Raw genomic sequence first — 122783 nt, forward strand, 5'->3', positions numbered from 1 at the left:
CAGAGTTTTGCTCTTGTTTCCCAGGCTGGAGTGCAGTGGTGCAATCTCGGCTCACCGCAACCTCCGCCTCCTGGGTTCAAGCAATTCTCCTGCCTCAGCCTCCTGAGTAGCTGGGATTACAGGCATGCACCACTACGCCTGGCTAGTTTTGTATTTTTTAGTAGAGACAGGATTTCTCCACATTGGTGAGGCTGGTCTCAAACTCCCGACCTCAGGTGATCAGCCCACCTCGGCCTCCCACAGTGCTAGGATTACAGCCATGAGCCACCGCACCTAGCCCTATTCCTTTTGTTGTTGTTGTTGAAACAGAGTTTCGCTCTTGTTGCCCAGGCTGGAGTGCAATGGTGCAATCTTGCCTCACTACAACTTCTGCCTTCCAGGTTCAAGAAATTCTCCTGCCTCAGCCTCCTGAGTAGCTGGGAATACAGACACAGGCGCACCCCACCACTCCCGGCTAATTTTTGTATTTTTAGTAGAGACAGCATTTCACTATGTTGCCAAGGCTGGTCTCAAACTCCTGGCCGCAGATGATCCACCCACCTTGGCCTCCCAAAGTGCTGGGATTACAGGCGTCAGCCACTGCACCCAGCCTGCCCAGGCTTTATTCTAAAGGTGATGGATCATGAAATTTGTTTGGATAAACTCTATTAAAATGCTAGAAGAGGCCGGGCACGGTGGTTTGTGCCTGTAATCCCAACACTGGGAGGCCGAGGTGGGTGGATCATTTGAGGTCAGAAGTTCGAGACCAGCTTGGCCAACATAGTGAAATCCCACCTCTACTAAAAGGAGTAGTACTCCTTTACTAAGTGGAGTGCACTGGCACAAAAATTAGCCGGGCTTGGTGGCACATACGTGTAGTCCCAGCTACTCAGGAGACTGAGGCAGGAGAATCACTTGAACCCAGGAGATGGAGGTTGCAGTGAGCCAAGATCGAACCACTGCACTCCAGCCTGGGTGACAGAGTGAGACTCTGTCTCATAAATAAATAAATAAATAAATAAATAAATAAAACACTAGAAGAAAATATGGTCAAAATCTTTTATAACTTTTGGAGTGAGGAAGGCCCAACTCCAACTCAGAATTCAGAAACTGGAGAAGAAAAGATTAATACCTTTGTCTACATACAACAATTCTGCATGGCAAAAAACATTGTAAGTAAAATCAAAAGACAAATAACTGTTCAGGTGCAGTGGCTCATGCCTATAGTCCCAGCACTATGAGAGGTCGAGGTAGGAAGATCACTTGAGGCCAGGAGTTGGAGACCAGCCTAGGCAACATGTTGAAACCCCATCTGTACTAAAAATACAAAAAATAGCTGGATATGGTAGTGAACACCTGTAACCCCAGCTACTCGGGAGGCTGAGGCACAAGAATCGCTTGAACTGTGGAGGCAGAGGCTGTAGGGAGCTGAGATCATGCCACTGCACTCCTGCCTGGGCGACAGAGCAAGACCCACTGTCTTGGGGGGAAAAAAAAGCCAAAAAACTGGGGAAAATAGTTGCAGTTCTTATCACATACAAAGGTCTAATCTCCCTACTATTTAAGGAGCTCTCATATATTGATAAGAAAGACCGGTAGTTCAACAAAAAATGGGCGAAGAACATGACAGTTCACAAGAACAATAAGGCCTTAGACACATACACAGATGTAAGTCTGGCAAAACACTTTTGGCAAGATTGTGGGGAGATGGGTCCTTTCATCCATTCTTGGTGGGAATGGAAAATGATACAAGCCTGAAAGTGTTTATCAAAATTACAAATGCATTTACATTTTGTTTTGTTCTTGTTGTTTTGAGCAGAGGCTCACTCTTTAACCCAGGTGGGAGTACGGTGGTGCAATCACAGCTCACTACAACCTTGATCTCCTGGGCCTACGTGACCTTCTTGCCTCAGCCTCCTGAGTAGCTGGGACCACAAGCACACACCACCACACCGAGCTAATTTTAAAAATTATTTGCGGTGGCTCAAGCCTGTAATCCCAGCACTTTGGGAGGCCGAGACGGGTGGATCACAAGGTCAGGAGATCGAGACCATCCTGGCTAACACGGTGAAACCCCATCTCTACTAAAAAATACAAAAAACTAGCCGGGCGAGGTGGCGGGCGCCTGTAGTCCCAGCTACTCGGGAGGCTGAGGAAGGAGAATGACGTGAACCAGGGAGGCGGAGCTTGCAGTGAGCTGAGATCTGGCCACTGCACTCCAGCCTGGGCGACAGAGCGAGACTCCGTCTCAAAAAAAAAAAAAAAAATTGTAGAGACAGGGTCTCACTATGTTGTCCAGGCTGGTCTCAAACTCAAGCGATCCCCTTGCCTCAGCCTCCTAAAGTGCTGGGATGACAGGCATGGGCCACTTCGCCCGACTGTGTTTACACTTTGTTTTTCATTTTTGTTTTTTTTGTTTTTGTTTTTGTTTTGAGACAGAATTTCACTCTTGTTGCCCAGGCTGGAGTGCAATGGTGCAGTCTCGGCTCACTGCAACCTCTGCCTCAGCCTCCTGAGTAGCTGGGATTACAGCCATGAGCCACCATGCCTGGCTAATTTTGGATTTTTAGTAGAGACAGGGTTTCTCCATGTTGGTCAGACTGGTCTCAAACTCCCAATATCAGGTGATCTGCCCCCCTTGGCCTCCCAAAGTGCTGGGACTACAGGCGTGAGCCACTGCACCCGGCAAGCATTTACACTTTGAACCAGTCATCTTTTGAAAATCTATCTGAAAGAGATTTCCTTTTGTCAGTTAGCTACTCTTGCATAAAAAACCACTCCCAAACCTTGAGTTTTCTTACTGAGATAAACAACGATGTATTGTTTCTCCACATTCTGAGAGGGGCTGGGTGGCTTGTATTATGTAAGTGGCTGCAGTCAGCTGGCACCGCGGCTGGGGCTAGATGGCCCAAGATGGCCTCACTCACCTGTTGTCTGCTATTTTAGCTCTGAGACTAGGTTGGCGGGAACAGTTGAGCCACTCCCAGCATGTTACATTCCATCCTGGGTTTCTTCTTAGCATAGTGGCCTCAGGGTTCCAGGAAAGTGAAAGTGGAAGCAGTAACGAAATCTTGAGTCCTTGCTCAGAATTTGGACATGACTTCTACCACATTCTGTTACCCAAACCAAGTTGCAAGTCCACACCAACTTCAAAGATTGGGGAAATAGAATTTTAATTCAACACGTCTGTGCATGTATGAAATGACCCATCCATCCAATGTAATTCACCCAGTATTGTTTGCAGTAATCATAACTTGCCCATCAGCAGGTACACAGCTGTCAAAAAGAATTAGAAACTTCATTTTGCATAAATATGAAATATTTGTTTGTTGAATATCAAAGTGTAGAATAAGTGTATCACGCTTACTGTTATGTAAGAAAAAAATGTGTGTGTGTGTGTGTATATTTACTTGTATCTGTGTCAGAGGCGTTTGAACCAGAGCGACTCCATCTTGAATAGGAACTGGGTAAAATGAGGCTGAGACCTACTGGGCTGCATCCCAGACAATTAAGGTGTTCTAAGTCACAGGATGAGATAGGTGATCAGCACAAGATATAGGTCATAAAGACCTTGTTGATAAAGCAGGTTGCGGTAAAGAAGCCAGCTAAAATCCACCAAAACCGAGATGGCAATGAGAGTGACCTCTGGGCGTCCTCACTGCTGCACTCCCACCAGCACCATGACAGTTTACAAATGCCATGGCAATGTCAGGAAGTTACTCTATATGGTCTAAAAAGGGGAATCATGAATAATCCACCCCTTGTTTAGCATATAATAAAAAAATAACTGGCCCAGCGCAGTGGCTCACGCCTGTAATCCCAGCACTTTGGTAAGCCAAGGCGGGTGGATCACCTGAGGTCAGAGGTTCAAGACCAGCCTGGCCAACATGGTAAAACCCTGTCTCTACGTAAAATACAAAAATTAACTGGGCATGGTGGCAGGCGTCTCAGGAAGCTACTCAGGAAGCTGAGGCAGGAGAATCGTGTGAACCCGGAGGCGGAGGTTGCAGTGAGCCGAGATTGCACCACTGCACTCCAACCTGGGCAACAAGAGTGAAACTCCATCTCAAAAAATTAAAAAATAATATTAATAACCATAAAAATGGGCAACCAGCAGCCCTTGGGGCTGCTGTCTATGGAGTAGCCATTCTTTAATCCTTTACTTTTCTAATAAACTTGCTTTCACTTTACTCTGTGGACTCACCCTGAATTCTTTCTTGAGCAAGATCCAAGAACCCTCTCTTGAGGTCTGAATCCAGACCCCTTTCTGGTAACATCTGCATAAAGAAATTCTGGAAGGTTTATAAGAAACTAGTAAAAGTGGTTCCGTAGGTGGGGTTCATGGGAACAAAGTGGCTAGTACAGCTGTTAGAGTAAGAATTTCACTGCACCCTTTTGGTATTATTTAGATTTTTGTACTATGTGAAAGTACTACCTATTTGAAAAAATATATCAAATAAATAATGGTAAAGAAAGAATGTTGGTCGGGCGCGGTGGCTCACGCCTGTAATTCCAGCACTTTGGGAGGCCAAGGTGGGTGGATCATGAGGTCAGGAGTTCGAGACCAGCCTAACCAACATAGTGAAACCCCATCTCTACTAAAAAAAATAGAAAAATTAGCTGGGCATGGTGGCAGGCGCCTGTAATCCCAGCTACTTGGGAGGCTGAGGCAGCAGAATTGCTTAAACCCAGGAGGCGGAGGTTGTAGTGAGCTGAGATCGCACCACTGCACTCTAGCCTAGGCAACAGAGCGAGACTCCTTCTATAAAAAATAAAAAAAGAAAAGAAAAAAGAATGTTAAAAGGTAATATATCAAAGAATGGTACCTTTGAGTAATTTTAAACCAATTTTAACTATGTCTTAGTTAGCTCGGGCTAACTAAGTTAGTTAACTTACTATGTCTTAGTTAGCTCGGGCTAACTAACTTAGTTAGCTCGGGCTACCATAGGTAGGGTGGCTTAACCAACTGACATTTATTTCTCACAGTTCCAAAGGCTGGAAAGTCCAAGATCAGGGTGCCAGCAGATTCCGTTCACAGTGAGGGCTCACTTCCTAGTTTGCAGACAGCCACCTTCTTGTATTATTACATGGCAGGGAGAGAAAGCTCTGGTGTCTGGTGTCTGGTGTCTGTTCCTTCTTTTTTTTTTTTTTTTTTTTAGATGGGGTCTCAAAAAAAGCCCAGGCTGGAGTGCAACGGCACAATCTCGGCTCACTGCAACCTCCACCTCCCAGGTTCAAGCAATCCTCCCACCTCAGCCTCCTGAGTAGCTGGTACTACAGGTACATGCACCATGCCCAGCTAGTTTTTTCGTATTTTTGGTAGAGAAGGGTTTTGTCATGTTGCCCAGCCTGTTCTTGAACTTCTGAGCTCCAGTGATCCACCTGCCTTGGCCTCCCAATTTCCTGTGATTACAGACATGAGCCACCACGTCTGGCCTTCTTCCTTTTTTCATAATGACACGAATCCCATCATCCTCATGATCCTCCACCCTCGGGATCTCATCTAAACCTAGTTACCTTTCAAAGGCCTCACCTCCTACTCCCATCACATTGGAGGTTAGAGATTCAACATATGAGGCTGGGCACAGTGGCTCATGCCTGTAATTCCAGCACTTTGGAAGGCTGAGGTGGGTGGATCACTTGAGGTCAGGAGTTCAAGACCAGCCTGGCCAACATGATGAAACCCCATCTCTACTAAAAATACACGAAATTAGCTGGGCATGGTAGTGTGTGCCTGCAATCCTAGCCACTTGGGAGGCACCTCAGGTGATCTGCCCGCCTCAGCCTCCCAAAGTGCTGGGATTATAGGTGTGAGCCACCGCACCTGGCCCCCATTTGACTAATCTCTGCCTCCCCATGCCACCTGGCACAGGACCTATTACACCTATTGTGCTCAGGAGCAAAAGAATGAATACACATTTTACCTGTCCATCCATTAACCAGTAAATCTTTATTCAGGCCCCATTCTTTGTACCAGGACTGTGTTCTGATGCTAGAGACACAGTGGTGAGCAAAACAAACGTTCATCTGGGCAGGGCACAGTGGCTCACATCTGTAATTCTAGTGGCTTTGGAGGCCAAGGCAGGAGAATTGCTTGAGGCCAGGAGTTTGAGACCAGCTTGAATGACATAATGTCTCTACAAAAAATTTTAAAATTATCCGGCACAGTGGCATGTTCCTGTAGTCTCAACTACTCAGGGGGCTGAAGTGGGAGGACTGCTTGAGCCCGTGAGCTCAAGGCTGCAGAGCAGAGAGTCCTGATCATGCCACTGCACTCCAGCCTAGGTGACAAAGTGAGATCCTGTCTCAAAAGAAGACTTCTCTAAAGTCTTTCAATAAAATGTAATTCTTTTCTCTCATAAAGGACATTAGCATATGCATGTGTTTTAAAGATTTATTCTTAAACACTATAGATTTTTTTTTTTTTATTTTTGAGATGGAGTCTTGCTCTCTTGCTCAGGCTGGAGTGCAGTGTTGTGATCTTGGCTCACTGCAACCTCCGACTCCTGGGTTCAAGCAATTCTCCTGCTTCAGCCTCCCGAGTAGCTGGGACTACAGGCACGTGTCACCACACCCGGATAATTTTTTGTATTTTTAGTAAAAACAGAGTTTCACAGTGTTAGCCAGGATGGTCTTGATCTCCTGACCTTGTGATCCACCCGCCTTGGCCTCCCAAAGTCCTGGGATTATAGGCATGAGCCACCATACCCAGCGATTTTTTAAAATTAATTAAGTTTTTCCTTAGAGACAGGGTCTTGCTATGTTGCCCAGGCTTGTCTTGAAATCCTGGCCTCAAGTGATCCTCCTAGCTCAGCCTCCCAAAGTTCTGAGATTACAGGTGTGAGCCACTGCACCCTGCCAGGTACTATACATTTCTATAAATGGCATTTTTACATTTCCTGGTAGTTTGCTGGTATGATTTATAAGGCAGTGTATTTCAAGATCTTTCACTTTTTTTTTTTGAGATGGAGTCTCGCTCTGTTGCCCAGGCTGGAATGCAGTGGCACAATCTCAGCTCACCGAAACCTCTGCCTCTGGGTTCAAGCGATTCTCCTGCCTTAGCCTCATGAGGAGCTAAGATTACAGGTGCGCACCATCACACCTGGCTAATTTTTGTATTTTTTAGTAGAGGCGGGGTTTCACCACGTTGGTCAGGCTGGTCTCAAACTCCTGACCTCGTGATCTGCCCGCCTCGGCCTCCCAAAGTGCTGGGATTACAGGCATGAGCCACTACGCCCAGCCAAGATCTTTCTCTTATTGAATCAAACTTACTCCACATACAGTAACAGCGAGAGACCCAGGAGTGATCTAGGACCCTCCTCCCTCCTTCATCACCTGTTCCAATCTGCAATCGCGTCTGACAGATTTCCCCCCATGACACACCTCTGTAATGGAGGTTCCATCCCCACCTCCAGACCTCGGTCCCGGCCTCATTATTTTTGACCTGGGTGATTCCTAACTGATCTCCCCATCAACCTTCACAGAACCAGAACTACTGCCAACTTGACTGCACCTTGGTGGAAATTAGAAAAAGACATTCTTTCCTCATGACACTGTACCTCCACCTGTCAGATAATTGTTATAATAAATATTCAAATACATGATGTCTGGGATGTGAGCAGTCCCCCTGTGGCGTGCTGCTTCATGTAGTGTACTCTGGCACAGCCATCTGTGGTGGTCCCACACACAGCCACCAGCAGGATTTTGTAAAATGAAAGTTTGATCATGGTATTCTGTCGGGTTGAATGTTTGTGCTCCACCCCAGCCACATTTATATATTTTTTTGTGTGTGTTTTCTTGAGATAGAGTCTTGCTCTGTCACCCAGGCTGGAGTGTAGTGATGTGATCTCAGCTCACTGCAACCTCCGCCTCCCAGACTCAAGTGATCCTCCCACCTCAGCCTCCTGGAGTTCGAGATCAGCCTGGCCAACACGGTAAAACCCTGTCTGTACTAAAAATACAAAAATTGGCAGAGCGCAGTGGCTTACACCTGCAATTCCAACAATTTGGGAGGCTGAGGTGAGCAGATCACTAAGGTCGGGAGTTGGAGACCAGCCTGACCAACATAGAGAAACCCCGTCTCTACTAAAAATACAAAATTAGCCGGGCGTGTTGGCGCATGCCTGTAGTCCCAACTACTCAGGAGGCTGAGGCAGGAGAATCGCTTGAACCCGGGAGGCGGAGGTTGCCGTGAGCCGAGATCACACCATTGCACTCCAGCCTGGGCAACAAGAGCGAAACTCCATCTCAAAAAATAAAATAAAATAAAAATAAAATAAAATAAATAATAAAAATTAGCCAGGCATGGTGGTGCGTGCCTGTAATCCCAGCTACTCCGGAGGCTGGGGCAGGAGAATCGCTTGAACCTGGGAGCCAGAGGTTGCAGTGAGCCAAGATCACGCCACTGCCCTCCAGCCTGGGTGACAGAGCCAGACTCCATTTCAAAAAAAAAAAAAAAAAAGAAAAAGAAAAGAAAAAATAATTAGCCAGGCATGGTGGTGCATGCCGATAATCCCAGCTACTGGGGAGGCTGAGGCAAGAGAATCACCTGAACCCAGGAGGCAGAGGTTGCAGTGAGCCGAGATAGCGACACTGTACTCCACCCTGGGCAACAAGAGCGAAACTCCGTCTCAAAAATAAATAAATAAAATAAAATAAATAATAAAATTAGCCAGGCATGGTAGTGCATGCCTGTAATCCCAGCTACAGGAGTCTGAGTCAGGAGAATCGCTTGAACCTGGGAGGCAGAGGTTGCAGTGAGTCAAGATCGCACCACTACACTCCAGCCTGGGCGACAGAGCCAGACTCCATCTTGAAAAAAAAAAAGAAAAAAAAAATTAGCTAGGCGTGGTGGCACGTGCCTGTAATCCCAGCTATTGGGGAGGCTGAGGCAAGCTAATCACTTGAACCTGGGAGGCAGAGGTTGCAGTGAGCCGAGATGGCGCCACTGTACTCCAGCCTGGGTGATGGAGTGAGATGCTGTCTCAAAAAAAAAAAAAAAAAATAGGCTTTTGAGACAGAAACTACCACCATCTTGAAAATCAATTATTCTTTTTTGCTTTTCTTTCTCCCCCCACCCCCTTTCCTTTTATGCTGGGCTTTTAATAACGCTTAACTCTTGCTTGGCGTAAAGAACTCCAGGAAGTGGCCTTGAAAATCTAAGCAGGGAATCAAGTTTGCAGCATGTCCCGCCCTGGGAAGAATGCTGAGTGCCTCCTGTATTCCTGTTGCACCTGAACCAGTGCCAGCCAGACCACCAGATGGCCCACTGCTCAAGACTGTCATCGAGACCAGACACACTGACCCGCCTTGAGTCAATCTGAGCATAGCTTCCCTATATCTCCCCTCATAACCACCCCCTCTCATAACCAACCCCACACCGGCTGGGCGCGGTGGTTCATGCCTGTAATCTAGCACTTAGCATGGCCGAGGTTGGGGGCTGCTGGTTGTAGCGGCGTCGCTTGAGCTCAGGAGTTTCAGGCCAGCCTAGGGAGCATAGCAAGACCCCATCTCTACAAAATATATATATATCAAAAAGTGAGCCAGGTTGGTGGCGCACGCCTATAGTTCCAGCTATTTCGGAGGCTGACGTGGGAGGATCGCTTGAGTCTGGGAGGTCAAGGCTGCAGTGAACTATAACTGTGCCACTGCACTCCAGCCTGGATAACAGAGTGAGAGCTTGTCTCAAATACTAAACAAATAAATAAATAAAACCCAGCCAGCCTGAAAATTTTGAGATGAGACTTTCAGACATTAGTCTGCCATTTCCTTGGTTTGCTGGCTCTCCAAATAAACCTGCTTTCCTCCTACCAACTCTTTTTTTTTTTTTTTTCCGAGACAGCCTCATTCTATCGTCCAGGCTGGAGTGCAGTGGCATGATCTCGGCTCACTGCAACCTCTGCCTCCCGGATTCAAGCGATTCTCCTGCCTTAGCCCCTGAGTAGCTGGGATTACAGATGTGAGTCACCATGCCCAGCTGATTTTTGTATTTTTAGTAGAGGCAGGGTTTTGCCAGGTTGGCCAGGCTGGTCTTGAACTCCTGACCTCAGGTGATCCGCCCGCCCTGGCCTCCCAAAGTGCTGGGATTATAGGCGTGAGCCACCGCACTCAGCCCCCAACTCTCATCTCGTGTTTGGCATTTGGGCAGTGAGCAGCTGAGCCTGGATTTGGCTATGCTTTCCCTCTAGCATCAGGAAGGCCAAGAAAGACACTGTGGCTGAACTTTGATAGAAGAACAGGAGGTGGGCTTGGGGATGTTAGAGGGAAGGGAGTTCCAGGGGACAAGAAGGACATGACGAAAGGCATGGAGATATGAAAATGCAGGGAATAACGGGATAGGAGTAGAGGGTGCATGAGAATAGGTGGCATGCCCTAAAGCAGAGAGACAGGTTAGGAAATTGAGGCTTTACCCCATAAGCAATGGGAAACCAGGGAAGTTTTCTGATCAGAGGCTGGCCTGGTTATATCGGTGCTTTAGAAAAGTTGGCCAGGCACAATGGCTCACACCTGTAATCCCAGCACTTGTGGGAGGCCAAGGCGAGTGGATTGCTTGAGCTCAGAAGTTCAAGACCAGCCTGAGCAACATGGTGAAACCCTGTCTCCACAAAAAATACAAAAAATTAGATGGGTGAGACGGCACGTGCCTGTGGTCCCAGCTACTCGGGAGGCTGAAGTGGGAGGATCGTTTGAACCTGGGAGGTGGAGGTTGCAGTGAGTGGAGATTGTGCCACTGCACTCCAGCCTGGATGACAGAGCAAGAGGAAGGTGCCATCTCAAAAAAAAAAAAAAAAAAAAAAAAAGCGGGGCAGGGGGCAGGCATTGGGTAGGAGACTGCATAGGAAGTTCCTTCATGATTCAGGGCTACTTTGGGTAGCCCATAAGTGATCATGAATGTAACGAGCTTGAAATCACTGATCAATGAGAGGAATTGCCATATGTGTGAGTCTGTGTCCATCTTTAGAGTTGCAGCCAGATATGAGTGGTGCGCCACTCACTCATTCATTCGTATAACACATAATTACTGAGCGCCTACCATGTGCCAGGTGCCGTGGAGCCACTGGAGAACCAGCAGTGAACACAGCCGACAAAACTCCCTGCCTTCACAGGACACATTTGCTTCATTCTTTATGCCTGAGTAAAACGGCTGAGGGAATATGCCATTGATTCATTCTGATTTTTTAGTTTGTTTGCTTTTGAGACAGAGTCTTGCTCTGTCTCCCAGGCTGGAGTGCAGTGACATGATCTTGGCTCACTCCAACCTCCACCTCCCAGGTTCAAGCATACTGATTGCCTCAGCCCCCAGAGTAGCTGGGATTACAGGCACACGCTGCCACACCCGGCTAATTTTTATATTTTTATTTTTTATTTTTATGTATTTATTTATTTATTTTTGAGACAGTTTCGCTCTTATTGCCCAGGCTGGAGTGTAATGGCGTGATCTCGGCTCACAGCAACCTCCACCTCCCGGGTTCAAGCAATTCTCCGGCCTCAGCCTCCCCAGTGCCTGGGATTACAGGCATGCACCACTATGCCCGGCTAATTTTATATTTTTAGTAGAGACAGGGTTTCTCCACATTGGTCAGGCTGGTCTCCAACTCCCAACTTCAGGTGATCCGCCTGCCTCAGCCTCCCAAAGTGCTGGGATTACAGGCATGAGCCACCGCACCTGGCAGGTCACATTTGTTTTGGGGGCAATCACATTAAGGACTGGAAGGAAGATATATGTTAAGGAAAGGCGCTTCATTCAAGTAGGAAGACCAGAGAGAGAAGGCTGTGCTGACGGCCCAGGTGAAAGACTGAAAATTAGTGAGGGCCTAGACTGAACTGAGGGGGACAGGAGAGGACCTGGAGACAGCTCTGGGTGTCACAATTGAGAGAGGAACTATAAGAGCATGCTTTTACAAGAATGGGCTATGAGCTGGGTGCGGTGGCATGCCCCTGTAGTTCCAGCCACTCAGGAGGGTGAGGTAGGAAGACTAATTGAGCCCAGGAGTTTGAGTCCAGGCTGGGCAACAGAGTAAGACCCCATCTCTTAGAAAAAGAAGACAGAAGAAGAAGAAGAGGAAGAGGAGGAGGAAGAAGAAGGAGAAGGAGAAGGAGAAGGAGGAGGAGAAGGAGGAGAAGAAGGAGGAGAAGAAGGAGGAGAAGAAGAAGAAGGAGGAGAAGGAGGAGGAGGAGGAAGAAGAAGAAGGAGGAGAAGAAGGAGGAGAAGAAAGAGGAGAAGAAGAAGGAGGAGGAGGAGGAAGAAGAAGAAGAAGAAGAAGAAGAGGAGGAGGAGGAGGAGGAGAGGAGGAAAAGAAGAATGGGTTTTGCAATCAAAAGATGCAAACAAGGTCAGACACAGTGGCTTATGCCTATAATACCAGCACTTGGGAAGCCAAGGTGAGAGCCCAGGAGTTTGAGACCAGCCTCGTTTCTGGGGTGGGGAGGGGAAAAAAAGTTAAATAAGGGCCAGGCACAGTGGCTCACACCTGCAATCCCAGCACTTTGGGAAGCCAAGGTGAGTGGATCACCTGAGGTCAAGATTTCCAGACCAGCCTGGCCAACATGGCGAAACCCTGTCTCTATTAAAAATACAAAAATTAGCCAGGCATGGTGGCAGGCACCTGTAATCACAGCTACTTGGGAGGTTGAGGCAGGAGAATCACTTGAACCCGGGAGGTGGAGGTTGCAGTGAGCCAAGATTGTGCGATTGCACTCCAGCCTGGGTGACAGAGCGAGACTCTCTCTCAAAAAACAAAAAAACAAAAAAACAAAAAAAAAAAAAAAGAAAAGAAAATTGGCTGGACACAGTGGTGTACACCTGTAGTCCCAGCTACTCAGGAGGCTGAGATGGGAGGATCGCTTGAGCCCAGGAGGTCGAGGCTGCTGTGAGGTGTGATTGCACCACTGCACTCCAGCCTGGGAAACAGAGTGAGATCCTGCCTCTGGAAAAAAAGAAAAGAAAAAGAAAAAATACAAACAAGACCCCAGTCCTGCCCTTTATTAACCTTGTGAACTTGGATATGTTATGTGACCATTCAAAGCTTCAGTGTCCTGGTCTATACACTTGGGATCTTAGCAGTGGCTACTGTGAGGTTGGGAGGTTTCTGGGAGCCACCAGCATAGTGAATGCAACACGGTGGATGCCCAGAATGTGGTGGCATTATAATGATGGGGAGACAAGGACAGCTTTCTGTGCTTTGAGTGGCTGGGTGGATGGAGATGATGCCATCTCTGAGGGAGAGCACAGGAAGGAGCACTTTGGGGAGGATACAGCCACCTCCTTGAGGTCCCCACGTCAGCGCTAGCCATGCCCACTATAGTCATGGGTCTACTCATGGCTCTGGTGGCATCTTCAGTCTCTGTCTTCTTGGCGCCCGGCTCAGAGCTTAGGCACATAGTAGGGGCTATCTTACAGGGGGAGGATCTGGCTCGCAGGTACAGATGTGGGCACTGCAGACACGGAGGTGCAGAAAGGTGCAGGTAGAGGGAAGAGAATGCTAGGCATGGTGGCCCAGGCCTGTAATCTCAGCACTTTGGGAGGCTGAGGCAGGATGATCACTTGACCCTAGGAGTTCAAGACCAGCCTGGACAACATAGTGAGACCCCGTCTGTACAAAAAATAAAATTAGCCAGGTGTGGTGGCATGTACCTGTAGTCCCAGCTACTCAGGAGGCTGAGGTGGGAGGATCACTTGAGCCTGGGAGGTTGAGGCTGCAGTGAGCCAAGATTGCACCACCGTACTCTAGCCTGGGCAACAGAGTGAGACCCTAACTCAAAAAATAAAAATAAAAAAACAAAAAAAAAGAGAAGAGAATGGACGGAGCCCAGGGAACCCTGAGGTTGAGGGGCTGTGGGAAAAGGGAAGGACCTGGAAGAAGGCTAGAGACAACACTCACAGGTCAGCTTGGGGGAGGGGGGGTGGGCGGGCGGAGCACCACAGAAGGGAGGGTTTCAGGAAGAGGGGCTCATCAGAGTCACATGCTGCTGAGAGGTCAGGGATGGTAAGGCCCGACTGGCAATGTGGGATGAGGGTTTATCAGACACGAATTTGGCACCAAGGAGGTCACTGGGTACTTGGCAAGAGAATGCCGGGTGCGGTAGCCCAGGCCTGTAATCCCAGCACTTTGGGAGGCTGAGGCAGAAGGATCGATTGAGAGTCAAGACCTGTCCCATTGGGGGCCGGCGCCCCATTGCAGGGAGTGGGAGGAGTTGGTGTGGTGTAAGGATGGGGAGAGGAAAGGTGGGCATCAGAAGAGGTCACTCAGACCCTCGGGGGCGCCTGATTTCCCCTCCCACTAAGGACAAATTTCATGTTCCACAGTCAGAGCCATCTGCAGATGGGCCAGGAGGTCCTGGGAGGTAGTGAGCACCCTGTTCCCGGAGGCAGACAAGCAGAGCTCCAAGACTCACTGCAGCGGGAGAGGCCCAGGCTGTGCAACACAAGCCCCGTGTCCTTCTCGGCAAGCACCTGGCTGGTTCCCTGCATTGTAAAAACCACACAGAGGGTCAGTCTTTCTATTTCCAGTGTCTAAAGAGCCTCCTGCAGGAACACACACGGGCTCGCACGCAGAGGTGGTCGCGCGCAGCCTCACGCAGACACCAGATACAAAACACAGCCGCTATCTGTGTCTACTGGAAAGGGATCCACATCCCGGCTCCCAGGTTATTCCCTGAATTCATTCCCTCACCCCCTCTTTCCACCAGGCCACCCCACCCCCCCCCCCCGGGCCACCCTAGCATCTCCTCTTGGCCCTCCGCATCTCTCCCTGCTCCTGGGGCTCTGCCCACCCCCACCCGCCTCCAGGCCTCTCCCGCCCCCTCCTCGGGTGTCCCCCAAGCCCGTGACTACAACCCCCAGGCGCCCCCGGCCCGGGCGCTGCGCATGCCCCCTGCTCCCTGCGCGCTCCCGCTCCCCCCGCCCTCGCTTCCTCCTCACCTCCCTCCGCCCCCCTCCCCCGCGCTCGGCTCCCGCATCCCTCCATCCTACCCTGTGCCGCAGCCGCATCGCCACCGCAGCCCGGCAGAGCCGAGCCCGGCCCAGGCCCCTGCCCCTGCCCCTGCCCGGCCCTCGGCCAGCAGCCCCCGGCCCCGCCCCCGCCCCGGCCCGCAGGCCCCCCGCAGCGGCCGCGGCGCCCCCCGGCGCCCCCAGACCCCGGCCTCCGGCATCGAGGCGGGAGACCGGGAGCAGCAACAGAGGCAGGAGGACGAGGAGGAGGAGGAGGAGCCGTCGCAGGATGAAGGATCGGACTCAGGAGCTGCGGAGTGTGAGCTTGGGGGTGGGGAGAATGGGGGGGCGGGACCCCAGTATTGGGGAGCGCGTGGGGATGGAGTGGGGGAGGTGCTGGAACGTGGGGGCGAAGGATGAGATCGGAGGTTGATGGCCAAGGCACCCCAATATCTTCAGGCGCCTGATGTCTCTCCAGTGAACCTGCATTTTGGGGACAGTAGCTGGAAGGGGTTGGAGGCCATTAAGACACGAGGGGGCAGGAAGGGTCTCAGGGGCCTCGAACACCCCGCATTCCCAGGAGGGCCCCGGGGTCTGGTCTGGAGATGGGAGAGAGTGGATGTCAGGAGAGACCGGAGGGGACTGTCATCCCCTGGGCAGATTTGCCAAAGAGAAGCATGGGGGCGGTGACTGGGCCAGGCTGAGAGTCTAGCAGGACCCAGATTCAGGGGATGCTACAGGGAAGGACACAGGTTGGGACTGAGATGCCAGTACCTGGCAGTGAATGAAGTGTGTGTGTGTGCACACACGCGTGTCACTCCCCATAGGGAGGGGGAATCTCTCTGAGACAGGAAGGGAAGAGGTGGCCTCCGGAGAGAGCCAGAGGGCCAGGGCCTGAGATGGGGTGACCCAGAGGTGGGAGATGGGGATGCGGAGGACAGGGCCATGGAACACAGGCTGCGCTCTGCTGGGGGGAACTGGGGCACCCTAGGCAGTCAAGGGCTGATGCAGGCCCCAGGTCTGCAGGCCCGAAGAGGCCCGGCTCCAGGAGTCTGGCCAGGCAGTCCCTGGTTTTGTGGGGACAGGGTAAGGACTGCAGTGGAGGCTGCTGCCTGGAGGAACTGGGGAGTGAGGCTGGATGAGAATGGTTTCCGGGGCCGGGAGAACGCTGGGGCATTTGGAGAAATGACCTGGGGCCAGAGGAGGCAGCGCTGACAGTCCCCGCTGAGCTGGGCTGCTGGTGTTATGTTAATAAGGGTACCGGCCCGGCTAAGCTGCCCAAGGCACTGAGCCTTTACAGGGAACTGGTGGGTTGTTAACCCAGGGGTTATTACCCCATTTGACAGATGAGGAAACTGAGATTCAGGCATAGGAAGGGACTTGCCCAAGGTCACCAAGCAAGTGGGTGGGGGGCAGACTACAATCTGGGTTTCCCATCTGCCAGGTTGACACAGGTCTCTGCTTTTCTGGCCTTTGAAACAGAAGTTTCAGCACTGGGGGTGAAGAGCTGTCCCTGGATTTCGGGGTGGGGACTCAGGTTACAGACAGAAGAGAAGGTGTTTGGAGGCAAGTGACTGCTGTCTCTGGGGACAGACAGGTTGTCAAGTGGGAAGCAAGGAGGAGCTGGTGGCTGAGGGAGGGAATTTTGAAGGTTTCTTTATAACATTTTTACCGAATATACACTCCGGCATGAGGAAAATGACAGTAATAATAAACATTGTTTGAAGTGTTTTATGCACATTCGCTCATTTTGATCCTCACAGCAATCCTATGAGACTGGTTATCTCATTTCATAGATATATAAATATCTTTTTAGATATATAGATATATGCTATCTCATTTTATAGATAAGGACCCTGAGCTCAGAGAGGTCAAGTAATTAGACCAAAGTCACACAGCTGGTAAAGGCAGAATTCAGATCCAGGCAGGCTGGCTTCAGCATCGGTGCTGTCAGTTCCCCTCCTCTGGTGCAGTTTGCAGAGCAGGCTTTCATCTGTGATCTCATTGGAGCCCCACCGACCTCCTGGCAAGTGGACAGAGAGGCTCTTTCATTTTCGAGTTGGGAAAACTGAGGCCCGGAGTGGTTGAATAACTTGCCAAAGGTCACACAGCTAGCAGGTGAGGGATCCGGACTTGAACCCAGCTCGCCAGCTACCAGGACTATTCCATGACTCCAAAACCCAGGGAAATGGAAGTGGGTTGGGATCAGGTGGTGTGGAATTGGGGTATAATTCAAGAAAGAGGGAGAGAAAAGGCTAAGCGGGGTAAGGGGGAGGCAGGGAAGGGGGAGGCCTCATGAATGAGTCAGGGACCTCTGCTCAGAGGTAAGGAATCCTGCTGGCTGTGGCTGCCAGAGGTGGTGTGGAAGGGTGAAGGGGCTGAGTGGAGGTGGTGGCTTTGGTATTAGTCACAGCTCAGGGAAACTGGAGATTCAAGAGGGGGCGGGCGGGGTGGGAAAAGCTGATAGATTCGGGTAGTGTCAGGGTCTCCCTGCTGCAGTTGACAGTGAGGAGGTTGGGATGCCGGAGACACTGGACAGGGTATGGGAGACCTGGAAATGGGGTCTCTGAGACACTGGGAGGGATGAGGCAGGGGCGGTGGTGGGAGGGGACATTAGCCCAGGGGACTGATTGTCTTTCCAACAGTACCTTGGCATTCCCAAGAGGTTCTCAAGTCCGTTTGTCACACAGTGGTTTCGGGAGCCAGACTGTCTGGGTTCAAATTCTAATTTTGCTACTTCCTGTGTGACCTTGGGCAAGTTGCTTAACCTCTCTGGTCCTCAATTTCTTCACATATGAATTGGGAGAAGTAAGAGTACCTGTTTCACAGGGTTATCCTGAGGATTGAAAGTAGTTAATATGCAAGGCGCCTAGGAGGGGGCCTGGGGCCCAACAGTGCTGTGTGTCTGTTACCCAGCAGATGGTTTATTTCTCTTCAACATCACACTAGCCCCCTGCGATGGGCAGGACATGGCCCCTATTTTATTTTGGAGTACGTTGAGGGCCAGAGGGGGAAAGAAAACCTGACTTGTCCAAGGTCAGATAACTCATAATGGTCGAGGTGGGCTTGAACCAGGGTTTTCTGCGTCCAGTTTACCAGGCAACTTTGGTTGGTGCTAGGCTGGATGTGGAGGCTGCGATGAGGAGTTAATCAGCTAAATAGGTGTCCCAGGGTCCAAGGAGTGAGGGCAGAGTGGGGCTCAAGAGGAAAGAGCGGAGCAAGTGAGGTGGAGAGGAAGGTGGGTTATGGGAGAAGACAGGAGGGGCACAGGGAGGGCTGAGGTCTGAGAGGCAGCTGTGGAGTCGAGCGGGAGAAGTGGGGAGACAACCTGGGAAGAAGGCGGGGCCTGCAGTGCAGGAGCCTGAATCTGAGGCTGGACAGGATGAAGCCTGCTGAGGGACGGTCCCGAGCCCTGAAGGCCCTCCGGTATGAGGCAGGCATAGTAGGTGCTTTAGAAACGCAGCCCTGAAATCACAGGGGGCGGAGACCACGAACCCTGGGTGATGGATCCATATCCTCCAGCTGCTCTGGGCTGCCTTTTTTTATACTTTAAAAAATGTTTTTAGAGGCATGGTCTTCCTCTGTTGCCCAGGCTGGAGTGCAGCGGCACAATCACAGCTCACTGCAGCCTCGACCTCCTGGTCTCCAGGGATCCTCCTGCCTCAGCCTCTCAGGTAGCTGGGATTACAGATGCGCACCACCATGCCTGGCTAATTCTTTTTACTTTTGTAGAGATGGGGTCTATGTTGACCAGACTGGTCTTGAACTCCTGGCCTCAAATGATCCTCCCGCCTCGCCCTCCCAAAGTGCTGGGATTCTAGGCGTGAACCACCACGCTGGGCCGGCACTGGGCTTCTTTCTGACATCCAAACACACAAGTTTACTCCTGTCCGAGGACCTTCGTGCATGCTGTTCCCTCTGCCCTGAATTCTGTTTCCCCATCTTTGTGGCACAGTTGGCTCCTTCAGGGCCCAGCTCAGATGTCACCTCCCCAGAAAAGCCCTGCTGACTGTCCTGTAGAAATCCTTCCACAATCCCCGCCAATCCCCGTGTCTCTCGATCCCATCTTTCTGCTTATCTCCCTTCTGCTATTCAGCACAATCTGAAATGGTCTTGTTCACCTCCCATTGTCTGCCTCCCCCACTGGAATGCCAGCTCCCTGGAGGCAGGCCCTTCTCGCCTGTCTTCTTCACCACCACATCGCCAGCAGCACCCAGATAGAGCACCTGGCACAAATCCAACGCATCTGTTAGATGAATGAATGACTCCATGAGGCAGAGGGAGGATGAGGAAGGGGCAAGGGGTAAGGCAGGAAAGATGGAGGAGAGGTCGGGGTGAGAGGGCCAGGCTGCACGGGGGAGGGAGCAAGGAGAGGCCCCAGCCAGGGAGACAGATGGACTGAGGCAGAGGGTGGGGGAAGGGGCAGGGGGGGAGGCTGCTGCCTCCGATCAAACGATGATGCTTGCACCCCTGAGGAGCACGGGGAGCCCGTGTGTGTCAGTGCTGGGGCACGCATGTGTTTACACACACACACACTCACACGCATGCACACACTCTCCCTCTGACTTTTCTGTCACCCAATTCCAGTCTCTTGCCGCCTCTGTGTTTTTGTCACCATCTCACCATCTGTCTCTCTGGTCACTGACTTGCTGGCTCTCACTGTCACTCTCCTCCTTACGTTTCTGTATCTGTCCTTGCTGTCGCTCCGCATCGACATACACACGAGGCCCATGTCGAGGCCCGTGGTGGCTCCGGCGTGGAAGACCTGGACTTAGGGAGCCCCTGAGGAGGTCAGGCTACAGCTGGAGGCTTGGATCTGATATGCGCAGTCCCCAGGTGCTTCTGGAAGGGGTTCAGGGGCACTGCACTCTCTCCTTCAATCCCCCTCAAGTGCTCAAGGAGCCGTGTGCTATACAGCAGAGTGCCTGGGTTTGAGTCATCCCATCAGCTGTGTGATCTTCGGCAAGTTACCCAATCTCTCTGCACCTCCACCTCCTCATCTGTCCAATGAGAGTAAGAATATGACCTCATGGAGTGGTCGTGAGAATTAAACAAGAAATGCAGGCTGGGTGCGGTGGCTCACACCTGTCGTCCCAGAGCTTTGGGAGGCCAGGGAGGGAGGAACTCTTGAGCCCAGGAGTTTGAGACCAGCCTGGGCAATATAGTGAGACCCCATCTCTCCAAAAAAAAAAAAAAAGGGAAAAAGAAATGCAAAGCACTTGTCATAGCACCCAACTCATGGTAATCAGCATATATGTGTTACATGTGTGTGAACTGTTATCCTCCTCGATTTGCACATGAGGAAACTGAGGCTTGAATTGTTCACCTGTAACCTGAGGCCACCATCAAGTAGACTGGGGCACATTTGATCATCTTTTCCTAGGTAGTCTGGTTTACCCACAGCCTGCTTTCTTTTTGACTGGCCTAAGTTCTTCCAGAAATGGATGCTGTGCTCATTACTAAATATGCATCACTCAGAGCAGGGAGGGCCCCTCAAAGCTGGGTAGGTACTTGCACCAGCCTGCTCATTTCAGCGACGAGGGAACTGGGGCCCAGGGAGGAGTCGAGGTTTGCCTGGGGTCACACAGCAAGACAGACGGAGGCTGGGAGGCCTGGCCTCCTGTCCAAGCTCTTCCTGCAGCCCTGGGCCCCTCCTACTGATTTTCCATCTTGGCCGCAGGAATTCAGCAATCCTGAGGACATGGCAGAGTGGGCTCTTTGTGACCAGGAGGGACTGCCATCTGTCAGCAGGACAGAAGGGAGAGAGCCTGACATTTAGTGCCAGACAGTCCTGGGTTCAGGTCCTACCTCTGGCCTTATTTGCTGTGAAGCCTTAGGCAGGTCAAGCAACCTCTCTGAGCCTGTTTCCTTGTCTGTAACATGGGATCGGCCAGGGGTAGGCGTTGTTACCATTCAGCAAATGCAGAGACTGAGGCTCAGGGGTAGCGCCAAATGGTCTTCTAACAGCTGACCTGGGGCAAGTTCCTTTTTTTTTTTTTTTTAAGAGACGGGGTCTCACTCTGTCACCCAGACTGGAGTGCAGTGGTAGTGGCACAATCACGGCTCACTGCAGTCTCTCAACCTCCTAAGCTCCAGGGATCCTCCTACTTCAGCCTCCCAAGTAGCTGGGACTACAGATGCCCACCACCATGCCCAGCTAATTTTTGTATTTTTTGTGGAGACATGGTCTTGCTATGTTGCCCAGGCTGGTCTTGAACTCCTGGGTTCAAGCGATGCTCCCACCAGAGCCTCCCAAAGTACTAGGATTACAGGCGTGAGCCACTACAACTGGCCTGAGTTATTTAGCTCTATGCCTCAGTTTCCCCATCTATAAACGGGGGCTATTATAATACTTCCTAGGGGCCGGGCACGGTGGCTCACGCCTGTAATCCCAACACTTTGGGAGGCTGAGGCGGGCAGATCACAAGGTCAGGAGATCAAGACCAACCTGGCCAACACGGTGAAACCCCGTCTCTACTAAAAATACAAAAAATTAGCCGGGCATGGTGGCGGGTGCCTGTAATCCCAGCTACTCGGGAGGCTGAGGCAGGAGAATGGCGTGAACCCGGGAGGCGGAGCTTGCAGTGAGCTGAGATTGCGCCACCGCACTCCAGCCTGGGCGACAGAGCGAGACTCTGTCTCAATAATAATAATAATAATAATAATACCTCCGAGGGAGCTGTTGTAAGACTGAAATGGATAAATATATGTGGAGCAAATAGAACAGTGCCCAGCACATTGTAAAACACCATCTAAATATTTGCATAATTTAAATTATGTTGGCCAATGGTCCTTACAGAGTTCTAATGAAGATTAAATGAGATAACAAGAATGTAAGACTTATGCAAAAAATACCATCAAGTGATCATATTTTGCTAGGTTGTCCGGACACAGAGCCTTCCCCAGATCGGGATTTAGCAGGCGCTCACCTGAGAGGGAAAGTAACTGGGAGCGGAAAGTCAGCGGGGGAGGTAGCCCAGTCTGAAGCCTAACAGGGGTCTTTGCGGGCCTGGATGCCCATGGTTTTCCGGCCCTATATGGCCCGGGTGCCCTTGGGCAAGTCACTCTCCTTTTTCCCCTCTGGCTTCCTGTTCCCTCATCTGTGAAATGGGGACGATGATGTTTGCGCAGCTTTTCTCGAAGGGCTGGTAGTGCTGAGGATCAAAATGGATTATGGATGTAAAAGTGTTTGTAAATGGTAGAGGATTATTAGCTCCCAGCTCTCTTTGTATTTATTATACCAAATAAACCACACTGGGGCCTTCTATCTTTCTTCCTCTCTTGAGGACAAATAGGTAGCTCAGGGTGCTCCAGAGATGAACCTAAGGGAGGTGGCTCCAAGAACAACAGGAGAGATTGAAATTAGATTTTAGGAAGGACTTCCTAACGTTAGCAGGGGGAAGGGAGAGAGACAGAGAACGGGAAAGTCCTCAGGCTCCCGGGCCAGGGAGAGGCCGCATGACCTGCGTGAGGCTGGTGGCTGAGTGAGTGGTTGAAGGGAGGGAAAGGGCAGAGGAAGGCTTTTGGCTCTAGGGGAAGAAGGCCCTTGTGGCACAGCTGGGTTTTGAGAACAGAGAAAATGAAGAGCATCAGGGTAGGCCGATGGGTCCCCAGAGGTGAGCCCAGCATCCCAGAGCCTCTCAGGGTCCCCAACTTATGCCACCTGTGCCACCCCACTTTCTGGGGGCAGCTGTGAGCCAAGATGGAGGAAACCCCCTTTCCAGGCAGATGTTTGGGATTGTCTGGAAATTCAACACAAGCGCTGAACGCATTTTCCGACACAGTGTGGGCCCAGCGTCTGTGTGAAGTCTCCCTGGAGCTCCATTTGGGCCGGGCTTAGCAGGAAGGCTGGGGTGGCTTCAGGAGCGTGGAGCTGGAGGCCCCCCGGGCTGTGCAGGCTTTTCCCGGGGCTGTGGGGCGCTGGTGATCCTGAGTTTTGGCTGTGTGGACTGCACCTAGGTCCCATCTGGCCCTGTCTAGGTTCAATCTGAGCTGTCTGGGATCTGTCTGGGATCTGTGTGAGCCTCGGCTAGTTCAGTCCGAGCCTGTCTGGTTTCTGTCAGGCCCTGTCTGCATTCCGCTGGGACCCTGGCGAGCTCTTCTTTTTAGATGCCAACGGACTACACCCCCAGGTGGATGCTGTTTGGATCCTGTCTTGATTTCACCCAGGCTCTGGGGGTTGGATTCTGTCTGAGCTCTGGCTGGGTTCTTTTTGGAAATCAGGATGAACTCTGTATGCATTTCCATTGGGACTGATCAGGGCTACAGATGTCATTAAGCTTGATGGGCTCAGATTTTGCCATCAGACCTCTGTCCCAAGCAGAGAAGGACTCAGGCGTGTGTAGCACGGTGCGCCTCCCCTACAGCCTTTCCTCCTGTCCAGCTCTGAGCGTGTGTGCAGACATGAGGCTCGGAGAAGCTGGAAGAACAAGCCCAGTGAGCCCTCCCAAATGTCCTCGGGGGTGCAGCTGAACGCCAGTGTCCACACACGTCAGTGCGGCTCAGCTGAGTCTGCGTGCGGGTGAACGCCAGCATCAGTGCATCTCCGTGTGGGTGTCGGGGGGCCTATTCCTGTGTGCCTTGGGTGTCAGCTCTTCTGTCTGTGTTGCGAGTCTGTCTGTCGGTGGCAGTGGTGCTGTGGGTGGGTAAATCCTTTTGTGTCTCTGAGCCCTGCGGGTGGAGGGTTGAGCAGCTGCAGGTTGCAACCGGGAAATCCAAGCCAGCAAGAGTAGGTGGGTGTGAAGTTGGAAGGGGCTGGATGAAAGGAAGTGAATCCACTGCGAGGGAGAGCCGGCTGGGAGGGGAGGGAGAGTGGGCGGGAGGAGGGGGGCACAGGGCGCAAGGGAGGTCGGGGTGCTGCCTGTGTCTCCTATCCAGCCCTCACTGCTTGCTCAACTTCGTGCCTGCCGCTGTCAGTGAAGTGACCTTGCATAGGGGACATGTCTGGTCGGGTGGGGCAGGAGAGGAAGAGAAGGAGTAAAGTGAGATCCGGGCAGGAGAGCAGGGACAGTAGGGAGATCCAGGCTCCTGGGACTCCAGTCCAGGACCCTTCACGGAGCCCAGGGTCAGTTACTGCAAGCCTGACATTGAGCCGGTTGTTGAAATATTGAAATTATCCCTATTGGTTGGTCAAGGCTGACTCTGCGCCCCCAAGGCCACATCTGCCCTGAGAGGGGGTCTTTTGCCAATTTCTTCTAAGGAATCCTTTGGGCTGACAGATACTTTTGATGCCTTTGTCATCTCCCCTGCATGGGACCCCTCCCAGGACCCCTTCTCTGAGCCTGGAGCTGGGAGCACCTGTGTGTGCATGGCAGGGAGAGGGCAGGAGAGCCGGGAGCCAGCCTTGGGGACCCAGGTAGGGCCTGCTCATGGACTCAGCCTTCCTTTGCCCCCAGGCGAAAGACAGTGATGATGAAGAGGAGGTGGTCCACGTGGATCGGGACCACTTCATGGATGAGTTCTTTGAACAGGTAATGGGCCTCCAAGGCCCCCAGCCCCAGTGCCCAGCCCCAGCGCCCAGCCCCAGCCCCAGCGCCCAGCCCCAGCCGCAGCCCCAGCACCCAGCCCCTAGCCACCAACAACTTCCTTTTTCCTGTCCCCCACTTCCCTGCTCCTGCGCTCTCCCCGGCCTTTTATCAGCCCTTCTGGGGCTGGTCCTCCCGCTGAACCCTGGCTGGTTCCCCTGGAACCCGTTGTTTGGCCTGACAACTTGGCTGGGTATAGCCGATTTTCTCCTCCAGGTGGAAGAGATCCGGGGCTGCATTGAGAAACTGTCGGAGGATGTGGAGCAGGTGAAAAAACAGCATAGCGCCATCCTGGCTGCCCCCAACCCAGATGAGAGTGAGTGTGGCTGCCAGTGACTGTGGGGTGGGAGGAGAAGGGCTCTGGGGTTCCCACCCAGACATCTCACTTGTCCTCGCTCTCCCCTTAGAGACCAAACAGGAGCTGGAGGACCTCACTGCAGACATCAAGAAGACGGCCAACAAGGTTCGGTCCAAATTGAAAGGTGAGGAGTTCAACCCCTCAACCAGGGAGGAAAAGAACTGTGGGTAGAGCATGGTGGCTCAGGCCTTTGGGAGGTCAAGGCGAGGCCAATTTGCTCAATCCCAGGAGTTCAAGACCAGCCTGGGGAACATGGCAAAACTCTGTCTCTACAAAAAATACACAAATTAGCTGGGCCAGTTTGGGAGGCCGAGGCAGGTGAATCACAAGGTCAGGAGTTCAAGACCAGCCTGGCCAAGATGGTGAAACCCTGTCTCTACTAAAAGTACAAAAATTAGCCTGGTGTGATGGTAGGCGCCTGTAATCCCAGCTACTCAGGAGGCTGAGGCAGAGAATTGCTTGAACCCAGGAGGTGGAGGTTGCAGGGAGCTGAGATCACACCACTGCACTCCGGTCTACGTGACAGAGAGACTCCATTTCAAAAAAAAAAAAAAAAAATTAGCTGGGCATGATAGTGCGTGCCTCTTGTTCCAACTACTCGAGAGGCTGAGGCACAAGAATCGCTTGAGTCCAGGGTGTCAAGGCTGCAGTGAGCCGAGATCATGCTGCTGCACTCCAGCCTGAGTTACAGACAGAGACCCTGTCTCAAAAAAAGGGGGGGGAGGGGCAGGCGTGGTAGCTCACACCTATAATCCCAACACATTGGGAGGCAAAGGTGGGTGAATCACCTGAGGTTAGGAGTTCGAAATCCTAACTAAATCGTGGCCAAAATGGTGAAACCCCACCTCTACTAAAAATACAAAAATTATCCGGGCGTGGTGGCGGGCGCCTGTAATCCCAGCCACTTGCACTTGGGAGGCTGAGGCAGGGGAATCACTTGAACCCAGGAGGCAGAGGTTGCAGTGAGCCGAGATCGCGCCACTGCACTCCAGCCTGGGGGACAGAGCAAGACTCCTCAAAAAAAAAAAAAAAAAAGAACTTTGCCATCCATTGAGAAAAACAGGCCTTTCTCTAAGGAATTTCTACAAAGTTCCAGGAGCCAGATTATTAAACAGTGAGAAAGCACAAAACCCCAGCTTTCCCCCTTGCTCCAATTCTTTGGAGAAAGATGTATGATAGGAAATAAGGGAGAGGAGAGTGTTTGTCTAAATTGCATCTGAGCCCGGCTGGTTCCACCAGCATGAAGGTTCACTAGAAAAAGGTGGTCTTCCAAGTGGTTTCGATTTTCATTAAGTCCTCATTTCTCCTAAGCAGGACTCCGGCATGGCATGGAGCACCCAGTGGGTGGGCCCAGCAAATGCCTCTGAATCGGTATCCTTGGCTCAGGACAGATTGGACTTGTGTGGCTGACATCAGGGGCTGGCGAGCTTTCAAGACGGCCTTGCCAAATGTTCATTTATTCACTCTAATTTAAGGACTAGGGTGCTGGTAATAACCACCTTCCCCCAAAGCACCGTGGGTTGGGAACCTCCTTGTCTGCTCATACCAGGGAAATAGCAGTGTTACCGGCACGATGTTTTGCATGCTCCTGGTAATTCCGTATCAGAAAACATATGCTGAGCACCTCCAATGTCCGAAGCACATTGCTAGGCTTTGGGGAAGAGGAACTGTATCAGCTACCTGGCCCGGAGAGCACTGACCTTGGTCCAGAGAGAGGAGGGTATTAACTCCATGCCCTCTGGACTCAAGGGGAGGCCATAGGTGAGCCTCTGGTGTGGATTTGTAAAAACAAGCCCTTTGTACTCGGGAGAGTCTGCTGGATGGAAACTGTCTGAATCTGGGAGAATGTTAAGTGCAAATCCAGGCAGACAGAGTCCAACCTCCACCATCAGCTCACCGTGGACAAGTCCCCTACTCTCAGCTTCCTTATCAGTATAGTAAGAAAAATGAAAGCAATTTCAAAATTAGCTTGTTTTAGGGATGGGGGGTGGAGGGCATCAAAATCTTTTTTTTTTTTTTTTTTTCCAAAGTCATACAAAGAATCCCAATATATAAAACATAAAAGTCAGGTTGTTCTAGCTGAGCTGGAGCTGGGAGCACCTACCTGCCTGATCTCTCTTCATTCTCTGCAACAGCCCCTGAAATTCCTTCTCAGAAACAAGGTTCCTGCTGGCAGTTTAAAATCCCCTGGGCTCCGGCCGGGCGCGGTAGCTCAAGCCTGTAATCCCAGCACTTTGGGAGGCCGAGACGGACGGATCACGAGGTCAGGAGATCGAGACCATCCTGGCTGACACGGTGAAACCCCATCTCTACTAAAAAATACAAAAACAAAAACTAGCCGGGCTCGGTGGCGGGCGCCTGTAGTCCCAGCTACTCGAGAGGCTGAGGCAGGAGAATGGCGTAAAGCCAGGAGGCGGAGCTTGCAGTGAGCTGAGATCCGGCCACTGTATTCCAGCCTGGGCGACAGAGTGAGACTCCATCTCAAAAAAAAAAAATCCGCTGGGCTCAATGGTTTCCATCAAGCCTTGACCTTGAACACTCTCTGTAAGACCCTGGGGAGGGCTCTGTGGATGAGGGGTTCAGGAATGCCCTGAGAAAGAAGCTGGAAAAGTGACGGTGGTTTAGAGAAGTTGACCTTTCAGACCTCCAGGAAAGAAGACAGGATTCTCTTCGTCCTCTTCCAGCTGGTGGCATGAGTTCATGCTTTGGGTGTGACCTTGAGTGAGTGGTTTCGCCTATTGGAACCTGAGTTTCTAGTCTAAAACATGAACTGGTATCACTGAAATTCCAGGAATGTTGTAAAAAGTCAGTGAGATCCTGCAAGAGACCCCTCTCTCTGGACTTGGCTCCAGCCCCAAGGCTGACAATAGGGCCCCAATCTAGGCCAGCCGATTCCAATATCCCTGGGCCGTGTGTTGCTGGGCCAGAGCTGTCACTCAATCGGGGGAGCCTTGGGGTGCCATCCGCGGGTACCTTCCCCACTGCCAGCAGAATGGAAGAGTGAGGCTCTTAGGAATGGCCTGGAGGCCGGTGAGGTCTGAGAGGGCTGGTGATTCATCCCTGCTGCATTTTCTGATTTCACCGAGGTAGATTTTACCACAATCTTTTTTTTAGAAAATCGGAATGATAGTGTCAGGAGTGCGTGATCCAGAAGCAGGAATCTCAGTTAATCTGTGCACTTTTCCAGAACATCCTTCAGAAGTGGGAATTCCCAGATCGGGGATCACCTTGCAGGGCAGAGAGGGGGCTGCTTTCTCCCTTGGAATATCCGTGTGTTTGCCCTTGAATTCCCCAGGGAAAGAGGGGCCACTAGAACCTGACCCACCTGGAGGTGACTGCCTTCCACCAGAAAAAACGCGGGCTGCGTTCTTGCCCCCTGTTCAGGGGCTGTAGGAAGTAGAGAGCACCCCACCTACAAGGCCCCTTCCCGCGGGGTGGGCCGGCACCCCCTCATGGGGTTGGACAGGAGTTACCACTGATGGGACTTTCCAAGAGCCAGTTCTGCCACTAGAACAAATAGCTCCCTTCTGTCTGGTGACCCTCTGACCCTCAGTATCCCTTCCTGCCGGCCTTCGGAACCCCCTCAAACGTCTGTTCTGTTCATCTGTTTATCTGCTGGCTCCTAATCCTACCCTGGGGCACCGCTGCTCCCACTCGCCCTGGGAATGACCTTTCTCCCCGGGTCTGGCTCTGCCGCGGGGTGTTGACCCTTCGTACTCCCCGGACCCCCGCCCCATGTTCCCCGGGTCTCCCGCCCTTCACTGCGCCCTCTCTCCCGCAGCGATCGAGCAAAGCATTGAACAGGAGGAGGGGCTCAACCGTTCCTCCGCGGACCTGCGCATCCGCAAGACCCAGGTAGGAGGTGGCAGCCCAGCGGGGGCCGGGCGGGGACCCGACTCGGGAGGAGCCCAGGCTGGAGGCGGTGGGCCAGGGCCAAGCACCAGCGGGGGCGTGGTCAGGGAGGGCTGGGGCGGGGCTCTGGGGGCGAGGCTAGAGCGGGCGGGGCCCCGGGGCGGGGCCGAGCCGTATCTCAGCTCCGTAGCAGTGTCTCTAGCTGGTGCTAGCCTGAGATGGGGGTACGGGGCGGGTAGGGAACCATGAACTTGTCAGGGTTTGGGATCGCGGCCCAGGCTGAAGAAAGGACCGTAAACTAATTCAGCGCGTCCTCCTTATTCCGCCCGTGCACTGCCTCCTCACCTGCCTCGGTCTCTGCTCCCTGACTCCCTCCCTGATTCCCTCCCTGATCCGTCTGTCCTCCCACCCCCACCGTAGCACTCCACACTGTCCCGGAAGTTCGTGGAGGTAATGACCGAATATAACGCGACCCAGTCCAAGTACCGGGACCGCTGCAAGGACCGGATCCAGCGGCAACTGGAGATCAGTGCGTGTGCCCCCCACCCCAGGACCCCAAACTCCTCGAGGCTGCCCAAGCCCCGTTCCAGGCATTTCCTCTCTGGAGGGGGCCAGTGGCCTAAGGCAGCTTGGGAGGGTGGGCTCCGGGTCCCCGCCCCATCACCCCAGCTTAGGCCCCCAGGCTGTCACAGCCGCTGAGCAGGGCGTCCTTTCTTCCCGCAGCTGGAAGGACCACCACCAACGAAGAACTGGAAGACATGCTGGAGAGCGGGAAGCTGGCTATCTTCACAGATGACGTGAGCCGCGGGTGGGGCGGGTTCTGTTTTTGGAAAATTTTGCCTCCCCTCCCTAAGTTCAGGTTGAACTAAGGTCCTAAGTTCACCCTGGAAAAATGAGCAGCGGGAAGCCTGAGCCAGGAACTGGGGAATTCCATGGGAGCGGAGCAGGAAGGCACCCCCATCAGATGACGGAGTCGTTCGTGTGCCAGGCACTGTTCTAAGCACTTTCCATCTTCACATTCACCCACCAACTCATTTAATACTCACACATCCCCTTCGAGGAAACCCCATTTCACAGATGAGGAAAACTGGCCCAGAGAGATGAAATCACTTGGCAAGATCTCAGAGCGAAGGGGAGGGCCAGGAGTTGAATCCTGTCTGGTTTCAGAGTCAGAACTCTTGAGCCCTAGGATACACGACATACTTTGCTACTGAAGCAGGTCGTTTCACCAGAGAACTGATTTGCCTACATTAAAAGAAATTTTTTTTTTAATTAAAAAAAAACTTTTTTTTTTTTTTTTTTTGGTTCAAGATGGAGTTTTGCTCTTGTCACCCAGGCTGGAGTGCAATGGCGAGATTTCAGCTCACTGTAACCTCCAACTCCTGGGTTCAAGCGATTCTCCTGCCCCAGCCTCCCGAGTAGCTGGGATTACAGGCACCCACCACTTGGCCTAAAAAACCTTTTTTTGTAGAGATGGGGGTTCTTCTGCTGTTGCCCAGGCTGATCTCAAACTCCTGGGCTCAAACAATCTGCCTGCCTGAGCCTCCCAGAGTGCTGGGATTACAGATGTGAACCACCAAACCCAGCCTAATTTACCTACGTTTTGAAGATTTTTTTTAAAAAAGCAAGTTTTAGTTTTGCTTAGGTTTGCCCCCTGTGCTGTTCTTGACCTTTTACATATGAAAGAATGGGCTGGCTGGGCGTGGTGACTCATGCCTGTAATCTCAGCACTTTGGGACACCGAGGCAGGTAGATCACCTGAGGTCAGGAGTTCGAGACCAGCCTGACCAACATGGCGAAACTCCGTCTCTACTAAAAACACAAAAATTAATCGGCATGGTGGTGCATGCCTGTAATCCCAGCTACTGGGGGCTGAGGCAGGAGGATCACTTGAACCTGGGAGGCGGAGATTGCAGTAAGCCGAGATCTTGCCACTGCACTCCAGCCTGGGCACAGACTCTGTCTCTTAAAAAAAAAAAAAAAAAAAGATGGGCTTTCCCCGAGCCTAGTTCTTGTTTCTCTCAGTGGACTTTTGCCCCGGCCTGCCCACTCCTGTCTCCATTTCTGTTTCTGGTGGCAAAATGACTCTGGTTAAGGCTTCTAGACCAGGTTTAAAGGATGCGCTATGACTGTCTTAAAAGTTTTCAGCTCATTGTTATTTGGAGAACTGATCTTTGTTGAAAATGCATTGAGCAGCCCGGTATGGTGGCTCACACCCGTAATCCCAGCATTTTGGGAGGCCAAGGCAGATGGATGGCTTGAGTCCAGGAGTCCATAGACCAGCCTGGGCAACAAAGTGAGACCCCATCTCTACAAAAAAAAGTTTTTTGATTTAAAAAACAGTTTCTTTTAATGTAGTCAAATCAGTTCTATGGTGAAACGACCTGCTTTAATTAGTCAGGTGTGGTGGCGTGTGCCTGTGGTTGCAGCTACTCGGGAGACTGAGGTGGGAGGATCGCCTGAGTACAGGAGGTCAAGGCTGCAATGAGCTGTTAGCACCACTGCACTCCAGCCTAGGCCACAGAGCGAGAACTTGTCTCAACAAAGAACAAAAACCACACACATACACACACACACACACACACACAAAGACAGGGAGACTGAACACTGTCCAAACAGCCGTTGGATGATTTCGGCTTATAGAATGGTCATAGGATAAGCAGGAGATGAGGGGAGAGGGAGTCTGGGCCTTGACTGCTGAAGGGAAGGTGTGGAGCCTTGGGTGTGGGGAGCGATGGCAGGCTGTAGAGGAGAGGAGTGGCTCAATGTGGTAAGAGCAGTGAGTAATTTGGGAAGTGAGTCACCTGGCTCAGGCTGGGTGTTTGTGGAGAGGAGACATATCTGACTGTGGGTTGGAGTCTCTTCCCCACTGGCAGTTTTTGTTTGTGTGTTTGTTTGTTTGTTTGTTTGTTTTTTGAGGCATGGTCTCACTCTTTGGCCCATGTTGGAGTGCAGTGAAGCAATCAGCTCACTGCAGCCTCGACCTCCTGGGCTCAGGCAATCCTCCTGCCTCAGCCTCCTGAGTAGCTGGGACCACAGGAGCCACCATGTGCAGCTAATTTCCTTTTTTTTTTTTTTTTTTTGTAGAGACAAAGTCTCACTATGTTGCCCAGGCTGGCCTCAAACTCCTGGGCTCGAGTGATCCTCCTGCCTTGGCCTCACAGAGTGCTGAGGTTACAGCCTCTCCCTACTCTTTTTTTATTTGTTTGTTTTTTTTTGAGATGGAGTCTCGCTGTGTCACCCAGGCTGGAGTGCAGTGGCGCGATCTCGGCTCACTGCAAGCTCCGCCTCCCAGGTTCACGCCATTCTCCTGCCTCAGCCTCCCAAGTTGCTGGGACTACAGGTGCCCGCCACCACACCTGGCTAATTTTTTGTATTTTTAGTAGAGACAGGTGTCACCGCATTAGCCAGGATAGTCTTGATCTGCTGACCTCATGATCCACCTGCCTTGGCCTCCCAAAGTGCTGGGATTACAGGCGTAAGCCCCCACGCCCGGCCCTGACTCTTTTTTTTTGAGATGGAATTTCGCTCTTGTTGCCCAGGCTGGAGTGCAGTGGTATGATCTCAGATCACTGCAACCTCTGCCTCCCGGGTTCAAGCAATTCTGCTGCCTCAGCCTCCCGAGTAGCTGTGATTACAGATGCCCACCACCATGCCAGGCTAATTTTTATATTTTTAGTAGACACGAGGTGTCGCCATGTTGGCCAGGCTGGTCTCAAACTGACCTCAGGTGATCTACCCGCCTCCCAAAGTGCTGGGATTACAGGTGTGAGCCCTTGTGCCTGGCCGATGTGCACATTTTAACTCACTCAGTCTTCACAACCACACTGTGAGGTGGGCAGTGTTATGATTCACGTTTTCTAGGTGGGGAAACTGAGACCAAGAGCAGGTAAATAATGTGCCTAAGGTTTCAGCTAGTAAATGACATCGGATTTGGCCCCGGCCACTCCGCTGCGGTGGAGGCGCTCATGGGGGTGAAGGGGAATCGTAGCTCTCTCCCTCGTCGCCCTAGATCAAAATGGACTCACAGATGACGAAGCAGGCGCTGAATGAGATCGAGACAAGGCACAATGAGATCATCAAGCTGGAGACCAGCATCCGTGAGCTGCACGACATGTTTGTGGACATGGCCATGCTTGTAGAGAGCCAGGTACCGGCTCTGCCACCCATGCCACCCTGGGAACCTCCCTGGGCCCGAGGTCCCCTCTTCCAGCCTAGTCCCCATCCCTCCCTATGCACATCTCCTCTGTCTGCAGGGAGAGATGATTGACCGCATCGAGTACAACGTGGAACATTCTGTAGACTACGTGGAGCGAGCTGTGTCTGACACCAAGAAAGCAGTGAAATATCAGAGCAAGGCCCGGAGGGTGAGCGGGGCAGGCGGCTTGGGGGTAGGCGGGGGAGCCCAAGGCTGAGCCCGGGCTGAGGTGAGTGATGGCAGCGGGCGGGAAGCCTTATCTCTGGCTCTGACCTCTTCCTGTTTCTGTTTTCTCTCCCCTCTTCTCCCTGCCACCCTCTGCCCCGTCTGTCCCTGCATCTGTCCATGTGTCGGTCTCTCTCACTGTCTCCCTGTCTCGCTCCTCTTTCTGCTGCAGAAGAAAATCATGATCATCATTTGCTGTGTGGTGCTGGGGGTGGTCTTGGCGTCATCCATTGGGGGGACGCTGGGCTTGTAGGCCCCCCACCCTTCTCTCTCCCAGACCCCTCCCCCACCACATCGGGAGCAATACCCCCACCACCCCTTTCACTCCATCCCCTGCTCCAGGCTCACCCTCAAAACAGACCCAGGCAGCCCCACCCCTCCTCCACTCCCATGGCAGACCCTGGTGTCCCTGGACCTTACCCGGCCATGGAGCCCCCCTGCCCCCGCACGTAGATCGCAGCAGGCGTGATTACACATGCACACCAACATGCATGCCGCCGGCACATGCTCAAGACGTGTGGACACCCCAGCGTGTGTGTGCGTGTGATGTGTGTGATGCACCAGAGCACCCCCCTGCCCCCGCCTCGGGTATGTGTGCGTGGTCTGAGCTTCCCCCTTCACCGGGGCTGTTGTGTAGACTGCAGCCGAGTGTAACACAGCTGCCCACCACGCCCCTCTCTGTCCTCTGTGAACGGTGTGTGTGTGTGAGTGAGACCACAGATCTGTGGACACGCCATTTGTGTACGTGGAATTTTGTGTTTGAGTGTTTGAACCTAATGCAACAGCAACGAAGCCACTGATACCCGAGCCCTTTGTGTCTGCTACAAACCAGGCGGGTGGTGTGTGTGTACTCACACTCACATTCTCAGAGGATCCAGGGAGGCCCAGGTACACGCAGGCCATGGCAGACACCCCATGTCTTCATTACTCCAGGGGCTGCAGTGTGTCCCGGAAGGGTGTGTGTGTGTCTGTGTGTGTGTGTGTGTCCAGGATGTGCCTGAAGTGTTGATAGGTCTTCTCAGATAGAGCCCTCCACACTGTGTACTGGCCACCTGCTTTGGGAGGGCACAGAAATGTATATCCCTTGCTACCTAGAATGCAGCTGTGTGTGTGTGGCATGCATGTGCGTGCATGTGTGTGTGTTAGGGGCTCTCTACATGGTGTGTTTTTTATTTTTGTTTTATTTTTGTTTTTTTTTGAGACGGAGTCTTGCTCTGTCGCCCAGGCTGGAGTGCAGTGGCGCGATCTCAGCTCACTGCAACCTGCGCCTCCCTTACTCAAGCGATTCTCATGCCTCAGCCTCCCAAGTAGCTGGGATTACAGGGACCTGCCATCACGCCCGGTTAATTTTTGCATTTCAGTAGAGATGAGGTTTTGACATGTTGGCCAGGCTGATCTCGAACTCCTGACCTCAGGTGATCCTCCCGCCTTGGCCTCCCTCAGTGCTGGCATTACAGGCCTAAGCCACCACGCCTGGCCTGCATGATGTGTTTCTGCCCTGCGTTAATACACACACGGACATGTATACACATGTGCGTATACACACACTTCTAAGGATGTGGCCCCATCTGGGTTTGTCTCTCCAGTTGTCCTTGCCCCGCCCCTCTCCCCAGAGGCGCTGCCTAGTGCCCGTGTGGCCACACACATGGCTACATCATTGTGCAGCCAGAGCTTCCTGCCTGCCTGGCCTCAGGGCTCTGCACGCTCACACCCAGATCCTCATCTTCCTCCGTGTCTCCGCCCAGCATAGCCCTGAGCCCCTGGAAGCTGGTACCCCTCAGTGTGCTCACACATGGCAAGGCTGAGGTGGCCCCAGGCAGGGGCCACACCAGGCACAAACCATGCATGCTGGCATGGGTGCAGGGACCACACGAATGCCTCCTGGAAGGAAAGGGCTACTTGTAGGAATGTTACTGATGAGGCAAAATGCCAAGGACTTCCCTGCACAGATCGAAGATCAGGACACGACCCCTTCCTCACACAACCGCCTTGGACCTGGGAGAGGACTGTGTGTCCCCCACTGCCCCATCGGATGCTCTGGGCTCTGCCTCAGGGAACTCGGGTTTGGGGAACTGTTTATTTCAGACGTACTGGAGTGGCCAGTGTGGCAGTGGCCACTCAGGGTGGGCTGGGTCCCAAGACCCATCCCTGACACTTCTCCTGCTGAGCCCTCAGGCTGCTCCCCACACCAGGGTGCGACTGAGGGGTACGCAGGCCTGGGTTTCTGGTGCGAGGAAGGGGCTAGCACCTCCCCTGTTGTGTTGCCAGCACAGGCACAGTTTGTGGGTTTGGTGGCAGGTAGGTGGTGCGTGGGAGAAAGGACAGTGTTAGAGGCCCCCGCTCTGTGGCCCAGGAGCATGAAAGGTGAACACACAAGTATACAAATGTGCCGTGCCCTGGCATGGGGCTTATGTGTGCACAGGCGAGGGACTCTGTGTGTGTGTGTGGACCCCGGGGTCCCAGGTCATGTGAAGCGTACTTGTGTGTACATTTGTGTGTGTGTACATTGTGTGTGTGTGTACATTGTGTGTGTGTGTGGCCATATAGATGTGACCTCCCAGAACACAGTACCCCTCCGCCTCTACTCCAGCTCAGACAGCCGAGCTCTCCCCTGTCCTGTGTGCGTGTCAGTATGGCCATGTGCGTAACCCCGGGTGGGCTGTCCTGACCTGGGGGCCTGCCTGTCCCTTCCCAGAACCACCCTCTGCAGGACAGGAAGTCTGCCCCAAGTCTGGCCACAGCCTTCCTGTTCCCATCTCGGGCTGCCTGGGAGATGCCAGAGCAGACCCCAGACCCCAGTCCCCTCTTCTGCCTGGCTGGACAGGACCCCCATTCAGCCCAGGTGTTTCTGGAAGTCCCACGGCCTTGGGGCCACAGGAGAAGGGTTGCAGCATGGCTGGGGCACCGCTTCCACCGCCTGGAGTGGCATCGGGCCCACAGCTGCCCCTCTCTGGGCCTCAGGTGGACCAGGGGATCTCCAAGGGTCTGCTGTGCCCTGACTTTCTACGCGTCCCCCGCATCCTATGATGTGTCTGCTTGTCGGCTGCTGTCTGTGTGCGTCCTGGTGTGTTGTCTGGGGGCTGGTGTCTTTTGCATGTTCTCGGACAAATGTGTGCCGCCTGCCCAGGCGCCTACAACCATCGAGCCCACGTGTGCCCCACGTGTGCCCTGCGGGTGGTCCCGGGCCTGGCCAGGGCTCAGTACTCCTCCTCCCCCTCCTCCCTGTTCCCGTCCCTCATGAAGCACACTGCGTGTCCATCCCATGTGCCCGTGGGTCGCACGCTCTTGCCACGCCCTGAGCGTGTACACATGACGTGTTCTATGCATTCACCCTGCCCCCCAGCCCGCCCCGCAGAGGACAAGATGGGTGGCCCCCGGCTCCCGTTCCCCTAACCGCCCCTGCCCGCTGTGCAGCCGTGTGCGTTGGCGTGTGTTCTGTGTCGCTGGCGTGTCACGTGATGTAGCTGTGTTTGCTGACATGAGCCCCTGCCCCCTTCTCTGTTTCTCCGTTGGTTTCTAGAGCTCTCTCCCTCCCCTCCCCAGAGGGGACAGGACTCCTGGGGCCTGGCTGGGGCCCAGAGCCAGGCCGCCCTCTCCTGTTAGCCCTCAGAGTCCCATTTCTCTCTATTGGTGACCAACTTGCAAATGGATAAAACACAGGAAAATCCTGCCCCCGCCCCCCCTTCCGCCCTGCATGTCCTGTCCCCAGAGCCCCCTACCCCACCCCGGGCCAGGTCGGGCCCTGTGGGACGGGAGAAATAGCAACCAATCCAACAGCGGGCGTGCTGTGTGCTCACTTCCTTCTGTCCCCACGTGGGATGGGCGCCGTGGGGAGGCGGACACGGGGTGCGGGGGGCGGGAGGGAGAGCTGGACAGACAGATGGACACAGTCGTGGATGAGGCTTTTAATCTGGGCGCAGCCAGGTACAGCATCTGGGACATCCCCAGGCCTGGGGCTGGCGATGTGCAGGGAAGGAACTTGGGTAGAGAGGTGGGAAGTGAAAGCGCAGGGAGGCCGCAGCCCTCCAGAGGGGAATTCTAAGACAGACGGTTGAAGGTGAGGCCTTTGAAAAACAATGGGAACATCACCTCCCAAAGAGGGACTGAGGTGGCTGGAGGAACCAGAGCCGCCTCTGCACTCTGCACTGAGACCTGAAGGTCATGCGTGGATGTCAGGAGAGCAGCGTGAGCCTGTGGAGCCTCTGCTCGCTTCCTGCTCAGAAAGCCAGAAGAGAGCCCGGGCAGGTCGCCAGGGCACCGACCCTCACCAAGCGGCCATCAGGACCCGGGTGAGAGGACAGAGGAAGGACACTCTGTCCCCAAACCCTGCCCTTGTATCCTGACAGCCCTAGGACTTCGAGGCATCAGGACAAAACACAGACTCAAGGCTCCTGGATTGATGATGTGGAGGGCTTAGGCCGGGCACGGTGGCTCACACCTGTAGTTCCAGCACTTTGGGAGGCCCAGGTGGAAAGATCACTTGAGCCTAGGAGTTCAAGACCAGCCTGGACAATATAGTGAGACCCTGTCTCTACCAAAAAAAAAAAAAGCCAGGTGTGGTGGTGTGCACCTGTGGTCCCAGCTATTCAGGAGGCTGAGGCAGGAGGATCACTTGAACCCAGGAGGTTGAGGGTGCAGTGAGTTATGATCACGCCACTGCACTCCAGTCTGGGTGGCAGAGCAAGACCCTGTCTAAAAAAAAAAAAAAAAAATGTGGAGGGCCCTAGGACAGCCATTCTGGCCCCAGAGCCCTACCTCCTGCTCTGGAATGCAGCCGTCCCTTCCTGTCCAGGGTGTAAGGGCTCAGGACCTGGGTGGATGTGCCATGATGGGCCTCCAGGCCCCAGCCCCACCGTCACTGGGCTGAACTCCCAGCGGCCTGTACCCAGAGAATGGTGCGGGTCCGGCTATCCTCCCACGAGAACAGGGGCTCATAGCCAAAATGGCGCTGAGCCTTGTCGGTGCTGACAGTGAAGGTGGTGTTGGCCACGGCCAGCGTGTAGGGGTTCAGCAGGGGCGCGTAGAGCACCAGCGGCCGCAGCAGCCACTGCAGCAGGGCATTGAGGGCAGCGAGGAACACCAGCAGCCAGTAGGGCAGCAGTGGGCGGGCACCCACCAGCTGCAGTCCACAGGGGCCCAGGAATTCCATGTTGAAGTCCTCGTAGCTCTTGTAGGGCGATCCGTCGTAGCAGAAGTACACCTGGCCGCCCATCAGGGCTGCCCGCCGCTCCAGCTCCCGGGCTGCCAGCACATGCATCCAGGCCACATTGCCTGCCGGTGGCAGAAGAGAGGCTGACACACCCCTGAGCGCCCTTGTGACACCACATCGAGACTGCTCTCCTGGGCCACCCCCTCTTTGGGTCCAGGTAGTTGCCACCCACATCCCCACAGCAGCCTGGGAAAGGCTGCCGTTTCCCTCGCCCTGGTAGTCACTTGCTCTCCTGGGCCCGCCTGCATCTGCAAAGAACCTGGGGAGAGGATGGAGAAGCCAGGACTTGTGGGGTGGGCCCTGAGGGGCTTGGGGACTGCAGGATGGAGCGGCAGGTGACATTATTCCCTCTGTAGATGCTATTCCCTTTTTAGTTTTAGAGATAGGGTCTTTCTCTGTCGCCCAGGCTGGAGTCCAGTTGGTGTGGTCATAGCTCACTGCAGCCTCCAACTCCTGGGCTCAGGCCGTCCTCCTGCCTCAGCCTCCCAAAGTGCTGGGATTATAGGTGTGAGCCACTGAACCCAGCCCTTTTATTTTTTTTTTTTTTTTTTAAATTTTTTTTTTTTTTTTTTTTTTTTGAGACGGAGTCTCGCTCTGTCACCCAGGCTGGAGTGCAGTGGCCGGATCTCAGCTCACTGCAAGCTCCGCCTCCCGGGTTTACGCCATTCTCCTGCCTCAGCCTCCCGAGTAGCTGGGACTACAGGCGCCCGCCACCTCGCCCGGCTAAGTTTTTGTATTTTTAGTAGAGACGGGGTTTCACCGTGTTAGCCAGGATGGTCTCGATCTCCTGACCTCGTGATCCGCCCGTCTCGGCCTCCCAAAGTGCTGGGATTATAGGTGTGAGCCACTGCGCCCGGCCGAACCCAGCCCTTTTAGTGCTGTGTAGACACTGTCCCTCTCCTCTCCTCTCCTGGGGAATGGCTGCTCCCGCAGCTGCAATCTTTGTAGCCTATGATACACTTTTTAATATCCCAACTTGCATGGATCCTGTATTCTCTGCAGACTGTGTAGACACATAATCACAGGCTTTCCCCACATAATCACAGTCTACCTTGGCCCATGTATAGACCACATTTTTCTAGTCAGAGTCCACACTTCTCTCCCAGGGTCATATGGGTCCCGCCCCCTTCTAGAGCAAGTCCTTCTGTCATATTCTCAGCCTCCCCCTGCCTAGCCCCGTCCTCACCCACATAGACCCGGCCATGCTCCACAGAGGCCGGGATGGCCCGGAAGAGCCAACCTCCCAGGCGCAGGCCCTGGCGGTAGAAGTCCCTCATGATCTGGTGGCCTTCACCGTAGATGCCCGTGGGACGAAGGGCACACGTCACCAGGGGCAGCCCCCCATGGACCTGGTGGCAAAGGCAGGCACTGCTGAGACCTGAGACCTGACAGCTCGCTCTCAGCCCCAGCTTCCTTGGGCTGGCGGGGTAAGGGGGTATACAGGGCAGGAGCCCCATCTCTGTGCCTCCTATTTCTGGGCTCACCTCCCTCCCATTGGCCTCTAGGACCAGCCGCTCAGCCAGGGCCTTGCTGCAAGGATAGGGGTGCCTGTGCACTGCTTCATATAGGGTGTCTTCGTTGCCCCTGGCAGGAGGAGAAGGAAGACTCAATGCTGAGGGAAATGGGCTCTTAGAGGACAGGAGGGCCTGCCACTCACCTGTAGAAGGGGTGACCTTTGGTGTTAGGCCCCACAACTTCCATGCTGCTGGTGTAGACCAGGAACCGTGTTCCAGTCTGCACACAAGCCTCGATCACGTTCCGGGTGCCTGGCAGAGGAGGGGGTGTATCCAGGCTGCAGCTTCCTCCCTCTCTGCATCTTCCTCCTCCCCATCCCAGGTCCAGGAAAAACCACAACAGGTCAGGGGAGGCGGGGGCAGGGCTGTCAATAGGACAGCTTGTCCCAGGGGAGTCACAGGAGGTGAAGGCCAAAGACAGAGTGGGGAACAAACAAGCAAGATGGCCAGGAGTATCCAGGGCTCCTCACCCTGCACGTTGACCTCATGGATGGTCTCAGGACTGGCCCTGCCAAACACGTCTACCAGCCCAGCCGTGTGGATGACCACATGGGCTCCGGCCACAGCTGCTGCCACCTCATGGGCCTCGGTCACGTCCCCCTGGATGGCAGTCACCCTCACAGGCCCTGGCCGGGGTTAGAGGACACAGGCCATGTCACAGCTGGGGCCAGAGGCCAGAAACTGGGTTCATCTTCCACTCTGGAGTCACGTTCCCAATGTGACTCACTCGTCCCATCCATGTGGACAGAAACCAGCATCATCTGTTCCACTGCAGGGGTGGGGATCCCAGCTTTGGAAGGGATGGGGAAGCGTCCACACCCTCTCCGCCACAAGCTCCCCCAACACGAACCTGTCTTCAGCTCCTCCAGCCAGGGACCCAGGTGTCGGTCAAAGACCCGCAGCTCCCCGAGTCGGGGCTCCCGCTGCAGCAGCATTCGCACCACGTGTTCTCCCAGGAAGCCGCAGCCCCCTGTGACCAGGTACACCAGCTTCTGAGCCTGTGCAGAGTCGGCCATGCCCGGCTGGGGAAAAGACCTTGGCTCACCCAGGGACTGGCTGCCACCTGCCGCAACCACCTGTTACTGCTGGAGGTGCCCTGGAGCACTGAAGAGGCTGGCGTTTGGGGGGAGGGCAGAGCTGATCCTGGGAGCTGCAGCAACCAGGCCACCAGCCATCTGCCCCTGCTGATGGCTGAGTTATGGAGAGAGGGACGGGCTTGGGGTACAGGAAGGGGTCAGGGTTTGGGGAGAGAGGTCTGAGGGCAGTAAAAGGGTGGGGAGGCCGGGAGTTGAGGGAGGTGGAGGGAAGGTTATAGGAAGGCGGGAAGGGCCGGATGAAGGGAAAGGCCACCTGGGTGGGCACTGGCAGCGCCTCTGCCTACCTGCAGCCGCTGCCCCAGGGTGCCCAGACTGGCCTGGAGGGGCCCTCTTCTTTCGTCCAGGGCTGGCCAGCCCACACACCGTCCCCTTCCGCTGGCTCCTCCTTCTCCCTCCTGCCCCATTCCAGGAACAGAGACCCGCCCAGCCACAACCCCCACCACTCTTGCCCTAAGGCGCCCCCTGGCGGCCACTCTGTGCTCCACGGGCATCCAGGTCCAGCGGAGAACTTGGGGTGATGAAGCTGGAACTTGCTGAGTGGGCTAAGGGGTCCGGGGCTCTGGGTGGAGCCAGCGGGTGACCTCATCCCACAGTGTGACCTCAGGCCTTCTCTCCCGCTGGGCTTCCCAGGAGGCCAGAGGCCCAGCTGCAGCTGTGGTTCTGGGAAGGGGAGGCCTGACCTTGGCACCGCCCTGGCGGGCACTGGTGGGGGATTCCTGGTGTGGGTGCGGCTGCGGCTGCCACAGCCTGTCTAGGGGTCCAAAGCAGTCTCGGGGCCTCCACAGGTCTGGGTTGTTGCCTGAAGGCCCCTTTACCAGCCCCACACTTCTGGTACTCACTTTTCCCTCTCTTCATCTTGCCCAATCCTCTGTGCCCTCCACCCCCAACCCCTCGCTCCTGCCCAAATACACCAACCAAGCACTTTTGTACAATAAAGTTTAATCACAATTATAAAAATGTGGCGTCAGGTTTGCGCTATTAACATATGTACAGTCCAGCCCAGCAGAAGGGGCCCACCCCGCCATCCTGGCCTGGCTGAGCCGGGGCGTGACACCAGGGTGGGAGGGTGACCCTCAGGGTCTGGCAGGAACAGATGAGGCAGGGTTCCAGGCACGGAGTCCCCAGGACTGGGGGTGCAGAGCCCCCCAAGGGGGAGAACATGGCCACTGCCCCAGAGACCCCTAAACTGGGGAGGGGTACACGCAGGGCATAAGGGGAAGTCCCCATTAACACAAAGCGAGAGGACTGTGCAGCCCCTAGGACAGAATCTGTACAGGCCGGCACCCCAGGTTTCCACAGGAAACAGCTGCTGGCTGCTACAAAACATTTACAGCTTCTTCTCCGCAAAGAAAAACAATCAGGGGGTGGTGGGCAGGGGCGACAGGAGAGGCAGAAGCTGCCTCCAGGGACTGAGGCTCCCTCGCTGGGCTTGGGGCGCCCCAACCCCACGCTTGGAGATGGGGGCATGTGGGCCCTGCTGAGCCCACTAAGGCTGGGGGGTGCTGGGAGCTCAGGGCACCAGGGGGAATAAATAGGGGTGTGGGCACCCGTCCTGCCCCACCTCAGTTTAGGGAGCCCCGGCAGCTCTCCGTGCCGCACAGACACGGGATCTTGTTGTCTTCCAGTGGGAACTTGTAGTCGTAGGTGATCTCCTCGTCCACGCCGATAGGCTGCTTGGAGTAGATCACAATCTTCTTCTGGGACTCGATGGTGATGACCTTGGCGTAGCAGTTGGGCTGCGGAGGGAAGGGCATGTGAGCCGTGGCCACCCCCACCGACCCCCGAACTCCTGCCCCGGCCAGCCCCTGACGCACCGTGCAGCAGTGGTTGATGAACCTGGCCAGGTTGCCACACTTGGTGGCATCGATGATGGTGTCATGGTCCACCCGGAACAGGTAGCTGCTGCCAATGCCCTCCTGCACATAGCGCTTCTCCCGCATGTCGGCCACCATCTGTCAGGGTGAGATGCGATGGTCAGGGAAGAGCCCCCCACTTCCTGCCCCCGAGCACACCTGCCAGCCAGCACCCCAGGTCCATGCCCACCAGGCCTGGAGCTGCAGCTCTGCCTCTGGCTCCCGCTAACGCGGCACTGACTCTCTCGACTCTGCTTCCAGGAGCCCTCCCTCTTTGGGGCAGCATACTAAGCCTCTGGTGGCCATTCTAAGTCACCCGCAGGGGACTCCAGGGAAATCTGCATCGGGAAGGAGACCCACTGGCTCCTTCGAGCATCTGCCTGATCACAGTGGGGTCCCCGGACTGCTGGGGCAAGTCTGGGGCTGGGGCAAGTCTGGGGCTGGGGCAGCTCCTGAAATGACAGTGGCCATGTCACCAATGGCACCCTGCTCATCTCTCCTCCCTGGACCTCTCTCCAAAACAGGCACCTGTTGGCTGCCACCGACCAATGCAAATAGCAGGCCGCCCGCCCCGCACCCCTGTGAGGAGCAACCCTTACTTCCCAGAAGACAGTGAGGAGCCTCTGCGTGCCCTCCTCGGGTGACCTCACTCCCTTCCAGAGCCTCAGCCGCCAGCTGTGTGGTGGGGACTCCTCCCAAACTTCCATTTCCAGCCAAAAGCCACCTCAGTGGAGCTGCTGGGCGTCATCCCCTAGATGTCCCTGGGGCACTGCAACCCCACATGTCCAGACTGGAGCTCATCTTGACCACATATCTGTTCTTCCTCCTCACTCCCAGCTCACTGGCCATCCCACCATACTCCCAGCGGCTAAGAGCAGCACCGAGGGCCTCCTATCCCCCTCACCCTCTCACTGCTGAGCTCAGTCAACCACCTTGCACCTTCTCTGTCACCTCTGCTGCCACTGCTTGGGTCGGGCCACCCTTGCCTTTGCCTGGACACTGGTGTCAGCCTAGACAGGGAGCTCACTAGCCACGGGGCCCTCTCCTGCGGAAGGCTCCGGGACTTTCCTCCTCTCTCGCCACAGGCCTGAGTGGATTCACAGGCTCCCAAGCCCGTGCGGTCTGGGCTCCCTGTCCCCTCCAGCCTCCAGCTGCATGTCGCTGCCACTGGCCCTGGTTTCTTTTTTTTCCTTGAGACAGAGTTTTGCTCTGTCACCCAGGCTGGAGTACAATGGCGCGCTCTTGGCTCACTGCAACCTCTGTCTCCCACGTCCAAGTGATTCTCCTGCCTCAGGCTCCCTAGTAGCTGGGATTACAGGCGCCCACCACCACGCCCGGCTAATTTTTGTATTTTTAGTAGAGATGGGGTTTTAGCATGTTGGCCAGGCTGGTCTCAATCTCCTGACCTCAGGTGATACGCCTCCCTCGGCCTCCCAAAGTGTTGGGATTACAGGCATGAGCCATCGAGCCCGGCCATGGCCCTGGTTTCTAATGAGCCAAGCTGACCTCCATACTCTCACAAGACAATCCTGCCTCCAGGCCCGTGCACGTGGTGTCCCGCAACCAAGCATACACACAATGCCACTCGCCTGGGCCTGCGAGCTCCTTTCGGCTTTGCTCAAGCACCATGGTCTCCAGGAGGTCTTAGGCCCCCCAGGTGTGTGTTCCCATGGCCCAACTCCCCAGATCTTGTGAATACCAAATGCCATCCTTTTGGCTTTTGTTTTTTCTAGAGACACGGCCTCGCCCTGTTGCCCAGGCTGGAGTGCAGTGGTGCAGTCTTGGCTCACGGCAGCCTCCACCTTGTGGTCTCAAGTGATCCTCACACCTCAGCTTCCTGGGTAGCTGGGACCACAAGCATGCACCGCCACGCCCGGCTAGCTTTTGTATTTTTTGCAGAAATGGGGTCTGGCAGTATTGCTCAGGCTGGAACACCATCCTTTTGTGTGGATACTTGTTCAGTGCCTGTCCTCCTGCTTCCCAGGCCCTTTGAAAGGCAGCAGCGCGGGCCGGGCGCGGTGGCTCAAGCCTGTAATCCCAGCACTTTGGGAGGCCGAGACGGGCGGATCACGAGGTCAGGAGATTGAGACCATCCTGGCTAACACGGTGAAACCCCGTCTCTACTAAAAAATACAAAAAACTAGCCGGGTGAGGTGGCGGGCGCCTGTAGTCCCAGCTACTCGGGAGGCTGAGGCAGGAGAATGGCGTAAACCCGGGAGGCGGAGCTTGCAGTGAGCTGAGATCCGGCCACTGCACTCCAACCCGGGCGACAGAGCGAGACTCCGTCTCAAAAAAAAAAAAACAAACAAAAAAAAAGGGAGCAGCGCTTGGACGGACACGATGGCTCACACCTGTAATCCCAGCACTTTGAAAGGCCGAGGCAGGCAGATCACAAGGTCAGGAGATCAAGACCATCCTGGCCAACATGGTGAAACCCCGTTTCTACTAAAAATACAAAAATTAGCTGCACATGGTACACGCCTGTAGTCCCAGCTACTCAGGACGCTGAGGCAGGAGAATTGCTTGAACCCAGGAGGCAGAGGTTGCAATGAGACAAAATTGCGCCCTGGCACGCCAGCCTGGCAACAGAGAAAGACTATGTCTCCAAAAAAAAAAAAAAAAGCAGGGAGCAGTGCCATCAGCTGTGCCTCCTGCTGGACGACTGACACCTGCTGCTGACCACACTGGAGGGAGGCTGGTCTCACTGGCTAGGTACCGGGGCTAGGGGGTGTGCGAGGCTTTAACCAGGACAAATGGCATGTGTGTGAGCCTCCATGCCGTCTTGTTGCATCAGAAGCCGGGGCGGGGCTGGGAGTGCAATCTCACCTGACGGATGTTCTGACCCACGTATTCGATGACCATCTCGTCAGCAGCAATGGGTTCCATGGCAAACAGACCCCACTCGTGGATCCGGCTCCGGCCAAATCGGAGCTTCTTCTTCCGGAACTGGGGGGCAGAAGGGAGACTCAACTGCCAGACGCCTGCCACACCCCAGACCCTCGCTCTTCCCAGACTTCCTGGGCAGAGAGCATTCTGGCCGCTTACCCCCCAACTCCACCTGAGGGAGCCACAGGAGCCTGTTGGGTGGTCCCCTGGCCTCTGTCCCTTCCTGCCCCACTCTACCCCACCCAGGCCCTCCCGCAGCCCGGTCTCACCTTGAGCTGGTTGAGTTTCAGCAGGTCACTGTCCATGATGGCGGAGGTACCAATGGCGCTCAGCAGCCGCCGTTGCTCGGACCGGCGCTCGGATAGCACGCGGTTCGTCCCCTGTGAGATGCAGGGCAGGGAGGAGGTGAGCAGGGCAGAGAGGTGAGTGGTGGGAGGAGCACGCGGCGGCGGGGTCGGGCCCACCTGAGTGTCCACGCCCTCCAGCTGCCGGGCCGAGACTGGGCACACATCCAGGTACTTGTCCTTCTCCTTCTTGCTGATGGGGTAGTAGCCTTCGCTACGGGCCGAGCCTGTCTGGTGCTCCCGGGGCCCATCCTGGGGCCGCCGCTTGCGTTTTGGGGTGGTCAGGTTGGTGAGTGCGGGGTGTTAAGGAAGAGAACGGCTCCTCTCCGGCCACCCGCGTCCCAGCCAAAGGAGAGGGCGGGGCCCACACCGCTGAACATACTCAGGTGAGGGAGAGGGGAGGAAGCCCCAGCCCCATGGTTCCTGCCAGAAATGCTTTGGAAGGCAGAAGAGGCACCAGGCGGAGAGAAAAAGATGGCTTGGAGCCAGAGGGGAGGCAGAGTTGGGGACAGATGCAGGTGCCAGGAGGGGTCGGAGCAGGACCCAAGCCCATGTGTCCCGGGGAAGGCCGCCGGCCCCAGCGCCCACGCTCAGGATATTTGTGTGATGAACCCAGTGGGTGTCGTTGAGCCAGTCGGCCCCGCTCGTCTGCTGCAGCAGCCGCTCATACGTGAGCCGCAGGTAACTCATGTCCTCTGAGTCCAGGCCCGAGTTCCAAATGTCGTACAGGATGGTCATCTGTTCAAACTCACTGCGCGGCTCGTAGGCGCGGGGCGGCCGTGGCGGGGGTGGGGGCGGTGGGCGGCGGCGCCGGGCGTGGGAGCGGAGGCTGCGCCTCCGGAGGGCGCCCTCCCCATCACTGCTGCTGCTGCTGTCAGAGGACTCCTCCTCCTCCTCCTCCCCCTCTTCCTCCTCCTCCTCCTCCTCCTCTTCGCCCTCCTCCCGCTGCTGCTGCAGTTGCTGCGGCTTGGGCTCCTCCGCCTCAGCCACCACCACCTCGGGGGCCTCCAGGACCTCATCCGCTGGGGAACTGAAGAGGGCGGCGGGTGCAGGCACTGGCTCTGGGGGCCGCGGGGCCAGCGTCGGTGCTGTGGGCTTGACGGCCAGGGCGTAGTTGTGCTCCAGGAGAATGTGGCTGAGCAGGGGCCCGGGGCGCTCAGCCTCCTCCGATGTTTCTGTGGCCTCCGAGTCGTCAACAGCAGGCAGGGAAGGCAGCCCCCGCCGGGCAGGGGTCAGGGCCAGGTCAGCCAGGACCGCCAGGTCTACCTCTGTCCCTGGCTCAGCCTCCTCTTCCTCTGTGGCGCGGCCTCGGCCTCCAGCCCGGCTCCGGCTTCCTCGGGACACCTCCTCCGGCCAACTCTTGACCAAAGATGCATGGTCCAGAGGCAGGTTGCGGATGGTCCGCTCCACGCCCCGGGGGGCCTTGCGGGAGGCTGGTCCGGGAGACTTGGCCTGCGGCGGTGTGGCTGTAGGGGGCTCTGGGGCTGGCACCACCTCAATGGCAGAGAAGGAGACAGTTTTCCGGCGTTTCTTGGGTGGGGGCAGGAGGGGGATGGGAGAAGAGGGACGCTCATCGGGGCATGGGGTGGGGGCCGGGGGCCCAGCAGGTGGTTCTGGGGGAGGGGGGGGCACACTGGGGGGCAGCTCCTCCGTGGGGCCTGGGAAGGAAGCACAGAGGAAGGAAAGGAGGTCAGGGCGACCCAGGCTCAGCCGCCCTGGCCGCCCATGACCACAGGCCGTGTGCTCTCCCCCGCTTCCACCCAGGAACCTCGGGGGGACACAGACGCTCTGGCCTCAGCCCCACATCCCAACAAGATGAACTCCCTTGATGAGAGGAGGTTTCCCACCTGTTCGTTCCCACTGTGACACGTGTGGGGTACACACACACCTTCCATGTCCTCCCGGAGCCACAGTCCAACGGGGGACACCACCAAAACATAAGCTGTAGTCACGCTGAGAAAGGCGGCACCACTTGCCCTGGACTCTGCTTTCCTACCCAGACTGGCAGGACAGCCCTGTGCCCAGGCCCCAGCCATGTCCCATGCCAAGGACCCAGTCAGCCACATTTCAGCTAAAACATCCATTACCTCCACCATAAACAATATTCTCAGTTTAGCGAGGTGAACATGATACAACCGAAAAAGCAGCATCTCTGTATTAAAATATTTCATGAAACTTGCCTTCCTCCCCATCCCCTACAGAACTGGAACATGCCCCGGGGGGAGGGGCAGGAGACAGCCCTGCCAGAGAAGTGGGGCTGGAGCGGAGATCCCAGGATGCGGGTGGCTGGGGAGGGAACACATTGGCTCCAAGCTGGGGGTGCTGCCTCCCCAAAGCACCCCCGGGACAGGGAGTGCATCCTCCCTTGGCCACCATCCCTGGGAAAGCCTGCATGAGGCTCTCAGAGCCAGCCCGATGGATTTTGTGCCTAACACCAATCACACCTCTTACGTAGAGTCATTCATGTAATCCTCACAACAGCTCAAAGAGGCTCCTATCTTTTTCTTTTTTCCCGAGATGGAGTCTCGCCCTGTTGCCAGGTGGGAGTGCAGTGGCATGATCTCGGCTCACTGCAACCTCCGCCTCCCAGGTTCAAGCGATCCTCCCGCCTCAGCCTCCCGAGTAGCTGGACTACAGGCATGTGCCACCACACCCAGCTAACTTTTGTATTTTCAGTAGAGTTTTATCATGTTGGCCAGGATGGTCTCGATCTCTTGACCTCCTGCTCTGCCCGCCTTGGCCTCCCAAAGTGCTGGGATTACAGGCGTGAGCCACCGCGCCCAGCAGAGGGTCCTATCTTACAGACAGGGAAACTGAGGCACAGAGATGCGGTCACAGTTACCAGATGACAGAACAAGCTCTGCTCCCAGGCCATGTGGGTTGAGCTCATGCTCTGAACTGCAGCCCAGGGACTCAATGGCTTCACAACTGGCTTCCCCACTCAGCGCCAACAGGGCCCAGTACCAGGCCCAGCCCTAGAAGGCAGCGATTCACCTGAGTCCACCGCACTCCCAACCCTGGCACCCTGAGCCAGGCCCTAGGCTGTACCTTAGGCTCTGGACACCCGCTGGGGTCTCAGCCTGTGGCAGCAACCCACTCCAGGAAGCTAGCAAGGACCCAGATTCGCCCAGGTCTCCTCTCACCTTCCTCCCCACCACGCTGGGGCAGCGCCCCCAACGGACCACCTGCATGTCCTCGGGAAGCCTTGCTTGAAGGAGAACACACTCCTCCACCAGCACAGCTGCTGCACACACACTTCCCTCTGCGACTGTCCCAAAGGAAACCTGCCCATCCCTTTCATTTAGGAGACAACTTTTGGGGGCACCTGCCCAGTCAATATTACTCCCACCACCTTCCTCTGAGAACTGCTCTACTGCCACGCTCAGGTCCATGGGGCGAGTCCCCAGAAGCCAGTTGCTACTGCATAACCTGCCCCTACCCAGGGCCATCACTAAGACGGTGGTGACTGAAACTGGTTCTGGTTATTAGAAACTCAGTGAACTGGCTGGGTGAGGGGGCTCACGTCTGTAATCCCAGCACTTTGGAAGGCCAAGGTGGGTGGATCACGAGGTCAAGAGATCGAGATCATCCTGACCAACATGGTGAAATCCTGTCTCCACTAAAAATACAAAAATTAGCTGGACGTGGTGGCGTGTGCCTTAGTCCCAGCTACTCAGGAGGCTGAGGCAGGAGAATCACTTGAACCTGGGAGGCTGAGAATTCAGTGAGTCGAGATGGCGCCACTGCACTCCAGCCTGGCGACAGAGCAAGACTCTGTCTCCAAAAAAAAAAAAAAAAAAAAAAAAGAAATTCAGTGAGTCTTCACTAAGGACCCCTCGCTCGGAGCCATGGCTCCTCTGTCCTTGGTAACACAGGTGCTCTCTCATTATCCAGACACCAAGGGGCTGCCTGCATCTTCCTCTCCTCTCCCACCTCTGCCACCTCCCCAGGGGACTTCACGATCACGCCTGTTTACCTGGATTCTCGCATCTCCAGTGATCCCCTTCAATCACCCTCAGCTCCCCTCAAGCAGCCACACATCTGGCCTTGTCAACCCCCAGAATGGCTCCCCCTTGAAGATTCCCCATCCTCTCCAACATTCCCCACTGTCCATTCAGTCCGCCCCACTGCACCTTCAACTTCCCATCCCTCAGTTTCCCTCTAGCACATCACCCTCTTCTTAAGTTAACTTCCTCCTCCACCCTGCCCAGACCGCAGGGCCGGTACTTTGCCCTCTCCTGTCCCGGCACAGCCCCAGGTCCTCATCCTTCCACTCCCTCTACCCTGTGAAGCCAGCCAGCAGCCTCCTCTCCCCTCATCCCCAGGCCCCAGCTCTGGCAGGGCCTTCCAGCATGGGGAGGCCCAGGCAAGAGGCTCGCTCTGTCTCCAGGCTACAGTGCCGCCGCACAATCACTGTTTACTGCAGCCTCCTCAACCTCCTAGGCTCAAGCAATCCTCCTGACTCAGCCTTCCCAGGAGCTGGGACCACAGGCTCATGCCACTAGGCCCAGCTTCTTTTTTGTTGTTGTTGTTAGCCAGACTGGTCTCGAACTTCTGGGCTCAAGAGATTCTCCTGCCTCGGTCTCCCAAAGTGCTAGGATTACACGTGTGAGCCACCACGTCCGGACTGGAGCAACTTTCATCCTCATTTCTCCACTTTCCAAGGTTCTTACTCCACCCTTCCGCTCACACTCCTACAGTACAGGGTTAAAAGAGGCCTCAGGCACAACACCCCCATCTTCCTGCCTCCCCACTGAAGGATATACCTGCATCAGATCTGGAGGCTACTCCTCCACCTCCCCAAGAAGGCCATGCCAGCAAGCATTCCTCTCTCCCGGCGCATCTACCTGGCCCTGCTTCCCTTCAGTGGAACACGCCCAAGCCTCACCTACTTGGAAAAGCTAACCCCTCCCTCAACCCTGCCCTCTCTTCTTGCTCTCTCTCCAACTCTGGCTGGGTAACGTTGAGCTTATTCCTGCACCTCACTAAGCCTTGAAGCCCTCATCTATAAAATGGGAATCATAGGGAGGTTGTGGGGCAAGCGCAGTGGCTCACACCTGTAATCCCAGTACTTTGGGAGGCCAAGGTGGGCTGGTAACTTGAGGTCAGGAGTTCGAGACCAGCCTGGGCAACATGGTGAGACCTGTCTCAACTAAAAATACAAAAATTAGCCAGATGTGGCAGCGTGCACCTGTAATCCCGCTGCTTGGGAAGCTGAGGCAGGAGAATTGCATGAAACCGGGAAGCAGAGGTTGCAGTGAGCCGAGGTTGCACCACTGCACTCCTGCCTGGGTAACACAATGAGGCTCCGTCTCAGAAAAAAAAAAAAAAAAAAAAGGGGAGGTTGTGGGGATTCAATGAATTGTCAACATGCTATGCCCAGAGCCTGGCACACATGGGTACTTGACACATGGGAGCTGATGTCACAACCCCCAACTCTTTTTTTTTTTTTTGAGACAAAGTCTTGCTGTCGCCCAGGCTGGAGTGCAGTAGTACAATCTCAGCTCACTGCAGCCTCCACCTCCCAGGTTCAGGTGATTCTCCTGCCTCAGGCTCCTGAGCAGCTGGGATTACAGGTGCCTGCCAACCACGCATGGCTAATTTTTTTTTTTTTTTTTTTGGAGACAGTCTCACTCTGTCACCAGGCTGGAGTACAGTGGCACGATCGCGGCTCACTGCAACCTCCGCTTCCCAGGTTCAAGCGATCTCCTGCCTCAGTCTCCCGAGTAGCTGGGATTACAGGTGTGTGCCACTACGCCCAGCTAGTTTTTGTATTTTTAGTAGAGATGGGGTTTCACCATGTTGGTATTGGCCAGAATGGTCTTGATCTCTTGACCTCGTGATCAGCCTGCCTCAGCCTCCCAAAGTGCTGGGATTACAGGCATGAGCCACCCAATTTTTGTATTTTTAGTTGTGACGAGGTTTCACCATGTTGGCTAGACTAGTCTCGAACTCCTGACCTAAAGTGATCTGCCCACCTCAGCCTCCCAAAGTGCTAGGATTACAGGTGTGAGCCACTGCCCCCGGCCCCAACTCTCCTTTTTATCTCAGCAAGAGTGGTCCACCCTTCCAGAAAACTCCCCTCCCCTCATTCCTTAACACCCTATACCTTGGCTTCAGTCTGAACCACTCAAATGAAACTGATAAGGTCACCAATGACCTCGTAACTGTCAAATCCAACAGATACTGCCTATCTCAGCCTTGCTGGTGGTCTGGTGATACAAGGCCACTCCCTCCTTCGCAGAACCTCTCCACTACCTGCTTCCCTTCTCGCCTCTGGTCACCCCTCTCAGCCTCCTCGGGCCCTGCTTGCCTACTGCTCTCACAGGATGGGAAGGCTCTGCCTTTTATCTCCCTCCACTCGCCTACCTGGGTCTACAAGTGAATTCACTGCTGTACTTCCAAGACCTAAGCACCAATCTCATATCCGACCTACCATTCTTTCCAGACCCCAGAACCATGGATCCAACGGCCACTGTTTCTACCAGGAAGCCCCCAGGGGCATCTCAAACGCTACCCCAACTACACTCATCAGTTTTCTTCCTAATCCTGATTTTCTTCCCGAGTTTCTTTTCTGAGGGAAGTTTAACCAAGTCATCCTACCTCCTAAATTTCCCTCCAATCCTCACCCCCATTTCTACTCCACTCTTCTGCCACATTAGAACCCCTCGGCTTTGGTTCATGTCATTGAAGCTCACTAGAATCCTTTCAAACCTCCTCATGTCACCCACCTCCTTCCTCTCCTCTTCTAAATCTCTCCTCCTCCTGCTAAAACGGGCTTTCTGAAATGCAGATATGGTGAGCCCCTCTCCTTCCTGCTCTGATGAGAATGGAAGAGGATTAAGAGCCATGCCTTCTGACCTGCCGGTGACCCCACAGGCCCTTCTGCTACCCGGTGGGCCCAGGAGAGGTTGGAGAGTCATCTGAGGTGTAATGAGAGCCTCAACTCCCCTCTCACGGAGTCTGGAACTTAGTAGAGTGCATCAGTGTGAGGAGGTCTTCCTGTGGGCGCTGCCTATCTCAGACCATGGATTCTCAACAATGTGCAACTGGGAGTCCCGGGGAGGCCACATACATCTTCACAGCACATCTTGTTTTTGAGATGGGAGTCTCACTCTGTCACTCAGGCTGGAATGCAGTGGCATGATCTCCGTTCACTGCAACCTCCACCTCCCGGGTTCAAGCAATTCTCGTGCCTCCACCTCCCAAGTAGCTGGGACTACAGGCACACACCACCAAACCTGGCTAATTTTTGTATTTTTTGGTAGAGACGTGGTTTCACCACGTTGACCAGGCTGGTCTCGAACTCCTGACCTCAAGTGATGTGCCCGCCTCGGCCTCCTAAAGTTCATAGCACATCTTGAACACGGACTTATTTGATCCATCCTTGTCCAATCTACCTAAGTCCAAGCTACCACCATAATTCGCCTTGCATTCTACAATAGCCACTTAAGAGGCGCCCTACTTCCACTGTGGCCCCTTTCCAAGCTTTCTCTCTGCACTACATTTTTTTGAAACACACATATGACCATGTCATTACTCTGATGGGTTTCTACTTCAAAATAAAGGCCAAATTCCTGACAATGGCTGGCCCATACGTCTGCTGGGCCCAACCCTCACTCACCTCTCCAGTTTCAGCCACCCCACCACCCCCTTGTGCTCAACCCTCTGGAGGATCGGCTTTCTTCCCCAGGTCTTTGAACCCGCTGCTTCCCCTGCCGGAGGGCCTTGGCACATGCTAAGCCAGCTGTTCTGCCTGCTTTGCCCAGACTTCAGCTCAGCAGTACCTCAGCAGGAAGCCCTCCTCCTTCTGCAGGTGTGCTCAGGCTGGCTGCCCTGCGCTTCTTCCTGGTGCTTCTCATGGTTTGTAACCACAGGTTTTCCTAGGTATTCTTTTTCTTTTTTTGAGACAGGGTCTCGCTCTGCCACCCAGGCTGGAGTGCAGTGGTGTGTGATCTTGGCTCACTACAACCTCTGCCTCCTGGGCTCAAGCGATCCTCCCACCTCAGCCTCCCAAGCAGCTGGGATCACAGGCATGTGCCACCATGCCTGGCTAATTTTTGTAGAGACAGGGTTTCACCATGTTGCCCAGGCTGGTCTTTTCTTTCTCTTTTTTGAGACAGAGTCTCGCTCTGCTGCCCAGGCTGGAGTGCAGTGGAGCGATCTCAGCTCACTGCAAGCTCCGCCTCCCAGTTTCACGCCATTCTCCTGCCTCAGCCTCCCAAGTAGCTGGGACTACAGGCGCCCACCATCACACCCGGCTAATTTTTTTGTATTTTTAAATAGAGACAGGGTTTCACCACGTTAGCCAGGATGGTCTCGATCTCCTGACCTCGTGATCCGCCTGTCTCGGCCTCCCAAAGTGCTGAGATTACAGGCGTGAGCCACCATGCCCAGCCTCCTATGTATTTCTTACTCAATGAAGATGTCTTTCCCTATAGACTGTAAGCTTGATGAGTGAGAATGCTGCCTGCAAGGCTCAACATCCCATCCCCTGCACCTACTGTTTGGCTGCAATGAGCACTCAATAAATACCTATTGCTTGAAAGAGTGGTTCCCGCAGCAGGCTAAGCTATGCGAATGTGCTAGAGTATAACAACAAATCCACAAAGGAAAGCAGCTAGAACCAAGTTCTGTGTTAATGTTCATACTTGTTTTCTACCTATTTGCCCATTTAATCACCTGCACTTAATCACTACTCACTGAAGAACAGGCTTAAGAAAAATTAGGAGGAAGAACTTACTCAATTGGGCACTTTCTCCTTAATTTACTTGAGAGGAGACCAACCCATTTTACTTTAGTAGCCAGCTTAGCCTGGGGTTCTGTAAACCACCATGACAGTGCAGTTTGAGTGTGTCAGACAATCAATGTCTCCAAAAGGGAATGACAAGAGATGGTGACATTTTCTTTGTATGTTTTTCTAATAAAGTCACACTATTAGAAGTACACAATAAATGCAGGCACCAGTTTTCTCTCTCTCACACACACACACACACACACACACACACACACACACACAGAGATACAAGCGACACCCCTGTGGCACCTACCTGCAGGCCTTGCTGGAGATGTCTCCTGTTCAGGTACGGGTGTGACTGGGGAGCCTGCAACTCTCTCTGGCGCTGGCACCTCCACAGGTGCTGGTGTGGGCACTGGGACTTCCCTGGGGGGCGGGGAGGCTGAGGAAAGGGCTGCTGGCCGCTCCTCTTCCTCTTCATCTTCAGAGGAGGACTCAGAGGATGAAGAGGACGAGGAGGACGAGGACGATGAGGAGGAGGAGGATGAGGAGCTGGAAGAGCTGCTGCTCTCGGAGTCCGATGTGCTGTCATTTTCGCCATCTGAGTCAGCATACAGAGAACATTTGGAGGACGAATCGCTTTCCTCGTCCTCGCCTGGAAATCCAGAAGGGGCAGTCAGGAGAGGTGGGCAGACCTCACTTGGTCAGCCGTGGGCTCCTCACTCACTCCCTGCTGTGGATGCTGGGCTCTGGGCTAGGGACGGGGAAGTCCAACAGACCAAGGAGCTGCATAAGCAAACCATTTTCACTGTGAGATAAACATCAGCACGCGGGGAGGATGGCAGAGGAAGCCCCAGACTCTGTCTAAAGAGGCCCAACAGGGAAGGTATCCCGGGGGACAAGGTGAACTCAAGGACAAGGAGTCCACCACGCAGACATGGGGACTACACAGGGATGTCCGAGGTAAGAGGAAGTGGAGGCTTGGAGACTGGCAGGCAGGCTGCTCTGGCACTCGAACCTTCCCAAAGTGGGTCTCGGGACTCAGTCTGGACGAAGGACTGGGTGAAAAAGGATTTTGGGCTGAAAAGCTTAAAAAACACAACAGGTTCTATACTCTGAGACTGCTCATGTATGGAAAGGGCTCAAAGAAACTGAAGAATTTCACAGTTTTTGAGGAACAGAATTGGGTAAGTTAGACTAGAAGGTGGTGGTGGCAGCTGGGAAGGGGACTGGAGGAGGGCGAGATGGAGCTGAACACAGCAGGGCCAGGAGATAAAAACGGCCCACAGTGTTGGGCTGGGGGGACACCCTGCGGGGAACAGGTTGTCAGGAAGGACCTTATGGAAGGAAGTCACAGGGTCAGGGGTGCATTTTAGGAAAGAGATTCTATAAGCAGTTTGGAAAATCAACTGGAATAGAGGGAGAAGGACAGAAACAGGGACAGGGAAATCAGTCAAGACTGCTGCAAGAGGCTGGGTGCAGTGGCTCACACCTGAAAGCCCAGCACTTTGGGAGGCTGAAGTGGGTGGATCACTTGAGGTCAGGAGTTCGAGACCAGCCTGGCCAACATGATAAAACCCCATCTCTACTAAAAATACAAAAATCAGCCAGGTGTGGTGGCTCACGCCTGTAATCCCAGCACTTTGGGAGGCTGAGGTGGGTGGATCGCCTGAGGTCAGGAGTTCAAGACCAGCCTGGCCAACATAGTGAAACCCTGTCTCTACTAAAAATACAAAAAACTAGCTGGGTGTGGTGGCAGAGGTGCCTGTAATCCCAGCTACTAGGGGGGCTGAGGCAGGAGAAACACTTGAACTCAGGAGGCGGAGGTTACAGTGAGCCGAGACTGCGCCGTTGCACTCCAGCCTGGGCAACAAGAGTGAGACTCTCATTAAAAAAAAAAAAAAAAAAAAAAATTCTTCCAGGCTGTCCTTTTGGACAGCTATGTCTCAGCAGAAGAGGGAGCAGGAGGGAGCATTTTGAGCATTGAGCTTATTGCTGTCAAGCAGCCAAGGGTTCCTAAGAATGTGGCCCAAACAGATGCCCTCGCAGAGGGCAAAGGTGACCCACAACCCCAAGGAAGGTCATGTGGGCTCAGAAAAGGGCTAGCCAGGCAGCCGAACTCCTCCTCCGAGCCCAAAGTCAATTCCGCTGTCTGTGCTCACCATCCGACACCCCTGTCTCCTTCTTTGTGGTATCCACCGCTTCCTCTCGATCTTCATCTTCCTCATCTTCCTCGTCATCCTCCTCATCCTTAAGAAAAAGGACAAATGGGGACTAACAACAGGAAAGGGACAACTGGTCCTCCACCAGGCACAGCTGCCTGGGCTCCAACCACAGAGATGCTGGCTATGGGGAAGCAGGCTTCAGCTGGGAGCCAGCGCCCAGGCCCTCACCTTCTCCGAGGAGGACTCCTGGGACGCCTCCTCCCCTTCACTATCCAGAGCAAAGGATTTGCGGTGCTTGCCCTGGGTCTTGCCTCGTTCTTCGTCCCGCTTCGGGGGCTTGGTCCCCGGACGTCCGGGCTCTCCAGCCTCCTTCTCTCGCTCAGGGTCTAGGCCAGCAGAGTGGTAATTGGGGAAATTTACCATCAACCACAAGATACTTGCCCTGCGCAACGGCTTTACATACACTATTACCAATCTTCCTGATGGTCTTCATTTTACAGATGAGAATTTGGAAGCTCACCAGAGAAACGCAAACACCTCACAGTTACCTCATGTTTCATAGTTTGGTTTTTGTTTTTGAGCCGGGGTCTTGCTCTGTCACTCAGGCTGGGGTGCAGTGGCGTGATCACAGATCACTGCAGCCTCAACCTGCTGGGCTCAAGCGATCCTCCTGCCTCAGCCTCCTGAGTAACTGGCACTATAAAGGGCCATGCTATCACACCCAGCTAATTTTTAAAACTTTCTGTAGAGACAGGGTCTACCTATGTTGCTCAGGCTGGTATTGGACTCCTGAGTTCAAGCAATCCTGCTGCCTCAGTCTCCTGAAGTGCTGGGATTACAGGCGTGAGCCATCGTGCCTGGCCTTTATATATATACACATACATATATATACACACACACGCATATATACACACACATATGTACACACACACATATATACACACACATATATACACACACACATATACACACACACGGCTGTTGTGTATTTTTAGTAGAGACAGGGTTGTGCCATGTTGGCCAGGCTGGTCTTGAACTCCTGACTTCAGGTATATATACATCTGTGTATATGTATATGTATTTTTCTTTTTCTTGAGATGGAGTCTCACTTTGTCGCCTGGCTGGAGTGCAGTGGTGCAATCTTGGCTCACTGCAACCTCTACCACCCGGGTTCAAGCAATTCTCCTGCCTCAGCCTCCCGAGTAGCTGGGACTATAGGCGCCCACCACCACACCTGGCTAATTTTTGTATTTTTAGTAGAGACGGGGTTTCACCACGTTGGCCAGGATGGTCTTGATCTCTTGACCTCGTGATTCGCCCACCTCAGCCTCCCAAAATGCTGAGATTACAGGTGAGCGCCACCGTGCCTGGCCTTCATATATATACACACAAACATATATGCACATATATACGTATATATACATATCTATATACATCTACACATATATACACATAAATATATAAATACATATATACGTACATATGCATATAAAAATACATATATAATAATACATATATATATATATTTTTTTAAGACACAGTCTCATGCTATCACACAGGCTGAAGTGCCGTGGCACGATCTTGGCTCACTGTAACCTCCTGGGTTCAAGTGATTCTCGTGCCTCAGCCTCCCAAGTAGGTGGGATCACAGGTGAACACCACCATGCCTGGCTGTTTTGTAATTTTAGTAGCAACAGGGTTGTGCCATGTTGGCCAGGCTGGTCTTGAACTCCTGACTTCAGGTGATCCTCCTGCCTCAGCCTCCGAAGTGCTGGGATTATAGGCAAGAGCCACTGTGCCCAGCCCACACAGTTTTAAATATGTCCTGCCCATTTGATCTTGTATCATTTTCTGGTCGGGTGGAAGCGGGAGCTGATTTGTTATGCCTAGCCCAAGAAAAGAGTACGAGGGCCAGTGGGTCTCCAGGGAAGCAGATCTGACTCAGTGGGGAAGTTTCCAGGCCATGGTAGCTATCAAGCAAGGGCTGAAACTTGAGCACACTGGGAGGAAGGTGGTAGGAGGGCATGAGCATCAGGTGGGAAACTTGGGGAGATGCCTCGTTTAACTTGGAATTCCGTGATTCCAGACACTGAATTTCATGGGTGGAAAAACCCAAAATACAGAAAATGTAAATCAGCAGACCAGAGGAAGACCTGCAACTACAATCCAGGAATAACCCTACCTGGTGTATCCCATACCTCTCAGAACTGCTGCATTTCAACCCTGCACCTCCACCTGCTCTGCCCTCAGAACGACCCAACCCCTTCATCCCCGACCCTTGCTCTCCCATCAGAACCCACACAGACCAACCCTTCTCTTTATGCCTGACCCTGCTCACCGTCTTCATCTTCCTCAGCAGGAGTGGAGGGACGAGGCCTCTTTTCCTCACTGGCCTCGGAAATTTCCGATGGCTCTTTCCGCTTTACCTGGGGAACAGGGAGAAGATGCGGCTCGTTTAGAACTCAAATACTCAGGCAGAGCACGCTGGCTCACTCCCGTAATCCCAGCACTTTTGAGAGGCCAAGGCAGGTGGATCACCCGAGGTTAGGAGTTCAAGACCAGCGTGGCCAACATAGTGAAACGTCACCTCTACTAAAAATACAAAAATTAGCCGGGCATGGTGGCGGGCGCCTGTAACCCCAGCTACTCAGGAGGCTGAGGCAGGAGAATCGCTTGAACCCGGGAGGCAGAGGTTGCAGTGAGCTCCACCGCACTCTAGCCTGGGCAACAGAGCAAGACTCTGTCTCAAAAAAAAAAAAAAAAAAAAAAAAAGAGCTCAAACGCTCATAGTTCCTGACCACCCCTATCCCAAGGAAGGGGGCACCCCTCTCCCTTTCCCCACCCTACCCCACAAAACGACAGTTCTGCGTACCTTGAATGAAGGCAGCCGCAGGGCCCCTCGCAGCCCTGACCCAAAGGCGAAGGCCTCGATGCCCGTAGTGCCCCCGCTCTTGGCCCAGTCCACGAGGGACAGCAGGCCAGGCTCCTTCAGCTTTGTCTTCTCTTTATCCTCCTCCTTGGCTTGCTGCTTGGCCGCATTCTGGAATGGCTGCAGGCAGCAGTGGGGCTGAGCCCCAGCGCCCAGAACCCAGGCATTCCCTCCTGCCTGAGACCTACTCCCGGACCCCAGGAATACAGAACGCATCTACTTGCTGCTCCATATCTTGGTCACACCTGTCCCAGCCCCCACATGGCATTTTCTCAAAAGTCTGCTCATTTTGCCCACCAGCCTTAAGAAATAGCCACCATTCCCACTTCACAAATGGCAAAAAGGAAGACCAAAGTTTGAAGAGACCTAAGGGCCTTGTCCACCACAAGCAACCAAGCAATGGAACCAAGACAAAGGTCTGCTGCCTCCCAGGCCCATCTGTGCCTGCTTCTCTGTGCCCCCAACTCCCCTGCCCAGTCAGGGCAGCCCTGAGGGCCTGCGGCCTCTCTCCACTCGCCTCTGTTACCTGTCTCCTCTGAGCTGTGCAGCCTGGAGGAGTCAGAGGCTCACTTCCTCCTGCAGAGCCCAGGGCTCCCTGGTCCCAGGTGCTGGCCTCACCTTGGCCTTCTCCTCCTTGCTCTCCCACCACTGGTCAAAGGCTCCGAAGGCCACGTTCTCCACCATCTTGCGGTTGAGGTCTCGCTGCATGATGCTCTTCATCTCCTGGACCAACATGGCGAGCACACGGCCCACGGTGCCTGCCGTCGGGAGGGTCTTGCCCTCTGCCAGCTCTCCTTCTTCCCTGGGTGGCAGCCGGGCCTCCTCTCCCGAGACTGAGGAGGAGGGCAGGGGCTCGGCTGCCATGGGCATGGGCAGGTGATAGGCCTCCCGCGAGTATGCCCCTCTGCCCTCCTGCCCCTGTGCATATAGAGCATAGGGCAAGCCATAGGCTGCCTCCTGGGGGGGTGGGAATGGGAGGAAGGCCTCCCCAAAGGTCCCACCGGGGGGACCAGCTGAGGCGGCAATCAATCCCTTGCCCTGCCGCAGCTGATGGAGTCGAGTTAACATCTGGGTCTGCATCTGGAAGGACATAGGCATCCCTCCCCACTGAGCCCCAAGTCGGTCCATGAGCTCCAGGGAGTTCACAAAGTCATAGATGTGCGGGGGTGGTGGAGGAGGTGGGGGGTACTCAGGGGGCGGCGGCCCATCAGGTCTGGGTGGGAGGAGGTAGGCAGGCTGGTGGGGAGGATAACCAAGGGGAAGGGACGCCAGGTAGGGAGGAGGAGGAGGCGGGGGAGGGGGAGGCGGCGGAGGCTGCTGAGGGGGCGTCGGGGCCGGAGGGGGTGAGCCACCCCGGTCGTCATCGGAGATCTCCATGTCGTCTCCAGAAGAGCATGGAGAAGCCTGCGGGGGCAGAGGAGGGTCACAGAAGGCTTCTGTTGTCCCAAACCTTACTTTCTCATCTAGTTCCCTTCCCTCTCCCCTAGGCCCAACCCTGACTCCCAGAGCCCAGGTGCCTCCTCTGGCTGACCCCAATCTCACCTGGTTCTGTCCGTTTGCCTTGGGAGACTCCCGGGTAGCCCCTGGCTCCCCACTCCCTGTAGGTGCCACATCCTCAAAATTAGCTGGGGCTGGAGGGGGTGTGCAGGGCCCATGCCCTGACCCAGAAGGCACCTCACTCCCTGCATCTCTGGCCCCAAGGCCCACGCTGCTGTTCTCTTCCTCCTCCTCTGTGTCAGAGGCCAAGAAGGAAAACTTGGAGCGCTGCTCCTTCAGCAGCATCTCGATGCGGGAATCCAGGCTGCTGTGCTGGGCGAAGGGCACGCTCTCATTGGTGGTCTCTGGGGCTGGGGAGCCGGAGCGGGCAGGTGAGGCTGGGCGGGGGGAAGTCCGAACTTCTTCTCTCTCAGGGCTGGGCCCTCCTCCACCCCCGCCTCCGCCAGGTTCTGGAGGCTCCGGGGGTGGAGCCTCTGAGGCGGGAGGCCGGTAGTCCTGGTCGGCGGGCCGGCTGGGCTCGGGGGGCAGGTAGGAGGTATAGGAAGGTGGGAAGCACTCAGCTGTATTTTCAGCAAAGGGGGCTCCAGGGGGATCTTCCCGCGTGGCCCGGCGTGATGGGTAGGAAGTATGGCGCTGGTAGCGATTCCAGCTTTCATAATACGCTGGGTAGTTTGAGTCAGAACTACGAAACTGAGAGGACGAGGAGGAAGAGGATGACGAAGAGGATGAGGACAAAGAGGAGGAAGAGGCGGAGGATGCTGCGGTGGCTGCAGTGGTGGCGGCGATGGCCGTGGAGGCGGTTGTGGAGGCTGAAGATGCAGAGAAGTGGCGGCGGGAAAAGGCATCTTGGTAGCTGTTCTCTGACCGCCGGGGCTTGAAGGAGGTTGAAGTGGTGCTGGAGAAGAAGCAGGGGAGTTAGGTGGGCTCAGCTCTCTACGACTAAACCAGAGCGTCCTGGGTCCTAGGGCCCAAAGCCCCTCTAGTCTGCCCTCAAAAGAAGAGCTATATGTTGGGTTCCTAGCTAGTGTGTTCCCTGAGGACAGCAATCTGTTGACTGAATCCACAGAAAAACTAGGACAAATTATTTCCAATTCCCTCTTGGAGAGACTCTGGGCTTCTTCTTCCCAGTGGCAGCTCCCAGACTCTGCGGGTGGGGCCCCAGGCGGGGTCTGCTCTGTACCTGCTGGAGTAGGCGGAGTCCTGAGAGTAGGGGGTGCTGCCCCGAGACGTGTAGGGGGTTCCTTGGGAGGACTGAGGGGTGAACTGGCCAAAGGAAGATGGGGTATCTTGTCGGCTGCTGGAGAAGCTTGTGTCCTGGGAGCAGGGGGTGCCGTTGCCAGGAGTGCCCACTGCAGTAGTGCCTGCTGGGTAGGCAGCAGTGTCGGAGGAAGAGCGACGGCGGGATTCAGCCTGGAGCGACAGAGCAGGGCAAGGAGAGAGGAATGGGCTCAAGACACCACTTGAAAACCTGCCCTTCCCCAAACCAGGAATCCTATTTCCCTGTCTTTTGAAAGCATCTCAGCAGCTTTGCTTGGCTCTTCTTATGTTTAACAGGGAAGCCCGGAACCTCCCGAAGACTGCTCCTGCTCTGGGCACCCGGGCACCATGCCCACATGGCTAGGGGCTGTGGCAGCCACAAGCTTCTCACCGTCTCAGTGGCTACACCCGAGCCTTGGAACTTCTCACTCAGGGCCTTGCCCCCAGTGGGCACAGTCTGAGGGGTGTAGGAGCCATTGACAATTAGTTCATAGTATTTCATTCGTTGTTGTCCTGGAGGGAGGGAAATGGGAACCAATTGTCAGATGGAGACACTAACTCCTTCCTGATCTGGTATTCCTGCTTCTTTCTCAGGCCTCAAGTTTCCTACAATTTCTTGGAGTCTGGGTTTCAGGATTTCAGTTCTCCTACCATAACTCTACCTTTGGGATCTTCTACCTCATCTCTACCTCTGAACTACCACAAACAACATATATCACGACACTTCACGATTTACCAAAAACACTTCTACTTATTTTACGCATGCTGGATCACCAGAAGGGAAGCATCAGTACCTCTGTTCTACAGGCTTAAAAGTGACCTACACAAAGTCACAGAATTGGTCAGTGAAAGAATTGGAATTCAAACCCAGAGGCTTGATCACCCCATGCTCTTTATCCTGTAAACTAAAGCCTGCAGAAGAGCAACCCGGGGACTAACGGATCCCGCAGGCGCTGTGAACACCTCAGAAACACCTTGTGAGAAGGGAAACATGGTATTTTAAAACCATGAGATTTCACACAAAAACCCATATTTCTGGCTGGAGTGCAGTGGCATGATGTAACTTCCACCTCCCAGGTTCAAGTGATTCTCATGTCTCAGCCTCCCGAGTGGCTGGGATTATAAGCATGAACCACCACATCTGGCTAATTTTTATTATTTTTAATAGAGATGGGGTTTCACCATGTTGACCAGGCTGGTCTCGAACTCCTGTCCTCAAGTGATCCACCCACCCTGGCCTCCCAGAGTGCTGGGATTACAGGCGTGAGCCACCGCATCCTGGCCCTGGCTTTTTTTTTTTTTTGAGACGGAGTCTCACTCTGTCCCAGGCTGGAGTGCAGTGGCCGGATCTCAGCTCACTGCAAGCTCCGCCTCCCGGGTTTACGCCATTCTCCCGCCTCAGCCTCCCGAGTAGCTGGGACTACAGGCGCCCGCCACCTCGCCTGGCTAGTTTTTTGTATTTTTTTTTAGTAGAGACAGGGTTTCACCGTGTTAGCCAGGATGGCTGGCTTTCTTTTACAAATCAAATTCAGGAATGTTAAACCTCATCCCCACTTGCAAACTGGCCAGTGCCTACTAACGGCTGCCTCCTTCAGACAATACTGCAATCTGCAGCTCGCCACAGACCCCACTGCTCCTCATCACTCAACACAGAAGCCCAGATCACCTCGCTTGCATTCACAGCTCCTTTACTATCTCAAATTTTCAAACCAAAAAACACAGAAAATCCAGTGAATCTGGCATTAAAACCTATATAGGTTATAGAACAGCGTATAGAAAAAAGAGCCCGGCCACGGTGGCTCACGCCTGTTAATACCAGTACTTTGGGAGGCTGAGGCAGGCAGATCACTTGAGGTCAGGAGTTCAAGACCAGCCTGGCTAACAGGGTGAAACCCTATCTCTACTAAAAATACAAAAATTAGCTGGGCGTGGTGGCATGCACCTGTAATCCCAGCTACTCAGGAGGCTGAGGCAGAAGAATCGCTTGAACCTGGGAGGTGGAGGTTGCAGTGAGCCAAGATTGTGCCACTGCACTCCAGCCTGGGTGACAGAGCGAGATTCCGTCTCAAAAAAAAAAAAAGAAAGAAAGAAAGAAAAATTAAAAACAGGCTGAGCAGTGTAGCGAGACTTCATCTCTGCAAATAATCAAAAAAATGTTGGCCAGGTATGGTGGTGCGTGCCTGTAATCCCAGCTACTCAGGAGGCTGGGGTGACTGAGCCCAGGAGTTGGAGGCTGCAGTAAGGAAAGATCACGCCACTGCTCTCCAGTATGGGTGACACAGCAGGATCCTGTCTCAAAAACCAACCAACCAACCAACCTGACCTGGGCTGATTTACTACAATCTATTCATCCTACCTAGTACAACCCTTCATATGATTTTTTTTTTTTTTTTTTTAACAGATAGTTATGTGCTTGATTATGGCCTATTGCCCAACCTTGCTGGAGACACCACATGCACAAATCCATGTACCATAATTCCACTCTAAAATCTGATCTGATTTCAGAAACACAACTGGCCCCAACAATTTCAGATCATGACCCTGGGTGCCTGCCTGACCCTGACAGGCATTTGCATGTACAACCTCCGTTGGAGGCCAAGCCTGAGTGGCAGGCACAGGAGTCCTCACCTTTGATGTCAAGCTGGGCATGGATGATGTTGCCCATGACGGAGGTAAGGTGGAGGTTTTTGACTGTTTCCTTGGCGCCTCGAGTGCTGGTGAAGAGCACACGGGCCAGGCCCAGGTGCTTGCGCGTACGGGGGTGAAGAAGGATCTCTACCTCTTCCACCTCGCCGTACTTACGGCACATATCCTTCAGGAAGGTCTCCCGCACGTTGTCATTCAGCCTTGCAAAAGTCACTTCCTTCAGTGGAATCTGTCCAATATAGAACTCGTCCAGCTGGGGAAAGAACAGGAGTTGGTATGGGGTCTCAACACTAACCACTGTTCCTTTGTCCTTCGGGAAACTTTAGCAAGCTCCACGAAGTCAAGAGAGAGATCCAGGAAAGTGATGGGCAAGGGAAGGGGCCCATAATAAGGGATCCATCAGACCTGACCCCTTTTCCCTGAATTCTTATCACCATAGGATAGCAAGAATTAAGAACGGAAATGTGCAAACTAGGCCAGGTGTGGTAGCTCACGTCTATAATCCCAACACTTTGGGAAGATGAGGTGGATGGATCACCAGAAATCAGGAGTTCAAGACCAGCCTGTCCAACATGATAAAACCCTGTCTCTACTAAAAATACAAAAAAAAAATTTTAGCTGGGTATGGTGGTGGGTACCTGTAATCCCAGCTACTCAAGAGGCTGAGGCAGGAGAATTGCTTGAACCTGGCAGGCAGAGGTTGCACTAAGCCAAGATCACACCACTGCACTCCAGCCTGGGCAACAAGGCGAGACGCAGTCTCAAAAAAAAAAAGAAAGAAACAAAGAAATGTACATACTGAGGAATAAACATACGTGGAGAGAACGAGCTGCAGAGCGATGATTCCCCAGCTCAGCCTTTATTAGGTAACTACCGTGAACAAGTCACTGGAAATACAGAGATAGAAAGCAAGAGATTCCCGTACAGAAAAGTAGCAAGATATGCACATACAAACACAACACGACTCAGTGGCAGCGGACGTGTACATGGTATTCTGGAGCCCAGAGAAGGAAACCTTAGTACAGAGTATAATCAGGGAAGAATTCATAAAGATGGTGCCATTCTTACTGAGATTTGGGGATTAACATTCCATCAAATGACAAGGACCCCTAGGACACGGAAGTATAAAACAACTTGGTGTTTTCGAAAAACTGCAAAGCATATGGTGTGGATACAACACAGGGGTGTGGTGTCAAGTCAGAGGATAAAGCTTGGCCAGATCAATAACCATACATGTCAATGCCCCGAAACATGGACTTGGCAACAAAAGGAAAATAGAAGAGCAGTGAGCCAAAGAGACAAATGACAGCAAGGCAGAGAAGAAACAGAGGAAAGAACGAAGGCAAGGAGATCAGATGAAATGAATACCAAGATCTACGTTACGTGGCAATGAGAATAGAAAGATGAAGAATAAAAAGGAAAAGAGCCAGGAGGACTTGGTGACCGACTGTGAGAGAAAAGGAGAGAATCAAAGGCTGCCAGGCTATGCAGCTGAGTTGACAGTACTGCCACGTATGAGCAGAGGGAAAATGAAAGAGATAGGTTAAGGGGGTAGATAATTTATTTTAAATCTCTTAATTCTGAGACATCTGTGTGGCCTCCAAATGAAACTCTCCCCCTACCAGGCATACAAGCCTGGAGATGTCGGCTGGAAACAGATATTTGGAAGTCATCAAAATTTAGGTACTAGTTGAAGCTGTAGGTGTGAAAGAGATTGTCCAAGTAAAGTGTACAAAGTAAAAAAAAAAAAAAAAAAAAAGGTGAAGAAGAAGAATGAAGGGACCCCACAGACAATTTATTTAAAAAGGAAAAATAAAGAATCAAAGAAGGAAATGAAGAACCACCAGTGTTCCAGGCCCAGTTCAAGGCCTGAAGAATATCTTGCCTAGGGTGGGGAATGGGAGTCCTCGAAGGAAACAAGATGGAAATGACATTGCCAAATGAGAGGTGGGGAACAGTGCAATCCAGGTAGGCAGTGGCCTTGTCACTCCCCTTGACTGTCAAGGAACTGGGAGATCCCACTGTTGTGTGCTATGCATTGTCTAGGAATACACAGTGATAGAAATAGCAGCTAAACAGTCTTTACCTCACCCTTCAAGAAGTCAACACTCCAGCCACCAGAGATACACTTAGGACACCTGACCTGTACCCTTCTAGAAGACTAAGTGTACCTTCTGTCCAGAACAACTGAGTCTCACAGTCTCAGGTTGCTAGATCTGGCTGAGACCCTTTCATTGGAAACCCTTTTTATTCAGCTATAGTGCCAAGACGCATCCTCCATACCCTCTTAGGACTACCACACTAAAAGCCCAGAAGACACGTACCTTAAACTTAGGGACTGGGAGGGAAAAGTCTCTGTTTTTGGACCTGACATGGCAACGGGGGTCTTGGAGATCTTCGACTGGTATATACTTTGAGTCCTAGGAAGGAAAGCAGTAGCAGAAAGACAGCTCAGGGTGAATCCAGGCTGGGGAGCTCTAAGAAGCCCATCTGGACACGCACATGCAAAACATGGGTTCAACTGCCCACTTTCAAGAAGGCAGGCTACCATTCTAGGTGCTGAACAGAATCACAGAGGACAGGGGCACCTGGAGCTCCCCGGATGGCAAGCAAAGGCCCGGGCACTCACGTTGACACTGAAGTGGACTCCGTCATAGCGGTACACCTTCTGAGAAGGCCTGCGCAGGGCAGGGTCCAAGGCAGGATCCACGATGAGCTTGTAGTTCCGCCACTGGAAGCTCGGGGCCTTCTGCCCATCTCCCCCACCTTCCTGATCCATCTTTGCTCATTTACACTGTTAGGGAAACGGGGACACACAAGAAGGGTCACGACTTGGGCCTGATTCCCCTGCCTTTCCTCACTGGCCAGCCCCGATTCCAGATTCTCCCATCACTCCAGTTTCCACCCCTCACCCTGACCCGGGGCTCCCCCGGATTCTCCCCCAAGTACCCTCTGTCTCACCACAACAACCCAGCCTCTCTCCACCTCCCAACTCTACTGTCAGGCCCCCAGGCCCGTCTCGAGCCCCCTTACCTTCCCGCTCTCCCTAGCGCGCGCCCCACTTGGCCTCGGCGCAAGACCCCTCCCCCGCCTCCTGCAGGCCCCGCCCCCTCCCGCCTCCTCACCGGCCAGCGGCCCGGGCCGAGCCCGGCCACGGCTCCCACACACCCGCTCGCGTCCCCGCGCCCCGATCCTCCGGCCGAAAGGTGGCACCTCTTCGGGGCGTTGGAAACACCGCGAGACCGAGACCGAGACCCGGCTTCGACCCCGAATCCGGGCGGGGGGTGGGGGGAACGCGCGCCGCTGCCCTCTCCTCCCGCCCCGGCGCGTTCTGCACCCCCAAGCAGATCTCCGCGCACGCGCGCCGGGCGGCCCCACTCACCCGCTCCTGGCGGGCGGCTCCCCTCCCCCCACCCCGCGCGGCACCTCAGCGGCGCGAGGCGGCGGCGGCGGCAGCGCGAGACCCGGCCCCGCAGCGGTGGCGGCGGCGGCGCCCCCCCACCACCACCTCCCCGGCGCGCGCACCAAACACCACCGCCACCTGCGCGAGGCCCAGCGGGCACAGGGTGTGCATTCGCACTTTCGCCACAGGCGCTGCCCGGGGACCCACGGGGCCGGGGATAGCGGCTTCGTCTCGGCCGGCGCCCGGGGAGGCTCGGGAATTGCGGCCCAGGGAGCCTGGAGATTGGCCGCATCCCCCGGAGAGTCGGCTTCGCCACGACGATCCAGATGCTGCGGCCCGGGACGCTTGACGAATCGGCGGCGACGAAAGCTGCGACTAGTCCCTGAGGAAAAGGGGCGGGGCAGAGGGGAGGAGGCCAGCCAGCGCTGGGGAAGCTTCAGTGGCGCGTTCGGGAGACGCAGATTCGCCGGGCGGGCGGGGCGACTCGCTGGACAGGATGCGCGCCGCTTTGCTCCTCTTCCCCGTCCCTTCCTTGCACGGCCAAAGTCTGAGAGGCTGCAGATTCGCAACTGTTCCCGGCCTCAGCCGCAGCCTCCCCTTCATCCGCCTTGGTGGAGTCAAGAAAATAACGGCCCGTTAGCCAATCCCTGCTGGCAGAATCGACAACTTTTTCTGGATTTTTCTTACTGGCCCCAGTGAGAGGATAGCCCGCTTCTGACCCTGGGGAAAATGCCTCCAGCCCAGAGCTCCTGTCAGAGTCCGATGATAATTTTCAGCCGAGTATCGAGGGACCCGAGGAATTCTGAGGATCCGGCCTGGCGAATCTGCGGATTCCGCTGTGGGCGGGGCCGAGTCAAGGGGCGTGGTCAGGGCGTGCGGAGCAAGGGACTAGGGGGCGCCTCCAGGAGGACCCACCAGGACTCATCCGGATGGGAGGGGCGGCCGGGAGGTGGAAAAACACAACCGTGAGCGGTGACTCAGGCGGTTTGCCCCGCCTCGCACATAAATGCAGGGTGCCTTTCCTTCCCGTTATCGTCCTTGGGTGGCTGGCTGCTTAGGATGCCCATTTGCCAGATGGGGAGCGAGAGGCCTGTAGAAGGTGCTTTGCCGTACTCAAACCCACCATTAGTGGTTAAATCCAGGGACTGCTTCAAGGTTTTCTGATGAGCCTAGTGGGGCCTAAGTGCCCTTAAATCGGCCCTGTAATAATAAACGAGGTCCTACAGGAACGGGACTGGACTGGTGTCCTCCTGGCGTCATGGTCCCAGTGCCCGCTTCTTTGGCTATGGCGCCGTATGCTCACGGGATCCCTCCGCACGAGGGCAGCAGCGGCCCAGGCCTACACCTAAAACTCGGGCTGAGGTCTTCTTAAGGCTGAGAGCACCCTTTTGATCCCGTGTGGATGCCGGCACTCCCAGGAGGCCCCTTTTCCTGAGCTGAGGATGCCCCAGGCTCCTGACATGTGTACATCAGGCCCTCGCTATATGACCTTGGGCAAGCCATTGACCTTTCTAAGTTTCGGAGTCTTCCTTTAAACTTGGATGTCAATTTGTAGACAGCCAAACAGTGCAGAAAAGACCCTTAGAGCCTGGTTTATGCAAATTCACCATTTAAGTAATAGGAAAAGGTGGAAGGGAGACTTATCCAAGGTCTCACACCACAAGATAGAAGAAGATTAGGACTAACATTTTAAGGGAAATAAGCCTGAAAAAATTAATTTACGTGGAGGCATAGGTGTTGAGATCAGATTCCTTTCTGTTCTAGTTGAAAGGCACTGGTTCCTTTTCTCAAATCAAAGAGAGATTCCCATGTAAGGGGTAAAGACAGTCCAAGTTCAGTTTCATGGACTGTGTGGTTTTGGGCAAGATCTTCAGCCTTCTTGGGCCTGTTTCCTTATCTCTGAAATGAAAATGATAAAGGCTTAACGCTTGAGGTGTTGGGGGAGTTAAATAAGATAACCTATGAAAGGCCCCTAGTATGTGGTAGTTGCTCAAGGAAGAAACTTGAGGCCAGGTGCAGTGGCTAACACTTGTAATCTCAGCACTTTGGGAGGCCAAGGTGGGAGGATGACTTGAGCCCAAGAGTTCAAGACCAGCCTAGACAACATAGTGAGACCCTCTTCTCTAAAAAAAAAAAAAAAAAATTAATTAGCTGGGTTGGTGGCACATGCCTGTGGTACCAGCTATTTGGGAGGCTGAGGCGGTAGGCTCATGAGCCTGGGAGGTCAAGGCTGCAGTGAGCCGAGATTGCACAGCTGCACTCCGGCCCGGTGCGATGGCTCATGCCTGTAATCCCAGTACTTTAGGAGGCTAAGGCAGGCGGATCACTAGGTCAGGAGATTGAGACCATCCTGGCTAACACGGTGAAACACCGTCTCTACTAAAAATACAAAAAAATTAGCTGGGCATGGTGGCGGGCACCTGTAGTCCCAGCTACTCAGGAGGCTGAGGCAGGAGAATGGCGTGAACCCGGGAGGTGGTGCTTGCAGTGAGCTGAGATCATGCCACTGCACTCCAGCCTGGGCGACAGTGCAAGACAGAGTGAGACTCTGTCTCAAAAAAAAAAAAAAAAAAAAAAAAAAGTAAGACTCTGTCTCAAAAAGAAAGAAAAACCTATACTAAATACTCAGGGAGGGCTGGGCGTGGTGGCTCTCACCTGTAATCCCAGCACTTCGGGAGGCCAAGGCAGGTGGATCACCTGAGGTCAGGAGTTTGAGACCAGATTGGCCAACATGGCGAAACCCCGTCTCTACTAAAAATACAAAAATTAGCCATGTGTGATGGCACACACCTGTAATCCCGGCTACTCAGGTTTCTCGGCTGAGGCAGGAGAATTGCTTGAACCCGGGAGAGAGAGGTTACAGTGAGCCGAGATCGCACCACTGCACTCCAGCCTGGGCAACACAAGACTCCATCTCTAAATAAATAAATAAATAAATAAATAAATAAATAAATAAAACTCAGTGGAAGAGATAGAGACTCTGAACTTAGGGACAAGAGTTCAAAGCCTATAGCCTTGGAATAACTCTCCCCATTCAGAAGCTGCTGGCTCTTGTTAGCATCTGACAGGGTTACACCTGAAACCCACTCCCCTTCCAGGTCCTGTCCACCCAAACTTGCCACCACCCAGCTCTTGGGAACAAGTAAAGTTATCCTAAGAAGCCCTGCCCTGCATCCCGTTCACAGCAACAGAGATATCTGTGAAACATGATTTATTATATAAAACAAGGTGCATCCAAATTCAGTGTCAGAAAAGCTTTGTATTCCAAGGGCTAAGGACTGGACCTTCTCCCTTAAAACCTCCTCACCTAACCCTTGCTAAGGACTCAGGCCCGGGGCAGAGGCTGTCAGTCTCTAAAGATCCCAGCCCTGGCCCGGAGGGGAGAACAAGTTTGGTGCATAGCGTGGTGCTAGGGCAGTGGGTCAGGCACCATCCCTCCTGCGAGTGGCCATAGGTCACCACGGTGGGGGAAGGTGGGGAGCTCCAACCTCCAAAGATAGGTTCATTGTAGGAAAAGCTAGACCAATGCCTGGGGTAGAAACACCCAAATCCCTCTACAACAACTAAAGCAAGAATGTGGAACCCATCAAAATCTTCTCCCAAAATGCCAACCATAAAATAGATTCTACAGAAATAAAGCAAGGAATCCCAGCACTTTGGGAGGCCGAGGCAGGAGGTTCACTTGAGCCCAGGAGTTTGAGACCAGCCTGGGAACATGGCGAAACCCCGTCTCTACAAAAAATACAAAAAAATTAGTCGGCTGTGGCAGTGCACACCTGTAGTACCAGCTACTTACTACCTGGGAGGCTGTGGTGGGAGAATCTTTTGAGCCTGGAAGGTCGAGGCTACAGTGAGCTGTGACTATATCACCACACTCCAGCCTGGGCAACAGAGAGAGACTCTGTCTCAAAAAAAAAAAAAAAAAAAAAAAATTAAACCAAGGGTTGGCTGCCTTGTGATCTTCCCATCCTGTATAGGAATGGAAATGGTGGCTAAGGTCAGCACCGAAGGTCCCACAAGCTCTCCCTGCCTCCCCTATATCTACGGCATGATCCTTCAACTGAGGCCAGCCCAGGTGCAGAGTAGCTTGCAAAACCCACGGGACAGACTGATGGGGAAAATCCCTGGGAATGTGGGAGCTGCCCCAAGGCCCAGCCCAGAGGACCCTGAAGGCAGGAATCTGACCTCTGCCTGAGAGTGGCCACTGCAAGTGGCTCCAGCCAGGGGATGGGGGGAATGAGGTCTGTAGGCCCCTGAGGCCTCTTGCAGACCCGGGAGGGAGGCAGTGCTTGCAGCAGTGGCTAACACCAGCCTCACACAGCCTGCAGCTCCCCCTGCAGGCGATTCAGTTCCTCTAGTTCCTGCTTATAGCGGTCAGTCTTGTGTGCCACCAAGGAGCGGTAGAAATGCAGGGCAAAGGCCACAAACACGAGCCCCACGGGTACCATGATGGCTGTGGAGGCCATTGCTGCTTGCCAGCCTGGCCCATGGGACCCCCCACCACCACAGGTTTGCCGGGGTGGGCAGGCTGGCTCAGCCTGGGACGGTGCTGTGGATGCAGAGGATGGTGGGAGATTGGAAGCTGGACTAGGGGAGGTAGCCACTGGTGCCAGAGTCCCGGGCACCCGGGATGTGGGCACCATGGGGGTCTGTGTGTCCAAGGGAGCCCCAATGGGCACAAACTTGACCCAACCAACCAGGACAACTTCAGCAAGGAAGAGAAAGGTGCCCAGGGCAGTGGAGAAGCCCCAGGCCAGCTCCACGTAGCGGTGCAGTCTCTGGTGTGGTGACTGGTGGACAGAGTTGAGGTTGTGGATGTTGCTCACAGCTTCAATGTGGGGCAGCAGACACGTGGAGACCATGAGTGCAAAGAGGTGCACAGCCACCAGCACGGTGGTGCAGGCACTGAAGGCCACCAGCAGGCCTGGCGGGTACTCGTGGTCGCTCTCCAGCTGCACCTCCACCATGGCCACCTGCAGGGACAAGAGGGGATGGACTGACTCCCCATAACCTCCTCAACTGTAGAGATTTTTTCCGCCTATTGGGATACATCACTGATACATATCCCTAGGACCTGGAACTGTGCCTGGCAGAAAGCAGAGACATTCAGTCTCCATTGAGTAAACGAATGGACAGCTTTGCAAAGGCTCTGTTCTGTTCTGGTTTCCCCACCTGCCTATCAAGAGGGCTGGATGGCCGGGCGCGGTGGCTCATGCCTAGAATCCCAGCACTTTGGGAGGCCAAAGTGTGTGGATCACCTGAGGTCAGGAGTTTGAGACCAGCCTGGCCAACATGGCAAAACCCCGTCTCTACTAAAAGTACAAAAATTAGCTGGGCATCGTGGTACATGCCTGTAATCCCAGCTACTTGGGAGGCTGAAGCAGGAGAACTGCTTGAACCCAGGAGGCAGAAGTTCGAGTGAGCCAAGATCATGCCACTGCACTCCAGCCTGGGCGACAGAGCAAGACTCTGTCTCAAAAAAAAAAAAAAAAAAAAAAGAGGGCTGGATGACTTGCTTCTGACGGGTTTACTGCATAGGGATCAAACAGCAGATTCTGGAGCTGGGCTGCCTGGGCTCATTCTGTGCTCGAGCTGTGTAATCTTGAGCGAGTCAGTTCTCTGTGTGCCTCAATTTCCTATCTGGAAATGGAGATTGATAACAGCACCTCCCTGCCTTCTAGGGTTGGTATAAACATTAAATGAAATATACATGAAATGGGCTGGGCGTGGTGGCTCACGCCTTTCATCCCAACACTTTGGGAGGCCGAGTCGGGTGGATCACCTGAGGTCAGGGATTCAAGGCCAGCCTGGCCAACATGGTGAAACCCTGTCTCTACTAAAAATACAAAAATTAGCTGGGCGTGGTGGTGTGCACCTGTAATCCCAGCTACTCAGGAACTTTGGAGGCTGAGGCAGGAGAATTGCTTGAACCCAGGAAGCAGAGGTTGCAGTGAGCCGAGATCACACCACTGCACTCCAGCCTGGGTGACAAAGTGGGACTCTGTCTCAAAAAAAAAGAAAGAAAGAAGGAAGGAAGGAAGGAAAGGAAGAAGGAAAGGAAGAGGAAAGGAACAGGCCAGGCACAGAGTAAGCACTATGTACGTGTTTGCTGTTCTTGCTATGGTGAGTGCTAAAGTCTGAGGACAGAGTACAAATCAGCACACTGTGGACCACTTCCAGCTTGCAGACGTGTTTTGCTTGGCTCACACAGTGTGTTTCTTAAAAAATGGAAGATGTTGCCAACTTGTAAAACCCAAGAGAGTTCTTATATCCCTATTTCCAGATCCCCTTGAAAACTTGGAAGAACTGGCCACACTTGGCCCGCGTTCCTGCACGGCAACTATCAGCTCAAATCAGTCATGGTTGCTCCCCTTGGAAAGGTAATGGGGTCTCTCTCTCTCTCTTTTTTATTTTTTGTAGATGCCAGGTCTTGCTATGTTGCCCAGGCTGGCTGGACTTGAACTCCTGGGCTCAAGCGATCCTCCTGCCTTGGCCTCCCTAAGTGCTGGGATGAAAGGTGTGAGCCATCACCCTCGATGTCAGGGGGTCTCTTGCTTGCTAGTCCCTACCCAGCCAACTTGGCATCCATATTACTTGCCTGGCCCTTTGCAGACATTTAAGTTGATGACCCTATTCTAGGAATGTATAAATTTGGAGTCTGGAACCAGACTGCTTAGGCTCAAATCCTGCCACTTACTTGCTGTGGGACCTTGGCCAGGTGTCTTAACATCTCTGATCCTCAGTTTCCTCATCTGTAAAATGGCCAGAGTAGCAGTACCCACTTTGTAGGCTAACAGATGATGTACATAAAGGCACTGAGGGCAGTGCCTGGTGCTTAGTGACAGCTGGATACAATTTGTATAATGCTATTCTAACTTAGGCCACCTGAGTTTCAGAATCCCACTCTCTCCCTGTCCGTGGTTCTAGTAGGGTCCATTCGATTGCTCTGGGCCTGGGGAAAGAAGAAGGTAGGTGTAGAGGCTGGCGGGTGGAGGCAGGAAAGCAGGGCTGAGTATTTTGGGAAACTGGGCCATGGCAGGTGTCAGGAGGTGTTTTCCACAGACAGGGATCTGGGCCAGGCTTAGTCCTGGTTTCTCCCAGAGCCTGGTCCAGCCTCGGTCTCCCCTGCTAGGATTGCGGCCAGTCCTGCCCCCAGAACCTAAACCTCCAGCCCCTTACTCCTGCAGAGAAGGCTCAGGCCATTAAGCTGTCACCCCAGCAACCTGCACGTTCTGCTGTGGAGGGATTGTCTCCTTGGGAACAGGCTGGACCATGGGGTTGACCTCCCTCAGCTCAGATGGCTGCTGCCTTCCCTCTGCAGGCTGTGTAGATGAAGGGGCACCAACGCCCTGTCCCCAGGTGATGCCCCCCCATCAGGAAAGGTAAGCTGGTCTGTGGATTCTGGGAACCCACGTAGAAGACCATAGGCTTACGATGACCCTTAGGGTTAGAGAGTTTCCCTGTCATTGTTCAAATATGGAGGTTATGACACAGATGGGGCAGGGACTAGCCCAGATCCCCTAACTCCATGGTCCCCACCCCAACTGCCTCTGATATCCATCCCCACAGGAGTGCGTTCCCCAAAGTACCTCCTGCAGCTCACTTTCTTCTTTTTCCTGGGGTGATGGTGGGGAAACCCCAGACTAACAGAGCAGCAACCCTGGGTCCCAGTTCATTCACTCCTGCCCGGAGGCGAGACCTTTGCTTTCCACACCTGTCCAATTGGACTAGCAGGCTAGTCTGAGCCATCCTTGGTGAGTGGCCTGCTCTGGCATGCTTGGCTCACCCTGGGGCGGGTACTCGGCGGGCTACAGAGGGCGCACCCTCCATGATCTCACAGTTTCCCACTGGCTTGCAAGGGGAGTGGAGGCCTGTCCAGGGTCACATAGCTGGCCACAAGCAGGGAGGAGCCAGGACTGTGTCTGTTGATCCTCACCCTGGGACCTCCCTCCGTCCCACTTCCTGTGAGGCCACCGCTGGGACAGACCGTTAGCCGACACCGTCCTCCTGCACCTGTGGTTTATCAGCTTGAGAATCGCTTATCAGTTTCCTCATGGGCCTTCTCCCCAGCGTCTCCCTCCGGGCCATGATCTCTTGTCAGTTTTCCTGGTTGACACTAGCACCCCTTGGGCCCGCTGGAGAGTGGCCACTTTCCCTGGGATGGGCCCAACTTCAGCTGGGTGACCCTGCCACCCAGCTGATCCATCTCGAGCACCCCCACCTGTTGATGCAGCCCCCACCCAGCTGACCTGCCTTTGAAGCTGGCACTGGGACTTAGGAACTACTTCTGCCAGGAACAGGCTCCGTCTGAACCACTCTGCCTTATCGTTGCAGTCAACCCCACTGGTGATTTGTTCACCCCACTCCCTCTATGACACCTTTAGGACCTTAGTGTCCTCCGGTGGCCCCATCTCCTGGGGGCCCCTGTACACACACATCCGTAAGAAGGGACTCGCTCAGTCCCTTGGGACCTTGTTCCTTCCCCCTTGACGAAAGCCCCCTCTGCCCTGTGTCCCTTGGGACCTGTTTGCCCCCCCCCCCCCCTGTGCCCCCCACGTGCTCTGCCCCACCGTTTGTGCCCCCCACGTGCTCTGCCCCACCGTTTGTGCCCCCCACGTGCTCTGCCCCACCGTTTGTGCCCCCTCCCGGCCCCTCACCATGGCGAAGCCCGAGAGCAGGGCGGACGTGCGGCTGGAAGCTTTGAGCTTGGCCCGGCTGAGGTAGAGGCGGCGCCAGCTGAGCGCCCGCAGCGAGTGCTGACTGGCCCCCATGAGGTCCAGGTAGCCGCGGTGCACGAACTCCCGGTACGTGGCCGAGCCTGCAGGGCTCTCGCCCTCCGGGTTCAGCGGGGCCTGCTCGCACGCGTCCTCCTCACCGCCCTTCATCCTGGGGGCGGCGGCACCAGGCGGTCACTACGGGGCGGAGGCGCCTCGGGGGCCCCAGCCGGGCCGGCCCAAGCCCAGGGGTGGCCCCATCCCCCGATAGGGCAAGCAGGATGCAGGCGGCGGGCGCCCAGGAAGAGGCGGCCCCAGCGGAGCAGGAAGAGAGGCGTCTGCGGGGAGCCCCAGGGGCCGGAGCGGGACAGCGGAGGCCGAAACAGGAACTGGGGCAGAGGCGGAGCCGGGCTGGCCACATGATGGGGTGGAGCCGGGGACCGAGTCCCCGTGGTCCCGGGCCCACAGAGATTCCCCGCGACCCCTACCCACCAAGAACATCATCCAAACGCCCGGACCCCACCGAGGTGCACGCCAGCCACAGCCACCTCCAAGGTACAGCTGGATACCCCAGGTGTCCACACTTTCAAATCCCTCCCAAAATGAACCCAAGAGAGGTGAGGCCACTCATCTGTAGGTAGGGACCCTGCACACACACACACGAACTCCGCAGCCCCGGCTGGAAGATTTTGAATTTTATAGCAAACCGTATTGTACAGACCCGGGGCCCAGGGGCCCAGCCCGGCTGGGTCCCCCGCTTGCCCCTTGCCGGGCTGCCTCCTCCCTCCCTCAAGCGGCCCCATCCTCAAGCCTCTCGCGATCCCCAGGCCCCTCCCCTCCGGCCTTTGGTCCGCCCAGCCCTCCCCCCCACCCGCGCACCTCCCTGTTACCTGAGGTATGTGGATAGATCTCCCCTCCCCTACATGGTAAGCCCCGGCCCCCCGGAGGCCTGCGTGAAGGGGCGGGACCTGACCCGGCTCCTCCCCCGGGCTCCGAAGCCCCACCCCTCGCTGGAAGAAAGGGCGGGAAGGAAGGCCAGCAGAGTCTGTTACTAGGTTCCCATGGCAACTAAGAGGGGCCATTTCCAGCCTTAGCACTGGCATCGGGAGGTGTCCGTTGGCTGCTATTTCCATGGCAACCAGGAGTGGCAGTTCCCTGGGCAAATGGGATACAAGTTTCCGTGACGATGAAAGAGTGGGAAGAGCCAGGCTGGAGGAGTCCCATAGTCCCCATCCTTGGGCTTGCGCCCCCAGCCATAATGCAGGTCCGGCGGGTGCCGCCGCTCAATACAGTAAAACAAGAACGAGCCTGGGGGTGGCGCAGTCCCAAATGGGCACCCACCGGCCCGGTCTCAGGTCTCAGTCCAAGCTGGTCCAGTCCCCCTCACACTCCGGCTCCCCCAGGTCCGAGGTTCCCCCGGTTCAAGTAACACTTCAGTACAGATGAATGTTCAAGTATTGTGCGGAGAGGCGGGCAGGGGTTGGGGCGCCCCTCGCCACTCCCCTGGGCCGCGAGCTGAAGAGCGGCTGCCCGCGGCCCCCACTCCTTACAATAGCTGCCGTTTTCAGTGACGTTCAAGGAGTCAGGGTTGGGGGAAGGAACTGAAGCCTGGGGAGGGGGGAAGCAGAGAGGTGACCCCCAAGGGGGTATTGCTGTCCCCACACCTGCTCTCATCCCCACCTCCAGCTCAGCCCCGGCTTGCCCCTGGCTCCCCTACCTCTGACACCTGGATACCCAATTGCTCCTCCGGTTTTCCTTTTGTGGCCCCCCCCACCCCCCAATCGAAGTAACTGGTCTTTGTTCCCTGAACCCTTGGTGGTCTGCTGTCTGCCCCGCCCCCGCCCCTTCCACCTCCCCCAGCCCCTGGCTCCCATATCCTCTGTGTGTCCTTTCCCCATTCTCCCCCCCAACACTTGAACCATAACCCCCCTCCCACCGTCCCTTCGGCTCAGCACCCTCCAGTACCTCTGACCCACTCCCCCCAGGGGATGGACAATGAAGCAGGTAGCAGGGGGAGGACAAGGGAAGGAGAAACCCCCAGAGATATCAGTGCAGGGGGGAAAGAAGGGGGTGGCTGGCTTGAGTCCCTGGGTGGGAATCCCAAGTCACTGACACTCAGGAATCCCGGGGTGGTGAGGTGGGAACCTGGCCTCCCAGCAGGGGTGAAATGAAGCCGGAGGTCCAGGCTCCTGTCGAGTCCGGGGGAGGGTGGGGGGCGCCCAACTAGCTGTCCTTGAGAAGCAGCTTCTCCTCAGGGCAGCGGAAGGGGCCAGGGGGCCCGGCGGCTGCCAGCCGGGCACAAGCTTCGGGTGAGAGCTGGCGGCAAGAGCGCAGGTCTAGGCGGCGTAGACGAGGGCAGCGGCGGAACAGCGGGAGGCAGTGGTCCGTTAGGCGGTGGCAACCTGGGGATGGGGCAGTGGCAGCTGAGACCAGGCAGGTGAGCAAGGGGTTGGCACTGGCCGTGGGGACCCACAGGCTGGCAGGACGGATGGGGGACTGTGCTTACCAGCAAGATTGAGGTGCACCAGGGTCTCCCGGAGTGGGGACGTGGGGGCCGTGAGGAGATGAACACTGGGGTCCCCGACGTGGGCGCAGTGGCTCAGGTCCAGGGCGCTCAGCTGGGGTGCGTGGCGCAGCAGGAGCCGCAGGGAGGCATCTGTCAGCTCCAGACCTGCCAGGCGCAGTTCTGCCACCCCCTGCAGCCGACCACGGCTCTCTGTTTGCCCTGGGCAGCCAGATGAGAGGTCAGCACTCCTGGCCACTCCCATCCCTGCGCCCAGGTATCCAGACCATCTCTCCTCCACCTGCTTCCCACATGAGTGAGTGACCTGTTGCACTCTGCGGCTTGCTCTTCTCAAAAACACCCTCATGACCTGACCTCATCTGTCCACTCCTCACATCACCTCATCAGAGGCCTTCCAGGATTACTGTATTTGAGACTACAATATTCTGCCAGGCGTGGTGGCTCACGCCTGTAATCCCAGCACTTTGGGAGGCCGAAGCGGGTGGATCACAAGGTCAGGACTTCAAGGCCAGCCTGGCCAACATGGTGAAACCCCGTCTCTACTAAAAATACAAAAATTAGCCGGGCATGGTGGCAGGTGCCTGTAATCCCAGCTACTCAGGAGGCTGAGGCAGGAGAATCACTTGAACCCAGGAGGTGGAGGTTGCAGTGAGCCAAGATTGTGCCACTGCACCCCAGCCTGGGCAACAGAGCGAGACTCCATCTCTAAATAAATAAATAAATAAATAAATGAATAAATAAATAAATAAATAAATGAGTCTGGGGACCTCCTCTCCTCTCTCTTGCTAGCTGTCTTGCCATGTGACATGCAGACTCCTTCACATTCCATCAAGAGTAAAAGCTACCTGAGGCCTCCCCAGAAGTTGAGCAGATGCAGGCACCACACTTCCTGTACAGCAGAACCCTGAGCCAATTCAACCTCTTTTCTTTATAAATTACCCAGCCTCAGGTATTTCTTTATAGCAATGCAAAAACTAATGTAATTCCCCACACTCCCACCACTTCCTTGCATCAATTTTTCCTCCTTTCTCACCATTTGACATATTATATGCATTTTTCTGACATATATACGTTTTCCTTTTCTTTTTTACCCCCCGAGACAGAGTCTTGCTCTGGTGTGCCGTGGTGTGATCTTGGGTCACTGCAACCTCCGCCTCCCGGGTTCAAGCAATTCTCGTGCCTCAGCCTCCCGAGTAGCTGGGATTACAGGCGCACACCACCATGCCTGGCTAATTTTTGTATTTTTAGTACAGACAGGGTTTCACCACATTGGCCAGGCTAGTCTCGAACTCCTGACCTTGTGATCCACCCACCTCAGCCTCCCAAAGTTCTGGGATTACACACATGAGCCACTGCGCCCGGCCATATATACATTTTTCTTATTAATCTTTCTCTCCTGCCACAAGACTGTCAGTACTACCAAGGCAGGAATTTTTGTCTGCTGTTCATTGCTGTAGTCCCAGCAACTGAGACACAGTAGGTGTTCAATTTATTTTCGTTCATTCATTCATCAGACACATGACATCCCTGATGGGCCTACCATCCAGGCCCTTCTCCCACTTCCCACCCCTCCATGGTCAGTAAGTCCCCATCAGGAGCCTCTCTTTTCTCCCTGGTCACCACTCGGGGTCAACACAACTGGTGCCTGAACTCCTGGCCCAGCCTCCTCACCTGCTCCACTTCTCTGCTCTTCTTTCTGGCATCCAGAAAGCTGGTCTCAAATACAAATGGGACAGCATCCCTTCTCTAAAACTCTCTGAGGGTGCCTCAAAGAGGTCTAGCCTCCTTGGTAGAACATCCCAGTTCCTATAAGGTCTCAGCTGCTAACTCCTCTCCCTTACCCCTGAACACCTGGGCCACATTCCACAAGTGGCCCTGCCTGAGAGACTCTGCCTGCCCCATGTCCCTCTGTCCCTGGTTTTCAGGTCTGAGCTCACAGGCTCCCTGCTCCCCAATCTGCAGGATCCAAGTGTTCACACCCCTCATCTTGGCATCCAAAGAATATAGTCTACATTTATTTTATGCCAATGGCTCTCAAACTAGAGAGGCTTCAAAGTCACCTGGAAGGGCTGGTTAAAAGGGATTGCTGGTCCCAGCTGGGTGCGGTGGCTCACGCCTGTAATCCCAGCACTTTGGGAGGCTGAGGCAGGCGGATCATCAGGTCAGGAGTTCGAGACCAGCCTGGCCAACATGGTGAAACCCCGTCTCTACTAAAAATACAAAAAAATTAGTTGGGCGTGGTGGTGCATGCCTGTAATCCCAGCTACTCAGGAGGCTGAGACAGGAGAATCACCTGAACCCGGGAGGCAGAGGTTGTAGTGAGCCGAGATTGCGCCACTGTACTCTAGCCTGGGTGACAGATCAAGACTCCATCTCAAAAAAAAAAAAAAAAAGGGATTGCTTGTCCCATCCCCAGAGTTTAGGCAGGTCTACAGGTTCATTTGTTTTTGAGACAGGGTCTTGCTCTGTCGCCCAGGCTGGAGTGCAGTGGTACAATCACAGCTTACTGCAGCCTCAACCTCTCTGTAACTCACTGTAGCCTTGATCCTCCCACCTTGGCCTCCCGAAGTGCTGGGATTACAGGCCTGAGCCACTGCGCCTGACCAGAGTTTACTTTTTTTTTTTTTTTTTTGAGATGGAGTCTCGCTCTGTAGCCCAGGCTGGAGTACAGTGGTGCAATCTCGGCTCACTGCAACTTCCACCTCCCAGGTTCAAGCAATCTCCTGCCTCAGCCTCCCAAGTAGTTGGGATTAAAAGAATGTGCCACCATGCCCGGCTAATTTTTCTATTTTTTTTAGTAGAGACGGGGTTTCACCATGTTGGCCAGGCTGGTCTCGAACTCCTGACCTCAAGTGATCTGCCCACCTCGGCCTCCCAAAGTACTGGGATTACAGGTGTGAGCCACCACGCCTGGCCCAGGGTTTACTTTTTTTTTTTTTTTTTTAACAAGTTCTCCAGTGTTGTGGATGCTGCTGGTCCCCAGACCATACTTTAAGAACCACAGCCTTGGGAGACAAGATCTCTGATCATCATTTCTGTTTACGGCCAGGAAACCCAGGCCCGGTGATGCTGAATCTGAACTCTTACCACAATGTTGTCTGCCTCCCAGGCACCAGCCTATCCCTAAGATAAACTATTAATAGATCAGATGGCACGAACCATGAGGCTGCCCTCCAAACGTGTTTTATGGAGTCTACAGAATGCTAAAAATGTCCTTAATGACTAACACTACAAAAAGGACATTTTTATAAATAAATTTATATACTGAGCTTTTCCTTGAAGAATCATAAGATCTGGCCTCACTAGGCACTCCTTCCCACCAGATGATGACTGTGGGGAGCTGGGCGGCTAGGTGCCACTCCTAATGTCCTGCACCAATGCATCACTTCTGTTACCTCCCAGGTCAACTCAATGGGCACTTGACTTTGCAAGTCCTAAATTGTAACCCCTCCTCCTGTCTTTGAGGAGCCAAGGGCCTGGAAAGGGGATACCTTTACAGATGCCCTCAACCTTGGGCCACAGCTAAAGGCCCAAGGAGGAAAGGCCCATAGAGGAAAGCAGAGGAAAGAGAAGTCACTTCTGGCTTGGGCAGGAAGGAGTGGGCATCAGTGAGGATTTCACTGAGGTGGTGGCATTTAAGCTGGGCAACAGTTGGAAGGTGTATGGCACTGTTCACAATAGTAAAAGCCATGGAATCAATCTCAATGCCCATCAATGATAGAACGAATAAAGAAAATGTGGTACATATACACCATGGAATACTATGCAGCCATAAAAAAGAACGAGATCATGTCCTTTACAGGAACATGGATGGAGTTGGAGGCCATTATCCTTGGCAAACTAATGCAGGAACAGAAATTTCATGTTCTCACTTAAAGGTGGGAGCTAAATGATGAGAACACATGGACACATCCATGGGAATAACACACCCTGGAGCCTTTTGGAGGGAGGAGGGAGAGGATCAGCAGAAATAATTAATGGTAAATAGACTTAATACCTGGGTGACGAAATAATCGGTACAACAAACCCCCATGACACAAGTTTACCCATGTAACAAAACCTGCACATATACCCGTGAACTTAAAAGTTAAGTTTACCCATATAACAAACCTGCACATATACCCCTGAACTTAAAAGTTAAGAAAATAATAATAAAACTGAAAAAAAAAAAAAGGTCCACCTTCGTGAGCTCCTGATAAAGGGCTGAACTGATCTGAATTCCAGCAGGAGGAAATGGACCAGCCAGCACCTTCCCACCTCCCAGGGTGCACCATTCCCAATGCCCACCTCACCCCCTACCCATAGCTCTCCAACTCAGTCCGGTTCCAGTAAGAGTGGACAATGGCTGAGTGCTCTTGCCTGACTGGGTGACCTACAGCAATCAATCCCTCTGGGCCTCCAGTGCCTCATCTAGAATGTGGAAAGAATCCTAGTTGCTTCTCTATTCTCCCCTTCCAGGGCTGCTGTGGAGGAGGTGGGGTGGGAGGAAGGGAACTATGAAAGAGAGGGGTGAAAGAACTCCAAAAGAAAAGATTCTTCTGGCTGGGCATGGTGGCTCACGCCTATAATCCAACACTTTGGAAGGCAGGGGCAGGCAGATCACTTGAGACAAGGAGTTCGAGACCAGCCTGGGCAACACGATGAAACCCTGTTTCCATAAGAATTATAAAAAAATTAGCCAGGTTTAGGGGGCCAGGTGCAGTGGCTCACACCTGTAATCCCAGCACTTTGGGAGGCCGAGACGGGCAGATCACGAGATCAGGAGATCGAGACCATCCTGGCTAACATGGTGAAACCCTGTCTTTACTAAACAAAATACAAAAAATTATCCAGGCGTGGTAGTGGAGGCAGGAGAATGGCGTGAACCCAGGAGGCGGAGGTTGCAGTGAGCCGAGATTGCACCACTGCACTCCAGCCTGGGTGACAGAGCGAGACTCTTTCAAAAAAAAAAAAAATTAGCCAGTCGTGGTGACACATGCCTGTAGGCCCAGCTACTTAGGAGGCTGAGGTAGGGAGGATCATTTGAACCCAGGAGGCATAAATTGCAGTGAGCTGAGATCTCGCCACTGCACTCCAGCCTGGGTGACAGAGCCAGATGGTCTCAAAAAATACAAACACAAACAAACAAACAAAAGGATTATCTTATTTCAGGGGCCTGCAAATCTCCTTTTGAAAATCTTTCCTCAAACTAGACTTCTCCAATCCTGATTGCCTGCTCATTCAAGTTATTCATTCAACAGCTATCTGCAAAGCAGCCACTGAGAAGGTGCTGGGGCACCAGCCAGTGCTTGCCCTCAGGGAGCTGCAGACCCTGGCAGGAGGGCACAGATGTGCATCAAGGCACTCCACAATTGCCCAGTATTATGCTTGTGGGCTGCTCTCAAAGCTGAGAGGGACTCTGAGCTCAGTGTGGGGTGGGATCAGGGAGAGCTTCTTAGAGGAGTGGCATTTATACCCAGGCCTAAAGGATGATGAGATTTAAGTAGATGAAGAGAGATGGCCTCTGCTTCCAGCATCCCCCTCTGCCAATATGGGCCTCCTGCCCCACCAAACTGTTGGGTCTCATGCTCCCTGGGAAAACCCTGTCCCTTTCAAAGCTCAAAGTACACAGCAGGTGGGTGAATGAATGAATAATGCCCAACCAGGGCCTTCCTATTCAAACTCATGTGTTCTTTCCTTTCTTCAAATACTTTACCATCCAGCATGAGTCAGAAGAGACCTGAGAGGCCTCCTACCCTACCCTTGCCCAGCCCATTCTCCAGAAAAGCAAACAGAGGCTGCACCTGGTTTGGTGTCTGGTGGAGGCAGCAGCAGCTCCCGGAGCTGGGAGTCTTTAACATCCTCGATCCAGCGAAGGTCCAGGAGCCGCAGGGCTGGCAGTGGGGCTGAGCCCAGGGCAGAGACGGAGAGCCAGGAGCAGCCAGAGAGCACCAGCTCCTGCAGGCCTGCGGGGAGGGGGGGCGTCAGGAAGCAGGTGCTGTGAGGACTCCATCCCAGGCCTGTCCCCGTCACCACCCTGTCCTCCACACCACACACCCTACCTTGTAGTCGGTTCAGAAGCCACATGAGCTGCTTCTTGGAGACACCTGTCCAGCTGAGGTCCAGGGCACGGGGCTGGCGGCGAACCACACCACTGAGCATGGGCGGGGTCAGTGACTTCCGCCGGCTCAGGTCCATTCGAGGCCACAGACGCTTGTCATAGCACCTAGTGGCCACAGGGGGGAGACAGAGACCTCAGCCCTCAGTTCTCAGCAGCCCACAGTTCCCAGGCTCCCCAGCTCCAGCTCCAAGGGTGTACCTCAGCTCTCTTCTGGCCACACAGACAACAGGGTGGCAAGAAGCACCTGGCCTCAGCCAAGAGCACTGGGACTGGAACCCAACTCCATCACTAACTGGAAATGAGACCCTGGGCAAGTCTGCTCCTCTCCCTGAGGCTCAGAAGCCTCGTTTATGATCAAAGGCAATAGCCCCCCACTCTGCCTGGCCACAGGGCAGCTGTCAGGTCACACGGGCTCATTCCAGCTGTGGGCCTCCCAGCATAGAAAGCATGCTGCCCAACACATACACAAATGCCACACATGCTGCCTGATGTCATGCCAAGGGGACTGGTGTTATCCAGTCGTCTCCAGCCACCCTTGGGCTTATCGATTCCTAACTGAGTTCCAGCGCTCTTGGGTCCTTGCCTTCTTCACTCATCTCTGCCTCTGATCCACACCTGCCCCATCTTGACAGCCAGCTGCCCGCAGCTGGACTTACAGCCCTAATATCTTCCCATTACATTACTGTGTTCCTCCAACTAGAATGTAAATTCCACAAGGGCAGATTTGCCTTTTCCACTTTTTGAAAAAAAATTTTTTTGAGACAGGGTCTCACTCTGTCACCCAGGCTGGACACTATCGTGGCTCACTGCAGCCTCAAGCTACTGGGCTCAAGCAATCCTCCCACTTCAGCCTCCTGAGTAGCTGGGACCACAGGCACATGTCACTACGCCTGGCTAATTTTTAAACAATTTTTTTGCAAACACAGGGTCTCACTATGTTGCCCAGGCTTGTCTTGAACTCCTGGCCTCAAGTGATCCTCCTGCCTTGGCCTCCCAAAACACTGGGATTACAAGCATGAGCTACTGCACCCAGCTGTGCATTTGTAATGAATGAATCAAGCTAGTAATTACTTAAAAGCTTCCACTGACCACTCTCCCCCACCTCCTCATCTACAGCATTTCATTTATTCTCTGATTATGGAAGGCCTTTTAGGTCCCAAATATTGAAGCTACTGAATGAGGCCTGAACAACATTAAACAGGTTTCCTAACCCCAGCACTCCACAGGCCTTGACAGACTATCTAACATGCAGTGGGCTGGGTGCAGTGGCTCACACCTGTAATCCCAGCACTTTGGGAGGCCGAGGTGCGTGGATCACGAGGACAGGAGTTCGAAAACAGCCTGGCCAAAATAGTGAAACCCCATCTCTACTAAAAGTACAAAAAATTAGCCGGGCGTGGTGGCGGGCGCCTGTAATCCTAGCTACTCGGGAGGCTGAGGCAGGAGAATCACTTGAACCCAGGAGGTAGAGGTTGCAGCGAGCCGAGATCGCATCACTACACTCCAGCCTGGGCGACAGTGCGAGACTCCATCTCAAAAATAACAAAAAACAAACAAAAACATGCAGTGACCTGGAGAAGGGCTTCTCAAACTTACTTCCCCAGGAACCCTTCCCAACCTCTCCCAAGGTAATCTAATAACACTGTAGTACACCGAAGTTCCTTTGGACTCAGTTGGAGAACTCTCTTTTCGTTCAGTAGTTCTCAAAGGCATGTCTGGAAATGCCTCTGAGACTCAATGGACTATGTCAGAAGCAGGCCCAGGAAGCTTTTTTTTTTTTTTTCCCTTGAGACAGCATCTTGCTTAGTCTCCCAGGCTGGGGTGCAATGCTGCGATCATAGCTCACTGCAACCTCAAACTCCTGGGCTTAAGCCATCCTCCCACCTCAGCCTCCTGAGCAGCTGGGACCACAGGCACATGCCACCACACTTTTTTTTTTTTTTTTGAGATGGAGTTTCGCTCTTGTTGCCCAGGCTAGAGTGTAATAGTATGATCTTGGCTCACTGAAACCACCACCTCCCGATTTCAAGCGATTCTCCTGCCTCAGCCTCCAGACTAGCTGGGATTACAGGCATGCACCACTACGCCTGGCTAATTTTTTGTATTTATAGTAGAGATGGGGTTTCTCCACGTTGGGCAGGCTGGTCTCGAACTCCTGACCTCAGGTGATCTGCCCACCTCGGCCTCCCAAAGTGCTGGGATTACAGGCGTGAGCCACTGCGCCTGGCCTATTTTTTATTTTTAGTAGCGACAAGGTTGCCCAGGCTGGTCTTGAACTCCTGAGCTCAGGCGATCCTTCCCTTGGCCTCCCAAGGGAAGCTGTCTCTTCCCTCCCTCCCTGCCCTCATGACTCTGAAAGGCTTTTCCTTGCAGAAGCCCTGGGCTGGGGCGGTGATTCCCAAGCTCCAGTATTTGCTGTTCACTTATCTGCATAACATGATTTATCTTTGAATCATCTCCTCTTTGCACTTAAAACCAGTATTCTTTCCCATAAATAGGTTAATCTTAAAAATAAACACAAAAGGCTGGGCTTGGTGGCTCACGCCTGTAATCCCAGCACTTTGGGAGGCCGAGACAGGTGGATCACAAGGTCAGGAGCTCGAGACCATCCTGGCCAACACAGTGAAACCCCATCTCTACTAAAAATACAAAAACAAAATTAGCCGGGCATGATGGTGGGCACCTGTAGTTCCAGCTACTTGGGAAGCTGAGGCAGGAGAATGGCGTGAACCTGGGAGGCGGAGCTTGCAAGTGAACCGAGACTGCACCACTGCACTCCAGCCTAGGCGACAGAGCGAGACTCCATCTCAAAAATTAAATAAATAAAATAAATAAATAAAATAAAATAAACACAAAAAAACCAGACCAGAGTTATTAAATCCTAGCCAGGTGTTGCTGTTGCTTTAGGCTACTACCTGAAGACTACTTTTGTTAAACAGGGAGGTAAGTATCAGAGAAGTGTTAGAAAAAGCACCCAATGGACAAGGCTTCCTTTCCAAAACTCACAGACGGATTAAGCCATACTTTTGTGTCACTGAAAAATGCCAGGCCTACTCCAGAGGCCCAGTGTGTCGTTTTATTATTTTTTTGAGACAAGGTCTCACTCTGTCGCCCAGGCTAGAGTGCAGTGGTGCAATCATAGCTCACTGCGGCCTCAAACTCCTGGACTTAAGTGATTCCCCTGCCAGCCAGGGGCGGTGGCTCAAGCCTGTAATCCCAGCACTTTGGGAGGCCGAGACGGGCGGATCAAGAGGTCAGGAGATCGAGACCATCCTGGCTAACACGGTGAAACCCCGTCTCCACTAAAAAAAATATAAAAAACTAGCCGGGCAAGGTGGCGGGCACCTGTAGTCCCAGCTACTCGGGAGGCTGAACCAGGAGAATGGCGTGAACCCAGGAGGCGGAGCTTGCAGTGAGCTGAGATCTGGCCACTGCACTCCAGCCTGGGCAACAGAGCGAGATTCTGTCTCAAAAAAGAAAAAAAAAAAAAAAAAAAAAAGTGATCCCCCTGCCTCAGCCTCCCATGTAGCTGGGACCACAGGTATGCTTAGCTAATTTTTTCTTTTTAAATAGAGATGGGGTTCTCACTATATTGCCCAAGCTGGTCTTGAACCCCTGGGCTCAAGCAATTCTCCTGCCTCAGCCTCCCAAAGTGCTGGGATTACAGGCGTGAGCCACCCGGCCCAGCCCTGGTGTGACGTTTTAGAGAAGGCTGAGAGCACAGACACCAAGGCTTTAGTCCAAACACCTTCACCCCTCTGCCACCCACTCTCCTGTTCCCTCCTACCCTCACCCTGCTTTTCTGGCATTCCAGCCTCTCCCTCTCCTGATTCCTTCCTCTCAACTAATAAACATCTACAAATCTCTCCAATTCAAAACGTGAAAAGGAAAAAAACCAACTGACGCCCGACCCAGCTTCTGCCCCTAGGTCCTGCTCCTTTGCTCTTTCAGTGAGCAAGAAAATCAGTGACATCTGCCACATCCAAAACCTCTCTCTGCCCACTGTGACCCCGCCACAACTGTTACCACTTCCTTGAAGCCACTTCCCTTCCACAGTCCACAGCTGAAAGGAAGCCCCTTTCCCTGGGGGCACCCACAGGCCCCCAACTGTGTTTCTGTATCATACTGCACAAGGGCCAGGCCACACACTTACTTGCCCACCTACAGACACAGTGCTGTCTAAAGCCAACACGTTGTGGCACATGCTGTGCCTCTGCCAGAAATGCCAACCCAGAGCCTTCGTGGCTCGGCTCCAGTGCCTCCTCTTCCAGGAAGTCTCCCACACCCTTCCTTGGCTAGAGCTCATCAGTCCCCCTGCTCTTGTACAACCAGGACACTAGGGTTAAACCTCAGAGGGGCAACCAAGAGTCACTGAGGGCTGAGTGTCTGGCTTCCACTGGGCATGGAGGCAAAGATGACAGGTTCCTGCCATACAGTCAGAGAGACATGGACAGTCCACAGTAACTGAGGCGACAGGTGGCATGGTAAAGAGTCACCTCAAGGACTGGGTGGGGGAGCCTCCTGGGGGGACAATGCCTGACCTGAGACTCCAAAGAAAGCAGCAGTTACTTCAGCAAGGGGAGGGGGAGGAGGGTATGTGTTCCAGATGGGGAAGAACCTGCGTCCAGGCCCATGAGAGACAAAACGGAGAGCTCTGGAAACCCCAGGCCACAGGAACTCATCATCATAACCAGAGTCATGCTGATCACAGCGACTTCAGCACTACTAACCAGCCATTATCCAGGGTTCACTGTGTGCCAGGCACTGTCCCATGCATTAAGCACTGAACCTCATGCCAGCCCTAGGAAGTCAACATTACCATTATCATCTCCTTTCTACAGTAAAGAAAACAAGGCAGGCGGGCGCGATGGCTCACGCCTGTTAATCCTAGCACTTTGGGAGGCCAAGGTGGGCGGATCACGAGATAAGGAGTTCGAGACCAGCCTGGTCAACATAGTGAAACCCGGTCTCTACTAAAAATACAAAAATTAGCTGGGTGTGGTGGCACGCGCCTGTAGTCCCAGCTACTTGGCAGGCTGAAGCAGGAGAATCACTTGAACCAGGGAGGCGGAGGTTGCAGTGAGCTGAGACCACAGCATCCCACTCCAGCCTGGGTGTCAGACTCCGCCTCAAAAAAAAAAAAAAAAAAGCCACGTGCGGTGGCTCACGCCTGTAATCCCAGCACTTTTGGAGGCCGAAGCAGGTGGATCATGAGGTCAGGAGATCGAGACCATCCTGGCTAACACGGTTAAACCCCATCTCTACTAAAAAAAAATACAAAAAATTAGCCGGGCATGGTGGCGGGCACCTGTAGTCCCAGCTACTCGGGAGGCTGAGGCAGGATAACGGCGTGAACCCGAGGCGGAGCTTGCAGTGAGCTGAGATCGCGCCACTGCACTCCAGCCTGGGTGACAAAGTGAGACTCCATTTCAAAAAAAAAAAAAAATTAGGCCCAGAGAGGTTGAGAAACATATTCGAGGCACCACGACTACCATGTGGTAGGTAGCAGAGGGAGGGTTCTACCTAGCCAGCCTGGGTGGAAAGCCTGAATTCTGACGAGAGAAGAGGCATGGGTGGAGCTGCAAAGGAGGGATGGGGCAGGGTGTCATGTCAAGGAAGGCTGGAATGCCAGGCCACAGACTGTCATGGTCACTGAGCCCAGAGCTGAGGATGTGAGCTGTGAGGATCTAAATCCCAACTCTGCCACCTCCAGGCTTTGGGGGGCCTCAGGCAAGTCACTCGCCCTGTGTGGGCTTCCATTTCCCCAACTGTACAGTGGGGTGAAGAACAGCGCTTCCTTCAGAGGTTGCTGCGACAAGGAAGGGACACAGTTCAGGGAAGTGGTTGGTGCAGTCAGTGGGCCCAGTTCATGTCCATATGTCCAACAGGACTGCGATGGTGGGCGTCTGTTGTGAGGGTGACAGGGAGCCACAGGTGGGTTCTAAGCTGGAGAATGACACTGAGACAAGAGGCAGGGAAAGCTCTAAGAGCCAAGGTGTGCCATCATCCCAGAGACATGTGGCTTGACACCAAAGTCCCCTAACCCATTCACTTCCTCCTGGACTCCAGCCATCCCGCAATGAGTCTTTTCCTACTAGGCTGACCTGCAAACCCTCAATTCCAATCCTAACCCTCCCTCTTGCAGAAGCCCCGGGGAACAAAGAGTTGGACCAGCCCTTACTGCCCCCTGAGGGCTCACAGCCCCTAGGGCTCCAAGCACTGCCAGTTCTGCCCTCTTGGAGGTCACTGAGCCCCAATGCCACCACTGTTCTCCAATCTGTCCGCCTCCAGGCCCTACCCGACCATGATCACCTTGGGTTCCAGTCCCTTCCTCGCTGCCCTCTCTCTATCCATGTCCTCAAAAGCCCCAACCCTCTTCCTTGCAACTCAACAAACCCTGCATGCCTCCCCTGCCACCCTCTCTCCACTCTTCACTCTTAAGGGATCACTTCACTTTCCAGTTCCAAGAGAAGATGGAAGCCACCAGACAGGAAAGCCTCAGCCTCCTGCTCTCCCCTACACATGCCTCTCCAGCGCCACCCTCTGTACATCTCTCCACCCTGCATCCTGGTTTCCTCTCCTCCACTCATTCAGCGAAGATGATCTCACTGCCCACTGTCCGCCAGGTGCCGTTAGACACCAGGGACACGGCAGGAACAAACAAATCAAGTCCCTTCCTGGGAGCTGATGCCCTCGACTCCATTCATTCTGGCTTTGGACCCCCCTCCACCCCCAGAGCACAGCTAAGGACCCAAGGCCTCCTGGTAGTAAAATACAACCACCACTTCCTGGTCCTTGATCTCCCACGGCCTGTTGCCAGCATCCACCTCTGCTCACCACATTCCCTCCTGCCTCACTCTCTACTCAGGGGCATACCTCTGGCCGTGGGCTCCTCCAATTCTCTGGCTAGGCTTTTACTCTAACTCACAAGTACTGATGTATGATCTTTTGCCCTCTTCATCAAAGTTGCTTGGCTTGCTACCTACAGGCTGAGAACTCCCAAACTTGTATCTTTCTCTTGAGCATCAGACCCACACTTCCTGAGCACACCACACACGTCAGTCATCTGAGCTCTTTACCTTCCCTGAACATGCTCCTTCTGAGCCTGGGGAATGATGCTGTTGCCCATACAGGCTCCTGGGTCAGAAACTCACCTGAGGGTTACCCTGCTGTCCCCACTGCCAGTTAGTCACCAAGTCCAAGCCATTCCACTTTTTTTTTTTTTTTTTTTTGAGATGGAATCTTGCTCTGTTGGCCAGGCTGGAGTGCAGTGGCTCGATCTCGGCTCACTGCAACCTCCGCCTCCCGAGTTCAAGCGATTCTCCTGTCTCAGCCTCCCAAGTAGGTGGGATTACAAGCACCCACCACCATGCCCAGCTAATTTTTGTATTTTTAGTAGAGAGAGGGCTTCACCATGTTGGCCAGGCTGGTCTCGAACTCCTGACCTCAGGTGATTTGCCTGCCTCGGCCTCCGAAAGTGCTGGGAATTACAGTCATGAGCCACCACGCCTGGCTTTTTTTTTTTTTTGAGACAGAGTTTCACTCTCTCTGCCCAGGCTGGATGGAGTGCAGTGGCATGACCTCGACTCACTGCAACCTCTGCCGCCCAAGTTCAATTGATTCTCCTGTCCCAGTCTCCTGAGTAGCTGAACTACAGCTGTGTGCCACCATGCCTGGCTAAATTTTTTGTATTTCTAGTAGAGATGGGGTCTCACCATGTTGGCCAGGCTGGTGTCGAACTCCTGACCTCAAGTGATCCACCTGTCTCGGCCTCCTGAAGTGCTGCAATTACAAGCAGGAGCCATCATGCCTGGCCCAAGCCATTCCACTTCTTAAAAAGTTCTTACGCTGAGCGTGGTGGCTCATGCTTATAATCCCAGCACTTGGGAGGCCGAGGTGGGTGGATCACCTGAGGTCAAGAGTTCAAGACCAGCCTGACCAACATGGAGAAACCCCCATCTCTACTAAAAATACAAAATTAGCCAGGCATAGTGGCGCATGCCTGTAATCCCAACACTTTAGGAGGCCAAGGTGGAAGGATCACTTGAGGCCAGAAGTTCAAGACCAGCCTAGGTAACAGCAAGTCGCCGGTTCCTGCAAAAAGTTTTAAAAATTGGCCAGGCACAATGGCATGTGCCTGCAATCCCAGCTACTCAGGAGGCTGAGGCAGGAAGATTGCTTGAGCCCAGCAGGTTGAAGCTGCAATGAGCTATGACTGCACCACTACACTCCAGACTGGGTAACAGAGACAGACCTCTCTCTAAAAAAGAAAAACAAAACAAAACAAAACAAAAGGCCTGGCAAGGTGGCTCACACCTGTAATCCAAGCACTTTGGGAGGCCAAGGCGGGTGAATCACCTGAGGTCAGGAGTTCGAGACCAGCCTGACCAATATGGCAAAACCCCAGCTCTACTAAAAATACAAAAACTAGGCTGGGCGTGGTGGCTCATGCCTGTAATCTCAGCACTTTGGGAGGCTGAGGCAGGCGAATCACCTGAGGTCAACCTTGTCTCTTCTAAAAAAGTACAAAAATTAGCCGCGCGTGGTGCTGTATGCCTGTAGTCCCAGCTACTCAGGAGGCTGAGAGAGGAGAATTACTTGAACCTGGGAGGCAGAGGTTGCAGTGAGCGGAGATTGCGCCCAGGCACTCCAGCCTGGGTGACAGAGCAAGACTCCATCTCAAAAAAAAAAAGTATTCAGGCATGGTGGCGGGCACTTGTAGTCCCAGCTACCTGGGAGGCTGAGACAGGAGAATCACTTGAACCTGGGAGGCGGGGGCTGCAGTGAGCCGAGATCACACCACTGCACTCCAGCCTGGGCGACAGAGCAAGCCTCCGTCAAAAAAAAAAAAAAAGTTATCATTGCAAATCTTTCCCCACTGCTGCTGCTTCTGTGCCCAGACCTGGCAGAGCCTCCTGAGTGGTTCTGCTGTGCCCCCACAGGCCCCTGCTCTCCCCAGCCCTTGTCCTTTTCATTGAGAGGTGCCATCTGATTATTTAGTCCCTCCAGGCACTGTGCTGAGGGCTTTGCAGGAATCACTTCACTTAACCCCACAAGGTGAGTATGCATACAAACCCAGACCGCAGATGAGAAAACCAAGGCCTGGAGAGGTATCGCTCTCCACACATGGCCATACAGCCAGTGAAACCCAAGGACGCAGACTCCAGGGCCTACACTGGGAGCCACTGCCTCTCGCTTTGTCTGCTTCAGGCCACATGTCTCCCGTTGAAGCAGAAATTAGGTCCCTTTCAGTCTGGCTCCCACATGCCAGGCACAGAGTTGGCCTTGAAGGGGCCTCAGCAAACATTTCCTTGATTAGTACATGAGGCGGGTGTCATCCCCTGCAACTTCTGTAACTATCTGCTTCTATGTTGCAGCTTAACTATATGCTCTTCAAGGGCACAGATCTACACTCTGAGGCCTAACAGGCTGTGCTTTCAGCAACTATTTGCAACTAAGTAAATACTGGCTACAATGAGGGCTCTTTCTCAGTAGTTTCTATTTCCCAGGTACTGTGCTCAGTTCTTCCTGTGTATTAGCTCAAGAAAACACTATGCAACAGTGTTGATTATCTGGTTTTTCAGATGAAGAAACCAAGGCACAGGAAGTTAAGTGACTGGCCTAATGGTTTACAGCTTCATCAGCTGTAACCATAACCGGTAGCTCATGCCTGTAATCCCAGCACTTCGGGAGGCCGAGGCGGGCACATTACTTGAGGTCAGGAGTTGGGAGACCAGCCTGGCCAACATGGTGATACTCTGTCTCTACTAAAAATCCAAAAAAAAAAAATTAGCCGGGTACGGTGGTGGGTGCCTGTAATCCCAGTTATTCAGGAGGCCGAGGCAGGGGAATTGCTTGAACCCGGGAGACAGAGGTTGCAGTGAACCAAGATCGTGCCACTGCACTCCAGCCTGGGTCACAGAGTGGGGCTCCGACTTAAAAAAAAACCAAAAAAACAAAAAACAGATTCTGTCGCAGGCAATTTGCCTTCAGAGCTTACACTCTGGTACTTTTGGCTGCACAATCTCTGCAGATACCAGAAGGCACCAGTGGCCCAGAGCTGGTCCCAAAAGAAGACTAGAGTTTGAGTTCAGCCATGAACTTGTACTATAACTTCAGGTGTCCCTTTTCCCTCACAGGGCTGCCATTATGAAGGTCAGATCAGCTAACCCTGGTGCAGTGCCCAACAGGGAGCCTGGTCCCAGCCACAGCGAGTCCCTGGGAAAGAGCCTGATAGCCTCGTTTACTGCAACATTTCTTGGGCACTCACACCGCCCTTTGTCCCGTGCTAGGGACATGAAGATAAAACAGACACAGTTATCTGCTCCCACCCCAGCAACTGACGGGAACATGAAATGAGTAAATGAATGAAGGCTTGTCAACACGCCGAAGGCCTCTGTGTGCTCTACGAGGGGAACAGTGCACTGTGGGAGTTTGATGGAGAGAAGGAGGAATTTTGTTGGGGGCGAGATCAGAGAAGAAGACAAGAGGCTCCGGAGGATGACCGACATTTCTAATCGAGGCTGCGGGGATGGGGGATGGGCAGAGGGTGTTAGTGGTGGCTCCAGGGCAGAAGGAAAGCAGGAACTGAGTCAGGAGGTTCAAGCCTCGCTGTCTTTCGAGGGCAGGGGCAGCCCAGCACATGGCGTTCTCCTATGTGAATGGAACCAACCATCAGACTGTTTTCGGAAGTGGCAGTATGAGAAGTGACAATGCGGTACAGCGCTCAGTGCTATGGCTGACACACACCAGACACTCAATATAATCGCTACTATTAGGAGGAAAGGCATCAGAGCCAAAGGGCCTAAGTTCCAATGCTTGGTTCTACCACCACTTCACTTCCACATGACCTTGGGCCTCAGCTTCATCTGAAAAAGGGGAAAATAACCTCTACCTCAAAGTTGTCTGGGGGGTTAAATAAGCCCATAAGTGCAAAGTAACCTGCATGTGGTAAACACAGAAGGATGCACTGTAATCTGTACACGCTAGAGAAGTATCCCCAATATAAAAGCAAGGCCCAGAGAGGGCCAGAGACCTACCGCAGGTCACCCAGCAAGCGGGAAGCCTGCTGGCCACGGAACGCAGGCCTGTCCAGGCCACTCACCAGCGGCTCCAAGTTCGGCAGACTCGCATGCAGATACACAGCTCCCGTGGCCCGAGGTGCTGGAAGACGCGAAGCCAGGCGGCCCGGGGCAGGGGGTGGTCGGATCCAGCAGCCAAGGGGAGTGTGTCGGGCTCAGGGCTTCGAGGCGGGGGCCGCACCACGTGCCGCTCCAGCTGTGGAGGCCGGGGTGGTGGAGCGGGGCCCAGGGGCCAGCTGAGCAGGGGCCCCCCGCTGCCAGGGCGCACAGCGCGCCGCCCCCCGCGGTTCTCTTTCTCGCCAGAGCTGCCCCGGGCTGGCCGTCGCCCATTCCGGGCCTCGCCGGGGGCTTCGTCCTCACTCAGCGATGTGCCAGAAGAGTCGGAGTCGGAGTCTGAGTCCGAGGAGGAAGAGGAGGTGTCAGGCACCCGTTCCAGCAGCTGGCACATCCGCTTGAAACGTTCTAACTTCTCCCTCTGCGGGGATGGGGATGGCACCGCTGGGCCCTCTGCAGAGGCCAAAGGCGGCTTTGGTTTCTGCAGGGAGACAGGGTTGATGCTGTTCTAGGGCCTGGGATACATTTTCCCACCCCTCTACCCCGAGGAGTCATCAGGGGATGAACAGCCCAAGGGAGAGTCCTGAGTTCCAGCCCTGGCTCTGCTCAGGACAGTGGGAGACCTTGCTAAAGCCACTGCCAGGCCCTGGGCCTCAGTTTCCTCATTGGTAACAGAAGGGTGCTAATTAAAAGAATTTCTAGCTGGGCGTGGTGGCTCATGCCTGTAATCCTAGCACTTTGGGATGCTGAGGCGGGAGGATCATGAGGTCAAGAGATCAAGGCCATCCTGCCAACATGGTGAAACCCCTTCTCTACTAAAAATACAAAAATTAACTGGGCATGGTGGTACGAGTCTGTAGTCCCAGCTACTCGGGAGGCTGAGGCAGAATTGCTTAAACCCAGGAGGTGGAGGCTGCAGTGGGCCAAGATTGCACTACTGCACTCCAGTATGGGCGACAGAGGGAGACTGTCAAAATAAAGAAAAGAAGAAAAAAAAGCAAAGAAAAGGAAAGAAAAGAAAATAAATTTCCAGCCCTTATGGATTTGCATGGCTTAGGCAATTCCAAAAGCAATAGGGAATGGAGAAATGAGAGACCCGCTTTGAGTCCTGGCTTGCCCTCCACTCTAGATGGCTGTGGGAAGCCCCTGCTTCATCATCTACTACCCAGACCAGCTGGAGCAGGCATCTGTCCACCAACCGAGGGTAACAGTGACTGGCCCCATGAGCAGCACCCCACACCGGCTGACTCACTCTGTCCTCACAGTCCTAACGCAGTGCTGACCTGGGCCACTCTTTTCAGACATGAGGAAACTGAGGCTTAAAGGCACGAAGTGACTTGTCCAAGGTTACAAACTGACAAACAGCAAAGGCAGGATTTGGACCCAATCAGGCAGACTCCTGTGTTGAGTGTCCATGCCAAGTAATATCTCAATTCTGGCTTTACTGTATGACTTCGACAAGTCTTCAAACTTCTCTGGGCCTTATTTCCCTTGAATCTAGTAAATTTTATAGCTTACAAAGCTCACTGCCTTTCAGAACCTCATTAGACATATACAGTTCTGCAGAATAAGGGGGCAAGGCAGACAGCAGCATCTCCACTTCATGGATAAAGAAACTAAGGTCCCAGCACTTTGGGAGGCCGAGGCAGGCGGATCACGAGGTCAGGAGATCGAGACCATCCTGGCTAACATGGTGAAACCCCGTCTCTACTAAAAATACAAAAAAAATTAGCCGGGCATGGTGGCAGGCCCCTGTAGTCCCAGCTACGGCAGGCTGAGGCAGGAGAATGGCGTGAACCTGGGAGGCGGAGCTTGTAGTAAGCTGAGATTGCGCCACTGCACTCCAGCCTGGGCGACAGAGCAAGACCCCATCTCAACAAAAGAGAAAAAAAACAACAACAACAAAAAATAAGGCTCAGGGTGGCCGACAAGCTTCTAGGACCATACAAAGAGTAAACAGAGAAATTTGAACTCAGTTCTCTCCCCTGTAAGGCTTGGAAAGATGAGGCAAGTAGGTCAGATGAGCCCTAAGGGTTTTTGGGAAGTCAGGGGCTCCTGTGGCCTGGACACAACCCACCCTCCCACCCAACTCATCCCAGGAGTTCAGACGCCCACCGCAGCCAAGTGGGGATGGGGCAGAACAAGGTGAGCAGGAAGGGATAGTCCTCAGGCTCCAGGGTGAAGGGTGGGGCAAGGGAAGGTGGGAAGGGGAGGGAGGAGGTCCCCGGCACACCTCCCAGTTCTCGGGAGGGAGCCCAGGGTGGCAGGATGAGAAAGCCTGGCTCGGATTCAGAACCCTGGGGGGCAGCAGGCCCGGGCCGCCTGGGTCCGATCCTCGGAGGAGGCAGGCGTCTCCACCCACCTTCTTCAGGTGCCTCTCTCGGCCTCCTTTCACCTACCAGGGTGAGAGGGAGATATGGGGGAAGGGAGAGTCCCCATTAGGCCCTCATGGGTCAGAAATCTAAGGTCCATGCCCTCCTCTTAGACTACAAGTCCCAGAAGCCCCCGACCCAGGGATAACTCTGAGCATGCTCACCTTGCACCCAGCGTCCTAGCCCACTGAGCATGCTCCATCTCCTCTTTCCTCCCCTCAGGCCCTCTCCAGCCCCTCCCTCCTCCCATGCAGGGATGATCTGAGCATGCTCTCTCCTGCCTCCCTAACCCACCCAGGGCTCCCAAAGCTTCCAGCAGTGCCAGCTCACCTCACCTGTCCCCCCCCCTCCTCCACATTGAGCATGCTCTATCCTCCCCCACCACCCAACTCCTGAACTACATCTCCCAACAGCCCTTGGGGGAACCCACGGAGCACCGCTCCCAGGCCCACACACCCCCACAGAACCAGCCAGGACTACAGCTCCCAGAATTCCTAAGGCCAGGCCTAGTGAGCATGCTCCGTGGCTCACCTTTTTCCTTGGGGTGGGGGGCTCATTCCCTGCCTCCCTTTCCTTTCGTTTGGGGGGCCCAGGCACGTCCTCTGGGGGGGGGGGCCGGCAGGCAAGGGGCCCTTGCGCCTAGGCGGGGGCGGTGGAAGCGGCGGCTCCTCTGTCAGCTTCCATCCGCTCCCCAAGCTGGCGCCCTCCTCGCCGTTGTCGGCCCTACGGCGGCCAGGCCCCTCACCTGAATCCTAGGTGGGACGGAAGCTGGGGGTGAGGGCCTGCACAGCTCCCCGACCCACCACCTACCCATAGCTCAACCCAGCCCAGCCCCTACCTTGCTGGTGCGGCCTTCCTGGGTGCAGCGAGGGCACTCCCAGCAGTTGGGGATCTCTGCATTGATGACACCCTCAGCCTTCCCCATCTGTAGGCAAGATGGCAGCGAGTGGGGGGTTGGCCAGGAAGCCCAGAGCCCGGGTCCCCCCGACTCCCTGCTCCCTGACAATCTGCCCCACCCCAGTTGCCAGGGTCCCAGGGCCATCACCTTCAGGCAGCCAGGGTGGACGATCTCGTTGCAGATTGTGCACTCCATGAGGCTCAAACCAAATTTCTCTTCCTCTCCCTCCACCGTGTCCTCCTTCCCAGCCTCCCCACACAAGAGGCACACAGCTGTGTGTGGGAGCACGGGCTGTTGGGGGAGAGGGGACATCAGGGGCCCCGAAAGCTAACAACAGGGGAAAGACCCTTCCTTCTAGGGACCCTGGCCAGCTGCCGGATGAGGTGCAGCACCCACCGGCCAAGCTGGGTCTGATCCTGAGTTTGCTCCTTTGGGGAGTGTGACCTCAAGCAACTAATTTAACCTCCTTAAGTCTCCATTTCTGCATCTGCAGAATGGGGCTAAGAATCTTTCCCTCACAGAACTCTTGGGAGAGCAAGATGATACATGAGAGACACTGATACGTAGCTGTTATAACCTGTGACTGTTATAGCTGGACCCAGGGCCAGTGTGACCCTGAAATTACAGCTGGCTTTGGAGAGGACAGTAACACTCAGAGGGTGGGGAAGACAGCTTGGGGTGATACCAAGGTCGCTCCATGAGAGTCCAAGGGTTGCTCTGAATCCCACAATGAACCCGGTTTTGGCAAGACCCCCTGGGAACACTACGGAAGTCGCTAGTCCTGGGGAAGTGGGGGCAGCCTCAGGCAGTGTGACTTTGGGGAAGACAGTGGTAGAACTGAGTCATAACAAGGATGCGGCAGAATCAAGGAAGATGCAGGTAGTGGGAGAAGAAAGAGTGAGGCAAGGGGTTGGGGGAGAAAAGAAAAGAAGTGAGGGGCTGAAGGGTGAAGAGACCAACCAGGAAAGAGCAGCAGGAGGAAGAGAGGGAGGTGGCAGAGTGGGGAGGGGGACGCAGGATGCAGCTGGCTCCTCGAGGCTGCTGGGGAAGGGCCGTGCTCTGGAGCCCAGGGACGCTCAAAGGATGAGGAAGGCAGGGCGGAAACCCATGCTTCCCTAATCCCTACTGTGTGCTGGGCCTTGTGGTAGACACATTCGCGTCCATGCCATTGTTTAATCTTTACAACTCAGCAAAGGAAACATTTTACAGAGAAGGAACCTGAGGTTCATTCAACATGATTTGCTCAAGGTCACATAAAGGGTGAGCTTGGCCTCAAATCCAAGACCACCCTTGGTGAGGAATAGGCCAGAGAAGGGCAAGACCTGTTGGAAGGGGGCCATCTCTGGGGATGGGCCCCCTCCTGCACGGAGACCTCTTGGGGGGTGGTAAAGCAGGGGTTGGGCATTCTGTGGGGGTGTGACTCTGAGAGCTGGGAAGAGCCTCAAAGTAGGGACTAGGTCAGATCCTTCTGTGCACCTGGATGCTGCCCCTAGTTTGGAGCTGAGGACATAAATGGACGTTGACACAAACTAGTGAATGAAGGGAGGAAATGAGCTAGTGAACAAACAGCTACTCCACAGGACAGGCTGGGAGGCAGTCACCAGCCATCCCAGGGAGGTATTGGGAAGGGTGGGCAGAGCTCAAAGGTGGGGGCAGAACTCACGGCAGTGCACTGCCGGAGCAGGCACGACTGCTTCATGCGCCCGGGCCCCCCGAACTTCTTCATGTCTCGGCAGAAGTGGCAATCCCCGCACTCAGTTCGCACACAGGCCCGGCAGCGGCGGCAGCGGGTTCGGCGTCGGCGCGCTCCGGCCCCCGGCCCCCGGCTGCTCGACGACATTGGGGGCGTCAGCAACGCCGAGGGCTGTGGGTGGATGGTGGCAGGGTCAGATGGGCCCACTGGGGCCCTGGCCTGGGAGACTCCCAGCAGCTCCCTCCACCCATAGACAGCTAGAGCCTGCCCTCTTCCCCAGGGGGACAAGGAGGTCACCCCGTCCTGTGTATCTGGGGGCCAATCCTCTACTCATGGCCTGTCTCCCTGCAGCAGCTCAAGAGGAGCCCAAGAACTGCTTCCCGGTCTAGCTCCTCTACCGCTTTCTCAGGGTCCCTCCCCTAGCCTCGGGAGCAGGAGGGGATACCCAAGCCCTCTCCTCTGCCATCCCCACACACTGGAGCTCCTTGGAAAGGTCAGGCACTCCTTGTTCGTGGTGTTAGCTTGGAGAGGTCCCAACTCTTCCCCTGTTATCAGAGTGTAGAATACCCCAGGCTCTCCCCATCCTCAATCTGGGGTAAATTGCCCAGATTCACCTCCCAGATACCCACAGATTCCTAGATGGAAGCTCCGGACTTTTCTTCCCCCCACCCCTCCACCGCCCTTCATCCACAGCAGCCATCCAATCTCTCTTCCCCTCAACCCAGTTATCCTCCCCAGATCTAGCGAGATCCTTGCCCCCAAGCCCCTAACGATCTCCTCTGCCCACTAACATCCCAGGGCTCCGACAATCCAGGAGATGCTTCTTCAGAGACCCTTCTCAGCCCAAGATCTCAGCCCCTCTTGTTCCCCACAGGGCTCCCTCCTCCAGGACATCCTCCTCTTGGATCCCTCAGGTCCACCTGGGCAATCTCCCAGATTCCTTGGGATTCTAGAATCCAGCCTGACATCTCCCCAGAACTCAGGTTGGGATCCGTCCTAAGCCCCCCAGCATCCCGGGCTGCTTTCATCCCTAATCATCTAGAATCCCTTGGGCTCCCCCTCCCATGGAAACCAGATCCTCCAAGATCCCATGTGGAATTAGAAGCCTGGAGGGTCTCTTTCCAGTAAGAGTCTTACCCCAGATTCCCCCTTTCCAGGGACTTCCATACCCATCCATGGGGCTAAGGGGCCCTCCAGCGCTCCAGGGGAGGGGCCTGGAGGGCGGCGACTGCAGGCGGGGGTGGGGGCTTTCAAGGAGAAGCAGGGTCTAGGAAGGAGGGCCAGTTCCCCAGGGTGGAGAGGTCATAGGAAGGAGGGCTGGAGATGAGTTTGGAGCAGAGAGAGGGTGAGGCTGGGGGCGGGGAAGGTAGAGAGAGGCCGGGCTGAGGATGAATGGGAGTGGGCGCTGCCCAGGTCTAGGGGTGAGGAGGAGCCGCATGAACCCACCTCACACGTGTCCCGGGAGCCATCTCTCCCTTCTCGGCAGCTCCCGGCGGGTCGGCGGCCATCGGCGGCGGGGGGGCCGGGCGGCGCGGGGCGCGGAACGCTCAGAACGCCGGGGTCCACGGCCCCCCGAGGGCGCTCGGCCCCTCCCTCCGGCGGAGGCCGGGACGGCGGCGAGTGGAGATGGGGGGCGCCGGGGGCGAGGCCCTCCCACGGGCTGCGGCGCGGCCCTTCCAGGGGGAGGTCCTGCTCTGGGGGGCTCAGTCCCTCAGCCCCCCCAGGCCAACGGGGGCTCCTTGGGCGCAGGGTGCTCAGCTTCTGCCCGGGGCCCACTCAGTCCCGGGTCCGAGTCCCAGCTCCCCTCCCCCCACCCCACCCCGCCTCTCCCCAGCGCCCCTGGCCCTTTAACTGGCCCCTTCCCGGACCCCACTGCCCAGGGGTCCAGGGCCAGGCCTGGGCCCCCCCACCGTTTCCGGGGTTCAAACCCCGCCCACCGCCGGTTCCCGGGGAGGGGGGGGTCGCTGTAACCTGCCCCCCTCCCCTGGGCCCGCCCCTGGACTGCGACCCCCTGCCCTACGGCTACGAGGCGAGCGGAGGGGGGTGAAGGAAGCTGCTCCGGCCCCGCCCCCCCAGCCCGCGCGCACCCCCGACCTCTCCCCCTCCCCCCAGCGCGCGACCCTCGGGAGATAGGGATTTAAATAAAATTTGAATAAATCCCCCTCCTCAAGCGGGAGGGTGGAAGGAAAGGATAGAGGGGGAGAGGGAAAGGGGAAGGGGGTAGTTGGGGTGTCTTAACCCCCCTGGTCCCCCAGCCCCGCGCTGCTACGGCCCGGGGCCCTGGCCGCCTCTCTCATCCCTCCTCAGCTCCTTCCTCCTTCCTCCTCTCTTTCCCCCTCCCCTCCCTCCTCCTTCCCTCCTCCTCCTCCTCCTCCTCCTCTTTACTCCCTCCTTCTCCCAGAGGAACCCCGCCCCCTTCCCCCTCCTTCCTCCACCACCTCCACTTTCTAGGACGAGCGCGCGCAGGGCTCGACGGGAGTTGTAGTCCTGCAGCCACTGATACTACGGGGAAACAATGGGACGCTGGGGGCAGCGGGAACTACAAACAGGATGGCGGAGGGCGTGCCCAGCCGGGAGCCAAGGATGCCGGGAGTTAGAGTCCCGTTGCCCCGAGGCTCCCAGTTGCAGAACATCGAGAAGGAGCGGGAACGATGACTACAAACAAGATGGCCTTCTCCCCCAACCCGACCTCCTTCCCAGGCACTCACACGCCCTCCTGTCCACAACCCTCCGCGTGTGTGATACCTGACGGGAGTCGCAGTCCATCTGCTGCCTTCCCGCTGCCATTTCTACTCGTCAGGAACAATGGAAAGGTGAAAAGGAACGAGGACTACAAGCAAGATGGCGGAAGAGGGACCTACACCTGACTAGTAGTCGATCTTACGAGGTGCGATGGGATTAGTAGTTTTCTAGCCTTCCAGTGTTCCTTCAGAATGGCGGAACCAGGAGGACGAGGAGACTACCATAAAGATGGCAGGCCACCTAGCCTCTCCCGGTCTCCGCTTTTCACCACCTTGGGCACCTCGCCCGCCTGTGGTCTCGAAATCCCCCCAACCAGTGGCGCACGGCCTGACGGGAGTTGCAGTCCCCCGGCTCACGTCTATCATCTCCAGTCGAGACAATGGAAGGGGATGGGGCGGGGCCACCGGCAAAGATGGCGGCTGCAGGGCTGGGGCGACGGTGACACGGGATGTGTAGTCCAGGCGCCTAGCCTCTTCCCTGCGGAAATAAGGGAGAGGACTACGGTAAAGATGGCGACCTCGCCCCTCGACCTCTGCGCCGGTGCTTGCTGGGAAATGTAGTTCCCTGCCGAGCGCAACAGAGAAAGTACGTCGCTGTTGAAATGTGAATCCCGGCGGACACGCCAAATTGCAAGCCGACGGATACGGAAAGACTCTTTTCTCCTCTCCCCACCGCCCACCTCTGAACAGCCTGGCGGGAAATGTAGTCCCAAGCTTTCACTCGCGAGTGGAGGGGGAGGATTTATTTCACCGGTGGGGATCAGTGAGGGTAGGGGAGAAAGACGTCGGGCGATCCAGGAATAAAGAATGTCCGCCTCCCCATGGGGTGAGGACTTCGCGTTTCAGGGGAGGGCCCTTAAAGGAAGGCAGCAGGAATCCATCAGTCTTGTCGACCAGGGGGGCGTGGTTCTCGTCGAGAGTGCATTTACACTCTTGTACCCTAGAAAGCCTGGGCGCCTCCCACTCGATTCCTGCTCCTCAGACCTCCGGGAACCAGTGTCTTACAAGGCGTGCGGGCTCCAGGGAAAAGGACCTGGAGTCACAGCGAATCCCCGCCCCGCCCCGAGAAGCCACCAAACCTTGCTTTTTCTCATCTGCAAAATGGGGACAGTAGGGATAATGATCCCCACCTCGAAGCACAGTTGGGAGTGTTAAACAAGCCAATATTCTTGTCACCAAAGTGCCCAACTCTGGCATGGGGCACGCAGTGGTAGATCCCTTTCTAAGGTCCCTTCCTGCCCAGCCGTTCTGGGAGCCCAGGAATCCATGATGCCGGACGGAGTTAGCTTCTGTGAGAAGAAAACTGACGGGCAGGCTCCTCCCAGCTTGAACCGACCCCAGCCCCTCCTCATCGGGGTCCTCCAGCGTCTGTTACCGAGCACTGCTCCCAGGGGGCGCTCAATCTCCATTCGACTGGGGTACTACAAACACGATTTCCGCAACGTGGAGTTGCAGGCGCTGCACGCTGTCCAGCCTCATCCCCTGCCTGATTTCCAGTCAGCCTTGGAGGCCTAGACACTTCAACTGCCTATGCAAATGGAACGGCTTCTCATCTCTCTGCCGTTTTTTGTTTTTTTGTGTGTTTTAAGGTCTTGCTGTGTCGCTTGGGTTGGAGTGTAGTAGCAGGACCAGTTTGCTGCAGCCTCGACCTCCTGGACTTAAGCGATCCTCCTGCCTCAGCCTTGTGAATACCTGGGACTTCAGGCACGCACCACCACACCCAGCTAATTTTTATTTATTTTTATTTATTTATTTATTTATTTTTTGAGACGGAGTCTCGCTCTGTCGCCCAGGCTGGAGTGCAGTGGCCGGATCTCAGCTCACTGCAAGCTCCGCCTCCCTGGTCTACGCCATTCTCCTGCCTCCCGAGTAGTTGGGACTACAGGCGCCCGCCACCTCGCCCGGCTAGTTTTTTGTATTTTTTAGTAGAGACGGGGTTTCGCAGTGTTAGCCAGGCTGGTCTCGATCTCCTGACCTCGTGATCCGCCCGTCTCGGCCTCCCAAAGTGCTGGGATTACAGGCTTGAGCCACCGCGCCCGGCTAATTTTTAAACTATAATTTTTTTTTGTTGTTCAGACGAAATCTTGATATGTTGCCCAGGCTGGTCTTGAACTCTTGGCCACAAGTGTTCCTCCCGCCTTGGCCTCCCTAAGTGTTGGGATTATACGGTGAGCCAGCAGCCATAACCCCCTTCTCAATCTTCCTCCTCCCCTGGAAAACCTGCTCACTTCTGACCCCAAGACAGCCCTCTCCCCTTCCCTCTTTCTCCTGTGTTTGGCGGACCAGCCCCAGCAAGGACTTGGTGGTTGTGGTTTTTCTATCAGGGATGTCAATGACTGGCCAGTGTCCTGTGAAGTCTCAACTTGGCAGAAACTTGCCCAAGGCTGGATGGGAGGCTCCTTTGCAGCTCAGGCTTTATCAGTCAGGAAATCCCTCGCCCTCCCTAGAGGATTGGCTGTCCCCTCTATCCTCACTGCTTGAATTTGGTGTTGCATGATTGATTTCTACCCTGTTCCCTCTGCTTGAGGGCTATCCTCCCCACGCCCATCTCACTTCTCCACCCAGTTCACTATTCATCCTTCAGGTCTCTATTTATGTATTGATTATTTATTGTTTTACTCTCTCACCTTTCTAAAAGGTCTCTATTTAAATGCCACTGTCAATCCCAGCACTTTGGGAGGCCTAGGCGGGCGGATCATGAGGTCAGGAGTTCGAGATCAGGAATGGCCAGTATGGTGAAACCCTGTCTCTCCTAAAAGTACAAAAATTAGCTGGGCATGGTGGCATGTGCCTGTAATCCCAACTACTTAAGAGGCTGAGGCAGGAGAATTGCTTGAACCCGGGAGGCGGAGGTTACAGTGAGCTGAGATCGTGTCACTGCACTCCATCATGGGCGACAGAGCAAGGCTCTGTCTCAAATAAATAAATAAATATGTCACTGTCCTGGCCAGTTGCAGTGGCTAACACCTATAATCCCAACACTTCGGGAGGCCAAGGTGAGAGGATAACTTGAGACTAGGAGTTGAAGACCAGCCAAGGCAACATAGCGAGGCCCCATCTTTACAAAAATACAAAAATTAGTTGGACGTGTAGTCCCAGCTACTTGGGAGGCTGAGGGGCAAGGATTGCTTGAGGCCAGGAGATTGAGCCTGCAGTGAGCTATGACGATGCCACTCACTGCATTCAAGCCTGGGTGACAGAGCAAGACCCTGCTCCTGGACATATTACTAAGTGCTTTCAGCATTTCATTTGATCCTCATAAAAATCTTATGAAGGCCGGGCATGGTGGCTCATGCCTGTAATCTCAGCACTTTGAGAGGCCAAGGCAGGTGGGTCACCTGGGATCAGGAGTTTGAGACCAGCCTGACCAATATGGTGAAACCCCGTCTCTACTAAAAATAGAAAAATTAGCCAGGTGTAGTGGTGTGTACCTGTAGTCCCAGCTTTTTAGGAGGCTGAGAAAAGAGAACTGTTTGAACCTGGGAGGCAGAGGTTGCAGTAAGCCAAGATCGCACCACTGCACTGCCGCCTGGGCAACAGCGAGACTCCATCTCAAAAAAAAAAACCAAAACAAATCTTATGAGGTTGAATTCCATTTTAGAGACGAGGAAACTGGGACCCTCAACTGTGCAGAACGGATGAGTGGTACTACCAGAATTCAAACCCCAGACTCCGGAACTCATGCTCAGAACTACTACAACGTTCATAAACGGAGCAAATCCAGTCTTGTGTGCATTTAGTTTGGCATAGCAACGACACCACATTTCTCAGGCAAAATGGATTTCCAGCTTCTCTTGAAAAATCCTGAAATCTAGTCCAGGACCGTGGACAGTATTTAAAAAAAGAAAATGAAGAAAAGGCCGGGCATGGTGGCTCACACCTGTAATCCCAACACTTTGGGAGGCCAAGGTGAGTGGATCACTTCAGGCCAGGAGTTCAAGACCAGCCTGGCCAACATGGTGAAACCCTGTCTCTACTAAAAATACAAAAATTAGCCGAGCGTGGTGGCATGCATCTGTAGTCCCAGCTACTCAGGAGGCTGAGGCACGAGAATTCCTTGAACCTGGGAGGCAGAGACTGCAGTGAGTGGAGACAATGCCACTACACTCCAGCCTGGACAACAGAGCGAGACTCGGTCTCGACTCGGTCTCAAAAAAAAAAAAAAAAAAAAAAAAAGGGCCGGGTGCGGTGGCTAACACCTATAATCCCAGCACTTTGGGAGGCCAAGGTGGGCAGATTACCTGGGGTCGGGAGTTTGAGACCAGCCTGACCAACATGGAGAAACCCCATCTCTACTAAAAATACAAAATTAGTCAGGCATGGTGGCGCATGCCTGTAATCCCAGCTACTCAGGAAGCTGAGGCAGGAGAATCACTTGACCTGGGAAGGCAGAGGTTGCAGTGAGCCAAAATCGCGCCACTGCGCTCCGGCCTGGGCAACAAGAGTGAAACTCCGTCTCAAAAAAACAAAAAAGAAGAAAAAGAAGGCTTTTATAGCTTCTGCCTAGAAGTGACACATGTCAATTCAGCTCATATTTTATTGACCAGTCAAACAGCTAACCCTGGCCAGGCAAAGTGGCTCATGCACATAATCCCAACACTTTGGGAGGCCGAGTTGGGCAAACCCAGGAGCCCAAGGCCAGCGTGGGCAACTTGGCAAGGCTCTGTCTCTGCAAAAGAATACAAAAATTAGCCGGGGTGGTGGCACACATCTGTAGTCCTAGCTACTCGGGAGGCTGAGGTGGGAGGATCGCTTGAGCCCAGGAGGTCCGGGCTGCAGTGAGCCATGATTGAGCCACTGCACTCCAGCCTGGGCGACAGAGCGAGACCTTGTCTGAAAATAATACAGAGATAGCCGTAACTAAAGGGGTTAGAGAAGCCGACTCTTGCCACATGCTTGGAAGGAGAAGAACTGGAAAACTTGTGGACAGCCCTTATGACAAGCACAGCTTCCTGTGGTTCCCAGGGGAAGTTAGTGCCGCCGGATGGAGGCTTTTTCTGGGATACCACCCACTGCAAGGCACCCAATAATTGAACTCTTGTTACGTGGGATGGCAACATCCATATAGAACAGAGGAGTCTGATTGACACTGACCAAGGTGGGCGAGTGAATGGAAAATGCCTCTGTGAGAAGCTCAGGGTCAGCCTTGGGATCAGCAATCACTAAAAAGCCAAGCTCCCCAAGTTGCAATGGATCTGGTTACTGAAAACCCCAGAAGTGAAGTGCCCAGCAGTGTGTATGACTTCAGGTGGCCGAGGAACATGTTAGCAGACTTCACTGGCCAGTGATCCTGGGGGAATGGATGGCATTGATGGCTGGGTTTGGGTTTGTTTTCTTTTTTTAGACAGGGTCTTGCTCTCTTGCCCAGGCTGGTGTGAAGTGGTGCAGTCATAATTCAATGCAGCCTCAACCTCCTGGGCTCAAGTGATCTTCAGTCTCTGGAAGTGCTGGGATTATAGGCATGAGCCACCACAGGAGGCCAATAGCTGGGTTTCTACTGGCAAAATTTAAAAAAAAAATCAATCAGGTATGGTGGTGCCTGCCTGTAGTACCAGCTACTCGGGAGGCTGGGGTGGGAGATTGAGCCTGGAAGGTCAAAGCTGCAGTGAGCCATGACTGAGCCACTGCATTCCAGCCTAGGGAACAGAATGAGACCTCATCTCTAAACATAAAAAATATAAATAAATGGCCGGGCGCGGTGGCTCACGCCTGTAATCCCAGCACTTTGGGAGGCCGAGGCGGGCTGATCACAAGGTCAGGAGATCGAGACCACGGTGAAACCCCGTCGCTACTAAAAATACAAAAAATTAGCCGGGCGCGGTGGCGGGCGCCTGTAGTCCCAGCTACTCAGGAGGCTGAGGCAGGAGAATGGCGTGAACCCGAGAAGCGGAGCTTGCAGTGAGCCGAGATCGCGCCACTGCACTCCAGCCTGGGCAACAGAGCGAGACTCCGTCTCAAAAATATATATATATAAATAAATAAATATTAAATGGTAGTTGGCTACCATTGAAAATATTTAAATATCAATCTAAGATTAAATACTTTAAAAAGTCTGAGGTACAGAATGGAATATACTATACACGTTATGAATACTAGTAAATTAAAAGTAGCAATATAATGAAGAAAAATCTGGGTGTAGGGAAAGAGTGAAGAAAATGTTAAAAATTAATAACAACTGGGCTGGGCATGGTGGCTCACACCTGTAATCTCAGCACTTTGGGAGGTCAAGGCAGGCGGGTCACTTAAGCCCAGGAGTTCCAGACTAGCCTGGCCAAGATGGTGAAACCTGGTCTCTACTAAAAATGTAAAAATTAGCCGGGCGTGTTGTCTCATGCCTGTAATCCCCACTACTCGGGAGGTTGAGGCATGAGAATCTCTTGAACCTGGGAGGCGGAGCTTGCAGTGAGCCGAGATCACGCCACTGCACTCCAGCCTGAGTGACAGAGTGAGACTCCTTCTGGAAAAAAAAAAAAAAAAAATGCACAAAGGCAGGACTTGAACGGAAGCCCACTGCCTCCTAAATTGCTGGGTTTCCTAAGAATTCAGCTTCTAGTGTGACCAAAACAAAGATAAAGACAAGTCGGCCTGCAGGGTGGGACACAAAGGGGGTAGAGGGGGGCAAGCTGCTGACCTCTGACTTCTGTCTAGACAGATGCCTTGGACAACAGAGCTGGGCCTGGGGTGAGGCTAATTCCTCCAGATGTGAAGAAACACCTTAGAGGGGCCGGGCGCGGTGGCTCACACCTGTAACCCCAACACTTTGGGAGGCCGAGGCAGCCGGATCACCTGAGGTTAGGAGTCTGTGACCAGCCTGGCCAACATGGTGAAACCCTCTACTAAAAATACAAAAATTAGCCGGGCGTGGTGGTGGGCACCTGTAATCCCAGCTACTCAGGAGGCTGAGGCAGGAGAATCACTTGAACCTGGGAGGTGGAGGTTGCATTGAGCCAAATTGTGCCACTGCACTGCAGCCTGGGAAACAGAGTGAGATTCTGTCTCAAAAAACTAAACTAAAATAAATAAATAATGAGTTTATCCCTCATGGTTTTCAAATCTTTTTTTTTAAACTTGGAAGAATCTTACAGGAAATATTATTTATAGTGAAGAAACATTTATCTGAAGTTCCACAGTTCTTTCAGTTAAACTTCTATTTCTATTCGTTTTGTTAAATTCAAATAAAGTTAAATGTAATTTTAAAAATATGATATCTAGGCCAGGCGCGGTGGCTCAAGCCTGTAATCCCAGCACTTTGGGAGGCTGAGACGGGCGGATCACGAGGTCAGGAGATCGAGACCATCCTGGCTAACACGGTGAAACCCCGTCTCTACTAAAAAATACAAAAAACTAGCTGGGCGTGGTGGCGGGCGCCTGTACTCCAGCTACTCAGGAGGCTGAGGCAGGAGAATGGCGTAAACCCGGGAGGCGGAGCTTGCAGTGAGCTGAGATCCGGCCACTGCACTCCAGCCTGGGCGACACAGCGAGACTCCGTCTCAAAAAAAAAAAAAAAAAAAAAATCTAGTATTAATTGATTGTCATAAAATCTTTTTCTGTTTATCTGATCAGATGTCTGGAATGATGCTCACTAAATGTTAACACAGTCAGTTATTTCTGGGTGGTGAAATAGGGAGGTTTGTTGATTTCGTCTTTGTTCATTTATGATCTGCTTCAAGTTTTCAAATGAACAGGTATTTTAACAATAACGATAAAGTTACTAATCTTTTTCTTTTTTTTTTTTTTTCTTTTTTGAGACAAAAGCATCCCTCTGTCGCCCAGGCTGGAGTACAGTGGTGCCATCTTGGCTCACTGCAACCTCTGCCTCCCAGGTTCAAGCAATTCTCGTGCCTCAGCTTCCTGAGTAGCTGGGATTACAGGTGTGTGCTACCAGGCCTGGCTAATTTTTGTATTTTTAGTAGAGACGGGATTTTGCCATGTTGGTCAAGCTGGTCTTGAACTCCTGGCCTCAAGCAATCTGCCCGCCTCAGCCTCCCAAAGTGCTGGGATTACAGGCATGAGCCACTGCATCCAGCCCCTACCTTTGTTCATCACTAGCTTGGACAAGTTCCTTAGCTTCTCTGAGCCTCAGTTTGCTCCCTTATCTGGAAACTGGGATAATAATTCCCACTCACAGGTTCTCACTGATTCCACCCATCAAGTGCCCTGACCCCTACTATAAGGCCCCTCCTGGGCCTGTCAAGGGTTGCCCCAGTAACACATAATGCCCCCAACGAATGGCAAAGGCTCAATGTCCCACAAGCCTGTGCCTGGACCCCAGCCCTATGCCCTGGCTACACATGTGCTCCCAAGAGATCTGGTACCTTTGCTCAAGCATGACCCAGTGTTGTCCAGAAAACCACAGTGGGGCCCATTCAGAACAGAGGCAAATGTGCTGGGCACAGTGGCTCACACCTGTAATCTCAGCACTCTGGGAGGCTAAGGCAAGGGGATCACTTGAGGCCAGGAGTTCAAGACCAGCCTGGGCAACATAGCGAGACTCCTGTCTCTATAAAAAATAAAAATATTAGCCAGGCAAGGTGGTGTGCACCTGTAGTCCCAGCTACTCAGGAGGCTGAGATGGGAGAATTGCTTGAGCCTGGGATGTCAAGGTTTCAGTGAACTGTGATCACACCACTGCACTCCAGCCTGGGTGACAGAGTGACATCCTGTATTTAAAAAAAAAAAAAAAAAAAAAAAAAACAGGCCAGGCACGGTGGCTCACATGTGTAATCCCAGCACTTTGAGAGGCTGAGGCGGGCAGATCACAAGGTCAGGAGTTCAAAACCAGCCTGGCCAACATGGTGAAACCCCATGGTGAAACATCCAACCTGGGAGACAGAGTGAGACTCTGTCTCAAAAAAAAAAAAAAAAAAAAAAAAAAGATGAACAAAGGCAGGTCTTGAACCAAAGCCCACTGCCTCCTAAACTGCTGGGATTCCCAAGGTATCAGCTTCTGGTGTGACCAACACAGAGATGGAGACAAGTTGGCCTGCAGGGTGGGGCACAATGGGGGGAGAGGGGGCAAAGCTGCTGACCTCTGACCTCTGCTGAGACAGATGCCTTGGACAACAGAGCTGGGTCTGGGGTAAAGATAATTCCTCCAGACGTGAAGAACACCTTGAGGGGGCCGGGCGCGGTGGCTCACGCTTGTAATCCCAGCACTTTGGGAGGCCAAGGCAAGAGGACCACTTGAGGTCAGGAGTTTGTGACCAGCCTGGCCAACATGGTGAAACCCCGTCTCTACAAAAAAATACAAAAATTAGCCAGGTGTGGTGGCATGTGCCTGTAATCCCAGCTACTCGGGAGGCTGAGGGAGCAGAATCGCGTGAACCCAGGAGGTGGAGGTTGCAGTGAGCTGAAATCATGCCACTGCACTCTAGCCTGGGTGACAGAGCAAGATTCCATCTCAAAAAAAAAAAAAAAAAAAAAAAAAAAGAGTGGCTCAAGTCTGTAATCCCAGCACTTTGGGAGGCCGAGGAGGGCGGATCATGAGGTCAGGAGATCGAGACCATCCTGGCTAACACGGTGAAACCCTGTCTCTATTAAAAATACAAAAAATTAGCCGGGCGTGGTGGCGTGCGCCTGTAGTCCCAGCTACTCGGGAGGCTGAGGCAGGAGAATGCTGTGAACCCAGGAGGTGGAGGTTGCAGTGAGCCAAGACCGCGCCACTGCACTCCAGCCTGGGCGACAGAATGAGACTCCGTCTCAAAAAAAACAAAACAAAAAACAAAAAAACACCTGGGGTGGGGGGCAGAGACAGAGAAAGGGAGGGAAGCCCCAGAGAGAGGCGAGTGGTGGTGGGCTCTGGCGGCATTAGCCTGCCCTCCCAGGTGAGGCCTGCCCCATGTACACTGTCCACCTGTGAATAGTACCAGATCAAGTATCTGCCTCACTCTCCCCTCCTCTCCCTCCTCTTCCACCTGCTCCACTACCATGGCATGGCCCACGCCTCGGTGCACCCATTCAATGGGCCTCCTATAATCCCCTGACATCACCAACTGCCTGGCACAGGCCCTGCCGGCCAGCCCTGGCAGTCCCCAACCTTGGAGAGCCTGTTTAAGACCCCTCACCTCAGAATCCATCTTTTCCTTCAACCTCCTCCCTCCTTCAGCTCACAGTTCAGATCTGGAACCCCACAGCCAGCCCCAAGCTGGGGACAGGAGTCTAGCCTCTGTTGTGTGACTCCAGGTAAGTAGCTGCCCCTTTCTAGGCCTCAGGCTCCTATCTAAGTCTTCCCAACATCCAGCTCATCGCATCAACCTGTCTGGGCTTCTTCTCAGCACCATGTCACTTTAGGAGACCTTGCTGTTTGTTAATTCACATGTTTCGTGCTGGTCTCCCCCACTGGACTGTGTGCCCGTGAGGCAGGGACCTTACCTGCCTTACTATTCACCCTGGTGCTGGCACACAGTAGGTGCTCTGTTAATACCTACTGGGGTCAGGTGCAGTGGCTCACACCTGTAATCCTAACATTTTGAAAGGCCAAGGTGGGAGGATCACTTGAGCCTGGGAGGTGGAGGCTACAGTGAGTTATGATGGTGCCACTGCACTCCAGCCTGGGGAACAGAGCAAGACCCTGTCTCTCTCTCTCTCTCTCTCTCTCTCTTTTTTGAGATGGAGTCTCGCTCTGTCACCCAGGCTGGAGTGCAGTGGTGCAATCTCAGCTCACTGCAACCTCCGCCTCCCAGGTTCAAACAATTCTCCTGCCTCAGCCTCCCTAGTAGCTGGGATTACAGGTCTGTGCCACCACACTCGGCTAATATTTTTGTATTTTTAGTAGAGACAGGATTTCACCATGTTGGCCAGGCTGGTCTCAAACTCCTGACCTCAAGTGATCCACCCACTTCAGCCTCCCAAATTTCTGAGATTACAGGTGTGAGCCACCATGCCCGGCCAACCCTGTCTCTTAGAAAAACACCTGTTGGCCAGGCACAGTGGCTCATGTCTATAATCCCAGCACTTTGGGAGGCTGAGGCGGGCAGATCATGAGGTCAGGAGTTCGAGACCAGCCTGACCAACATGGTGAAACCCCATCTCTACTAAAAATATACAAGTTAGCTGGGCGTGGTGGCACTTGCCTATAATCCCAGCTACTCAGGAGGCTGAGGCAGGAGAATCGCTTGAACCTGGGAGGCGAAGCAGAGGTTGCAGTGAGCTGAGATCATGCCACTGCACTCCAGCCTGGGCGACAGAGTGAGACTCTGTCTCAAAAATAAAAACATAAAAAAATAAAAATAAAACACCTCTTGAGTGACCGTGTGGGCCCCTCTGCCTCCAGGTCACCACCTGACCAGGAAAACTAGGGTGGAGCAGGATTACAGCCTGCTAGGGTGGGAGTCTGACCGATCACTGCCTGACTCAGGGGGTGGGCAGGGAATGAGAACTGAACATTGGCTCCACGATGGAGAGATTGTGGAAGCACTGGAGAAAGACCAGAACCCAGCATCTGCCTCTCTGACCCTGCCCCTCTGCTACAAGGCTTCCCCAAGGGACAGGGTCTCAGGTGTGTGTGTGTAAGTCCAAGTGTGTTGTGCCTGGGCAAAGGGATGAGATCTCCTAGTGTATCAGAGGCTGAGATGTGGCCAGATCCCATGATCCCTGGTCTCCACCTCTGCGTGCATCTGTGGGCATGAGGTGTGTGTCCCACGTCTGTTCTGTGCAGGTGCCTCTGGCTGGGCCCCCAGGGATGCAGTATGGGTTCTCCTGTGTGCACACATGTGTCTGGCACTGTGCGTGTGATGTGTGTAGGCCTGGCATGATCTCACATATAAGTGGCCATGCCTACTAAAGTATCAGTTCCACGAGGGCAGGGATTTTTGTTTGTCTTGTTCCATGCTCCGTCCCCAGCACTTAAAACAGGGACTGGTGTACAGACAGGGCCCATAAGCCCTGAATGAATGAGCGCATGAAAGTGTATGCCCATGCCTGTGTGTGCCCACATGCCAATGCGTGTGTAGACGTGTGACTGTTCCTGTGCCTAAGGGTGCACCTGGGTGTGGATGATGATGTTGCTCACACACCACCCCCCCTGTCCTTTTTCCAAACTCCTTGGGAGCCCGGGTTGAGTGCCTGGGTCCCTGTGGGGCGGAGCAGGGGGAGGCCTCCTCTGGGAAACTGGATCCCAGGACGTGCAGAACAGCAGGGAGTGGGGTGGCCCCTTTGTCCCAGGATAATCCTCATCACGCCCTTGCCCCCTCCCCCCCCAGCCACCAGGGTTTAGGGTGGAGTTTGGGACCTGGAGGGGTCTGGGGGTCCCATCTGTGTCCCCTTTCCTACCCGTTTCCTGCCTCTGGGGCTTCTGCGCCCTAGTCCCAGGCCTCACCGTGTGGAATGTATGTCCCCCTTCTGGGTTCTCCCACCCGCTCCCTGTCCTGACTGGTGGCCAGGTCTGTCTCTCATACTTTGCCAGGGCCCTGCCTGCTCCTGCCCCTCTCCCCAGGTTGTGACTCCCTCCCTCCCTCTTGGGCCGCCCTGGGGCTCAGCCCCAGGTATAAAGACACCTGAGGGGCAGAAGGACAGGTGTCCTGAAAGACCCAGAGGCTGCAAAGAGGAGGAAGCCGAGGAGAGAGCATGAGCTGTCCACTGGGTGAGTGAGGGGCAGGGGCGCCAGGCCCCAGAGACACACGAGGGGGGGGACCCACAGAGCCCCTCCTCTTTCTGACTCAGGTGTCTAGCTCTCTTTGCATCTGCTGAAAACCTCCAAATCCTCCCACATCAAGGCTTCCTTCATCATTAATTTGACAAGTATTTATTGAATGCCTCTCATGTGCTAGGTACTGTTTGAAGCATCTGGGGAGACAGCAGTGAACAAACAGACAAAAATCCATGGCCTCATGGAAATTTCATTCTGCAGACACACAATGCATGTGTCTTATTAGTAATAAGAGAACTGTAAAGATAGTGTGACAGAGGCCGGGCGCGGTGGCTCAAGCCTGTAATCCCAGCACTTTGGGAGGCCGAGGCGGGCGGATCACGAGGTCAGGAGATTGAGACCATCCTGGCTAACATGGTGAAACCCCGTCTCTACTAAAAATACAAAAAACTAGCCGGGCGTGGTGGCGGGCGCCTGTAGTCCCAGCTACTCGGGAGGCTGAGGCAGGAGAATGGCCTGAACCTGGGAGGCGGAGCTTGCAGTGAGCCGAGATCGCGCCACTGCACTCCAGCCTGGGTGACACAGCGCGAGACTCCGTCTCAAAAAAAAAAAAAAAAAAAAAAAAAAAAAAAAAAAAAAAAAGATAGTGTGACAGAAAGTGGTGTAGTGATCTAACTGTGGCTTTTTTTGTTGGTTTGTTTGTTTTTTCAGACAGGGTCTTGCTCTGTGGCCCAGGCTGGAGTGCAGTGGCAGAATCTTTGCTCATTGCAGCCTTAAACTCCACGGCTCAAGCAATCCTCCTGCCTCAGCCTCCTGAATAGCTGGGACCACAGGTGCACAACACCAGGTTACGCTAATTATTTTTTTTTTGAGATGGAGTTTTTGTTCCATTGCCCAGGCTGGTGTGCAGTGGCACGATCTCGGCTCACTGCAACCTCCGCCTCCTGGGTTCAAGTGGTGATTCTCCTGCCTCAGCCTCCTGAGTAGGTAGGATTACAGGTGCCCGCCACCAAAGCTGGCTAATTTTTCTTTTGGTAGTAGAGACAGGGTTTCACCATGTTGGCCAGGCTGGTCTCGAACTCCTGACCTCAAGTGATCCACCTGCCTTGGCTTCCCAAAGTGCTGGGATTGCAGGTGTGAGCCACTGCAAGCCTGAAGTTCGTCGAATGAATGAGTGAAATGGTCTTCCCTCTCAGGCTTCTCTGAGTTGCTCCTGAACTCTGGGAACTCAGGAATGTGAAAAGGGGGATGAAGGAGGCCGCCCTGGGTTTGTCTCTCATCTCCGTTGCTCCTGGGTGGTGACCTTAGGTTATTCTCCTCCTCTCTGAGCCTCACACTGTTGGTGGGAACATAGACTGGACCAGATCTTTTTTTTCTTTTTTTGAGACGAAGTCTCACTCTACTGCCCAGGCTAGAGTGCAGTGGCACGAACTCAGGTTACTGCAGCCTCTGCCTCCTGGGTTCAAGCGATTCTCCTGCCTCAGCATCCTGAGTAGCTGGGATTACAGGCATACACCATCAGCTAATTTTGCATTATAAGGAGAGATGGGGTTTCACCATGTGGGCAAGGCTAGTCTCAAACTCCTGACCTTGTGATCTGCCTGCCTTGGCCTCCCAAAGTGCTGGGATTACAGGCATAAGCTACCATGCCTGGCCTTTTTTTTTTTTTTTTTTTTTTTGAGACGGAGTCTCACTGTGTTGCCCCGGCTGGAGTGCAGTGGCTTGATCTCGGCTCACTGCAACCTCTGCCTCCCAGGTTCAAGCAATTCTCCTGCCTCAGTCTTCCAAGTAGCTGAGATTACAGGCACCTGCCACCACGCCCGGCTAATTTTTTTGTATTTTTAGTAGAGACAGGGTTTCACCATATTGGCCTGGCTGGTCTCAAACTCCTGACCTTGTGGTCTGCCCACCTCGGCCTCCCAAAGTATTGGGATTATAGGCGTGAGCCACTGCGCTCAGCTTGGACCTGATCTTTGAAAGGACAATTTGGCAGCATCTATTTACATTTAAGATAAGCAGGTGGAGTGGCTCACACCTGTAATCCCAGCACTCTGGGAGGCCGAGGCATGAGGATTGCTTGAGGCCAGGACTTGGAGACCAGTCTGGGCAACATAGCGAGATCCTGTCTCTACATAAAATTTAAAAAATCAACTGAGTGTGGTGGTATGGGTCTGTAGTCCCAGCTACTTGGGAGGCGAAGGTGGGAGGATCGCCTGCTCCCAGGAATTCGAGGCTGCAGTGAGTTATGATCACACCCCTGTATTCCAGCCCGGGTGACAGAGCAAGACACCATCTCTAAAAGAAGGAAAAAAGTCACACTTGCATTGGCTGCCTTTAAAGCATAGAGCTAGCAGGATTTCCTGTGGGATTGGGTGTGCAGAGTAAGAAAAAAATGAAGCATCAAAGAGCACACCATGACTTTGGCCTGAACAATTGGAAGAATGGAAATGCCTTTACCTGAGACAGGGGAGCCTGGGAGAGGAGGGGCTTGGGGGGAATATTCAAGAATTAAACCCTGGATATTTTGGGTTTGAGATGCTTACTAATATTCAAGTGAAAATGTCAAGTAGCTGAATCAATGAGCCTGGAGTTCAGAGTGTTCTGGGCCGGGATAATCTACCTGCAGGAGGGTTTGTCACTGACTTGGGTACGCAAGATCGCTGTAGCCCACAAGGGATGGGATCTTTTCCTGAGTTGTGGAGATGAATGAATGAATCGGAGGCAGGGTCGGGGCCATGGTGCTGACCTCTGACTTCCTCCGCCAGCCCACCTCTGCCTGCTGACCCTGCTGTCGCCACCCCTCAGCTCAGCAGCCCCCATCTCCCCGGCTGAGCCCATCAGTCAAGCCTATAGCCTGGCCCTCTACATGCAGAAGAACACGTCAATGCTGCTGCAGACTTACGTGAGTGACAAGAGGCATGAGCAGGGGACGAGGGGAGAGGGACGCTGCCTCCCTGGCCCTACCATGGGTAGGGTGAGCAGAGCAAGTCCAGAAGAAGACTCCTCCGTGGCCCGAGGAGACAGGGATGCCTGTAACACTCTAGTGTTCACTAGAGCCACACTCACTCTTGCCACTGATGTCACTAGTGCCTGGGTGACCTTAGGCAAGTCATTCGTCCTCTCTTGGTCTCAGCTTCCTCATCTGTAAAATGAGATGCTGACCGTGCCTTTGCTGACCTCCCAGGACTGTGACAGGGTTCAAAGGACACACCGAGAGAGAAGGGCTTCACACAGCCACGTTTAATTCCCCACCATTCATGCTGTGTGATTACCTGGGCCCATGCCTGCTTGGAACTCTATCCCCAATGTCTGTCACCCAGGCTGGAGTGCAGTGGTGTGATCTTGGCTCACTGCAACGTCCACATCCCGGGTTCAAGTGGTTCCTGTCCCTCAGCCTCCCGAGTAGCTAGGATTACAGGTGCATATCACCATGCCTGGCTAATTTTTGTATTTTCAGTAGAGACAGGGTTTCACCATGTTGGCCAGGCTGCTCTTGAACTCCTGGCCTCAATTGATCCACCTGCCTCAGCCTCCCAATGTGCTGGGATTACAGACGTGAGCCACTGTGCCTGTCCTTTACCTCCATTTTCTTACTGACTTTTCAAACAGTTCTAGGAGGTGGAATTATAATCCATTTTACCGATGAAGAAACTGAGTCTTAGAGGGGGGTAATAATTTGCTCGAGGTCACAGAGCTAATAACTGGCAGTGCCAGGATCTGAAACCAGGTCTGTGGAATTTCCTCCCCCTTCCATGGCCTCCCACACTGTCTGGAAGTTAAAGCTGGAAGCCTGCTGTCTGAGTCTGACCCACAGCTCTTTTTTTGTTTGGCCCACACATCTCCTGTTCAAAGCTTGAATATGAGTGGAATGCCTCTCCATAGCAGGCACAGGGATACTGTTGGTCAAAACTCCCACCTGGCATCGTAGTCCTGCCTTCTTCACAACTTACACGATCTGCATGGCCCTGGAGCCCCTGACATCTGGAGCTCTTTCTCTGGGCCAGATTTCTGGCCCCTGTGAAGTTACTGAACCTTTTGACCTAGTTTCTAGTCCCACAGCCGTCACTATTCCCTGGACAGCCTTGGGCACCCTGAGCCTCAGTTTTTCCACTTGTAAAATGGGGGTGTGGGACCAGGCAATCTGCCAGTTAGGACATCTATCAGTGTGCACTAAGGTCCCAGGGCCAGGGGCTGTGGCTCACACCTATAATCCCAGCACTTTGGAAGGCTGAGGTGGGAAGATCACCTGAGGTCAGTAGTTCGAGACCAGCCTGGCCAACATGGCAAAACCCCCTCTCCACTAAAAATACAAAAATTAGCCAGATGTGATGGCACACGCCTTTAGTCCCAGCTACTCAAGAGGCTGAGGCAAAAGAATCTCTTGAACCCGGGAGGCAGAGGTTGCAGTGAGGCCAGAATGCACCACTGCATTCTAGCCGGGGTGACAGAGTGAGACCCTGTCCCAGAGGAAAAAAAAAAAAAAGATTCTGGCGATCTTACTTTGTGGAAATAAAAACTTTGATGGGGAAGGTTCTCAATTAAATGTAATAATATTAACAAGTATTTACTAATGATTGTAATAAAATTAACAGGCCAGGCATGGTGGCTTACACCTGCAATCCCAGCACTTTGGGAGGCTGAGGAGGGTGGACCACTTGAGGTAAGGAGTTCGAGACCAGCCTGGCCAACATGGTGAAACTCCATCTCTACTAAAAATATAAAAATTAGCCAGGCGTCGTGGCGCACACCTGTAATCCCAGCAACTCGGGAGGCTGAGGCAGGAGAATTGCTTGAACCCGGGAGGCGGAGGTTGCGGTGAGCTGAGATGGCACCATTGCACTCCAGCCTGGGTGACAGAGCAAGACTCCATCTCGGGAAACAAATAAAATAAAATAAAATAAACAAACATAACTGGCCGGGCGCGGTGGCTCAAGCCTGTAATCCCAGCACTTTGGGAGGCCGAGACGGGCGGATCACGAGGTCAGGAGATCGAGACTATCCTGGCTAACACGGTGAAACCCCGTCTCTACTAAAAAAATACAAAAAAAAAAACTAGCTGGGTGAGGTAGTGGGCGCCTGTAGTCCCAGCTACTCGGGAGGCTGAGGCAGGAGAATGGCGGGAACCCGGGAGGCGGAGCTTGCAGTGAGCTGAGATCCGGCCACTGCACTCCAGCCTGGGCAACAGAGCAAGACTCTGTCTCTAAAAAACAAAACACAAGCCAGGTGCAGTGGCTCAAGCCTGTAATCCCAGCACTTTGGGAGGCCAAGACGGGCGGATCACGAGGTCAGGAGATCGAGACCATCCTGGCTAACACGGTGAAACCCCGTCTCTACTAAAAAAATACAAAAAAATAGCCCGGCGAGGTGGTGGGCGCCTGTAGTCCCAGCTACTCGGGAGGCTGAGGCAGGAGAATGGCG

The 122783-nt window shown here is 54.1% G+C and overlaps 6 protein-coding genes across 12 annotated transcripts in view; 2 read left to right on the forward strand and 4 right to left on the reverse strand.

Moving 5' to 3' along the window:
- Positions 1–14941: 14941 nt before the first annotated feature.
- Positions 14942–33865, forward strand: STX1B (syntaxin 1B). The gene is made up of 10 exons (XM_003916784.4): positions 14942–15227; positions 24304–24378; positions 24649–24748; positions 24840–24914; positions 28572–28645; positions 29063–29171; positions 29366–29439; positions 32655–32792; positions 32899–33009; positions 33238–33865. The coding sequence occupies exons 1-10, from the start codon at positions 15198–15200 to the stop codon at positions 33316–33318; spliced, it is 867 nt and encodes a 288-aa protein (XP_003916833.1). The 5' UTR covers positions 14942–15197; the 3' UTR covers positions 33319–33865.
- A 3090-nt stretch (positions 33866–36955) lies between these two features.
- On the reverse strand, positions 36956–41376 carry HSD3B7 (hydroxy-delta-5-steroid dehydrogenase, 3 beta- and steroid delta-isomerase 7). Of its 3 annotated transcripts, none has more exons than XM_003916780.5 (7): positions 41170–41376; positions 40639–40810; positions 40259–40414; positions 39932–40040; positions 39759–39858; positions 39461–39623; positions 36956–38336 (listed from the first exon to the last, which is right to left on the reverse strand). In XM_003916780.5, the coding sequence occupies exons 1-7, from the start codon at positions 41374–41376 to the stop codon at positions 37921–37923; spliced, it is 1323 nt and encodes a 440-aa protein (XP_003916829.2). In that variant the 3' UTR covers positions 36956–37920. The 3 variants fall into 3 exon arrangements, with proteins under 3 accessions (XP_003916829.2, XP_021787578.1, XP_017808786.1); XM_021931886.2 differs by having other exon boundaries at positions 40639–40901; positions 41170–41359; XM_017953297.3 differs by having other exon boundaries at positions 40639–40979; positions 41170–41359.
- Positions 41377–41807: 431 nt separating this feature from the next.
- On the reverse strand, positions 41808–70703 carry SETD1A (SET domain containing 1A, histone lysine methyltransferase). 4 transcript variants are annotated; one of them, XM_009196293.4, is made up of 20 exons: positions 69322–70703; positions 68741–69209; positions 67829–67993; positions 67524–67619; positions 65182–65452; positions 62945–63066; positions 62477–62706; positions 61342–62191; positions 60418–61203; positions 59743–59919; positions 59209–59296; positions 57099–57256; positions 56868–56955; positions 55019–55360; positions 46568–47626; positions 46089–46261; positions 45894–46004; positions 45565–45684; positions 42700–42837; positions 41808–42621 (listed from the first exon to the last, which is right to left on the reverse strand). In XM_009196293.4, exons 3-20 carry the CDS (start codon positions 67976–67978, stop codon positions 42448–42450), a joined length of 5133 nt encoding a protein of 1710 aa, XP_009194557.2. In that variant the 5' UTR covers positions 67979–67993; positions 68741–69209; positions 69322–70703; the 3' UTR covers positions 41808–42447. The 4 variants fall into 4 exon arrangements, with proteins under 4 accessions (XP_009194557.2, XP_009194560.2, XP_031514160.1 ...); XM_009196296.4 differs by having other exon boundaries at positions 55019–55306; positions 68741–70703; XM_031658300.1 differs by lacking the exons at positions 68741–69209; positions 69322–70703 and adding an exon at positions 68582–68738.
- A 1093-nt stretch (positions 70704–71796) lies between these two features.
- Positions 71797–79316, reverse strand: ORAI3 (ORAI calcium release-activated calcium modulator 3). 2 transcript variants are annotated; one of them, XM_009196287.4, is made up of 2 exons: positions 78207–79316; positions 71797–73575 (listed from the first exon to the last, which is right to left on the reverse strand). In XM_009196287.4, exons 1-2 carry the CDS (start codon positions 78447–78449, stop codon positions 72916–72918), a joined length of 903 nt encoding a protein of 300 aa, XP_009194551.2. In that variant the 5' UTR covers positions 78450–79316; the 3' UTR covers positions 71797–72915. The 2 variants fall into 2 exon arrangements, with proteins under 2 accessions (XP_009194551.2, XP_003916832.2); XM_003916783.4 differs by having other exon boundaries at positions 77260–79316.
- FBXL19 (F-box and leucine rich repeat protein 19) lies at positions 77991–103907 on the reverse strand. Its single transcript, XM_009196290.2, is given in 12 exon segments — positions 77991–79718; positions 79823–80041; positions 85624–85785; positions 85882–86045; positions 97045–97556; positions 99309–99470; positions 99979–100059; positions 100062–100199; positions 100286–100372; positions 100493–100636; positions 102009–102209; positions 103485–103907. Coding segments are annotated over 11 exon segments (2025 nt in total). The 5' UTR covers positions 102186–102209; positions 103485–103907; the 3' UTR covers positions 77991–79539.
- A 13436-nt stretch (positions 103908–117343) lies between these two features.
- Positions 117344–122783, forward strand: part of LOC101023739 (cardiotrophin-2) — a 7206-nt gene continuing 1766 nt past the window's right edge. Inside the window, exons 1-2 of the mRNA XM_009196299.3 lie at positions 117344–117359; positions 120131–120267. Coding sequence (XP_009194563.2) covers positions 117344–117359; positions 120131–120267 — 153 coding nt within the window. The remainder of the gene's footprint in view (positions 117360–120130; positions 120268–122783) is intronic.

The sequence above is a fragment of the Papio anubis genome, chromosome 18, assembly GCF_008728515.1.
Source record: "Papio anubis isolate 15944 chromosome 18, Panubis1.0, whole genome shotgun sequence".
NCBI lineage: Eukaryota > Metazoa > Chordata > Mammalia > Primates > Cercopithecidae > Papio > Papio anubis.

Coding starts and splice junctions, on each gene's coding strand:
- SETD1A (XM_009196293.4), bottom strand. CDS start 67,978: ATGGATCAGGAAGGTGGGGGAGATGGGCAGAAGGCCCCGAGCTTCCAG. Junction 46,262..46,567: donor CCACTGGGTTCATCACACAA/ATATCCTGAGCG, acceptor AACACCCCGCAC/TCACCAACCTGACCACCCCA. Junction 45,685..45,893: donor TGAAACTCAACCAGCTCAAG/GTGAGACCGGGC, acceptor TCTGCCCCCCAG/TTCCGGAAGAAGAAGCTCCG.
- STX1B (XM_003916784.4), top strand. CDS start 15,198: ATGAAGGATCGGACTCAGGAGCTGCGGAGT. Junction 15,228..24,303: donor GGACTCAGGAGCTGCGGAGT/GTGAGCTTGGGG, acceptor CTTTGCCCCCAG/GCGAAAGACAGTGATGATGA. Junction 24,915..28,571: donor GGTTCGGTCCAAATTGAAAG/GTGAGGAGTTCA, acceptor TCTCTCCCGCAG/CGATCGAGCAAAGCATTGAA.
- ORAI3 (XM_009196287.4), bottom strand. CDS start 78,449: ATGGAAATAGCAGCCAACGGACACCTCCCGATGCCAGTGCTAAGGCTG. Junction 73,576..78,206: donor GATCTATCCACATACCTCAG/GTAACAGGGAGG, acceptor TTGTCCCTGCAG/GTGGCCATGGTGGAGGTGCA.
- HSD3B7 (XM_003916780.5), bottom strand. CDS start 41,376: ATGCCCGTGGAGCACAGAGTGGCCGCCAGGGGGCGCCTTAGGGCAAGA. Junction 40,041..40,258: donor CCATGAGGTCAACGTGCAGG/GTGAGGAGCCCT, acceptor CTCCTCTGCCAG/GCACCCGGAACGTGATCGAG. Junction 39,624..39,758: donor TAGAGGCCAATGGGAGGGAG/GTGAGCCCAGAA, acceptor CTTTGCCACCAG/GTCCATGGGGGGCTGCCCCT.